Source organism: Herpailurus yagouaroundi, unplaced genomic scaffold (assembly GCF_014898765.1).
Source record: "Herpailurus yagouaroundi ecotype Mexico unplaced genomic scaffold, PumYag 162435, whole genome shotgun sequence".
In the NCBI taxonomy this organism is placed as follows: Eukaryota; Metazoa; Chordata; class Mammalia; order Carnivora; family Felidae; genus Herpailurus; species Herpailurus yagouaroundi.
In genome coordinates this window covers 77,186-221,364 of record NW_024423163.1, presented here as the reverse complement: position 1 = coordinate 221,364, position 144,179 = coordinate 77,186, and the positions used below count along the sequence as shown (strand labels likewise).

At 37.8% G+C, this 144,179-nt stretch overlaps 1 protein-coding gene across 1 annotated transcript; it reads right to left on the bottom strand.

Moving 5' to 3' along the window:
- Nucleotides 1-42,354: 42,354 nt before the first annotated feature.
- On the bottom strand, nucleotides 42,355-125,146 carry LOC121026761 (adseverin). Its single transcript, XM_040469535.1, has 16 exons — nucleotides 124,867-125,146; nucleotides 117,493-117,647; nucleotides 112,656-112,817; nucleotides 95,887-96,036; nucleotides 74,017-74,109; nucleotides 71,109-71,241; nucleotides 69,853-69,941; nucleotides 68,801-69,016; nucleotides 65,605-65,726; nucleotides 59,818-59,908; nucleotides 56,971-57,141; nucleotides 50,474-50,651; nucleotides 50,095-50,216; nucleotides 45,844-45,921; nucleotides 43,813-43,873; nucleotides 42,355-43,178 (listed from the first exon to the last, which is right to left on the bottom strand). Exons 1-16 carry the CDS (start codon nucleotides 125,063-125,065, stop codon nucleotides 43,051-43,053), a joined length of 2,148 nt encoding a protein of 715 aa, XP_040325469.1. The 5' UTR covers nucleotides 125,066-125,146; the 3' UTR covers nucleotides 42,355-43,050.
- Between the last annotated feature and the right edge of the window lie 19,033 nt (nucleotides 125,147-144,179).

The following is a 144,179-nucleotide window of genomic DNA, read 5'->3' as shown; positions in this document are numbered from 1 at the left end:
AGTGGGCTAGTGTCGGGCTCCACACTGAACATGGAGCCTGCTTAGGATTTTATGTCTCTTCCCCTTTGCCTCTCTCCCCTGCTTGTGTGCTCTGTCTATAAAATAAAATAAAATAAAATAAAATAAAATAAAATAAAATAAATAGTAAAATAATAAAAAAGATCTATACACTGATAAGTATAAAGCACTGATGAAAGAAATTAAAGAGGACACAAATAAATGAAAAGATATTCTGTGCTCGTGGATCTCAAGAATTTATATTGTTAAAATGTTCATATTAACCCAAGCAATCAATAGACTGACTTCAATCTCTCCCCAAATTCCAATGATCTTTTTCACAAAAATAGTAAAATAATCCTAAAATCCATATGAAGCCACAAAAGACCCCAAATAACCAAGGCAATCTTAAGAACAAAGCTTGAGGCATCACACTTTCTGTCTTCGAAGTATATTATAAAACTATAGTAATAAAACGAGTATGGCAATGCTATGAATACAGACATACAGAACACCTCTATAGAATAGAACTGAGATCCCAGAAATTGTCATGCGTATGTGCTCAACTAATCTATGACAAACGTGCCAAGAATACTCAATAGGAAAAGGACAGTCTCTTCAACAGAAGGGGATAGGAAAATTGGACATTCATTGGCTAAGAATGAAATTGGACTCTTATCCTTAAAGACTTAAATGTAAGACCTGAAACCATGAAACTTCTAGAAGAAAATAGAAGAGTCTCCTTGACATTGGTCTTGGCAATAATGTTTTAAATCTGACACCAAAAGCACAAGCAACAAAAGCAAATATCAATGAGTGGGACTACATCAAACTAAAAAGCCTCAGCACAGAAAAAATCAACAAAATGAGAAGAAAACCTATGGAATAAGAGAAAATATTTGAAAAGTATCTATCTGATAATAGATAGACATGTGGTTAATACCCAAAATATATAAAGAACTCATACAACTCAATAGCAAAAACAAAACAAAACAAAACAAAACAAACAAAACAAACAAAAAACCAAAAACAAACAAAAAAAAACCACCATAAAACAATATAAACATTCAATTAAAATTCAATTCAGTTAAAAGTGGGTAAAGGACCTGACTGGACATTTTTCCAGAGAAGACACACTAATAGCTAACTGATACACCACAAGGTGCTCAACATCACTAGTCACCAGGGAAATGTAAATCAAACTGCAATGAGATATCACCTCACACTTGTTAGGATGGCTATTATGAAGACAAGAGAAAACCTGTTGGTTTGGATGGATAGAAAAGGGAACACTTATGCACTGTTGTGGGAATGTGAATTGGTGCAGCCACTATGGAAAAGAGTATGGAGGTTCCTCAAAAAATTAAAAATAGAACTATTACATGATCCAGCAACACATTGAAATCACTGTCTTGAAGAGATATCCCCACCCCTATGTTTATTGCAGTATTATTCACAATATTAAGACATGGAAACAACCTAAGTATCGGATGATGAATGGATAAAGAAAATGTGGTATATGTATACAATTGAATATTATTCACCATAAAAAAAAAAGAAGCAAATTCTGCCATTTGCAACATGAACAAACTTGGTGGGCAATATGCTAAGTGAAATAAACCAGACAGAAAGAAGAATAGTGTATGATACCATTTATCTGTGAATCTTAAAAAGTTGAACCCTACAGGGACTCCTGGGTGGCTCAGTCAGTAGGGTGTCCGACTTCAGCTCAGTCATATCTCGCAGTTCGTGAGTTTGGGCTGTGCTGACAGCTCAGAGCCTGAAACCTGCTTCAGATTCTGTATCTCACTCTCTCTCTGCCCCTCCCCCGCTTGTGCTGTCTCTCTCTCAAAAATAAAAACATTAAAAAAAATTTTTTTTAATAAAAAATGTTGAACCATAGAAAAAGAGAGTACAATGGTGGTTGCTAAGCATTGGTAGGAAGAAAAAAAAGGGGAGATATTGGTCAAGGGTACAAACTTCTAGTTATAAGTTCTAAGGATCTAATGTACAGCATGGGGACTATAATTAACAATAATGTATTGTTGCTTGAAACATGCTAAGAAAGTAGATCAGAAATGTTATCACCACACACACACACACATGCACACACACACAGGAATGGGAACCTTGTGAGATGATGGATATTTTTACTAACTTTATTGTAGTAATCGTTTCACAATATATCAAAACCATCACATTGTACACATTAAACTTACATGATGTTACCTGTCAATTATATCTCAATAAAGCTGAGGGAAAACAGATGTGCCAGCAAAAGGATATTTTCCTGAACATCAACTGATAGAATAAAAATGGATACATTTTATGTTTCTAAAGTGTGTCAATATCATTCATATTCATGATAAACTATTCATGTTTCATAACCTTATATCAGAAAGTTTTTTTCAGCTAAACTCCATTTTGAATTGTCTCTTGAACTTCTCTACCAAAGACCCAGAATGTTCAAAACTTAATTATCACCTTATTATTACTGTTGCTGAAATATGACCCTTCTCTTTTCGTCCTTGTTTTGGCTTACAGGAGTTCATTTAAGAGCCGCAAGTAAAATCTCAGAGCCATTTAAAAAATTCTCCTTTGTCCCACGTACAATTAGCCACCTGTCTCTTTAATCCATTTCTTTCTTTACATTCCATTTCCAGTACTTACATCTGGTTCTTATAATGTCTCTCCTAAACTAGTTAATTTACCTCCTAACTGATTTTTCGGTTAACAGGCAGTGGCACTGGCATTTGTCCCCTATGTCTGGCACCAGTGTCTTTTCTTCTTCATTATGCTCTAGGGAGTCCTAATTTAGGCTAATTCACTTTGATCCACTACAGCACAAAGCCACGGTACAATTTTGACAAGACTTTAAAAAGAAAATGTCAGAAGTACAACCTCAGAGTTACATAGAATGACTCCTAGATAAGAATTCACCAGGCCCATGGGTCCAAAACTCTCCTCATGAACTTCTTTTATGGGCAGCTTCAAGGACTAGTTTCGCCGGGTTTTAAGTCATGAGACAGGTTGCCATGTCTTCTGAGAGGGCCATCACATGCCTCTGGACACCTAGTCAAGACCCAGCTGCCCAAAGGCACAGTGGTGGAAAGTTATCACGGCATAACACAAACAAGGTCTTCTCTCTGTGTCCCTCTGGCCTTGGACCTGTCCCTTTGGGTATGACTGACAGTGAGAATGTCCAGTGTAACAGCACCCCGGTAAGGCCATCACATCAGAACAGATGTGTCCTGATTCGGCTCTTTTTAACAAGCCCTGTGTGTTATATCTGATTTCAACAGTCCAGTCCTGTTCAGTCATTTTTACATTTCTACCCTCTGTCATGAGCATTGTGATCCTCTCCATCACATTCACATTCTCTTGTTGGAACGCTCCAAAGCTCAGTCTTTAGGTAATCTCATCTAGCACCAGGACTTTAAACACCCTTTATTCTGCCAGATTTGTTTCCAACCCGGACCTATTCCCTGATATCCACAACTGAGATGAATATAAACATCTCAAACAATTCCTAAACCTACTCCTCAGACTGAGCATATCCCATCCTATACATTAGCACCCAATTTACCTACTTCCTCAGAGCAAGGACTTAGGAGTCATCCTCATATACCATATCTAACCCATCCAGGGATATATACATCCAAACCAAAGTACCACTTACCACCCCACTGCTGCCTTACCACCCCACACTCCAATCCATGTCCGATGTGTTTCTGGTCCTCTCGTGTGGTCTCTCTGCTTCTGGGGGAAGGTTCTCCCCTCAGGCTCAAATGTCACCTCCTGAGAAAGGGCCAGGCTCAAATGTCACCTCCTGAGAAAGGCCATTCCGAATATCTTAAGTATCTGCCCAGAACCCCCTTCCATCTCTGCCACCATTTTCTATTCTTTACTCTGCTTTATTTCTTCTTCCTAGAATTTGTATTTGTTTACTGTGTGCCCTCACTATCTGTCCCCTTTTCCATTATAACTTCCCACAGGCAAGGAGAACGTCAATGTCATGTGCCACTCCACCCCTAGTGTCTACTGCAGTGTCTGGCACTTAGTAGGAGGTCAGAATTTATTGAATGAATGTTTCACATCCTAAGAATAATTGCTCAAACAGGAGCCAGCTGATCTCCATAAAAACAAGTGATAATCTTAAAGGCACCACTCTACACAGAGAAAAAAACAAAACGAATAACTTGCACATACTGATTCTTAAACAGGCAACAGACCCTAGAGAAAGAGCTTCGAATGCACCATTATGACAAAACGGAATGCTTAGCTTCCTCATTTAAAATATCTCCATTAAGTATAGTAGTTACTTCAGTACTCCCGAAACTAGTCACCAGGTACTTGCTGTAACCAATGCAACTCATGGAGCCCTTCCAGTGGTTTTCTCAATCCCAAGAGCAGGGGGACCCAAAGTAGTATTCAGATCCTTACAACTTTTGAGGCAGTAACTAATTATGATTTTGAGAATAATAATTTCCTCTACCTTCAAACCATCCACATTTCAAATATCTTAGCTCAATTTTCAGCCAGATTTTACCTGTTTTCAGCTTTTCCATTTCTTTCTTTTCACCCAGTATTTGCTTCTTTGTTTTGCTAGTGGTAGTTATCCTGTGGTGGGGGTAGGGGGACAGTATCAGAGTGCAGGTGGTCACACTGTGCAGGAAATGTCACACTATTCCTCTTAGATAAGGAGTAAAAAAAAAACATTATTACCACGAGTCAAGAATGGGCAGATATTCCCCTTTTCAATTCTTCAGAATGTATCCTTACACTTTTAATTTCAAGGACTCATATGTGCCTGGTACAAAATATATGACACCTTTTTTTTAATTTTTTTTTTTTACGTTTATTTTTGAGAGACAAAGACAGAGCATGGGCAGGTGGAGGGGCAGAGAGAGAAGGAGACACAGAAGCCGAAGCAGGCTCCAGGCTCTGAGCTGTCAGCACAGAGCCCAACGCAGGGCTCAAACCCACGAGCCAGGAGATCATGACCTGAGCCAAAGTCGGACGCTTAACTGACTGAGCCACCCAGGTGCCCCTGTGGCAATCACTCTTAAAATGACTCTTTATTTTATTTAAAATATTTTCTTTTTTAAAATTTATGTATTTTTGAGGGATGGGGAGGGGCAGAGAGACGGAGACAGAAGATCTAAATAAAGCAGGATCCGTGCTCTCAGCACAGAGCCCGACATGGGGCCAAACTCATGAGCTGTGAGTACATGATCTGATCCAAAGTCAGACACTTAGCTGACTGAGACACCCAGGCGCCCCTTGAAATGACTGTTTAGAACAACCATGTATAATTTTTTTTTTTAATTTTTTTTTCAACGTTTATTTATTTTTGGGACAGAGAGAGACAGAGCATGAACAGGGGAGGGGCAGAGAGAGAGAGGGAGACACAGAATCAGAAACAGGCTCCAGGCTCCGAGCAATCAGCCCAGAGCCCGACGTGGGGCTCGAACTCACGGACCGTGAGATCGTGACCTGGCTGAAGTCGGACGCCCAACCGACTGCGCCACCCAGGCGCCCCCAACCATGTATAATTAAAGTGCTTCTCCTTTTGCCAAACACAGAATAAGGGATTTAGATAACTAATTTCAAATTCTCTAATCTAAACTGGACCTCTGTGTAGTTAGGAAAATTAGTTATTACCCAGAATAGAATTGATATCATAGCACTTTGGGGTATTTTAATTAAGACAAAACAACACTTTAATATCTAATGAAAGGATACATAGCAGAAATATTGCCTCATATCCTCCCCCATTATTGAAGAATTCCTAACAGTTTAAGGTATCTTTAAATGAGTTTTATGAATATACATAAAACAAACAATAGATTAGTTCTCTTTGCAAGAAACCATCTAGTAAGTAATTTTATTAGAACAATTTAGAAAAACTATGGCCTAATATCCTAGAGAAAATGAGAAGAGAAAGTTCTGTTACATTACTCTTGAGCCCATTTTTATTTGTTTATTAATTCCCTTACTAAAACACCAATTTCATAAACAGTTTTTAAATTTTTTTTTCAACGTTTATTTATTTTTGGGACAGAGAGAGACAGAGCATGAACGGGGGAGGGGCAGAGAGAGAGGGAGACCCAGAATCGGAAACAGGCTCCAGGCTCTGAGCCATCAGCCCAGAGCCCGACGCGGGGCTCGAACTCACGGACCGTGAGATCGTGACCTGGCTGAAGTCGGACGCTTAACCGACTGCGCCACCCAGGCGTCCCTATAAACAGTTTTTAGAGCAGTAGTCTAGTACTAGAATAGATATTTAGAAAACCACAGTTGATCTTTGCCCTAATGTGTATGTGTGAGTGTGTGTGTGTGTGCGTGTGTGTGTGTGTGTGCATGTTAGTATATCCGTGTGAGTGTGTGTGAGTGGGTATATGTGAGTTTGTATAACAGCATTAGAGTAGTTGACCGGGTGAGGCAAGATATAATGTGGAAGGGAGGCAACGAAGAAGTCAAGTAATCAAATATGATTTATAATCCTGAGGAAGGAATGACTTATTTACGATGCAACTTTTTCATTGTCTTACATTTAGCATTTAAGGGAAGATTGAAGTGTGGTTTATTTTAAAATTATAAGTCAAGTAGAATCTTTGCTTCCCTTCTTTGCATTCTCATGTACTAATGAAAAACAAAATGCTTTACTGGGAACTTTGTTGTTGACGGATGAAAAGAAAATATTCTTTAATCAGGAAAAAGATAATGAATGGGGCACCTGGGTGGCTCAGTCAGTTGAGCGGCTGACTTCAGCTCAGGTCATGATCTCATGGGTCATGAGCTGAAGCCATGAGTTGGGCTCTGTGCTGACAACTTGGAGCCTGGAACCTGCTTCAGATTCTGTGTCTCCCTCTGTCTGTGCACCTCTCCCACCTCTGTCTGTCTCTTGAGAATAAAAATAAACATTAAAAACAGTTAAATTTCTACTCCCTATTTTATTTTACATTCCAAGTTTACATTGAGGAAATCTTTGATCACATCTGAGATCTATATTGAATGCTTCCGTGCTACCCTATGTACATCAGTTATTTTACTTTGATGTTCACGTTGCTGAGCATAGAAAACTTTTTTATGGTTTAAAATATAAGTGATGTGGGGCGCCTGGGTGGCGCAGTCGGTTAAGCGTCCGACTTCAGCCAGGTCACGATCTCGCGGTCCGTGAGTTCGAGCCCCGCGTCAGGCTCTGGGCTGATGGCTCGGAGCCTGGACCCTGTTTCAGATTCTGTGTCTCCCTCTCTCTCTGCCCCTCCCCCGTTCATGCTCTGTCTCTCTCTGTCCCAAAAATAAATAAATAAACGTTGAAAAAAAAATTAAAAAAAAAATACAAGTGATGAAAGGGTGCCTGGGTGGCTCAGTCGGTGAAGCGTCTGACTTCGGCTCAGGTCATGATCTCACAGTTCATGGGTTCGAGCCCCACGTTGGGCTCTGTGCCAATGGCTCAGAGCCTGGAGCCTGCTTCGTATGCTGTGTACCCCTCTCTCTCTGCCCCTCCACCACTCATGCTTTGTCTCTGGCTCTGTCTCTCTTTCAAAAATAAACAAACATTAACAAAAATGTAAACAATATAAGTGATGGCTGATAAAACGACATGTGTACAAAGTACCATGGTTAATCTTTTGAGATGGTATTTTAAGAATAAGTCAATGCAAAATGATAAAATGATACACAATGGATATAAAATGAAGATAATAATCCAATGTAGAAAAAGATAAGGGCTATAGCAGGATACACACAATGTTGTGAAAACGTCTGAAGATGCGGACTTACCTGCAGTCGGGAAGAGCTGTCACCCACCGCTGAAAAGGTGTTGTTGAAGTGGGGTCCCACAAGAAGGCTTTGAGCCTGCGTGTGCTGGGGGAGGGCAGGACAGAGAAACAGACCAGGAGAAGGAGCTGTGCTCCCGGAAGAAGGAACAGCACGAGCAAAGGCACCAGAGAGAACTAGGGTGTGTTCCAAGGAAACAGCAAGTAATTTATCAGCTAAAAACAACATAGGGCTCTGTGGCATGAGGCAAATTCAGAAAGTAAAAAAAAAAAAAAAAAAAGGACCCTGATGGTGGATAGTCTTTACATCTTGGTAAAGGAAGTTGGATTTCAGCCATTGAGGACTCCTTAATATTATCATGCCACACCCAGTCAGTTCCCAAATCTATATACAACACTTAGTAGAGTGAGTGCCTGGCCAGGGCAGTCACTCCTTAAAAGTAGACAATACTGTTCTATTTCTTCATAGTAGTTACATAGATGTGTTCACTTTCTTATAGGTTGCCAAGCTGCACATTTATGATTTTTGTTTTTTCTTGTATGCATTTTATGCTTTTTTAAAAAGTAAGAATGAAAAAGAAAAATGAATATAAGGTGTTACAAAAGAATGATATTGGATTGGGGCAGAACTAAATTGGGGCAGGTACAAAAGTGCCTTTGTACTTTTTATACAATGCCCACAATGTCCCATATCCATCCCCTGCCCAGCCGTGCACTACCCCTTGTCGCCTTGGAGATCTAGTTATTGTTCAATACAAGGTTCCAGAGCCTGCACTTTGGTGCGGCTTTCCTCAGTTTCCCAACCAGAGTAACTTGTTGTTCTCTTTGCACCACTTGCATTTCATGTATCTACCCCTACTTAAGCGCCAATCCCTTTGAAATTCTGTTTTCGTGTCTAATTCTCCTGCTAGACTCTTTGATCTCCAATGTCTTGAGCAATGCCGGTACAGAATTTATCACAGCCAGGTGAGCTATTAGACTGATTATTTTTTAAATCCAGACACATCTGCCATATAAAAGTTGCCAGCTGCCTCTCTGACTGGGAGTGAGTGTAAGTCTCATTGAGGCATATCTTTGGTTGTAAAGAAGCAGCTTAAATGTCCTTTTTAGTTAAATAAATGCAAGGCAATTAGGTAAAGATTGCCTGGGGAAGAAGACAGAATGGGCCCTTTTTTTTGTAAACAGTACTGCCACCCCAATGGAATTGCTAGCTAGGAAAAGGTACAAAACCTTGTCTAAAGCCAAGGAACATCTTGGTTGCAGAAGGAATAAAAGACATGTATCTGATTGAATCTTTTTTTTTTTTTTTCTTTAAGATTGACATGGTCTCAGCTAAGGTCTATAGCAGGAAGAGGCTTCCAGTGGGAACTTGTGTAAGAGAAGTTAGGGGAAGGTCCGCCCTGGAGACCTGGTCTCAACAACAGGGTTTGAACAGTCGTGGGAGAAAGGCCTGGTTCCGGTGTGTACCACGGATGAGTGCAACAGCCTGCCCTCATCCTGTCTTCCTAGCATGGTGGACTTCTGCCACAGGTAAGCTCACTCTTCCTTTATGTCAGAACTACTGCAGTCTTTGAAGAAATCTCAACCAATCATCGCATGATGATAGTAAGTCTTGTTCAGAACAACAACACTACAGGATAGACGGAGATAAAGTGGCTGAAAACCAGGCCACTAGGAGACTGGTCATATGGTCATATTATCCTCAACTCTATCGTCAAAAAGTATTTAAAAAGAAGGCTGCTTCTTTAAATTCAGTTCCTACGGTTATGAGATTCTTCACGGAAAGGTGAGAGGCCCCAAGAGGAAGACACTGGTCTTCCTGCTAACCTAATATTTGATTCTGAGGTGGTTTTATTTTGTGTATTTATTTTGAGAAAGAGAGAGAGAGAGACAAGGAGAGCGAAAGAATTCCAAGCAGGTTCCATGCTGCCAGCGCAGAGCCTGACATGGACCTCTAATCCATGAACCATGAGATCATGACCTGACACGAAGTTGGACGCTTAAGTGACTGAGCCACCCAGGTGACTCTGAGGTGGTTTTATTTTGAAAAATAGTTTTTGTGAGCTTACTTGTATCCTCAGCTCTTGAGGTGGGTCCTGCCAATTACAGAATAAATGGTCAAAGTTGTTTTTTTGTTTGTTTGTTTGTTTTCATTTGAAGATTGCCAATTTCAGATCTGTGGTTTAGAAAGATTACTCTGACAAAAACTGGTTAAGAACAGAGTGAGGAGGAGGGCTAGTCAGGCAGCTCGGTAAGACTCCTGCTTAGAGGCAATCGAAGTCCGAAGAAAGGTTAGTAACAGAGAGAATGGATTGATGGGAAAACGGAAGTTAAATAATTTGGAGAGAAGATTGACAGGTCCTAGAAACTGATCCCCGAGGTGGGAATAGTGTCATATGGCTCCTGTGTATTAAGCAGAGTAACCAGAAAAATGTTGGAACCATTGACAAAAAATAGGAAGCACAAAGGTGAAATCAGCATGGGAGAATTTAACCGGTCTGAAATAAGAAAGCATGTGTCACTTGGTGGTGATGTGGGTATACACATACAGAGCAGTCTAGCCCAGCGGTTTTCAAAACTGTTACCAGAATCAGATGGTGAGGGGTGTTTGCTTCTTTACTGCAGAAAGTTCTGTCACAGTTGGAATTTTTAGATTGCAGTTCAATATGTCATGATTGATTAAGCAGGTAACACATTTTGGTTTCCTCACACTGCTACAAACTGCCATTGATTATAATATGACCATGAGCAGAAAGTAGCAGATAAATAATGATTGGAAAACAGAAGCAGACACTAAAATAAAAGATGTGCTCGTGGGCAACAGCCACTTCGTGTGGCTTTGTGCCTCCCATGTCAGTAACTTAAGTGGTAAGTTGTATCTAAGAATTCCTGTGCTAATAACAGCTCTGGAAGGGCAGTAATAGGAAACTCTATATAAAATCCTATCCAGATTTGCTTGATTTTGTATCTATTATATAGCCATATTTATTATCATTTAAAAAAACATAGAAGAAAATGTTTTTCTATGTGCCTAAAAATTTTTAGATTCTAATTCTCTTTTTTATTATTCATTGAGGTATTTGCTTTAATACCACACTTTGTGATAATGCATGGTCTCTTAGGAATGTAACTCTAACGTATGGTCAAAAGATTTTACAATTTTCCCACCCAAATCCACCAAATCAGACTACCTAAGGCTAAGTTCTTAAACAACTTCTAGAATAAGAAGCAGCTGGCAATTACTGACTGAAGTTGAGGACAGAAGTCAGTATGGAATAAATTTCTAGAGTTACTGGCATAGAGGCATGGTAGGTGTGATTACTAGAGACAAGGGGAGGACAGAAACTTGGAGGAAAGCCTGTGTTTTCACGTTCGTAGAAATTTCTAAAAGTTGCACTACTTTGTGCAATTGTTCAAACTGTCAGGAGGAGGTCAGACGAGACGGTGCCAGAGGGATGGGAGTCAGAACGGGTGTATTTGCTCTGGCAGGGGAGCTTTTCCATCAAGCGTAGGATCCAGGCCAGAAGGTATGAATATTGTGATGTTTTGTGTGCGAACTGAAAGGGGGCGTGGGCAGAGGCCCAGGGGGGAGTTGCTACTGATCGGCTACATTTAATCAACAGTGTTAAGTACTGATGTTGGGTCTTCCTTTCAGAAGGGAATGTAGGTCATCCCCCACCCACAGGCCGTGCTGCCAAAGTAGAATCAAGTAACCGCAGAGCCCTGAGACAGGAGTGAAAGGGCGCCCTCTGTAGGTGATACCAGATCAGGGGAAGACTCCAACAACCTTCGTTCTTACGGATTCTACTAGTCCCATACCTGCCAACTGATAGGCATTTAGAAAATATTCAGAGTGAATAAATAAACAAATTAAGTGTGCCTCAGGATCGATGTGCCTCGTTTCCTCCTCAGCTTGTTTTTGGGCACTGAATAAAGTTACTCTGCATAACGCCAACAACTGTTAGATAAAATAGTACTTTATGTGATTTCATAGCATAAAAATAGTATTTTATTTATGATTACTTTTATTTTTTTAGCTTTCGGAAGAGCACAGAACTTATTAACTAAACAGCATTTTAGTTACAAGTAATTAAGATTTAAAGATTACTCTAGGGGCGCCTGAGTGGCTCAGTCAGTTAAGCGACCGACTTCGGCTCAGGTCATGATGTCACAGTTTTTGAGTTGGAGCCCTGTATTGGGCTCTGTGCTGACAGATCAGAGCATGGAGCCTGCTTCAGATTCTGTGTCTCCCTCTCTTTTTACCCCACCCCACTCCCTCCCCTGCTCATATTCCCTCTCTCTCAAAAAAAATATTTAAAAAAATTAAAGATTACTCTAAACTACTGACATTTTTGGCACAAAACAGGCAAACTCAGCAAAGATGCAGCATCGTGTCTGATGTATTGAAAAGAAAAATAAAATTGTTGGCTATTTGCAAGTAATTTAATGAAGAAACTGGGTCCTAGATTTGATATCTGATAAATCATTAACATTTTACAAAAATCAATTTGTTAATGAATACATGAAGAGCAATTATAATTTACAGACTTATTTTGTTTTCTTAAAGTGTATTTATTTATTTTGAGAAAGAAAGAGGCAGTGCCAGTAGGGGAGGGGCAGAGAGAGGGGAGAAGACAGAATCCCAAGCAGACTACTCTCTGTCACCTGCACAGAGCCTGATGTGGGGCTCGAACTCATGAACCCGTGAGATCATGACCTCAGCCAAGATCAAGAGTCAGACACTTAACTGACTAAGCCACCCAGGTACCCTTACAAGCTTATTTTTAAAATAAGGAGGTTTTTTTTTTTTTAATTTGAAAAGGAGTTTTCCACATTTATCAATTATCCTCCGAACTGCCTTACAAGCAAGAGCTATGTGATTTATCCCAATTTTATAAGTGAAGAAACTGAGGCTCTGTGAGGTTAAGTCATTTATTGGCCAAGGATCACTAAGCCAGTGTTTTAGAGTTGTAATTTGGCTTAGTCCAGGTAAGAGCTCTATGACCATGTGCTGACTTACTTTGGGACGTGGAGAGCAAGGGAGGGAAGAAAGTTATTTCACAAAGTTTCCAGTATAACAGACTAGAGCAGCAGAAAAACAAGGTAGGCCAATAGGTTCTTGTATTGAAAGTACACTTTCTGGTTTTAGCTCATTAATTCATCAGTATGCTGCGTTTATCATGAAGACATAGTATTTGAGGATTAGTAACTATCCGTCTGGAATCTATTGAGAGTTGGTAGCAAATTTGTGATATTCTCAATCCAAAAGGACTGGCTGGTCTTAAGGCATATCCAGATGTAGTTTCAAAACAGGGGAATGAAATCAAGGTTGAAGCTTACCATTCAGAAACCACGAGCGCTGAGGGACTATCCTGCTTTTTTCTATTTAAAGATAACACTGCCTTTTAGTAGAAAATTGGGGTTTTTCTTGATGCCCCATGTGATCATCAGTTGGTCTTCATGTGTTCTTTAGAATAATAACTCTCTGTGATATAAATTGAAAGTATGCTGAATGACTTATTAAACAGAGCATCAATATGCTTCTTCAGAATCTAAAAATCATCCTAATTGACTGAGAAATCACTTCTGTTATAACTTACAGCTTAAGACATTGCATAGACATATGGTACCAAGCCAGGTTCTCATTATAATTTCTATGATGCTGAAATTAAACTTATCTCTGTGATATCTTCATACTAAGTAAGTATAATAAAGCAATGTTATGTTTCACAAAAATCTGAAATATTAGGAAGCTGTGTGTGTGTGAATAATTACAAAGATAAAGAGTATTCAGTTTGAAATTCTGCTTGTAATATAGAACAAAATAGAATCCAATCCTACCTTTTTTGTCTCATACCGGAAAAAACAAAAACAAAAAAAAAAAGATTCCATTCTAAAATAGAGGTAAGGGGAAAGTATAAATGATTCACCAAAATCTGTTAATGTCGGACTATATTTGCTAAGCTATTAGCATCAAAAAATCAGTTTAAAATGTAATGTTTTATATCTAGGAGTAGAATTATACTTAGTTCTGTTTATTCATATATATATATAAATGGTAAATATATCTGGAAAATAACTTTGTATATTCTATTTTAAAAAGGAAGTTATGGGGCGCCTGGGTGGCGCAGTCGGTTAAGCGTCCGACTACAGCCAGGTCACGATCTCGCGGTCCGTGAGTTCGAGCCCCGCGTCGGGCTCTGGGCTGATGGCTCAGAGCCTGGAGCCTGTTTCCGATTCTGTGTCTCCCTCTCTCTCTGCCCCTCCCCCGTTCATGCTCTGTCTCTCTCTGTCCCAAAAATAAATAAAAACGTTGAGAAAAAAAAAATTAAAAAAAAAAAGGAAGTTATATGTGATGAGTGTGGTTAATATTTTCTACTTTTTGTCAGTAAATGGGATTTCCATTTATTTAGTCAGAGGTTAGTGTAGGGCATTCGATCAGCTTGTAATTCAGGAACGAAAAAGCAGAGTCTCATTTGATCTTCTAAGGTTCCTATACCACTTGTAAAGTTATAAAGTATAATTATATGTAAAACAGCCAAAAAAATTGTTACTTTCTTTGAAGAAATGTATATTAAAATGAGGCTTCTAAAATTCAATTACCGTTTAATATTTTATATTCAAAACTCTAATTTCCAAAGAATTAAAAAATTCCATTTGTTTAGACTTTCCTCAAACATTACAGATTATTACATTATTAGGTGCAGAGATTCAAACGTAATGAATTCCAAGAATATGTAAATATTTGGATATTCAAAATCATATGCAACTGCTGATGGGAATACACAATGGTGCAGCTGCTGTGGAAAGTCTGGCATCTCCTCCAAAGGTTGAACAGACGCAAGCAGTTCCACTCCGGGGCATATTCTCAAGAGAAATGAAAACACGTTCAAGCAAAAATTTGTGTATGGATGTTCAGAGCAGCATTATTCATAATAGCCAAAAAGTGGAAACAACCCAAATGCCCATCAAATGATGAAATGGATAAACAAAATGTGGTGTATCCACACAAAGGAATACTATTTGGCAATAAGAATAAATGAAATATTGTCGCATGCGATGCATCAATGAACCCTGCAGACATGCCAGGGGAAAGAAGTGAGTCACAAAAACCACATATTATATGATTCCACTGACATGAAATATCCATTATGGGCAAATCTATAGAGACAGAAAGTGTATTTATGGTTGCCTCAGGCTGGAAAGAGAGAGGGATAGGGAAAAAATGGTAAGTGGGTTTCTTTTTCATAGTGGTAAAAATGTCCTAAAATTGATCTTGATGATGATTGTACCACTGTGAATATGCCAAAAACCATTTAATTGTTTTTTTTTTTAAAGGAAGGCAATAGTAATCTCTCAAAAACGAACCAGTTTTTCCAAGTAAATCATGTTTCTTTTAAAAAGACTTCCATGGGGGTGCCTGGGTGGCTCAGTCTCTTAAGCGGCCGACTTCGGCTCAGGTCATGATTTCGCGGTCTGTGAGTTCGAGCGTCGCATCGGGCTCTGTGCTGACAGCTCAGAGCCTGGAGCCTGTTTCAGATTCTGTGTCTCCCTCTCTCTCTCTCTCTCTGCCCCTCCCCCGTTCATGTTCTGTCTCCCTCTGTCTCAAAAATAAATAAACGTTTAAAAAAAATAAAAAAAAAAGACTTCCATGCTTGTTCAGATACAACGATATTTAAATCTAGCACAAAGCAGTAAAAAAAAAAATTAAAAAATGCAATGCTCCAATTTTTCGGGATGGATGTATAGGCTATCCTTCGTGGTGTGTTCAGAACAGACATATGATTGAATTCATTGCAGTTCTTTTACTTCAAAGGGCAAATAGTATCAGGCTTTCATAGATCTTGAGTCTTTGTATCAAAATGTCTGGTCATCTGAGGAGTGATTGGCTGACAAGGAAATAATTAACATGTACCAGTTTCAGTTACATATGCAAGCCTCCAAGAAACAACAGGATGCCTTGGAGGGGTTGAGTTTAGGATTGTGTCTGCTATGTGTTTTCATCTCACAGATAATTCATTCCAAATAAGTATAAAAACCGCACTGCTACAAGATCAAAGAGGACTAAACAAAGATTAAGCAAAGGTATTTGGCAATCCATTGTGCCAGGAGACGGAGACACAAATCTCAGTTTTGGCAGCTGTGTTTGTATACATTCTAATCCAGGCAGAACACTCGGACCCTTTACCAAGCTGAACACGCATGTGACTGGTAAAACTCTGGCATAAACACAGACAGTGTTATGTATATGAATTCCTTTTGCAGCCTGATATTTATGTCTTGGAAATTAAACATGCATGTGTGCAAAGGCAGAGTATAACCATACATATGTACAATATTTATAGTCTCTTCTTGCCAGCACGGTGCTAGGCTCTAGGGAAATAAGATGCATATTGATACCTATTTATGAAAAACATGCACAAAATACAAGATGTTCTTTAGCCACTGTTATAATAGGTCTCACCACATATTATCTTCCTTCATGATGTTAGTGCTAAACATATTACAAATTATTTGATCAAATACATAGAACACTAAAATTTAAATTTGCTTTGTTTCTCCCGTGCCTCTTCTATGTACATAACTTGTGACTAAGTGACTAAAAGGGACCAGGACAACAGATTTCCCTGTTTCCATCCTGAGGAGCTCTGACAACAAATCATTTCACCCATGTAAGAAAGAAACTTTTGGTTCTTTCTTAGATTTTAGAGATATCTGCAATTATCTACCAAAGCAACTCTGGGGATTCTCCTGAGATGATGGAGTTTTCTGCATTATCCGCTGATGTTCTGGAATCACAGCCCTCACTGAGGTAAGAATTAAAGGTGACTGCGTCAGAAAAAAAAAAAATTTTTTTTTTCAGGAAACCCTTAACTCCAATACTTTGGTCTCTGTGTAGCAGTTGAGGTTCCAAGCTGCCAACAAATGAAATCAGTTCCAGTTAGTTAAGCAGAAAGGGAACATGTAAAAATGTCAGATAGTTCTTTGAATCTGTGGGAGAGCCAGAGACCCTGGCTTAGGGGCTACACAGCCAAAACCCATGCCAAACTTCTCTTAAGAATTTTTTGTACAAGCTCTTTCAAGGATGTCACCTCACGCTCCCTCCTCAGCCCTTGAGCTCCCATGGTAACTGTTCTCACAGAAGTCAGGAAAGGCGATTAGAGCTGCAGCTGACAGACAACGCTTGCATTGTATCCTCCTTGATCGCTCAGCCCCTTTGACACCGTAGACGCTTCTTTCCCCCAGATTTCTCGGCTATCACGGTCTTGTTTCCCTCTTCCTCTTTCTTTGGCCTCTTCTCTTGGTGTCCTTAGAAGTCTTCGTTTCCCTACTGTCTATTTTTAAATGGTATCATTTCCCAGCCTTTGACCTTGACCTCAACTTTTCCTTCTCCATGTGCCTCCTTGGGCTTCTGCATTTCCTCTCATGGTTCTGAATATCATCTAAATGATGACAACTCCCAAATCTATATCCTCTACCTAGAGATGTATCCCAAGTTCCTGATCTGTGTTTCCAACACTTTACCTCGCATGGTCTCATGGACATCACAGACTCTGAATGCTCCAATCCAAGCTCATCTTCCTCAAAGCTTGCCTGTTTCCACACTCGGTCTCTCTTTCATGAAATGATAACACCACCCTCCCAGCTGACTGAGTCAGAAAACTGCCATCACCTTTGCTCATCTATGTGTCTCACCCTTTATACCCAGCTGTAGCTGGAACTGCAAAGTTCTTCCTACTGATTTACTACTTCAGTATCTCTCAGAACTATTCACTTCTCTCCATCCCTGCAGCCACTACTCTAGTTCATACTATTACTATCTCAGGTCTGGATGGCTGCCCAGCTTCAGTGGTTTTCTGCCTCCTGTCTTGCCCCTTCCAGTACATTTGCCACACTGCAGCCAAGGGAACTTTCTATTGTGCAAGTTTTGTTACTGGCTTCTTTATCTAAAATCTTTTAGTGGTATCCCAAAGGCTCCAAAGATAAAGTCCAAACTCTTTAACATGTTTTAAGGTCTTTCATTGATCTTGTTCCTGCTCGCCTGTCAGCCTTAATCTTTTTCTTTTTTTCTTAAAGATTTTATTTTTCAGTAATCTCTACACCCAACGTGAGGCTTGAACTCACAACTCTGAGATCAAGAGTCGCATGCTCTTCTGATGAGCCAGCCAGGCACCCATTATCAGCCTTAATCTTCACACACAATGCAGCAGCTGTATGGACTACATGAGATCACATCCAGCTGTATGTAAATAGTGACCCAAGTCACCGAAATTGGGGGTGGGTTCATTATTACCATTTTTTAAATATCAAGAAGTTCAAGGGTGGACAGTTCAGGGCTAGGACACTGGCTCCATGATATCATCAACTGCCCAGTCTCCTTCTTACACCTTTCTACACCACAGCTCACAGCTCAGGCTTTTCTCCTTATGGTTCCTTCTTGGTTTCAAGATGGCTGTTCCACCTCCAGAGATACGTCCATACTCCAGACAGGATATGAGGGAGGAAAAATAAGGAGGAAGAGACAGCATGCAGATCAGGAGAGAAATACCTACTCACAAATCCACTAAACATCTGTTTATGTCTCATTGGCCGGAACTCTGCCAAATGGCCCTTAACTATGAGTCAGAAATATGTTGTTTTTTGGGTTTGTTTTTATATCTTTTTAACCTACACGTTTTTCTCCATTGAACAAAATCTGAGTTCTGTTCATAAGAAAGAAGTAAAAGTTACATATGGGCTAAATAATAGCATTTACCACAGGAGCTTACTCTGAATTCCTGAAATACGAAACATTCTCTGGAAGATCCTTTTGTCATTGTCCCCATCTCTTTCCCCTGGAATAGTTTTTCGGAAAACTTATTTGCCCGGCTAACGTCTATTCTTCAGGTCTAGCTTAAATGTCACTCCTGGTAGAGGGTCTTCTTTGAGGTCCTCCTATCCTACCTTCCCTCAAATTCCAGACTACCATGATTGGGGTTTTTATGTACTCTCAGCATGATTGGGATTTTAAAATGTGATATAATTTTCTCTTTAATGGTCCAACTTTTCCACTAGACTGTGCCTATTTTGATTCTTGCTGCATGCTTGTAGCACACAGTATATGTACCCAATATAAATTGTTGAGTAGATATGAAATATACGTGAATAGGATAATGATGGTAAGGATATATAGACCGTATACATTATAATATATATTTAACACAGTAGAAAGAGATCCACAAAATTAGAACATATTTGAAAATAAATATGGGGTGAATCGTATGAGGTGGATTAATTTTTTTTATAATTAGGAATATGCCCCTCTGCCCCCCATTATGGTACTGGAATTATCCTTCTCTGGGCTACTTGCTTATTTTTGTCAGAGTTTTCAGACTCCAGTGTTAGTATATTTAAAACAGCTCACTGAGATTTAAAGGAGGTAGTTACTTTGAAGAAATAAACAACTAGTATAAAGATCAAAATTAAAAAATATAGCAGGTAACGGATCAAAGGAGAGATTCTAAAACTTTTCTCACCTGGGCAGTGAAAGCTTTCTAACTAGATAACATAGTTTTATTTCCACTTTATGAATTCACTCTTTCTTTCTTTTCTTCCTTCCTTCCTTCCTTCCTTCCTTCCTTCCTTCCTTCCTTCCTTCCTTCCTTCCTTCCTTCCTTCCTCTGTCTTTCTATTTTTATTTGAGAGAGAGCACAAGTGGGGGCAAGGGGCAGAGGAGGAGAGAGAATCCCAAGCAGGCTCCATGCTCAGCGCAGAGCCTAATGTGGGGCTTGATTCCATGACCCTGGGATCACGACCTCAACTGAAATCAAGAGTCATTCAACCGACTGAGCCACCCAGGCACCCCTCCACTTTATGAATTCTTATGCATGTTTTAAACTATTAACATCAACTTTCAAATGTCATTATGCATCTTTTCACACTTCACAAAATCTTAGCAGATACTAAATAAATATTTCTTGGGTGAAATATGTACCAGGAACATGGCATTTTCCTCTTGTTAGGAGAAAAATAATGAAGATTTGGTAAGACTTAGGTTAGAAATTCTTGTCTAGGGATTTTCATGTTGTATTGTGCAGAAGGCTAAGACTCCATGCAGGTTCCTTAGGCCTAATTTTTTCCTAGGGCATAATTCTGTCCTTCTTTGCTCATCATTGTCTTATGACCTGTACTGATGATTTAATACAGGAATCCTCACGTTTGGCTAAACATGGGCTCAAAATCTAGATAAATTACTTATGAAATACTGCTTTCTGAAAATTAAAGAAAAATTAAAATATAAACTGAAAATTAAGACTCAGGATGTGTTTATATTAGCTAATGTCATTCTAAATGGAACAGCCACCAGAGAATATGTTTTGGGAAAACAAGCCTTAGCTCTGAATCCAATATAAAATTTAACTGTAAAGTTTTCACTAATATGAATAAGTGATGACATCTGAGGCAAAGCATTTGTATTTTCAGGGAGTTATCATAAGGTTGTGAACACAGGATGAAAACAATTAAATAACAGGGAACTTGAAGGCATAAGTGAAGTCAAAAGTCAACTTGTAAATAAACCATTGCTTATGCATTCTATTTATCTTTATCTAAATTTCTCACAGGCTGTAATATGAGGGGACTTGTGTATTTTTCTGAGCAAATGTTTGCTCCAAAACCTAGAACCAGTGTTTCTCCATTTCTTCTTATTTTCCCCGTAAATTTATTGAGGTATAATTGGCACATAATATCATGTAAGTTTAAGAGGTACATGTTAACATATCGCAAAATGATTACCACCTTTTTTGTGGTGAGAAAATTTAAGATCTGCTCTCCTAGCAATGTTCAAGTATATACTACAGTATTATTAGTTATAATAATGCTAAATAGTAGGTCCTCCGAATTTTCCTTGCTGTTGAGTCCTTTCAGTAGGTTACTGCCAAATCAGCTCAGAGCCCTTACTGGCTCCACTGGCTATTAGGAAGCATACCTCCATACCTGTCATTGCTTCCCCATAGAACTTGCCAGACTCTGCCAGGGGAATTATTTTTTTGTGCTTTTACTGTTTTTTAATCAACTCTTTGCTGTGGATTCTGCTCTTTGCTCTTAGCTTGTTTTCTATAGCTTCAATTTTAATTTATCCTCTAACGATGCTTATGACACTTCCAACTCAGCTTCCATGTTAGGCTGTGCTTCTCAGTTGCTACCAGTTTTCCACTAAGGCATGAAGAACTTCAACTTTAGTTTCCTGTCCTTACCCTATTATATTGCCTGGTATCTTAAAAAGGGTGCAAAGGCTAGCAGAACCTTGCTCTCTATTTGTTAATAGGAGACCAAACTATTGGTACTTTTTCTCACTATCCAAAATGTTTTACTTCTTCCAGTCCAGATAACCCCCTTCCCTTATAACTGAATCTCCCTCCAAAAAAAAAAAAAAAAAAAAAAAAAAAATCGTCCCACTGATAACTGCCCTTCTTCCCCCTTTAGATGTCCTTGCATGATAAATACATCACTCAGGCTTGTCTCTGGAGGAGTTGGCATGGTTTATGGTAGCCCTGCTTCCTCCAAGCTGATTGCTGGCCTCTCAGACTCGCTGAGGCCACATTTGGCGAGACACAGACACCAAAGCACTATATGATGCTGAGCCATACTCACTCCTCACCTTGTCCAGTATCTTTCCTAAGAAGGTTTCAAGCAACTTTTTTCATGTTCAGCTGTTACAAGGTCATAGTCTTCTTCACTTATGAGAGATAAAGATATAGATGGTCCATTGATGTCAGCAGGATTTCTCCATGTGTTTAAGCAAGTTCCCTCCTCTCCTGACAGACAGGGATAGGGTAGTGATTCAAACTTTGCCCTGGCAGATAAAAACTATCTTATTATAGAAAGACCCTCCCATCTTTCAGTTTCTGCTCTGAAATATATTATCTGTTTCAACTCTAGAGAAGCTGCTCCAGGGGCACCTGGGTGGCTCTGTCGCTTAAGGGTCCAACTCTTGATTTTGGCTCAGGTCACAATCTCACAATTTGTGTGATCGAGCCCCATGTTGGGCTTTATGATGACAGTGTGGAGCCTGCTTGGGATTCTCTCTTTCCCTCTCTCTCGGTCCCTCCCCTGCTCATGAGGCCTACTCTCTTGCTCTCTCTCAAAATAAATAAATAAACTTAAACAATTTTTCTTAAAAAAAAAAAAAGAAAGAAAGAAAAGCTACTCTACGTTCTAGGGTAGGTCTGGGTAGTGGGGAGTTTTCATTGCCAGGTAGACGCACTTAGACGTTGGCAAGTGTTGGCTAATAATGGGTCATAGAGGCCAAAAGTATATGCTCTGTGTTCAAATCACAGCTCGGCCAATTTTACCAGCTATACTCTGGACAATATCAGGGAAGACAACAGGGAAAGACAAATGTCCTTCTAGGCTTTTACTCTGTGCATAGTTAAACAAGGAAATGAGAGTTGTGTTCATTTGTACCTGTGACTGTGACCTCATTTCGAAAATGGGTTCTTGCTATAATTAAGGCTCTTGAAATTAGATCATCCTGTATTAACTGACTGGACCCTAAATCCAATGACAAGTGTCCTTATAGAAGGAGAAGACACAGTGAAGGAGGCCATCTGAAGGAGTCAGAGCTTGGAGCTGTGTGCGATGAGTCAAGAAACGTCTGGAACTTCCTGAATCTAAAAAAGAAGATTCTTGATGATGAAGAGTCTTCATAGTGAACATGACCCAGAGGAAACCTTGATTTTGGATTTCTGGCTTCCAGAACTGTGAGAGAATAAATTTCTGTAGTTTTAAGCCACCAAGTTTGTGGTAATTTGTGATGGCTGCCTTAGGAAACAAACAGTTTGTGACAATAATAAAATAAATACCATTAAATAAGATTTTTAATCCTCCTGACTTCCCCTCCCTTCTAAGGAAATAAGCATTCTTGTGTCGGCTCAGCCCTCTAGTGTTTGTTTTTGTTGTTTTTGTGCTTGATCATGGTGAAGGGTGCAAAGGAGAATCACATTAAGAGCAGGAATCGGGCTGGAAGCTGAGGACAGGGAGGGTGGCAAGAGAATGAGAAAAGTGGGAAACACGAGCAGCTTCTATGAACAGGTTCGGAGGGAGGCCTGCTCTATGTTCTAATATATTAATTCCCTTTTGTAGCCTTCTCAAGAGAACTTCGACAAACACTGGAACTATTTCAGAGGCTTCCTGGAGCTGGGTCTTTGTTTCTTTAGGATGCATTGCTATGCTGAGATTAGCGTGGTGGTGAGGGGCACTTAAATTAGGTTACACTTTTATAATCAGAAATTTCTCTTTGACAAAACAAAAGTGTGTGTGTGTGTGTGTGTGTGTGTGTGTGTGTGTGTGTACACACCAGGATACTCTTGATACCTTGTATTCAGAGATGGCTACAGGTGTTCAGGAGAAGAAAAGATTCCTCTACTTCTGCCCGGACCAGGGGTGCCCTGACCCATCCAGACGGACACTCCCAGGACCTCTGCCTCCAATTGGACAACAGATGTTTTCTGCTAGTCTTAGGAGCTTCCATCCCTGCATGATTTTCCTGGGAAACTGACCCCCAAAGTCCTATTCTCTTATCTAAAAATGGAAATTACTTGTCAAATCTGCCTTCTAGGCGCTGTAGCACTAATCTGATTATAATCCGCTGTAGCCTGGAGCAGTTGCACAGCCCCCAGACTCTCCCTCCTTAGGCCCCATAGCCTGCATATACTAGCACTGCAAACGTGCCATAATCTCCATGCGGGGCATCCCCCCAAAACAACAAGAGCAGCACCAGTAGCAATATTATGGAACCCCTTGAACCCCAGCAGTCAATTTATAGACAAGGCCCAAACATGAGAATACTCCTGCTCTGAAAACTTTGCTTTTGTTAATTCCCATTTGATACTGAAAGAGTGAAGCCACTGTGTGTATCGAATACATACAGCAGGCTATGTATATAAAAATTCCAAGGCTAAGTGTGATGTGATCTGTATAAAGTGGGGGACTGTATATTTGGCACAGGGCAGCCTATGAGCAGGATTTGCCACTGTGCCCTCTTAGCTGAGCACTGTATTAAACATTTTAAATATGTTTAGAATAGGGACAGCGTTTTGTATTATGTCTACTTGTGACATCTGTCTCCAGGTTAAGTACTAGTAAAATGGATTGTTTAAACCATTTTCTTCTCCTGGATGACCATAGAGACACTTATTCTGGATTTTATCTCCATTAATACAAAGCTATCATGGTGGTATTATGTACCCACACCAAAATGGCACATGGTCTCTAGTACACCTCTTATCTCCACTCCAAACATCACCAGTTCATCTCCTGACTCCATAGACAAGTCTACCTACTGGATGTATGGCTTCTAATTTTTAAAGATGGTGTTGAGCTATAGTCAAATCAGTATTTACCTCTCCATCGTTTACCATCCATAAAGAAGTGGATTCAACCCACAGACAAACAGGTCAATAAATGTGCTTTCCAAAAAGCATATGCAGTGGTAGTGTTGTTGACATTCACCCCACTGAATTAAAAAATCTAACAGCTCCACCAGAATGGGTTATTCTCTGTAGCAATTACATTTTCTATTTCTCATATTCCACGAATTCCCCAACTTCATTGTTACCCTGGAGGTAATCTGTATCTAAAAGAAATGATAAGATTGATATAAATACCTCCAGAGTTCCTTCCCTTACGCAAAGGGCAGGGAGAAGAGATTGTACCAGCTAGAGAGAGATCTTATGAATGAGCCTTGGTATTACCTTGCATCACAAACACCCTTTCCAAGCATCTGGTTCCTTATAAAATGAGGGAGACAGTCAGCCTCACTTCAATTGCCTGCCTGCCTTTTTTCATCTTATTCCATGAACTCTGTCTGACATGAGCTTCATTATGCATAGCAAACACCTAAAATGTTAGCGAGACTCTATTCCAAAAGACATTGTTACTGAAGACTCCATATTCAGCTGTTATTTCCAGTTCATTGGAAAAGGAAGAGGTCAGGAGGGTTTCCACCTGTATGGCATCTTTGGTGGGTCAGTGTTCCAGTGAAAACTTGTCCCCATTCGTCGCTTCGTTTGATCATTCTAAGGAGTTAAGGTCATCCCCTGTTGCTCCCTTCCAGCCAGAGATCATCAGTCCCCTGAGAGGAAAGACTTTATATACCCCAATACAGATCTAGCACAAGCTAATGCCAATGTCAGATAATTAGGAAAATTGAAATTATCTCATTTTTGTTTATTTGTTTACTTAGGAGTTGACATTAGCCAGAATCATTTGGATAACATCAACATTAATCTTAAGTCATGAATTATTAAAACCTTAGACTGTGTCATAGTAAATTTGCAGGAATAATATTTTAATTCAGTAGTGTTTGCAATCAGCATGGAAATGTATTTTATGATCAAGCATTTTTAATAAAGGTATCATTTTTCTCATAATAACATTAAATATAATCCCTGTAAAGAAAATGGACTTTGTCCTATTAGCTAACCCAAAAGGTTACAAAAAACATTATGACTACTGAATTCTAATTCTGGCATCAGGAGAAAAAATGTATTAGAGATCTCTCTGAAGAGATGGAGGCCTGATGAAATAAATGCAAATGTTGTACTCAATTAAATACTGAAAATGACAGGACTGATGTTGTCAAATAATAGTCAGCTGCTTTTCACATCGGCATGAAAGAGAAAAAAACAAAACAAGTTGCAAGCACAAGGGAAATAATACCTCTGATTTGCCTTCCACTGATTGCATTATACAAGGAAATTGCTATTCAGTATCTTCATTCCTTTGCCAATGCAAGAAATAAATAAACAAATAAATTTATCACTTATAAATTGGGCTATATCCTTTGGTGCACTTTCGTATGCATCTCGGCTGGGTATGTACCACGGAGTGAAATTTCTGGGTCATAGGGTATATGGATGTTCATTTTAATAGAAAGTGAAAGTTTTTCAAAACCAACGTGTCCATTCAAATTTGAACCAGCAGTGGATGAGAGTTCCAGATGCACCATATCCTCACTAGTGTTTTTACCGGTATTGTCAAGTAAAATACTTGATTTTGGCTATTCCCTAATGAGTAATCAAGTTGAACCACTTTTTATAGGTGTAATGGCTTTCTTTATATCGTTTTTCTTTTTCTTTCTTTCTTTTTTTTTTTTTTTTGATGAAGTGCATTTATAAGCCTTTCTCCCCGCCTCTCAGGCTGTTTTTCTTCCCCAGGGACAACAGCCAACTGGAATGAATGGTCATTCTACATATGTTGGGCATATGCAGACCTTTAAATTCAAACCCTGTTCAAATGCATCAGGCTTAAAATAAACGTTAGGGCTTTTTTTCTATTAATTCAAGGTAAGTTTCTAGTTACTATTTTTAGAAGACGGGCCAGTTTCTCTGTTGCTTTGGGAAATTACTGGCATGAGAATTGTTGTGTGCCTGATTGATGAGCCTGGTGGATAGATGCTTAATGTTCAAATCTATAGTGGGTTTCTAACCATTAGTGGAAGCCAAATGTTGCTAAAAATACAATGTGGAGGCAATGCTCTTTAGCAAGATTGTTAGAAGTGGGTGGTGTGAAGAATAATTTGATAAACTACTGAGATAGGAGATGGGAATAGTAAGCATTATGCTTGAGTAAATACAGATGATCTCTAAATGGCTCTCCAACACAGAGGGTAATGCAGGACTTCTGATTGGCTGTATTTCTTGTAGGAAAAGTTTGTTCTTTTATGCCTTCTGAGAGCATATGTTTTTGCTGTGATGCATTCAGAAATTATATAACTGTGTTTTCTTCTCTTCTCCTTCTTTTGGGTAGGTTATAACTCGGCAACAGAACTGAATGATCATTTTAGGCTTTCCAACCATATCATCTTGCTGCCTATCTCACTCACGACTGTCATTCAATACGTAGTAACTCAGACCCAACTATAGGCCTAGAAATCAGAGATAAGAAAGAGCCACTAGAGAAACTACAGAACCATAGTCAAATACAATGTACACTGAATCACTCACCTTTCTCTTTATTAATTTTGCAGAAAAGTACTATTTAAATATTTCCTTCTCACCAGTCTTAAATAAGTATAATATTAAACTTGCCTCATAAGATGCTCATAAATATGTTTTCATTGCTTCTCATTCCATTATTATTCCTAGGAATAGTTAAGTGCCTTCCTATCTCATTCTTGTTGAAAGCTCAAGTGCTATCTTTATTAGTATATGGGTCAATGTCTATTAGGTAAATGTCAGTACTGACTCATGTGGCCACAATGAGCTCCAAGGGAGGCTGAGAAATTTCAGTTCTACCTGGTCAGCCAAATATTTGCTAAAATTTTGGATGGTTATATGATAAGAAGGAATTAAGGGATATTGAATACTAGGGGACCTAGTACTATGGCCTATTTGCAAGGTAGCTCAATTATCTCCTGTCTCTTTCATCCCACACTCTTCTTTTCTGAGGGTAAACAGTGTAGAGTTCAATCCAGTTTAGCTCAAAATCTAATCTCTACATGATGCAAAATTATTTCCATGAACTCTGATGAGGCTTCGTCTAGTCCCGTGATCTACACCAGTGGATATTTTGACTGCCACACTCACAGCCCCCAAGTCCGCACACACAAGTACAAATACCCTGACATACAGGGATGAAATACAACCAGGAAAACTGCAAGAAAAATTCCTACTTGGACATACAAAGAATGGGAAACTTACAGAATCACTTATCTAGAGCAGTGCTGAGATCTTGCTGGGTGGAAATGGTGAAGAGCACCCTCACCAGTGGTGGAGAAAATTCCTCAGTTAAATTCTGCTCTGCTGTCTGGAAAACTCCTTTGCCCGTTGTCCTTTTGGTCTCCGGGCTTTGTCCTTTGGGAAACTCTCCTCTGTCCATAATCCCCAGCACAGCTACTGTGCATGTTGGAGACCATACCTTCTTGTCTACTTTAGGTGAGATGATAGACAAGGAGTTCTAGGTTTTGAGTAGAATGAGGCACAGGTTTCTGAACTCTTGGCTGAGGGGATCTCAGGAAGTGCTTTCTGATTAAATAATCACAAATATTTGTAGATTAGACTGTAAATTCTTCAGCGATACAATTTGCTCAAAACCAGAATTGACTCCCTGTCTACTTGGTTCCAGGAACTTGTATCTGAAAGAAACCACAATCTGAAGATTTATCTGGATATAACACTAACAACGATACCATCCCTCTCTCCCTTGAATTAAGAGCAGCTACACTGGGTAGCTTAATCTGATTTTGGATTGGCTCACATTCCTGGCTGAGAACACTTAAAGGAAGGCTCTTGAACAAACTCCTGAGTGACAACTTTATCTACTGTTATTTTGTTTATAGAAACAGTTGGCTTTTCCAAGTTACTAATCCCTTAGTCAATTTAGATTAAAGGCCACCTGCTGAGAATAGAGCAGATTTAGATCCCCTTTCATCCCTGCTTTAAACTGATTAATTCTTGCCTGACTTCATCTCTCTTACAGCACATTGCTAAAAGCTGCATGGAACAGCCAACACACATTAACATTCTGCATTTTCCCAACCTTAAGAGGCATCTGATCTGCCTTCTTAGTTACCACTGGTAACATTGTATTTAAGGTTTTACCATACGAAGGATTGACAGCATCTCCACCTACAATATGTATTTACTCACTCTTAGCAAGTCTATCATTAAGGCAGGACGCCATACATTAGAACATATTTTATGAAAAACTCCACTTCTGATATCAGTTTTTATATTAATTAGGGTACAGCCTGACCTGCTCTAAAGAGATTCCACAATACAGTGGCTCAAATATGATAGAATGTTCTTTTTATTTATCCATCTTAAAATAAGCAGATCCAAGTCAAAGTAGACATGATCTGTCATTTACTACTGTGGCATCAGTCTCTTGGCCCAGAGTAGGTATTCAAGCTCTCATCACTTTCCGGCTAGTGGTAAAGAGAATAGAAAAATGGAAGACAAAGAACTTCCTTTTTAAGGAATTGACTAGAAACCTGCCCTTAAAACTCAAGGAACTTCTGCTCATTGGCCAGAATTTAGTCAGATGACCACACCTTGCTACTGGGAATGAGAAGACTGTGAACTATGAAGGCAAGTAGGTGAATTTCTATTACTAAACGGAAAAAGGGAAGAATGGATAAGAGAAATCAAGTAGCAAATACAGATACCACATTAATATGTTTTGTTCCTCCCTTGTTTGTTTGTTTGTTTGTTTGTTTGTATGACATCACTTTGAGGGAAAAACACACACATATTGAGAAACAATATTTTTTAGCTCCCAAGTTACATACAAAATTATTTCAATGTAGATTTCATATCTTTTGAATATTCAGACTATTTATCAGCACCAAGTCACTATCAATAAAAATATTTTTTATTTTCAATGCATTCTGCTTTTTTTTTATTGTTCTTTGTCCTTCCGGATATTCTCATTTTTTTTCCAGAGCTAGAGAGAATGCCTCTCTAAACTTCTACCTTCTACCTTCTGAATGTTCAATATAATTGATGTGCTTGTCGGTAGAAGACTATACCTGGTAAACGCAAAAAGTGAGTGAATACGTCACATGTAGAACTTGAGAAACTTAACACATGATCATAAGGGAAGGGTAGGAAAATAAGATAAAAACAGAGAGGGAGGCAAACCATAAGAGACTCTTAAATTTTTTCTTTTAGTGTTTATGTATTTTTGAGACAGAGAGAGACAGAGCATGAGTGGGGGAGGGGCAGAGAGAGAGGGAGACACAAAATAGGAAACAGGCTCTGAGCTGTCAGCACAGAGCCCGACGTGGGGCTCGAACTCACACACCACGAGATCATGAGTTGAGCTTAAGTTGGACATTTAACTGACTGAGCCACCCAGGTGCCCCACAAGTGACTCTTCAATATGGAGAACAAACTGAGGGTTGCTGAAGTCAGTAGGGGAATGGGCTAAATGGGTGATGGGCATTAAGGAGGGCACCTGTTGAGATGAGCATTGGGTGGTATAAGTAGGTGATGAATCACTGGATTCTACTCCCAAAGCCAAGACTACACTGTATGTTAACTAATTTGAGAATAATAACAAAAAAAATTAAGTGAGTGAATACATAAAATGTTTAATAGCATCCCTATAAGAGGTGGATTTTTTCTTCCAAAAAAAGAAGGACTTTTCCCTGCCTTCTGCATAAGTTTTGTTTATTTTATTTTTTTACACCTCAACTCTGCATATATAACAAATCTTGTCAAGCACAAAGTACTAGTAAATTTTCTGGCATTGAGTTTTATTCACTGTCACCCCACCCGCACCACCATTATTATTTTATTTATTCTACTCAATCTTTGAGCTTCTTCCAACATCCCCTCCTTATCCCCAAGGTTTCCATGGATAGTGAACAATTAATCATGCTTATAAATCCCTTCCGTAGCATATCCACTTTTTGACACATTTGTTTATTTTGGTTTGTTCAGACAGGTTTTCTTATCTTTTCATATTCTGTACATCCAAAGACTGGCCATGCTCTTGTTCATGGTCTCCTTCTCTTGTCATTTGGCCTAGCCTGGTGTGGCAGCTCCATGACCTGATTTCTGGCAGTCATGTTGTATTTTTTCCAAAATCCATGCTCATCAGTGAAGACCATCTTATATATGTGGATTGTAAGGTGAGTAGGCAAGCAAATGCATGCTCAACTGTTGGGCAAACTGAGGTTAAAAAGCAGTTAACTGATTCTGGGGCAGCTGGGTGGCTCAGTCAGTTATGCATCCCACTTAAGCTCAGGTCACGATCTTGTGGTATGTGAGTTGGAGCCCTGTATTGCGTTCTGTCCTGACAGCTCAGAGCCTGGAGCCTGCTTCTGATTCTGTGTCTCCCTCTCTCTTCCCCTCCCCTGATCACACTCTGTGTCTCTCTTTCTCTCTCAAAAATAAATAAACATTAAAATTTTTTTTAAAAAAGCAATTAAGTGATTTAGCTAATATGTCGATCCCAACTAGTAATGATGGAGCCAGGATCCTTCCCAAGGTCGTTTAGCTAAAGGCCCTATCAAGACACCACGTAGTGTTCTTTAGTGTTGTGTTCATATCCTAACCAACTACACTGCTTTCTGACAAAGCAAAACAAGTCCAACACATCAGTAATCTCTCCATTATATTTATATTAGGTGTTATCACAGGGACGTCCAGGAGGGAATCTGGTTCTGCTAAGATTGATTAGTTTCCTTTCTGTGGCGAAAACCATGCCTGGAATGAAACCTTTTGGGTTTCACTTAATGATTATCCTAAAAATCAGCAAGTACTAAATACACTTAAAAAATAAAAACTCATAGAGCTAGACATTTTAGGAGCATAGAATATTTTAGCTGACTATAGGATACCTGTAATCCTTATGAGAAACTAGAACATAATAACTCTGTTTATTCATGTCTTTTCATTAAAAGCTGTGGAATCATTATTCTGCGGCTATTTTGGCCTATACAACATTCTGTCGAGCTTGTGACAGTTTGGTACTGGAATGAAGTGATTTGCACCTATGTGCCATTTGTACAATTCCCTGAGAAATATATTGTGTTGGGCAACAGCCTCTTTTCCTAAGGAATATCCTAAAGAAGAGGGTTGTGTGGATTCTATAGGGACAGGTAGACATTATATATATACATTTTCTACTTTGGGTAACTGATGACCTCTTGGTGCCTAAAACATGACAAAGGCAAGAATCAAATGCAGCCTTAAATGAGCAGCCGATTCAAGGATTGTAAAACCAGATGTTCTCTGCAGTGCCTTCATAAAGGTTCATGTAAAATAATACTTGACCTGATAAAAACATGACCTTTTTTGAAGTACTTTTATATTCAGAAGTCAAAGTTTCCAATAACGATTCTTCTCATTCAAGCCTGGGTTGAATATTATGCACCATTAGAAGCCTGTTGGCTAACCTCACTGACGACCTGCTGAGAATATTATCATTCTAGCAATGTCTCTACTCTATCTTCAAATACAGGAAGTTCACAGACGTCTGTGCCTGAGAATAGAAAAGTGCCACGCTCAAAAACCAAAGCTCAAAATTATCGTATTAAATTAGATCCTTGGCTGTTCAAAATATTTTGGTTCTGGCTAAACCCAAATAAAATATTGCCCCACTCCCTTGTCTCCGTAATTGTCCCATATTTACTTTTGTCTTTCAAGTAGTGTTACTATAATTGTGCACATAATAGCAACTGCCTTATCTAAGACCAGTATGAGTGATTTCTTTCTGCCTCCATTTATAAGATTCTCAGGTTGGAGCAAGAATAGCAACTTTGCAAGAATCAGGAAAGAGATGAAATGCCGAGTAGGTTTCCCCCCAGCTACAATTATATTTATTTTCTATTTCAGAAATGAGGGTCTAAGCTGAAGGCAGAGGTAGAAGAGAGTAGGAAAAATCTATCAGTTTCTCAGCTTTCACTCAATATGCCAACTGACTATTATACTGGTTTCTTTGTATACCTTTCTACACAGTATGATAGATGGAATAACAAACCCTCAAAGATGACCACATCTTGTCTGGATGTGGCAAAGGGATGCAGATGTGATTAAATTAAGGATTTTGAGATGGGGAGATTATCCAGTAGGATCCAATGTAATGGCAAAGTCCTTATAACTGAAGGAAGGAGAAGAGGTAGAAAAGTCAGAGTCAGAGTAGAAGACACTACTCGCGGTCCGGGAGTTCGAGCCCCGCGTCAGGCTCTGGGCTGATGGCTCAGAGCCTGGAGCCTGTTTCCGATTCTGTGTCTCCCTCTCTCTCTGCCCCTCCCCCGTTCATGCTCTGTCTCTCTTTGTCCCAAAAATAGATAAACGTTGAAAAAAAAAAAAAAAAGAAGACACTACTAATGGTCACATAGCAAAGGCCAGCTAAGGAGAGAGAGAGATTTTTGAAGATGCTGCACCATGAGTTTTGAAGATGGAAGAATGCAGGAGGGTACTAGGAGTTGGAAAAGACAAGGAGAGGGATTCTTCCCCCACAGCCTCCAGAAGAAATGTAACAGTGATGACCCATTTTATGATTCCAAGCTCCAGAACTAGAAGACAATGTATTTGTGTTGTTTTAAGCCACTAAATTTGGGATAACCTGTTACATCAGCAATAGGAAATGAATATACCATGATTCAACAACATCTATTTTAAATATGGAGTATCAAAATTGTAGTGTTGAAAATTTTAAAAACTATACACGTACTTGTATATATTTTAATATCTGCTAAACAATTAAGTCTTAGGGTCTCTATTACATGCTGAGAAGGATGTGGCAAATTTAGTTAATTAATTTGAGGATCTTTGTCCTTTATGTGAAACATCATGTTTTTGTTTGTTTGTTTTTTAAAGCAGCTGTCCTATTGTGTTATAATATCTCATTTTAGCTTATTTCCTTAAAATTTCCCTGTGGTAACACACTATTTTTTTTTTTTTTTCCAATTGAAATGTAGTTGCTCTAGGTTAGGGATTCTTGCCCTTTTGGTCTAGATAATCCTTTGTTGCGAGGGGCTCTCCTGTGCTGTAGGATGGATAGTGACACCCCTGGGTTCAACCCACTAGATGTCAGTAGCACTTGATGTTCCCCAGCTGTGACAACAAAAATGTCAGCAGACATTGCCATGTGTGCCCTGGGGAGCAAATGAGCTCTGTTTGAAAGTCACTGCTTTAGATAATGTATAATTTGGCGATAAGTACCCATTAAGCATCCACTACAACATTCACAAGAATATGGTGATATTATTGGAATATTATCAGAAAGGCACAGGTTGTTGTATGACTAAAGGAGGCTGACATCCTCACTAAAACACTGGCATCATGGACTGCCTTGGATTTCTTCTTGCTTCACTGAGATCTTTCTCTCATCCTCTTTGCTGCTCCTCCCCACCTCTCCCGTCTCTCCGTGATGGAACATCCCGAGACTCAGTTATCATCTCAGATGCCTTCTTTATCTACACTCACACCCTTTGTCATCATGCCCACTCTCAGGTCTTTAAATCTATCTATGCACTGACTCATAGCAAATACACGTCCCTGGCCATGAATTCTCTATTGAACTTGAAGAGCCTACCTGACAACTTTCACTGTCCAGTAGGCTAAGCATCTCAAAAATAAACATGTTCAACTCCCATTTCCCAAACTTCTCCCCCACAGAGTTTCCCAGCTCAGTAAATGGCAACTCCTGTGAGAGTCAATTTCTCTCATTTTTCTCACACTCACTATCAAATCCATTATCTTCCTATTGGCTTCATATTCTGAACATGTCTGAATCTAGTCCCTCCTCACCACCACCATAGATCATAACCAGATGCTCTTCACGGGTCTCTTAAGATCTGAGACAAATCGTGTCATCCCACCATATCGCATCCAGAGGGAAAATGAAAATACCACAAGTTCTGTATGATTTTGCTTCTACTCCCTTTCTGCCTCATCTCTCAGACTTCTCCACCCCCCTCAATCCTCTCTGGCCACACTAGCTTCCTCACAATGCCTTGAACAAGCCAGTTTCTTTTCCCTCTGCATGAAAAACTCTGCCGGATCCACCCAGAGATATGCCCAAGGTGTAAGTCATCAGTCATGGTTCTCCAGGGAAACAAAACCAACAGGAGATGTGTGTGTGTGTTTATGTGTGTGTGAGTCTGTCTGTGTGTGAAATGGGAATTACTTTTTTTTTAATACTTTTTTTTTAACGTTTATTCATTTTTGAGAGACAGAGACAGAGTGCAAGTCGGGGAGGGGCAGAGAGAGAGGGAGACACAGAATTTGAAGCAGGCTCCACGCTCTGAGCTGTCAGCACAGAGCCCGACGCAGGGCTCAAACCCACAGCTGAACCCGAGCTGAAGTCGGCCGCTCAACCGACTGAGCCACCCAGGCGCCTCAAATGAGAATTACTTTTAAGAAATTTGCTTACATGATTATGAAGACTGAGAAGTTCCACAATATGCTGTCTACAACCTGGGGACGCAGGAAAGCAGGTGGTATAAATTCTAATCTGAGTACAAAGTCCTGAGAATTGAGAGAGTTGATGGTATAAATCACAGTCCTGGGATGAAAAACTGCTATCTGAGTTCAAAAAGTTAAAAAGAGCCGATTCAACCTTCCACCACCAACTTGTTCTATTCAGGCCCTCCACAGATTGAATGATGCCCACCCATATTGGAGAAGGCCACTTGCTTTACTCAGTCTCCCAGTTCAAATGCTAATCTCTTTGAGAAACTCCACTACAGACACACCTAGAAACAATCTTTAACCAGATATCTGGGCAACCCATGGCCAGGTCAAGGTGACACATAAAATTAACCATCAGAGGATTATATCTTCACTTCCTTCTGTTCTCTGATGAAATGTCACCTTAGAGAGGGCTTTCCTATCCACTCTATCTAAAATAGAATTCCTCATCTCACAGATGCTTTCCCTCTTTCTAGTCTTCTTCTTCTTTATAACACTTGTTGCTATACAACAGAATACATATTGAGTTTTGCTTCTTTTCTCTTTCTGCCTACTAAAATGTAGCTCCATTGAGGGCAGGGCATCCTTAAATATCTGCTCTCTGCTGTATCACCAGTTTATATACACACACACACACACATACACACACACACACACACACACACACACACACACACCAGGATATACACACCAGTATAGGCTGGCATATAGCAAATATATCATAAAATCAATATATGATTGCACTCTGTTGAAGCTCAAATTTAGAAGATAGTATAAAATATTTTTAGACCAAGAACAGAGCCACATTTGACCTGCCTAGAAGCACTATTCTTTTTCAATCTAAAATAAAAGTAAATACGAATGTTTCTCAGTGTTTTCACAAACTAGCCAAGACTATTAACATGGAGAAAGAGTGCCCTCTACTGTGCTGTTTAGATGTACACAGTTCTGAAGGTTTTTTTAAAGATGACTTAATTTTGGTTTTAATCAGACAGAACATTGTTTTAATGAATTTGAAGAGATTTCCAAATAGAAAATTTCCATTCTTATAGCTTTAAAGTGAAAATCTCTTTCTGGAATAAACGTAGTAAGTAAATCTTACACGTTGGAATGTAGATTTATTATAATGGAATTTTCACTGCCTCAAATTCGATTTGAGGCTAGAGTAGGACATGGACAGAATTTTTAAGTCAAAAGGATGTTTGCCAGTAAAAAATACTGTGACTGAAAGATAAATAATTATAGTTTTTGAGAGCTGTATTCCATTCGCAGAAGGCGCTAGTAGGTCTCTAATTGTGCTGCATATTATAGTTACCTGGGAGCATTTAAAAATTATTAATGTCCAGATCACTTTCACCAGGAGCACTTCTTTTTCAACCTTTGAGCCTTCTAGTTCTTTCTCATATCTTACTGAAGTGGTTCTCCGAGGAGGAACAATTTTGCTTCTCGGTGTCCCCAGGGACATTTGGAACTATCTGGAGGCATTTTCAGTAGAGGTAGAGGAGAGCACTACTGGTATCTGGTAAGCAGAGATGCTACTAAACATCCTGTAAAGCACAGGACAGCGCCCCTCCCACCCCCCTGCCTCCCCGTCCCCAAGCAAAGAATTATCAAAATGTCAATAGTGCCAAGGTTTAGAAACCCTGCCTTATGAGGCTGCTTATAACCTCCAGTAAAATAAGGGATAGAAATGATGAGAACAAACAACTGTATCTTGTTCTAGATCTTAGTAGGAAATATTTGGTTTTCCTTTCTTAAATAGGATCTAAATTTTTTTGCAGATACCCTTTTCAAAATTGAGGAACTTCCATTCTATTCCTAGTTTGTATTATGAATGGTTATTGAATTTTATTAAATGCTTTTCTGCATCTATTCAGATTTTCTTATGGTTTTTCCTTTCAATTCTGATACTACGGAGAATTCTTAACTAATTTTTAAGCATTAAAATGGATTCCATGGGTAAACTCCTTTGAGTTTTACATATTGTTGGATTCAATTTGATCTATCTTAAAGGTTTTTATATCTGTGTTTTGAGAAATACTGGTATGTAGTTTTTCTTTCTTTATGATCTGTTTCTTTTTGATATCGGGGTAATACTGGCCTTATAAATGAATCAGGAAATGTCTTATTATTTTAATCATCATCTTCTATTATCTGGAAGAGTTCACATAGAACTGATTTTATTACTTTCTTAAATGATAGAAATCACCAGTGAGGTTCAGTTAGGCCTACGCTTTTCTCTGCTAGAAGGTGCAACTGAGAATTCAATTGCTCTAGTATACGTACACATTGCTATTTATGTGGCTCCACTCCTTGAGTTAGCTTTACTAGTTTCTGTCTCCTAAGGAATGTGCCTGGTCATCAATGTCAAATTTACAAGCATAAAATTATGTTTCTTATTTTCTTTTTAGTGTCCAAAGGTCCTGTGGCAATACCCCTCGTTTTCCCCTGATATTAGTGATTTATATATTTTTCCCTTTTTCTGTGTTAGTCTGTATTCATCATTCCCTTCTTCCTGCTTTCTTTGGATTTAGTCTGCTCTTCTTCTGGTTTCTTAAGGCAGAAGCTTACATCACTGACTCAAGGCCTTTCTATTTCTCTAATGTTAACATTTAATGCTATGTTTCTTTTTAAATACTGAGTCAGCCATATCCTACACCTTTTGATAGGTAGCATTTCAATTTTCACTGAGATAAAAATATTTCCTCATTTCTCTTGTGATTTCCTTTATCCAAGTATTTGGAGACTAGGCAGATACTTCCCTGTCGTTAATATCTAGTTTAATTCCACTGTGGTTAGAGAACATAGTTTATATGATTTTTCAATACCTTAAATTTGTGGAAATTTGTCTTCTGGCCCAGAAGGTATTATTTTCTCTCTTGGTGAATATTTTAAATGCCCTTAAAAAGCATAGAGTTATGTTGCTATTACTGGTGGAGTATTCAGTATATATCAGTGAGATTAAATTAGTTGAGAATGTTGTTTGAGACCCCTGTATCCTTACTGATTTTCTTCTCTTCTACCAGCTACTGAGAGATGATTTCCCTATTACGATGGAACTCTGTGTTTGCTTCACTATTTTCATAGTTTCATTTACACTTTAACTTCTGAACCACACGAAGTTGATCTAGGCACATACAGTAAAATGTGAATACAACCTTCCCTTTTTCTTCTCCCAGCACCAAAGTAGTTCATCATTAATATTTTTGGTAGTAGGGTAAGGATGGTATTTAAGAGAGAAAATTATTTTAGAGAATTTGTAAAATATATAGCATACTTTAAAAAATCTAATGTAGGGGCGCCTGGGTGGCGCAGTTGGTTAAGCGTCCGACTTCAGCCAGGTCACGATCTCGCGGTCCGTGAGTTCGAGCCCCGCGTCAGGCTCTGGGCTGATGGCTCAGAGCCTGGATCCTGTTTCCGATTCTGTGTCTCCCTCTCTCTCTGCCCCTCCCCCGTTCATGCTCTGTCTCTCTCTGTCCCAAAAATAAATAAACGTTGAAAAAAAAAATTAAAAAAAAAAATCTAATGTAAGCCTTTAAAACTAAAGAGAAGAAATCATAGTGGAAAAAAAAGTAAGATAGAGCAAGAAAAAGTTTCAAACATACACTTTTTGAAGTACGACATATGTATCCTCTCTCTCCCTCTCTCTCTCTCTCTCTATATATATACATATATAATAAATACTATTATTCTTTCCTTTATTTTGAACTAGAATTCCATCTCTGTGAATAACCTGTACAATACAGAAGTTATTTTGCTGAGGGTTGATGGGGGTGGGGAGAGGGGAAAGTGGGTGATGGGCATGGAGGAGGGCACTTGTTGGGATGAGCACTAGATGTTGTATGGAAACCAATTTGACAATAAATTATATTTAAAAAAAAGAAATGGACAAAAAAAAGTTTTTTTAAGCCGATTCTCTAATGGTCTTGCAAAATAAAACAAATACTAACAAAAAACAATAGTTGATTTTCTATAGGTTCCTTGTTTCCTTTGTCTTTTGCTCAGTTAATACCACAATCTGAATTCTTATTTAGAACTGCTGAGAGGGGCACTTGGGTGGCTCACTCGGTTGAGTGTCCAACTCTTGATTTTAGCTCAGGTCATGATCTCGTGGTTGGTGAGTTTGAGCCCTGCATTAGGTTCTACACTGACAGTGTGGAGCCTCCTTGGAATTCTTTCTGTCTCTCTCTCTCCCTGTCTCTGTCTCTCTCTCTCCCTGTCTCTCTGCCCCTCCCCCAGCTCACATGCACGTGTGTGTGCTCTCTCAAAATAAATAAACTTTAAACAAAAATAAAAAGTAAATAAATAAAATTCCCAAGATATGCTACTTCTGGCTAGAATACTTATTTCTGGTTAGCACTTTGTTTTACTGCATTCACTAAATTTTGTTTTCTAGTCACATATTTCATACAAAAATGTGTGTGCTATAATATTTGATGCAAAGAAAGGTCTATAAAAGCACTAGTGTCTGAGGGGTGCCTGGGTGGCTCAGTTAGTTAAGCATCTGACCTCAGCTCAGGTCATGATCTCAGGGTTTGTCAGTTCAAGCCCCACTTCAGGCTCTGTGCTGACAGCTTGGAGCCTGCAGCCTGTTTCTGATTCTGTGTTTCCCTCTCTCTCTGCCCCTCCCCCGCTTGGGTTCTGTCCCTCTGTCTCTCAAAAATGAATAAATGTAAAAAAAAGTTTTTTTTTAAAGCACTAGTAGCTGAGGAGTAACTTATATTTGTTTTGGTTTTTCATCCCAAAAATCTTTGAGGAAATTCAAAGAGAAGAAAGAAATCTAAGATTCATATTAAAAATTAATAATAAGTGGGGTGCCTGGGTGGCTCAATCAGTTAAGCGTCTGACTTCGGCTCAGGTCATGATCTCACAGTTCGTGGGTTGGAGCCCTGCATGGGGCTCTGTGCTGACAGCTCAGAGCCTGGAACCTGCTTCGGATTCTGTGTCTCCCTCTCTCTGTCCTTCCCCTGCTTGTACTGTGTCTCTCAAAAAATGAATGTTAAAAAAATTTTTTTAAACAAAAAAATAAAAATAAAAAAATTAATAATAAGTTCAGGAGATGCAGAAAATTATGAAACTTTTATAGCTATCAATTTAGGCTATATACAACTGTATTTTAAAGCCAGAAGACTAATTTCTATAGGGCTTTACACATAATTGGAGTTTTAAGACTACACAGCACCATAGATTGAGGACCCTTTTACAATCCACCAATCATCTTTTTTACAGGTGGACAGGTTCCCCTCCCCTCATAATGACTTTACATGATTTGCAGGTGTTTGTTCAAGCCATATCAGCTTTGGGTATGAAGCTTAAAAAAAAACAACTCCCTAGCTCAGTCTTTCCAGGTAATTTTTACAAATCCTCTTTTTCCTATCTCGCCACCAGGTGCCCTTCCCTTTACTAAATGTAGAGCTTATAAATCCTGATGTAGCAGCTGTAGTTGCTGGTAATTTCTGTGGCCGCCTCCAGTGTTTTAGCTGGGCACGCTGCTCAATGGATCTAACCTCCCCATAGGGCTTGTGCTGATGACGTGTGGCTGTCTCCTTAGGCGTCACCCTCTCTGCCTCGGGTACGTGGGTTTAGGATTTAGGAAAGCAATGTTTTCACAGCTCAGGCTTAAAACAGCAGTTCTGCTTAAGATATATTTGTTCGAGTCCAGTGTTGAAAGGAGAGAACCCTGAGGGCTCTCCCTGCTTCTTTAGAACCCAGGCATGAGACAATGCTCCCAGCTCTGCACCTGTGCACTTGGAATTCCTTGTCCCTGGGTGTGACCACAAGATTCATCCCTCCCCCTGTCTATTCCATGTTTGAATATCATCTACTTCACAGGGACTTCCGGAACCACCCTATTAAAATTGCACTCTTCCCCCCTCTCACCTAAGATCTCCTGTCCTCCTTCCCTATACATCTTCCCTCCACAGAATTTATATTCTAATATATTTTATAATATACAGTGGCCTCAACCTAGCCACAGGGAATATTCCAAGATCCCCGGTGGATGCCTGAAACTATGGTTAGTACAGAACCCTATATATACTGTTTTTTTCCTATATGTACATAGCTCTGATAAATTTTAATTTATAAATTAGTTCTTGCAAGAGCATACCAACAATAACAGTATAATAGAATAATTATAACAAGATACTGTAATAAAAGTTATGTGATTATGGGCTTTCTTTCCCTCTCTCAAAATACTTTAATGCACCGTACTCACCCTTCATCCTGTGGTGATGTGAGATGATGAAATGCCTACGTGATGCAGTGAAGTGAAGTAAAAGGTGTAGCCGCTGCGTAGTAGCGTTAGGCTACTATTGACCTCCCGCGTATGCACCAGAAGGAGAATCAGCTGCTTCCTGACCACAGCTGACCTCAGTTAACTGAAACCATGGAAAGCAAGACTGAGCCTAAGTGGGGACTCCGTATCTACTTGTTTTTGTTAGCTTCTTCCCTGGAATATAAACTCTGTGACAGTTTGGACTTTGTTTCATTCATGTGGATCCAAAGTGCCTAGAATAGTGCCTGACACCAAATAGATGCCTAATAAAATTACGTGCTGAATGAAGGAACAGTGCCTGGAAGCGTGGCTTCCCACTGCTTCCTTAGCACTCGCACAAGCTGCAGGTCCCCACAAGACTATTTACTTTTCAGCCATAATGGTACTGGGCTCACTTCTCCACGCCAACCCACACCAGGACTCAGTCTGAAATGCGCACGCCATTCATTCCGCACAGAGAGAGTGTGAGAATTTCTTAGATCACTCCTTGGCTCTGATTCCCCTTTCCATGGAAATGTAGCTTCTGCTCCTCAATGAGCCACCTTCTGGCCTACTTCCAAAGTTGGCTTCTACTTTATTGGATCTCCACCTTCTACCCCAACTCCTTTTTTGGGGGTCTGTTAAATGATTTAAACAAGGAGGCCATTAGACTGATGTGGCTCTAATGCTGTGGAGACCTATGTAAGCAAACCCAAATTCAAGCCTGTAAATGCCTCAAGGTTACAAAATCAAAACCTGAGGACAACCAATCACAAACAGCCAACTGGACTTTAAGCCTAACCAGTCAGTAATATCCTTACTTTGCTTTACTCTTTCTCTATAAAAGTCTCTCCCTGAGTTCCTTCTGGTAGAGTGCTCCTAACTGCTTCTAGTCTGGCACTGCCCAATCTGGATGGATTTTTTGCTCAAATAAACTCTTGAAATGTTTAATATGCCTCAATTTATCTTTTAACAGGGCCCAGGTTTCAGATGCACAATACATTTAAAATCTTTTTTAATTATGTAACTTTAGAAAGGTGGTTTAATTTTGACCACTTAATGAGGATGAATAAGAAATATTAAATTTGAGGAGTGCCTGGGTGGCTGAGTCAGTTAAGTGTCTGACTTCGGTTTAGGTCATGATCTCATGATTTGTGAATTTGAGCCCCGTGTTGGGCTCTGTGCAGACAGCTCAGAGCGTGGAGCCTGCTTTGGATTCTGTGTCCCGCTCTCTCTCTGCCCCTCCCTGCTTTGTCTCTCTCTCTCTCTCTCAAAAATAAATAAACATTAAAAAAATTTTTTAAGAGAAAGATTAATTTGTATTTATTTGTGAATAAAAGTATTTAACCTTAAAACTAATTGTGTAATTAATTTACATGTCATATTTGCATAAAATGTCACAACAAAAAACCCTTTCAAAAAGAGGTTATTTTAATGATGAAAGACAGCATGAATGAATTTTTTTGTACATAGCCTTTGTGGTATTAAACAAGCACTGTCAAATAAGTATATCTAGGTAGACTATTTAGTCATGCAAAAGCTGTGATTTCAAAGTTTTTTAAAAAGGCAAACATGGTAAAGTTACTCTTAGGAAATGACACTTGGGAGTTAATGGTGTCAGAGTCATATTGGCTGAAGAAGCAAAATAACAACAAACTTTTAATCCCCCCCTTAGCATCAACCTCACCACAAATATACTATCCTTTTGAACACAACACATAGGAGAACAGCCTCAAAGGCATTACGGCTTACTTCTCTGGCATATTAAAGAAAAAGTTTGGCTAATGGCTCCTGATTTATAAAATTCCCTGATAAACTCCCCTAGATTATGCACAGATTTCATATAAAAAGATATAAATCCCAGTTTCCAGCAGAGCTACTCTTGGTCCATAACAAAAATTTACTTTAGGTTATTTTAAAAGACTAACATAAGAAAATTCTAGTTAACAAGAATTTCAAACCAATATGAGGCACAAAAACAATAGCCATACGGCTGAAGTTAACTTTCTAAAGTCCAACAAACAACAAAAACCTTCCTTCCCCCAAAACAGCAATGGGACAGTTGCGCCATAATATTTGTTTGGTTTCTCCTACAAAAACCAGTTTACCACCGGTGGGAATCCCAGCCCAGGAACCAGCCCGTGAATGTGGGTGGTTCATGGCCCTGTTTTACGATGACAATTGGTGTCCTCTTGTCTCTTCCAGAAGGGTCTGTCTCAAGGTACATTTTGGCTATAAAGAAATGCAGAGACATACACGTTCGGTTAGTTTTGATTAACCTAAAATAACGACGGAATGAAAAGTCTTCCAATTAAAGTAATGGATCAAATGTTCATTGCCCCAAAGTAGCCAGATACTGTTCCACATGAACAATTCCTTATTGATTTCTCTCAACTGCTATGGATTGCACATGAGCGTCTCATGACTGTCTAAAAATAAACCAAACTTTAAAGAGTAATCCTTACGGCATAATTATTCTTATACTTTTCAATAATAAACAGCAGCTGTGCCTGAAAGAACAGCATTACTCAAAAGGAATTTTAAAAGATCTAGGTTATCACAGTTATAGAGGTTTCAATAGTAGTTCGGTGAATTTAAATAATAATAATAAAATATTATTTCAGTGAATTTAAATTTTTCAGCACAAATTGATGTAACCATATTCTACATTAGGTAACAAAACCTATTTTTCTCATTCTGAAATTCTTCAGTTTAAAAAATTTCCATTACTCTTTAGTTGTGAAAGTGAAAGCTTATTAGAGTCTCCTCCGTTTGAATGTGTAGTTTTGAAAACTGTGCTGAGAAGAGCAGTCAGGGACTTAGTCATAATCATTCGGGGTAACAGCCTCCATGGGATCTCACTTACCAGACTTCAGAGATTCTGTTCTCTCGACTTCATTGGCATCTTTGCCAACCCAAATAAAAATCTGAAAGACGGAACAATAATCATATGTAGTGTTTGGGGAGTACTCATTCGGCGCAAGCCCTCAGGAAAGTGCTTCTCACACACCATTCATTTATACTCTTCACCACAAGCCCTGGAGTTAAGGATGTGGACAAGGAGGTGAAGAGAAGTTACACCACTTTCCCAGTGTTTTCCGTATTAGGAGACACCTAAATGGAGAGCCAGCCAGTTTGACTCCAGATTTCACATCCTGATATTCCGTGTTTACATAGTATTTTCTAGTTTATATACCTTCTCAAAACAACATATTGGCCATCTCTGTACCCACTCCTGGAGAATGTAAGGCAGCCATTATCTCCATTTTAGTATTATCCGGGGAGGACCAGGCTTAGTTTGTTTGTGGGGACTTCAGACTCCCTTTAGGAATAGTTGACTTAAGCCTATAGTTTTCACCTATAAAACCGTATCCTGTAACACTTTGGTAAAAGTGCTATAATGTTTAGTATTTAAATACTGAGGGTTTTTTTTTTTAACTGATGTAATTATATATTCCGTACATATTCTTCTTGTCGAATGTGTAGGTTGGGAACTTCAGTGCTAAAGCATTCTCTTGAATTACCTTATACTTAAATCACTTTAGAATAACTTGTTGGCAGAGAAATGTTGGTCAAATTAGTTTTGGTTGTATTCTAATTCATACTGAAAGTACTGAAACATTTGCTTGCAGGGCACAGAACAAACCATGACATCATGGTAATATAAATGAAAAAGGTGATTAAAAAAATAAAATGTAGTAAGGGAAATATTCTAAAGTATCCATGACTATAGAATTGACTACAAATGGAGAGAATTAAATTCTTCTGAATAAGGAAATGTCATTCTCATTTTAATTCTTAATACACAAAGGTGTTTTGACATGCGGTTTTAAATGTCGTATCTAGAGCAACCCGGGTGGTTCAGTCGGTTAAACGTCCAAATTTGGCTCAGGTCACAATCTCGCAGTTTGTGAGTGCAAGCCCCGTGTCGGGCTCTGTGCTGACAGCTCAAAGCCTGGAGCCTACTTCAGATTCTGTGTCTCCCTCTCCCTCTCTGTCCCTCCCCCTCTCATGCTCTGTCTCTGTCTCTCAAAACTAAATACACATTAACAAAAAAATTAAAAAAAATAAATTTCATATCTATAAATAAGTGATCCATTCACCTGGGGAGAATCTGTAGTTAGGTGCCAAATTCAAATATGATTATTTCTAGACCAAGAAGCTAAGGTGTAAAATAAACAAATGGCTTTGGCAATTAAGAACAGATCTGAATGTAACAATTAGCAGGGGTTCATTCTAAGACTAGGCCTAATTCAGATGCGGGTTTCATAATTGCTGTATACACTTTAATTCCTAATATATTTATTTTTCCCTTTCACTATTTAATCAGTTTACATAAAGGTTTAAAAAAAAATCCCACAAAACCCAACTCTCAGATATGGCATGCCAAATCCCCATTCGTTGTCTCCCAAATAAAGATATATATAACAATAATGTATTTTACTGTGTAGATTCACAACTATCCTGCATCTGTTTCTTCCCCAGGGGAAAGGTCCCCTATGACTTCATGTCAGATTTCAAGAAAACTTCTGAATCTCTCAGTCTTCCTCTTGGCATTGCACCTCCAAGGCATTGTACCCACTAATGCATTTATTAGTTAAATGAAGAGATGAATGCATGAATAAGTTAGGAGTGAAATGAAAAATAGTAGTGGGTTTTTTTTTTCTTTTCCTAAAACTATACAGCCACAGATGGTAGCCATCGAATTATTTCCACATTAGGAAATAAATTTGCTACAAGTACCAGTTTTACCTTTTGCCAGACTGTGTTGGATCTTTTTCAAACACAGCCTAAATCCATAGGTCCATTTATTACTAGACTTGCCATTTTTCAAAGCTGGTTTTGTGAGTTCCCAGCTATAAGCACACTCTCTTCTTACCATCAAATATAGTTTTACCTGTTCCCAAGCATCCAGTAACATGACATCATCTTCTGCCAAATCATCCTGGGTAAACTCTCCTGGAACTTCTTCAATCTGAAATGTATGAAGAAGCTTTATGATCCAACAGTAGAGCAGTAATTTTTCTAATATATAGGATATGAATGTATTGTATTCTTTTAGAGCACCACAAAAATAAAGTTTGCTAGTTATTTTTTTTTTTGTTTTTTGGGGTAATAAAGATTATTTTTTTAATTTTTATTTTTTAATATGAAATTTATTGTCAAATTGGTTTCTATACAACACCCAGTGCTCATCCCAACAGGTGCCCTCCTCAATGCCCATCACCCACCTTCCCCTCCCTCCACCCCCCATCAACCTCAGTTTATTTTCAGTTTTTAAGAGTCTCTTACGGTTTGCCTCCCTCCCTCTTTAACTTTTTTCCCCCTTCTCCTCCCCCATGGTCTTCTGTTAAGTTTCTCAGGATCCACATAAGAGTGAAAACATATGGTATCTGTTTTTTCTGCATGACTTATTTCACTTACCATAACACTCTCCAGTTCCATCCACACTGCCACAAAAGGCCATATTTCATTCTTTCTCATGGCCACGTACTATTCCATTGTGTATATAAACCAAAATTCTTTATCCATTCATCAGTTGATGGACATTTAGGCTCTTTCCATAATTTGGCTATTGTTGAGAGTGCTGCTATAAACATTGGGGTGCAAGTGCCCCTATGCATCAGCACTCCTGTATCCCTTGGGTAAATTCCTAGCAGTGCTATTGGTGGGTCATAGGGTAGATCTATTTTTAATTTTTTGAGGAACCTCCACACTGTTTTCCAGAGTGGCTGCACTAGTTTGCATTCCCACCAACAGTGCAAGAGGGTTCCCCGTTTCTCCACATCCTCTCCAGCATCTATAGTCTCCTGATTTGTTCATTTTAGCCACTCTGACTGGCATGATGTGATGTGGGTAATAAAGATTTAAAAAATTGTTTATCTGTTTACTCATATATCACAAACTGATGGAATCTTGTCTGGGAAGCACAGTACTTAATGCACTGCACCTGAATGTCCTAGGTAGGCTACAAACAGTCTGACCACAGCTCTATGACAAGCTCTATGACAGTCCTTGTGACAAGCTGCTTCACAGATTTCTGTCACCTTTGTAGTCCCTAAAGGTATTTGAGTTTATGGTCTAAGTATTAAGCTGTCTTTTATATTGTAGGCCAAGATTATTTTAATAAGATCAGTAGGTCTGGTCATTTTTCAAGTTGACAATTTTTGACAAGATGATACAACATAATATTCTGTAAGCAAAGTTTTATTATTATTATTTTAAATGTGTTAAAAATCTGTTCTCTATAGTTAACATCAAAGGATACTCGGGAGGGTTAGTTTAACGCACCCACTACCAGTGGGCAGGTATTAATCTGAAGTTGACAAAGTTTAAAGGATTCTGGATAAAGAACTCTCCTGATATTTAGGAAGGTGTGGTAGATTGGACTCTAGTCCCTCTGCTGTGTGACTTTGTGGTACAGTCCAGTAAGTGGAGGTAACCTTGTCTTTGGCCAAGTCAATTAGTAAATTTGACTCATCAAGGGCCCTCTTGTACTCCTGGGCTGAGTCATGGGAAAAACAGGCATCAATGGAACCACAGCCCAAAGGAGAATCTCCCAGCTGGGTCCAGCCTAAGTAAAGCTGGCCCCAGGCAACCTGGAGCCCTCTGAGCAGAATACACATTTGTCGTAATCTGATGAGATTCTGAGACTGTCATATAAAAAACAAAGAAACAAAAGCTATTTACCAAAAGCAAAAAGTTAGTTTATATTGTTCTTACAGAATTTTTACCAATCACATAATGATTTATAAAAGCAAAAACCTAAAATATCATTTACTCCATGTCAGGCACTATTCTCATCCTTTATATGCAAGAACTGATTTAATATTCACAACAACACTATGTAGTAGATACTAGGATTATCCCCATTTTATAGATGAGAAAACTACAGCACAGAGAAGGTAAATAACCAGCCTAAGGTCACACAGCCAGTAAGTAAGTGATACTGTACCTGCAGACTGGTTCTAAAACTTGTGCTTTTAAGCAACATGCTCTGCTATTTTATGCAAATCTAGTCTAAAGCCAGCTTTCAGCTTGTGATGATAAGATCAAAAACTTGCTAGTGACACTACTTTTCCTTAAATTGTGAAGAGAACAGCCAGAGTTCCAAAAATCAAACAAGAAAATGAGTAGGTGTAGAGAAAAAGTATATTTCCTTTAAATATGTTCATGACAAAAAAAAAAAACCCACAAAAACTAACAGATTTTTTCAAGTCTGACTGAGAACAAAGCCTCCATATTATTTTTGTAAAATATATCTTCATTTAATTTTAGCAATGTGAGCAAACCATACTAAGAAATTATAGAAGCATTAGTTGAATAAGAAGTTAGTTGAATGCCACATAAAATTAACAGTCAAAAGAGTAAAATAGATTTTTTTCTAACAAGTTTCTAAAATACAGGGATTTCCTAGAAAGTAGGTGAGCAACTATGGTGCCCAACAGCCAAATATTTATCAAAACTCTAATTTTTAATTTAAACCTTTATTTTTTTTTTTAATTTTTTTTTCAACGTTTATTTATTTTTGGGACAGAGAGAGACAGAGCATGAACGGGGGAGGGGCAGAGAGAGAGGGAGACACAGAATCGGAAACAGGCTCCAGGCTCTGAGCCATCAGCGCAGAGCCCGGCGCGGGGCTCGAACTCACGGACCGCGAGATCGTGACCTGGCTGAAGTCGGACGCTTAACCGACTGCGCCACCCAGGTGCCCTAAACCTTTAATATTTAGGTCAAATCACTTCACTGTTTCAAGTGAACATGAGCAGTTTCTTCTTCAAAGCACTGTTTCAATAATTTTTTTAATGTCTATTTATTTTTGAGAAAGAGACAGACAGAGAGAGAGAGAGAGAGAGAGAGAGAGAGAGAGAACAAGAGGGGGAGGGGCAGAGAGTGGGAAACAGAATCCGAAGCAGGCTCTAGGTTCTGACTTGTCAGCACAGAGCCTGATGTGGGGCTCGAATTCGTGAACTGTGAGATATGACTGGAGGATAAGTCAGACACTTAACCAACTGAGCCACCCAGGCGCCCCAAAACATTTTATTTCTAGCAAGCAATGTACCTGGGAAAAGACTTAGGCAATTTTCATGTGTGTGTGTGTGTGTGTGTGTGTGTGTGTATTGAAAAACAAAGCTTGTATTCACCAGGACATGGTGACCAAACCTTGAGATCAAATTTTATATAGGAAAGAAGTTTGTCCTTTAAATAAAAAATTTACACAAAGCCCTCACATGTCAAACAGAGAAAACCAAATTTTTATGGTTAAAATGAGATGAGGGGCTGCACTCTAAGATATTTTGGAGCCCAGTATAAAATCAGTCTTGTACACAAATACTTTTACTTTGAAACATCTGGAACTTAAAGCCTGTGAATGAAATAAAACGTTTTTGCTGATTTCAGTTAATTTGCAGGTGCATGTATAGCTTTCTCTGATTCTGCTCAATGATCATAATATTTCCATAATATTTTTATTCAGTCAATGTGGTGAAACTTTTAATCCCTGGGAAATTGAAGTGCAAAACTGACATAGTCTGATCACAAACCACTATGGTTTCCCACAGAAAGTGTCAAATTATTAAATTAGTAAATCCAACCATATGCATATTCGTATCACAACAACCTCATGTTGACACAGGTGCAAAGCAGCTGATATTTTTATGAGCAGTTTGATTTATATAGTACTTTACAGTATTCCTATGCTTTCACATCCATTACATCATTGACTCTTTTTTTTAAGAATGTTTATTTAATAATTTTGAGAGAGAGTGTGTGTGCATGCATGCACATGGGGTAGGGACAGAGAGAGAGACAGACAGAGACAGAGAGGGAGAGTGAGAATTCCATGCAGGGTCTGCACTATCAGCGCAGAGCCCGACATGGGGCTCTTTCTCACAAACCATGAGATCGTGACCTGAGCCGAAATCAAGAGTCCGAGGCTTAGCCAACTAAGCCACCCCAATGCCCCACATCACTGACTCATTGACTCTTAAAGCGACCCCACATAGAGCTAAGATTATCACCTGTTTGCAGACAAGCAAGCTAAAACTGAGAATCAGAGCACTAACATGGCTAAAAAGTGTCAGAGCCACACCAGAATGCCTCTCCCAAGGTCGTTCAGTTCTACTCCCATGTTCTGCAAGACACTCACAATGAATCTTCCAGTTTTGTTAGAGCAGCCATAAAGCCGAGGCGGATGGTCTTCTGCCTGGGTTTCTAGCAGTGGAGAAGTCTGGTAGCCTTTTTTCCCTCCAAGGGAATTCCAAAACTCCTCTGTGAAAAATACAACGAGTTATTGAATGCTTTTCCAGGAGCATGGAGTTGGTATTGCTTTACATTAACCTTGACTTTAATGTTAAGAAATTACTTAAATATGACAGGTACCATCACCCACTTTTGCAACTAATGAAAGGATTTTTAATGCCCTGTAACTATTACAAAGGCCCTATTTATCAAAATAAATAAATACATAATTAGCAATGATACCAAATAGAAATGTTGGCTGCTGTCCTTCTCCCCACAGTACACACCTGGTTCCCTGCCTTCCCGAATCCTTGTGGTTCTGCATTTGAGGACACTCACTACATACTCTGCTCCTTTCTCCTCCTCCTGGCTAGCACCTCTTCCTATCCAGATGTAGCCATTGTTTTGCCGCAGTTTCAAGACAAAAACATCATTGGAATTCAAGGAATGTGCATCAACATCCACCTAGAGTATAAAGAAAAATAACACAGTGATTCAAATTCATTGCTGTTCCCTCAATAAACATGCCTGAGAAGCTGTGACAGGGACAAACCATCCTTTGCCTTTTGTCATGATCCCAGGGTGGCACTAGGACACCACTACGGTATTAGAAACATTGGGGGCAGCTGGGTGGCTTAGTCGCTTAAGTGTCCCATTTTTGGTTTCCACTCAGGTCATGATCTCACGGTTTGTGAGATCAAGCCCCATGTTGGGCTCTGTGCTGACAGTGAAGAGCCTGCCTGGGATTCTCTCTCTCTCTCTCTCTCTCTCTCTCTCTCTCTCTGTCTCTCTGTCTCTCTCCCTTTCTCTTTCCCCCTCTCCCGCTAGAGCTCTCTGTCTGCTTCAAAATAAATAAACACTTTCTTAAAAAAAGAAACATTAGTAGCACTTTTCTCTGTGTCACTTTAGAATGCTTATCTGCCCCCAGACAAGCACAGGGCTCTACAAATAAAATTACCCAAATGTAAGTGATAAGTAACAAAAATGATATTCAAAGAAATCATAAGAACAAGTATAGGCTATAAATGATGGTTGGAAAGTGGGTGTAATGTACACAAATGACACACATAAAGCAAAAGATGTTCAGTTTTTCTTTCCCCAACTTAAAGGGGTTTTTCAAATAATCAAAAGGAAACCTTTCCAAAGCAGTCTACAGACTTAATGCAATCCCTATGAAAATACCAACAGCATTTTTCACAGAACTAAAACAGACAATCCTAAAGTTTGTATGGAACCACAAAAGACCCTGAAGAGCCAAAGCAATCTTGGAAAAGAAAAACAAAACTAGAGATATCACAATTCCAGACTTCAAGTTATATTACAAAGCTGTAGCAATCAAAACAGTATGGTACTGGCACATAAATAGACACCTAGATCAACTAACATGGAAAACCCAGAAATGAACCCACAATTATATGGTCACTTAATCTTTGAGAAAGGAGGCAAGAATATGCAACGGGAAAAAAGACAGTCTCTTCAACAAATCGTGTTGGGGAAACTGGACAGCAACATGCAAATGATACAAAATAGAAGATGCAGAAATGCATCTAGAATGCAAAAGAATGCAAAATAATGAAACTGGACCACCTTCTTACACCATACACAAAAATTAACTCAAAATGGTTTAAGGATCCAAATGTAAGACCTGAAACTATACAAATCCCAGAAGAGAGCATAGGCAGTCATTTCTCTGACATTGGCAATAGCAACATCTTTCTACATATGTCTCTGAGGCAAGGGAAACAAAAGCAAAACTTTTGGCACTACATCAAAATAACAACTTCCGCACAGCAGAGGACACGACCAACAAAATTAAGACAGCCGAGTGAATGGGAGAAGATATTTGCAAGTGACATATCCAATAAAGAGTTAGTATCAAAAATACATAAAGAACTTATATAACCCAACACCAAAAAATACAAATAATCCAATTAAAAATGAGCAGAAGACATGAACAGACATTTTTCCAAAGAAGACATTTAGGTGGCCAACAGACACATGAAGGAATGCTCCACATCACTCATTATCAGGGAAATGCAAATCAAAACCACGATGAGGTATCACCTCACACCTATCAGAATGGCTAATATCAACAGCACAAGAAAGAACAAATAGTGGCAAGGATGTGGAGAAAGGGGAACCCTCCTGCACTGTTGGTGGGAATGCAAACTGGTGCAGCCACTGTGTAGACAGTATGGAGGTTCTTCAAAAACCTAAAAATAGAACTACACTATGATCCAGTAATTGTACTATTGGGTATTCACCCAAAGAACATGAGAAACACAAATTCAAAAGGATATATACATGCCTATATTTACTGAGGCAGCATTTACAATGGCCAAATTATGGAAGCAGCCCAAGTGTCCATCAATAGATGAATGGATAATAAAGAAGTGACTGTGTGTGTGTGTGTATAAAACTTCCAGCTATATATATTACTGAGTCTAAAAAGCAACGAAATCTTGTCATTTGCAACAACATAGATGGAGCTACAGAGTATAATACTAAGTGAAATAAGCCAGTGAGAGAAAGACACAAACACCATATAATTCCATTCATAAGTGGATTAAAACAAATGAACAAAGGGAAAAAAGAGACAAACCAAAAAAAACAGACCTTTAACTACAGAGGACAAACTGATTATCACCAGAGGGAAGAGGGGAAGGATGGATAAAATATATAAAGGATATGAAGAGTACACTTATCTTGATGAGCCCTGAGTAATGTATGGAACTGGTGAATCACTATATTGTATACCTGGAATTAATATAACACTGTATGTTAATCATACTGAAATTAAAAAAAAAAACACAAAACACCAAAAACTTACAAAGGACACCTAGGAATCATAAAATCGGAACTGGAGTCCAATGTTGGCAAAGAGATAACAATGCAAATTCACTAAAAGGTTCTCCAGGCTCAGATAAATCATAAGTCAAATTATAAAAGACTATAGCAGATTAAAAACACAGCACTGACATGCCCCTTCCTTTCAACCACAAAGCCATGGCCACTCTCAGGGACTAGCCAGGTGAGCACAGTTGTGCTCCCTATGGCCACAGAGGAGTGAGAAGGACCCAGACAGGCCCAGACTCTCACCTGAGGGTGAGGCTGGACGTGGAACCTCGGGGCAGGGCAAGCATGTGTAGTGTCGGGCCTGCTAGTGAGCCCAAGGGTCCCAGGATGGGTGTTTTCCTGCCTATGACCTTGTGATTCTGTGACTCTGTGTCAGACTCTGTGAGAACCTGTCTGACCATGTGACTGTGTCACTGACAGTATGACTTTCTGCACAACTGTGGGGCTCAATGTGATGAAGAAGAACCAGTGAGAAAGACTGAGATGGAACAACCATGAGAGAGGAAGAAAACCCAAGTGTGGTGTTCTCAAGGCCAAGTGCAGACAGCGTTTCAAGAAGGAGGTGATGCTCAGCTGCCAAATGCTGGCACTTGGCCAACTGGGTTGAAGTGCCATCAACTAACATGGAGAGCTGGATTTCACCAGGTTTGCCAGGGCCCTATCCCCAGAGAGCGCCCCAGAGGAGGAAGGAATCATTGGAAGTTCTGTTTTTTATTTGTTTTTTAATTAAAATATAGTTGACACACAATCTGTTGGAAATGTTAAAGATGTGTTCCAGGGGTTGGTAACATTCAGGGAAGTGGTTATCATCCTTTTTCAGTAGGAACAAGGTCTCTTGGACCAACAGTCAAAGGAATCTATCAGATGTGATGATGGAGATTGATAGGAACCAGGACTTCCAATTTCTCATCCAAATGTCTCTTTATTGGTACAGAAGAAAGAGGTTGGATGATAGACAGGGGGCAAGAGGCCCACACAGGGGCTAGTGTGACATCAGGAAGGTAGTTCCAAAATAGAACATTATAAAGCATTAGCGTCCCAGGAGATGAAAACAGAAAGCCTCACAAACATGGTTTTGACTAGCACATTTCAGAGAGGCTAGGAATGTGAAGGCCAGTTTCAGAGGCTGAAAGGACACAAAGGAACCACATCACAGGGAGCTTGCATGTCTCATAAAGATGTGCAAGGAAGAGACCAGGAACGCAAGGATTCTTGTCAACTCTTCTGACATCAGCTGAGTGTACCTATAGATGAGAGCTTAATGGTTAATTTGATAGATTAAAAAAAATAATAATTAGTCATCATTGAACACATCAAAACCCGTGTACAGAATGTTCTGGATGAGGTCAGTGTACATGATAGCATTTAAATGATATGACTGAATGCGATCATCATGGAGAGGGCCAAGACTGAGCCTTAGGGGGCTTGGAGGACACACAGCAGAGGAGAAGCAGAAACTGGTTTAGTATGAGAAGTGGAACAAAAACACTCTTTAGAAGTTTGGAAGAAATCTTGTAAGTGGCTTCAGAGGCCTGGTGAAAAAAATAAAATAAAAATAATAGTGTTTCAAGAAGCCAGGGAAGGGCAACTGTCGCAAAGGCTAATGGAAGGTTAAGTAAAGGGGTCCGAAAAGATGGTGAATGGGGGGCACTGGCAACTAGATAACAGCATAGGCGTGGTGGGAATGGATGCCTGAGGAGAACGGCTTTACAGAGAAGAGGCTTACACGTGTACGGATAGGGAGTGAGCGAGGGCAATGCTTTTGAGGATCTGTGCTCTTAAGGAGGACAGAGAAAGGATACGGTAGCTGGCAGGATCAGGGTCAAAAGATAGTTTTTAAAGGAAGATGGGAGTGTTTTGAAGGTATGCTTGTATTGTGAAGTAAATAATCCAGAAGAGAAGAATACACTGAGGACAGAGAAAGGAGATTACTGCCAGCCATAATGATGAATGGGAAGTGAGATAAGAACATGGGACAGAGTGGAATCCAAGAAAGCCCGTAGGAAGGCAAGAGGGTGGGAGGTTCTGGACAGGAGTTGGTGGTGACAGGTGGTAAGAATTCAGCCTTAGGACAGAAGTCACATTTTGTTTGTTTATGTAATAAACATGTATTAATTTATTTACCAAGATATTACTTTTTTTTTTTAATTTTTTTTTTCAATGTTTATTTATTTTTGGGACAGAGAGAGACAGAGCATGAACGGGGCAGGGGCAGAGAGAGAGGGAGACACAGAATCGGAAACAGGCTCCAGGCTCTGAGCTGTCAGCCCAGAACCTGACGCGGGGCTCGAACTCACGGACCGCGAGATCGTGACCAGGCTGAAGTCGGATGCTCAACCGACTGCACCACCCAGGCGCCCCCCAAGATATTACTTTTTACAAACATTAATTTGCATTGTTAATTTGTGGATATGGGTATATCAATATCAATTTATAAAATAATTTGGTATTTATATATAAGTAACTGTTATAAAATACCTATGAATTGTTAAATATAAATAAATGTATTCCACAAAACAGACAAGAAGGAGAATATATAAGAACAGATGCAGGCACAATGGTGAACTTGGGGAGTAGATAAGTGACTCTTGTGTGATTACGTTTATGTTCTCTGAAACTCTGACTCAGTTCTCAAAGGAGAGATCTGGAGAGTGGAGGATATGAAGGGTGTGATGGATGGAGGGGGTGCATGGATTCAGGTTTGAGATTGCTGGGATATGCATCCTAGAGTAAAGGGGCCAAATGACAGCAGATGGTTGTCAGAGATTAGATGTCTGAAACAGATTTCTGAGGTGCTAAAGTGATTGTCAATGGCACGGTTTAGTACAGGACCACATGAGTGTGAGATAAAAGGGGTCAACAATAAGAGTGTTGGATGAGAGAAGCCAGAGTGATGGACATAGTCCAACAATGGCTGAAACCACCAAAGAATAAGAGGGGAAGGACTGGCAGCTCCATGGACAACAGCACAAGGAAGCTGAGGGAGGGAGAGTCTGATAAGAAGGACAAAAGTCAAACAGCCAAGGGTGAGCAGAGGATACTCCAGCCGCCCCCATGTCTGGTAAGAGGGCACTGGGGAAAAACACCTGCCACTTGAGAGAGCTGTATGGGCAATGTCCTCAGAGGACAGCCATAGTGCAAAAAGGGGGAGGGTGATATAGGGAACAGATTGTAGTAGGGGGGGTGCTATGACCCACCTAGCTTCAACGGCTCAGCTGAATGGTTTGTGTGAAGGGGAAGGGTTCGCAGGTGGGTCCAGGTGTGGGGAGTACAGAATGTGCAGGGCAGTTTAGGGCTGACTGGGGAGACTTGGATTTCAATGGTGACTGAAGGGTCTGGATGATGAAAAGTGATGAAAACACCAGCCTAGAGGTGAAAACACCAGCCATGTAAACACCCATGCCTGCCAGCCTTGTCCATACCTGGAGGTCTTCTTGTCTTATGACCTGTGATACGGGGTTTGATTTCTTTCACAGTTGCTGTCAGAGATAGCTTATGTGGCTCGTTGAGTTATGGCTCTGGCCCCCTGTGCGATGAAGCTTACCTTCCACAGCTGTTACACCTATACAAACACGGGCTTTCCCTCTTGGATTTCCCCACTATGACCACCTGGCCATTACATGCCATCCATCTTCCTCCAGGCCTTTCAAGACAAAGTTTCAGCTTCCTCGGGCCTTTGACCGTTTGATTTGTTACATTACTCTTAAAATGTATTTGTTTTGGTACAATGCAGGCGAAAAGTGTGACAGGCCTGATATCTGGAGCTAACTTGGTTCTCCTGCTTTTAGCAATTTGTTATTGTGAACAATGGATTAATTATCGAAATAAAAGGAATTTGCCAATTTTTGGAAGACTACTATTTGTTGATAGCTCAGGTCCACCGGGAAGTCTGTAAACAGGGCATGTTTCATTGAATGCGTGACATTACCTCCATGATTCTGGTGATAGATGCCAGGTTTCTCCGGACTTGAAAGAGGCGTATAGGGGGAGCAGGTGCCTGACCTCCTTTCTTTGATGTTCCGTTCTTGTAAATAATGAGCGGTTTGTCTTTGAACAAACTCAGCAGGTGAGCAGGCTCTTTGCCTTGAGAGACTCGGATCTGGGGGGCAGGGGGGATAAAAGAAACGTAATAAAGGGTGCAGTGAAAGAAGGCTGTATTTCCACATGTGTTATTTTCCTTTTTGAAAACAAAACAAAAAACAAATTAAAAATGAAGCGCAGAAGGCATGATGATTAACAGAAAATATAGGTTAATGCAAATCAAGCACAGTTTTCCTGCTGACTTAAGAATCTTTTACTCCAGACACAGCACCCTGAGCAGTTTCTTCTCAGGGGAAACATCACCATACTGTACCACTCTCTGCTTCCAGAAAGTATAAACAGATAAGGCTGTTCATCTACATCTCCAAAAGAGAAAAACACAACACAGTCCTTGTGTATGCCATCATTTATAAAAATTACTTTTTTCAAGAGCACCAACACTACAGATGTTTAGTGATATACTTGTTTCTGAAACGTTTTGGATCTTGTTCAGAAGGTGAAGAGATGTACATTTAAATGCTTCCCAAAATAAGGCAACGCCAAAGCATATTTATTATTTCTACATCTCTACAACTATGAGATGAAAACATTGTGATAATCTGGAGATGAATAGATTTCAATCCAAACATCAAAAGCTGGCAAAAACAAAAATTGAATATATTTTCTACTTCTTATCTATAGAAATGGTAATAGATTTGCTAAATATAACCACTTACAATACGTAATATAAGGACTCTTCAGGATAAGGAAATTGAAGAAAGTAAATAGTAAATCATTTAACTTCACCTAGTAGCTGAACACCAGATATGGGATTAGAAACAAATCTCCTGTTTCTTATATAAATTACTGATGCAATTCCTTACACAAACAGCTCAAATTTTGTGTCAGTTCTCTATTTTCTTCAATTATTTTGCTCTATGCTAAAACTGAACTGTCTCAGTCACCCTGGTGTGTCTTTTGTTAGAAGCCAAGTAAATGGGAATGCTGATGTACAAACCATAGCCCGGAGGCCTAGGGAGCACTAAAATAACTAACTTCACAGATATTTTTCTTTTTTCTTTTCTTTTTTATTTACTTATTTATTTTTTAAAGTTAGTTCTACACCCACCATGGAGCTTGAACTCACAACCCTGAGATCAAGAGTTGCATGCTCTACTGACCGAGCCGGCCAGGCACACCCCACAGATATCTTTCAATTAGCAAACATGCAGATAAGCAAGTAGCAACTTATGCAAATGTCTTTTAAGTCACAACTCCAAACTTGGGGTGACATTGAGAAAACCTCAACTGCCAACACACAAAAAAGTGGGCCACTGAATAAGACTCATTTTCTACTGCTAAATTAAGATAAAAGAGATAAAAGGTAAATTGAAAAATCTTCACTACAGTTAATACACTCTGCAAAGGAATGTTTCAAACAGCAGTGCAGGACTGGAGTTGTTTATATATTATTATAAACTACTGCCATCTAGTGGTTAAACTACACATTACCATTTCATAGTGAATTTAGGATTCACATTGGCTAACAATGAATGCAAATTCGTTCATTGGGTATATCAAGTATTTTATTATGAAATATAGAATTTATAAAGCACAATGCATATCTTCAAAGTTTTTGCATAACTTGGTAAGGAACACTTTAAAGATCAATTAAATGACTGCTGTCAGTTCTTAGCTGGAAATATTTCTTTCTTTTTTAAAAATGTTTATTTATTTTTGAGAGAGAGAGAGAGACAGGGCAGGGGAGGGGCAGAGAGAGAGAGAATCTCAAGCAGGCTCCTTGCTGTCAGTGCAGAGCCCGACTTGGTGCTTCACCTCATGAACCATGATCTCATGACCTGAGCTGAAATCAAGAGTCGGATGCTTAACCGACTGGGCCATCCAGGTGCCCCTAGAAGTATTTCATTCAAGAAGTGAATACAATAGTTCATGGGAAAGTAGAGTTAAGTGAATTTAAAGAATTCAGTCATCTTGCTAATTTGTAAAAAATTTAAAAATTGGGTCACCTGGGTGGATCAGTCAGTTAAGTGTCTAACTCTTGATTTCAGCTCAGGTCATGATCTCACAGTTTGTGGGATGGAGCTCCGCATCGGGCTCTGTGCCGACAGCGGCGTCTTCTTGGGATTCTCTTTCTCCGTCTCTCTCTCTCACTCTTGCTCACTATCAAAAATGAATAAATAAACTTAAAAAACTAAAAATAAAAACAAGTAAAAAGTTAACATGCACCTTTACATTTAGATTTAACTTGCTTTAAATTTAGGTCTAACTTCCAGGCAAAGATGGAAAAAAAAAACCAGCTGGAAAAACAAATTTGGCCTACACAGCTTAGATTGTCTGTACTAAAGTATCTGACTTACCTCTCTATTTAATTATTATTTTTTAAGAAGTAATGACACATTTACAAAGACTTGAAAGCTGGAAAGTGAGCTGCTATAAGTAATAACTTGGGTAGAACAGTTTCATGTAAAGTACCTGTCAGTTCATTTGGTTCCTTAGGTCTGTTAATACGTTTTTTTGGTTGTTGTTTTTTTTCATTTTGTTTGCTCCTTATTTTCCAGAATCTGAGAGAACTACCATGGCATGAGAATAGGAACATTTAAATTCCAAAATGAAAAAAATGTAGTATTTAGAAAATGTTCAAATTCCCATCCCAACTTGAGACGAAAGCTTTAACTAGTTACTGAGCTAGCCAAACTTCAACTTGTATGAGTTCCGGGAGTAAAAATAGCCCAACCTGCACAGCCTGTCCTCCGAGCGACCTATCCAACTGAACAGTCAGGAATGCAGATGTAGTCAGCTCGTCTCTTGTGGCATTTGCTCCTTGCCTGGAGGAACCAAAGTAAAGTCATTTAGTTTGTATTTGAGTTCTAAGACTTTCTAATGTAGGCATTTCAGAGACTTAAGTCATCATGAAAGATCAAGATGAGACCAACTGTTTTGACATGATATGGCCATAGAAGCTATCGTTTTTTGAAAGTACGAACATTAGGCAATGAATTGCCCAGTGTATTGCCTAGAACTATACATGATAATTATTTTTTATCCCCATTTTATAGGAAAATAAATCAAGGCCTGGCTCCTTACATATAACTTAGCTAAGTAAAATATAACTTAGCTAAGTAATCAGGTCTGTCTGACTTCAGGTTGAAGCTACCTATTTTGGGAATCCATCTCTGCAGTAAAAATAACCCATTTGAGTAGAACATCAGCCTAACCTATTAGGCTGTCTATTAAAAGTATCCTATCTTTACATGAACACTTGGTGACCATAGTAACAAATGTCTGGACCCAGGAAAATTAAGGAAATAATCATAAGAAGTAGGCAATGGAGAGGCCCCATTTTGTCTAGGACGACAAGGAATTACTAATAAAACCATAAGCGAGGCTGAACTACCAGCGGCCCAGAAAGGGGTCAATAAATCAGTTAATCCAGTTCATTTGCAGTTTCTCTTCCTAAGGAGCTTGTGCCTAGAACTCCAATCACTAGCTTAACCTGTAAGGCAACCTTTGGGAGATCTGCTTATTTGAGGAGTTTGTGAGGGGGAAAAACCAAAGCACTGAGCAATGGTTGTTTCTAGCCAATTCTCCCATCTCTGTCTGACTAGGGGTTAACAGGAGGTATACTAATTAGAAATACTAATTCTGGAACTGGATTTCAGAAGTTAACCATACACTTCTGAAACTTTAAGAGTAACCTACCTGTCTCATACCCAGAACAGATTACCAATAACTTCCTATACCGGGCAACACACACATATGTACACATATATACACAGATATCCCAAAACACTGGGTACAGGAAACAAGTTTTGTTTATTTTAGAATGTTTCATGGCACCAGCAGAATCAAATGATATAAAAATATTCTACAAAGGGCAGCAAGAAAGAAAAACAAGGACATGCTCATGTGAGGCACACATTTAAAAGAAAATAAAAAGGTATCCTTAATAAAGACATCATAAAAATGTAGTCCATAGTCTTTTAATGCTAATAGCCTAAATTTTCCAGGAGCCAATAATGTTAACAAAAGCTTCTGTGAGCTACTGACAGCAGAGCAGGGAGTAGCACAGAGCTGAGGATAATAGCTGGCTCTCCTAACATCCGTCATTTCTCTGTCACATCTGCAGTTTCCTAATTATTTCTCCATTTCCTTTTTTTTCCCCCTGCAGGAAAAAACTTCAACTGACTATAGACAATATCACCAAACTTTTGTCTCGATTTCCTTTTTTTTCCCTGCAGTATTTCAACCAGCAAACCTGGAAAGCCTCGCCAAACTTTCACCTTCTGACACTCCTAATAAGTTTTTCACTACTTATCTCCAGCCCTTCTTCCACTTGCTGTCAAAGTGACCCATGCTCCCATCCACAGAGATTAACACTAATTTGTTTTATGGATCTATGACCTAAGGGGTCAAATACTCCACTTGTACAACGAAGACATAATAAAGTTGCTCTTTTCCCTAGTTTTGAAATCCTTTTCTTGGGGGGTGGAAGGGGAGAGCAATCTCCCTGACATGATTTCTTCTTTATAAACCTTTGGCACTTGTTAGTTGTTGAAAATGAATGCTGCATGGAAATAGAATTTATTGCATCGAGAGATTCATCACTGCCATTGTTCAGTGTTTGTTCAATTTCAATTACCTGACATTCCAGAGAAAAGACCATTGGCAAAGTTATTTTTCTCCTATCATGTTAGAATATAAGTAGTTTTAGAAATTAAAAAGAAACAACAACTTTGTGTATTCAGTAGGTGACAATTCTAGTCCTTCACCTTTTACTGTGCCTCCTGGACTTAAACTACTTATACTCCTGTTTCAAAATGATCCCATAAACTGGGAAGTTGTTAGTTTGAAACCTAATCTTCAGGAGATCTGCTTGTTTTCTAAATGTCTCTTCACTACCACTATAGAAGCGCTTGAAGTCGTGCAAACCATACATTAACACACTTATATGTAACATCTGTGGTATTAAATGGCAAAGACTCTCAAAATAAGGACTCTCAATACCTAATTTATAGTCTTGATATCTCAAAAATCATAATTATCATCACAGATACCTTGAACACATCAAATTGGAAAGAAGAAAATTAAATGACCACCCCTTCCATCCCAGTCCCATCCCAAAGAGAGGAACTATGAAGAGTGTGGCATCTTCTCACATTTTTCCCTTAGAATTTTTGGGAGAGCGCCAAACCTGTCTTCTTCTCAAGTTTCTTATCTCAGTGAATGAAACACTATGCCTTTGTGCATGGACCAGAAATCTGGGTGGGGGGCACCTTTATTTGCTCATCTTCCCTACTTCCCAAAACTAGTCTTTCAGATGTCAACTCCTTAACACTGTACAAACTTACCTTATGCATTCCCTGTTGCCCGTACGCTGAGTTCTGGCCACATTATCATTCAACTGGGATTATTGCAACACATTCCCAGTGGCCTCCCTGCCACCAATCTCCTCCCATCAGTCCATTCTTTTAGATGTCAACCCAGAATATTTTCTTTAATATGAAAGCCAATCATGCTACTCCCCTAAGAAAACTCCTTGACTGACATCTCCAAGGACCTGACACTAAAGTGTATCCTCCCCAGGACGGTTACAAGGCCATTCACAATTTGACTCCTTATAATTTCTCTGATTTTATCTTTTGCTTCCTAACTTTGCTGCAGCCATATGTCATTACTAGTAGGTTAGAGCACCCTTACCTGCATTGCTTAGAGCAACTTCTCTATTTGCTTGTCTGCCTAGCTGCTACTTCTGCTCCCACTAAGATGTCACTTCTTCTAGGAGCTCTTCCCCAATAGCCTAGAAGGGGGTTTGGGTGTCGGTCTAGAACTCTCCAAAGATCACTTAGCTCGCTTTTCTCTTAAAATCCTCCATACTTCATTGAAATGCTTGTTAATAATCTGCTTTTTTTTTAAAGTTTATTTATTTTGAAAAAGAGAGAGGGCGCGTGCATGTGCGCATTTTCAGGGGAAGGGCAGAATGCCAGGGGTAGAGAATTCTGGCAGCGCAGAGCCCAATGTGGGGCTCGATCCCACGAATCACGGGCTCAAACCTGAGCCGAAACCAAGAGCCAGATGCTTCACCAACTGAGGCACCCAGGTGCCCCTGATCTGCTTCTTTTTATTTTTTTATTTTTTTAATTTTTTTTTTTAATTTTTTTTTTCAACGTTTATTTATTTTTGGGACAGAGAGAGACAGAGCATGAACGGGCGAGGGGCAGAGAGAGAGGGAGACACAGAATCGGAAACAGGCTCCAGCCTCTGAGCCATCAGCCCAGAGCCCGACGCGGGGCTCGAACTCACGGACCGCGAGATCGTGACCTGGCTGAAGTCGGACGCTTAACCGACTGCGCCACCCAGGCACCCCGATCTGCTTCTTTTTAAAATAAAAATTCTTGGGACACGTTATATAATTTTCTCACCACTGTGTCTTTAGTATCCACCTAGCACAGTGCTTGGCATATAGAAAGTGCTCCGTGAATACTTGGAAATGATTTGAGAAATAATAACCGCAATGAATGTTTATAATCTGATTTAGTCTGTTTTAGTTATATTCACATTGTTATTTATGTAGATTACAAATTTTTAACTTTTCAAAATATTCTCTTGAATTGCTTGTTTATTAGTCTTTCTTGATCTAAGCACCACAATCACATTTTTACATACAAAAGAGCATTAAGAGGCAGACCAAAAAACAATATAGAAGAAAAGCTGACTGGGAATGACTGGTTTATCCCTATAAATGCCATGCTTTACACAAACACCGTTCTGAATTGCAATTGTAGAAGAGGAAACTGCAAAAGAAGAACATAGCTTATGCCAGGGGGTAGCCACACTCAGCTGGAGAATTAAAGAGAGCGGTAGATCAAGGTGTGAAATGTTGCTTCACTAGTTACAACAGTTGTGAATTTGGGTTAAGTTACTTAATCTGTTTGATTCCCTCCTCCCTTTTTGTCTTTTGAAAATAACCTGGTTGTGAGGAAGAAACATAATATACAGAAACATCCAGCACTTTGCTGACACAAACATGCTGCTCAAAAAAAAACAAAAACAAAAAAAAAGTTGCTATGAAGATGACATCATAAACACTCAGTTAAACAGCTAATGTTAATCTTTAATGGGATATGATGTGACCCATTGCCTAAGGCAGTGACTGTTAATCGCAAAAGGGCATATGAATCATCTGGGGTTCTCATTAAAATGCAGGTTCTGCTTTAGTGGGCCAAAAGCAGGTGGTGGAATTCTCCATTTCCAACTAGCTCCCAGGTGATGCTGATGCTTCTGGTCCCTGGACCACCCTTTGGTACCAAAAGCCTATAGGATAAAGATAGTCATCCCAGTCTCCTGAACTTAGTTGGGCTCAATGCACTGGTCAGTGTACGTGATAAGTGGTCACACTGTAGGGATGGAGGTGACTCTCTCATCTGGTGGGACCCTCACCATAGAGAAATGTCACCATATCAGCAGAAACTTGTGTCCACGTATATTCAATACACCCACTGAAGTTTGCCATCACCATGTAGGAACATGCTTCACCCTTGCACCATCCAGTTTTAAGATCTTTTTTTTGAGAATTTTTTTCCCAGTCTTCTCAGAAATATTTTACCAGATTTCACTATATTAATAAAAAGTTTGAGAATCCCACATGATTATGATTTGTTATAGAATCCCCATCCCTTTGAAACAACTCAGCCATGGTATGTGCATCTAACTTATCTGATTGGACACTCTCCATTGAACAGGGCCTTGGCATGGACTCTAAGTAAACTTAATCTTCAAATAACTCAAATCATTATGCAAAACTGTATAAAGTATGGACACAATGGCATTTTTTTCTCCTTTACTGCCATGAATTTCATGGGGACCAAGAGTAAAACTGTATCAGTTTTTACTGGAGTATGAATCAGAATCATAAATTTTATATATATATTATATAAAATTATTATAAAATTTATAATATTATAAAATAATATTATTTATTTTATATAAATTATTTTAAATAAATATTTATTTTAATATTAAAATAATAATATAAAAATTATAATATTATAAAATTATATTATATATTATAATAATACAAATATATTACTATATTATATAATATTATATATATAATATATATAAACCCTTCCTTAGAGGGTTTGCCTCACTGCAACTCTGCAGTCTCAATCAGGATGGGCCTCTGTGAATTTTAACAATAAGAACACCTGGTAGCCAGTGCTGGCCAGCTAGAGTGTTAGCCTGCACAGAAGATGAGACATTCAACTATATATCTACTAAAAGAACACTACCTCTGGATACCAAAACCTTTTTTCCTAGACTCGAAAGGATGATTTTTATCTAACCCCTACAAAATACAGTTAAAACCATATTGAAAGAGAATATCACATGCATGCTATACAAATCTCACTGGGGTAACTATAGGATAATTCTACCCCTCTTCCAAGAAATTTAATGAAATGCAACTTTGGAGCAAAATCTGTCCTCCTTGGAACTTGAGATCTTATGAAAGAGGGACACCTACCACGTGTAGATAATTTGTCCTCTGGGATAAGTGTAGAGTATAATGTAGCAGTCTCCACCATAGAATTCACCATACGAGTTCCGGTCGATTTCAATCCTACCATTATTTTCTACACGCCAAATCTGAAAGGAATCGAATGTGCATACCAAAATTAACATTTTCTTGATATAATAGTAGTTATAAGTTAAAAAATTTTTTTTGGTTTAGATCTATTATTAAATAAGTTTATATATATATATATATACATATATATATATATATATATATAAATGTTTATTCATTTTTGAGAGAGAATGTGAACAGGGAAGGGCAGAGAGAGGGGGGGACAGAAGATCCAAACTGGGCACTGTGCTTACAGCAGTGAGCCAGATGTAGGGCTCAAACTCAGGAACTGTGAGATCATGACCTGAGCCAAAATTGGACTCTCAACTGACTTAGCCACCCAGATGCCCCAATAACTTTTTAAAATTTTATTTCTTATTTGAGAGAGACAGAAAGAGAGAGAAAACGTGTGCATTCAAGTGGGGGAAAATGGCAGAGGGAGACAAACAGAGAATCCTAAGCAGGCCTAAGGAGCCCTATGTAGGGTTTGATCTCATGACCACAATGCGAGCCAAAATCAAAAAGAGTCAGACTCTTAACTGAGCCACCCAGGCGCCCCTTTTTATTTTTTTTTTCTTTAGAGCCTAATAAAAAATTCATAAATTACTTCTCTAATTAGCTTACAAATTAAGCAATGAGACCAAATTTTATCTATTTGACAATTTGTTTATTGCATTTCTAAGCAATTATATAAATTTTTTGCATCCTCCATAGTACTTAGCTCAGTTCTGAGCCTATTGATTAATACATAACTATTGCTTGATTGACTAGTGAAAATAGCACTAGACTCCAGTGGAATAATGAACTAAAATATTCAGCTCAGAAATATATCTCTTAGTTTGCATCACATTTCTCATCCATTGGGAGATACCTTGTTTGTTTATTTAAAAATATTTTTTCCCTGAATTTTAATCCATGAAACTATTATCTTCTCAGGCAAGAGTGGCAGATGGAGACCACATAATCAAGACACCGATTGCATGATTGTTTTTAAAAGGTGCCATGTAGGCAGAAGACCGAATGCACAAAAGTAGGAGAACCATTTTTTTTTTTTTTCTAGTTTCTCATCCTCATCACAGATTAAAGACACTCCAAGTTGGAGAAAGCAGAGCTGTAGATGAACCAGGAAAGTAACAGGAGAGAGCACGCCAGGCACTGTGCGCATGCCCGCCCTCCTGGGCAGGGGCAGGGTACACCCCTCGCTTCAAAATTTAGAGAGATGAGTAGGTGGCAGAGCTCGCAGACAGAAGCCTTCCAGTGCCATCCTGGTGAGCAGAGGAGAAACCCCAGAGCTGCCAGGCTAAGCCCAAAAGCCTAGAGAGAGCCCCAGATTTCAGCAGTCCTGGGGTGACTCAGGAGGACATCTCTGAGACGCAGTGACCTGTGACAAACGGAGAATGCAGTGGGAACATAGTTGGTGCTGGGGAGCCAAGTCTGCCATGAGACCTGCTGGGCAGGAGAAAGACCCAGACCAGAAGCTGAGACCCCTCTGCCATTTCTCCCTTCACCGTTCCCACAACCCTGGACACCTTAGATTCTCACTTCATGCCTTTCAAAAAGAGGAAAAACTGTGTCTTAAATCTCTTTACCCTACTTTGCTCCAAATATTGGTGGTAAGCCTTGAGAATACGAAGATAAAATATTCAATTCCTGCCCTCAAGGAACTAACAAGAGGTCTAGGAGGAGAACTTTCTAAGTAACTGAACAATTCTGCTTTGTAAGTTTGTAAGTTAATGAACAGTACGATGGGTTCTGTGAAAAATACTGCTTGGTTTGAGCACAGAGAAAGGCTGTTCCAGTATGGGAGGAAAGGCTTCTCCAAGAGATGCAGCTTGTGACTTAACTGAATTACAAAGGCAGGAGTGGGGATGTTAGCCCGAGGGAGGAGGGGAAATGCCCTCAGGCAGTGGAAGGGTGAGGCAGAGAGGACAGCCAGGATCTAGGCACTGAAGGCCTTGTAGGCCCAGCTTAAGATGAATATTCTCAGGAATACGATGCAGAGCCATTAAAGTATTTTTTTTTATTAAGAAAAAATTTTTTAATGTTTATTTTGGAGACAGAGACAGAGCATGAGTGGGGGAGGGGTAGAGAGAAACAGAGAGAGAGAGACAAAGAATCCGAATGAGCCTCCAGGCTCTGAGCTGTCAGCACAGAGCCCGATGCAGGGCTTGAACTCACAGACCGTGAGATGATGACCTGAGCTGAAGTCGGATGCTTAACCGACTGAGCCAGCAAGGTGCCCCCTTTTTTTTAATTATTTTTAAATTTTTTTAAACATTTATTTATTTTTGAGAGATAGAACACAAGTTGGGGGATGGGGGTGGGGCGAGAGAGAGAGAGAGAGAGAGAGAGAGAGAGAGAGAGAGAGAGAATCTGAAGCAGGTCCCAGGCTCCAAGCTGTCAGCACAGAGCCTGATGCGGGGCTCCATCTCACAAACCGTGAGATCATGATCTGAGCCAAAGTCGGACTCATAACAGACTGAGCCACCCAGGCGCCCCACCATTAAAATATTTTATAATAAGATGTGACATTACCCAGTTCTCATTAAGTGAAGTGACTCAAGAGTAGAGTGTGGTGAGAGTTGAGTTAGGGAGAATTATTAGAGGGTTATTAGCATTTTTGTCAAAAAAAAAAAGGAGTAACATCAAACAATTTGAATGCTCTAAAAATATCTGTGATTTTAGCACATGTCCAATTTGCTTTGGGAATGCCTGTAAGCTACAAGAAAGGACTAACTAATGATATTTGGTACAGTATCACCGGACAATCCCAGTTCCAAGAGCTGGAGCGATTCTGGACCAGGGAAAGAGACGGCTGGGTTCCACGTCTCTAAGATGATAATTAGGTGATCTTGCACAGATCACCTAACTTCTTGGAATCTCAACATACACATTGTAAAATAGGATTGAAAGTCAGAGATCATCTCTTCCAGCTTTAAATTCCCTGACTTAATATATAGTCATGGGTCACCTTTATTCATAAATAAAATTCACATTTTACAAAGTTTGTAGTTTCCTGAAGTTACATCTCCAAGTGCACTGGCATAAATGGGCTTGGTGAAAACAAAAAACACAAGCAGAAATAGCCAAATACCTCCACTTTGCCAGAACCATCATCCACCATATTGTGCTGGGCTGCCATCTGCGGAGAACTATGTAGTTTTGAGGCATCGAAAGGAATTTGTTTTATTCGAGCCACTTTCTCGGTGACGTACACTTTCCCGAAGCCATCACTCTGATCTTTATCTCTCCAGTCCTTAAAGAACTGTTTGAAGATTGGTGTTTCCCCTCCTTCTGGAAGAACTTGAATCTAAAGTTAAAAAAAAAAAAAAGTAATTATGCAGCGGAAAATAAGAGACTGAGGAAAAACATTCAACCAGGAATGGAGAAAAAAACTAAGGAAACGAAAAAGATTGTCTTGGCACCTGTGATGACAGATGTAAACTTAGAAGCTGGGATTCTTACCGGAATGTAAGATGGAAGGTGACCAAATATGAAGGTAAAACAATCCAATGCTTTTTGTCACAACTACAGTGACTGCCACTGAATTTGGATGTGTGAAATAAGAACAAAGTTCTTTCCTATGTTACCATTATAGTCAAACACACTGGACTGTTTTTCTGCATTAGGTTTATAAGAGGTCTGTGACCTGGAAGAAACAATCTCATTGTGTTACTTGTGCTAGGATGCAAAAATGAAGAGAAAGGGTGAGTCTGAAAGATTCAGAAAAGGAGGAGTAACTAGCAGGTATCTAAGCTCATTTCAGTGAGGCCAAATATTGTCTGGCTATCAGCCCACGTCTGTACAACTTGCTCTAAGGACTAACTGAAAAGTGCTCTCAGTTAACTCAACTGTGGCTGATTATCTTGACTGAAATGCTGTGGAGGAAGCAGATAGGGTCTTATTTTCATCATACAGCCCCACAGAAGGGATGATCTTTAGTTTCTGCAAAATTCCATCTTCTACAAAGTTATGGGCCTAGCTTTGTAGGCCCAACAGGATACCATGTTGCACACATGTAAGTGAAGAGTGACTCCCATGCATATATTACTTTGAACCAAATTCTCTCATGAGTTTTGTGGCAATATGAGGAGCTCCCATGTTCTTTTTTTTTTTTTTTTCTAGCCAGTTCATGTCCACACATACTTGGGTATTGGTGGAATAATTCATTTGCTTTAGAAATTCTTCAGCTGTCTTCATTGCAGCCTTTCTCTCCTGGGGATTAGCATCTTTACCTAAAATGGAAGATAAATTAAAAAGACAGAATCTCGGGGCACCAGGGTGGCTCAGTTGGTTAAGCATCCAACTTTTGATTTTGGCTCAGGTCATGATCTTGCAGTTCATGGGTTTGAGCCCTGAATTGGCTCTGCTCTGACAGTGCAGAGTCTGCTTGGGATTCTCTCTCTCTCCCTCTCTCTCTGCCCCTTCCCTACTCTCATTCCCTCACTCTCTCAAAATAAAAAAAAAAAAAAATTAATTAAAAAAATAAAATATAGCATTAAAAAAGGAATCTCAGAGAGGGAAGATATTATATGATTAATAAATACTTGCATACCAAGCAGTGAACATAATTATAATTTAAATAGAACACTGAGAATGGTGGGGCGCCTGGGTGGCGCAGTCGGTTAAGCGTCCGACTTCAGCCAGGTCACAATCTCGCGGTCCGTGAGTTCGAGCCCCGTGTCAGGCTCTGGGCTGATGGCTCAGAGCCTGGAGCCTGTTTCCGATTCTGTGTCTCTCTCCCTCTCTCTCTGCCCCTCCCCCGTTCATGCTCTGTCTCTCTCTGTCCCAAAAATAAAAAATAAACGTTGAAAAAAAAAAATTAAAAAAAAAAAAAAGAACACTGAGAATGGTAAAAATTTCCTAGTATGTTAAACATATTTAGAAATATCATAATGATCACTATTTTATATATACATACGTATATATATAAAGATATATATATATATATCTTTTCATGTTTCTCTAATGCTTTCTTTAACCCCATCATTTCTGGCAAATGATACCAGTAGGAAGAAAACATGGTGTCAATGTCTGCATTTTATATGAGCTGTTTACAGGTCAAGTCTCAAAAAGATAGACTTTTTTTAAAATCAGAAAAAGGGGCACCTGGGTGGCTCAGTCAGTTGAGTGTCTGACTTCAGCTCAGGTCATGATCTCGCACTTAGAGGGTTTGAGTTCCATGTCAGGCTCCGTGCTGACAGCTCAGAGCCTGGAACCTGCTTCAGATTTTGTGTCTCCCCCTTTCTCTGCTCCTTCCCTGCTTGTGCTCTGTCTCTCTCTCTCTCTCAAAAATAAATAAATGTTAAAAAAAATAAAATCAGAAAAGATGTTTTCTTTACGCTTCTACAGAAATAGCTGTATATCTGAAGCACAGCCACAATGTCAATGGCATTTTTTACCTTTCCATACGAAAATTTGTTTTGCAGCACCGTGGTCCAAAATAAAACATTCTTCAGAAAGTAGCATTGCCATGGAGAAGGGGTTTTCTTCTGCCACCACAGTCACTCTCATGGATCCACTGGCATCTGAAACCTAATATAAAAACCATGAGCTTGTTTGTAGATAATAAAAAATGTTCTAAAATTACATTATGGTGATGGTTGTACAACTCTATAAATGTAATTAAAAACCATTGAACTGAATACCTTAAATGGGCAGGGAATGTAAATTATATCTCAACAAAGCTGTTTAAAAAAACAAACAAAAAAAAAATCCATGAGCTCAATTATACCCTAAAAGTTTTTTTAAAAGACTTTAACAAGACTAAAAGATAACCTACTGAATGGGAGAAGATATTTTTGAATGACATATCTGATAAAGGGTTAGTATTCAAAATATATAAAGAACTTCTATAACTCAACACCAAAAAACTCCAAATAATTCAATTAAAAATGGGCAGAAGACATGAACAGACATTTCTCCAATGAAGACATCCAGATGGCCAACAGACACATGAAAAGATGCTCAACATCCCTCATCATCAGGGAAATTAGTAACGGGTCACCTGGGAGGCTCAGTCGATTGGCCATCTGACTCTTGATTTCAGCTCAGTTCTTGATCTCACAATCATGTGAGATCATGAGATCAAGCCCTGCATTGGGCTCTGCACTGACAGTGTAGAGCCTGCCTGGGATTCTCTCTCTCCCTCATTCTCTGCCCCTCTCCCAATTGCTCTGTCTCTGTCTGTCGCTCTCTCAAAAATAAACTTAAAAAAATAAATGAATAATACTTTAAAATTTTTTTAAAAGTCTTTTGGGGTAAAAAAAAAACACTAATAAAAAGCTAAGTTTTGACAGTGGACCTAAAGCATCAGAAAATGATAGTGATAATAATAATAGCTAAGGTTTGTTGAGATTTCTATATATTATAAGCACCAGGCCACGAAGTTTACATGATTAGTTCCTAAACTGCATAGCGATCATTTCAACTAGGTAATAATCTTACACATTGCACACATGCAAAAGCTAAAGCTTAAACATTCATTCATTTAACATTTACTGAGCACCTGCCATATGCCAAGCATTGTGCTATGGAGGTGCTGGTATATTACAGCTAAGCTCATAGATTTTTTTTCAAATTAGGTCCTGCAATTTAAGCATACTTTGTGTAAACTGTCAAAGTAAATTTCCTCTATCACAAATACTTATTTACTTAGACTCTTGAAGCTTGGGAATAACCACAAAACATTGTGGGGCTTTTTGTTTTTTTTTAAGGTGGAGGTGGTCTTGCAAAACTGAAAGTGATATTAATGCCCAGGTTGGAAGTCCCTGTTTTTCAAAGGCCAGCTAGTAGACTGTAAGGTAATCCTGGGCACTGGACAAATATGCACATTCCAGGGACTTCTCTAGATCAGTGGTGGGGTTTTGCAGCATTGTGGGGCTTGAATTCTGGGTGTTTTTTTTTTTGTTTTTTTTTTTTTTTTTTTTTTTTTTTTGGAAGCTATCCAGGTGATTCTGCTTCCCAGCTTTGTTCTGCAATTCCAAATTAAAGTATTTTCAAAGAGACTTTGCGTTTTATATAAATGCAATACATTACAAATCCACTAGAGGGAGAAATGACACATTTTCACATTTTAAAATATTTCTTTAGTTTATTATAATGCTGTCCAAGAGGGAGAACAGTTTTATTTGATGATGTAGCATAAAAAGTATTTGTTAAGTTGTTGAAAATGGGTTTTAGAAACAGTAATGAAAAAAAGCTGCCACGAAGTCCAGAATAACAATCTTTGTATGGCTTATATTAAAATCATCAGTATTTAGCAGAAGTGGTAACCACATTTTCCTTTGCCTTCTAGGAAGAAAAGACTCCACTTCCCCTTTACAAAATGCAAGTTATAATACACAAGTTAGTAACTTGATCTTCATTCAAAATGAGATTCTGAGCTAGAAGTTCCCTTAAAGAAGAGCAAATGTAACTCCTTCCTGTGATGCCAGATGACTACTTAGCTCTGCAGGAAGATTAACCATCTGCTCCCAATCATGTGCTTGGAAAGTTCTAAGGGGAGGGAACTCTTAAAGGATCCCATCTGAGCAATCTCCTCATCTGGTGCATTTGTGGCTTCTGTTGCCTTCACCAGCAATAAAATCATAAAATGATGGAGTTGGAAAGAACCTGAATAATCTTCTAATGTAATCTGTCTTTTTTTTTTCCAGCTAAGAAAACTGAGGCCCACAATGGTCATCTCTTGCCCAGGGCCACCCAGTGGGTTATCACCACAGAGGTGTCATGGAACTAGGTCTCAAATCCCCAGGACAGGGCTATGTTTACTCTGCTTTGATTTGATACCTTTTCCCTCCTGCAACAAAGAAAGTTTTTATTATGGCTAAACAGGATATTTAAAGTAACATGAAGATTTTATAATTTATCAAGACTTTATAATAAAAAGCTTATGACACTTGGTTCTACTCCTGAAACCAATACTACACTGTATGTTAACTAACTTGAATTTAAATAAATAAATTTTAAAAAAAGAAAAAGCTTACCAAGTATTTTTATCCCATGAAGGAAACATTCTATTAAATGTCATATATCAAAACATATTGTTGCAAACTAGCACAGCAACAATATATAATTTTAAGTTGTAGCAATTATTTCACTTATTATTTTGCATTTTTTAATAAAAAAACAAAAAGCCATAAAAAGAAAAATTTTAATAAGCATACTAGAGCAAAGAATGGATTCTACCTACACATTTCTCTTTCAGGGCAATGATAATTATCAGCTATCCCAGAGAGTCCCTCCCAGAACAGGCCTCCTGGCTGCATCCAGTCCAGGAAAAATAATAGAACTCGCTAACAGTAAACTCACCATGTAGAGTTTAGCCATTTTCCTGTTGGTTATGTCTGCTATGGTGTCGTCATCATCGTCTCCATCCCTAAGCTCTGGCTTTGTCCCTAAAACCTGGAAAACAGTGAACAGATAAAAGATAAAGACCTCTCATTAAAAGATGCAGAGTTAAAAAAAGAAAAAAAAAAGTAAAACTTCTTAGATTTCTAAAAACAGAGATTATAAAATATTTGCCATTAAAACGACCAGGCTCAAACATTTCTCACCAATCATATTGCATTGGCCTGTTCCCATGGATCAAATAAATCAATCGCATCAAGTAAACCAACACTGAGTTTGCTCATGATGGGAACTTCCAAGGAAATAAAATCCTACACTCGAAAGCAAAGATGTTCATATTATTGAAGACGAGCAGGAATCAATTAAAATATGAAGTCTAAATTCACTTCCATAACAATTTCTTCTTGTGACCTCTGCTTCTAGAATCAATCTATAGGATTAATTACAAAGACTTGGATCAAATTACTGTTTGAGGGTGGAGTACCATTATCATTACTGACATATTATAGGGTAGATAAAGGACCAGTTCTTGACCACATGATACTATATTTCCTACTGTGTATTTGGCACTTAGAACAGTGTCTGGGGCATAAGAGATGTTCGATAAGTAGTTGTCAAATGAATAAATGAACGTATTTATTCTTTGCATATATAAAATAATCTAAAAATTCAAGGGCATAAAACATTCAGCAAAAGGTACATTTGAATCTGCTTTGAGTTTCTACACACTTAAAATCACAAAAAATAGGTGTATAAAGCAACTTAATTAAACCAATCAACACAAATGTCATAGAATGTTAAGGACAGGATAAAAATATAAACTTACTCTAAGTAATGTGACTTTTATAAAAACATACACATAAATTCAAGTTTAGAACATGCAAAGGAGGTATTCACTTAGATTCAGTAATATTTCATATGCAACGAAATTCCTCGCATACTGTGTTTTATATTCATTAAAAATACATTGCGTGAAAATACCTACTGCCAAATACCAGGCAACAATAAAATGTACATAAATTCTAATCCTTGTTGGAGTATGGGCACTGCCTGGCGTTTGGAAATTCACTAGAGAACTTATTTTCTCTGGGAACGTGCTCATCTTTTTGTTTACACAACGATCAATAAAACACTTCAATCATTGTACATACTAAATGATTACAATATAGTTTTTAGTTTTTGTTAATAGTAGGATCAAAACAAAAATTACAACACTTGCAATCAAAGGCACTTTTTAAAAATGTGCTAGATGTTTGTACAGTTTATAAGAAAAAGAAAGGGCTCTTCAAATACCCTTTTGTGATTCTACTCCAACCAAGAAAGTGGTTTTGAACCAACAGTTTAAGTTGAGGACTTACTAATACTTGGAAGTTTCCCAGTGGGTCACGTGAGTCTGAGATTTAGAGCACACTCTAACTTTTAATTTTTAGACAACAATCCCCATATGAGCCAAGGATCTTAATTAGCTTCTCAAAGGACTGTAGCACATTTGGGAATTGAACTACAGGATTTACCAGAAACAGGCTTAACTCCAGGGGTAGGCAGATGCTGTACATTGTCAGGTATCCTCAGGAATCATTTTAAAATTCAGTTCAATAACTAAGCATTTACCAAATACCTCACTGGGATATACAAATGAGTTTCTAACCACCTTCCTAAATCTTAAGGGCTTTACATCTTGTCTAGAAAGAGGAAAATAATTAAACATGTTCATCTTCTCAACTATGGTTTGAAACTAAAGGTTTTCATCTTTAAAGTAAACTATAAATACAGCTTTACTTTTTCTCTATAGATAGGATAATACATAAATTTGAAACACTCAAAGGGATTAGCATTTAACTCATGAAATCCTTTGTGTGTGGAATAACATATATTTTGACAATTTAAAGAGGAAGGGAAACAGAGAAGACTTATCTGAAGATGTTCCTTAAAAATTTCATCTATTGTTCTAGCCAAGACCTGTCACTCAAGCTTGGAGTCTCCCCATCCCTCCCCTTCCTTCAATCATTTTCCATAAATTTCCACTTAAGAGTATCTTCATCCTTTTACATGCCCCAAACTGAACTTAGCTTTCCACGAAACTGACCATTCTCAATTCTCAATTTGTGTCAATGAATCTCTATTCTATTTACCTGGACTTAAAATCATTTTGAATACTTGTGGTCCTCCATTTTGAATCTCCTACCAACTTAGTCATTAAAGTCTACTTCTTTATAATAATGTTTGGAGTCACTGATTCCTGTCTCTTCCTTAATTTCCACCTTAGTGCAATCCCTCATCACCTCAGGGATAGATTCCACCTACACCTGCCAGTTCCCTCCTGCCTTCAGGCTCACCTCATCTTTTCATTCAGACATTATCCTGTACGTACACTGGCTGGAAGGTCCCTTACTTTACTTTATTCCTAAGTTTCAAGAATGACTCCAGATAAAGGTTTATATCTTATATTTGCATCAGTGATTCTTAAAGTTCCAATATGCTAAAGCAACACTGGTAACTGGGTAACCTGATAAAATACACATTCTCAACTGCCAGCCATTAAGTCATTATGTCTGGGGTGAGGCCCAGGAATCTGCACTCCAGATGCTGCTTAATTGGCTGCTTACTGACGGCCAAAACTTCTGACTGGATTCCAAAGCCTCTTCAGACACTGGATGCTACCTACACTGTGTTATTTCTCAGTATTCTCTACCAACCCCCCTCCCCATGCTGATGTTTTCAGTGTCCCCTGTGGGAGCCACACAATTTCCTTCCCCAGGGCTTTACCAAATACTGCACATAACTTCTACCTAGGCTGACTGCATGTGGTAGAATCAAAGTGAGCAATTATTCTTTGGTTGGTTCAGCTCATCATAATTAGCACAGTAATAGCTACTGCTTATTGAATATCTACTATGAGTCGCACGCTGTATTAGGATCTTTGGACACATATTGTTTCGTTTTATAAGAGATTCCAGGAACGAGACACACTTATCCTCCTTTTACAGAAAAGGTCACTGATGCTCAAAGTCGTGAAGTGATTGTTTCACAGAACTGTTCAGTGCTTGAGGCTTCAATTCTGTCAAAGTCCCTTTAATGCCCTAATTTCAATAATTTTTAGAATAATTAGTTGTCTACTTCCCTAAATCAAGGGAAAATAGGAAAGTCTTTGAAATGGACCAAAAGATTTTTTCCAAGGATGGTGTCGAGGGGCTCCTGCTGGTGCCCCTTTGAGTGACCCTTTTCTTTGAGTGACCTTCCAATCCAGTAAAGACTGATAGCAGCAAATGATTTTGTCCACAGAGATGCACAGGAATTTTGTCTGGTGGAGACGAAAGTAATGTCTGCCCTGTGTAAGAGGCCAGCTTTGCATTTGTCAGCAAATTCATCTCAACGGGGATCACCCATTCATTCACTTGTCTGTTCTTTGGATCCTTCTTTGAACTAATTATAATATCTTATTGTTCTCTTAAATGAATTAAAAAGCCCTTTGATATGGGTTATTTTATATTTGTATGAGATTCATGATTTTAGTTGTCTGAAAACTATCCCTTAACACCCAGTACCCCTCTTGTCTAAACCACATGTACTGAAACCTGTTTTCTATGTATTGCCTTTTATTGCATATTACATGTATTCAGCTAACACTTCTCAAGTGCTGCTATGGGCCATGCCAGGTTCTCTATAAATTTTGTTTACAAGACACTTACATATCACTACTTACCAGACACCAGTCTAAGACTTGTAGGTCTATCAAGTCATTTCTCCTTTATGTCAACCTGTCACTGCTATTTTCCCATTTTATGCCTCAAGAAACAGATTAAGTAACTTGTCCACCGTCATGCAGCTTATGGTAAATGCCAAAGTCAGGGTTTGAATTCTGGCCCCAGAGTATGTGCTCGTAACTAGTGTGCTGTGCTGCCTCTACAGGCATTTCAAAAAGGTTGACACTTAATTGTTTAGATCTTTTCTCTGAAGATAAGTAAGAAGCTATTTCATGGCAGAAACTGCACGGGGACCACTCTCCGTTCTCTTGTTCCAGTTGGAGCCATAATAGCACATGTACCATGCAAAGTACACACTAGTTATGAGGGGGATGGTTTCTGTCCTCCTCTCCCCATAGCTGTTCTCATTTCTCTCCAAAACCTCTGTCCACTACCCTTTCTTTCGATTCTGCCTATGAAGTGGGCCTTAAAGGGAAGTTCTTCCTTCACATCAGAGTGTGATGTGAGCAAACAGCCCTTAAAACAAGATAGGACAGTGTTCAACAAACAAGAAAGAGCTACCAAAGAATGTAAAATAAAACAATAGTACTCCGTTACCCATAAAATTGTCAAAGGTTAGGAAGCAGCTGACAACATCAGATGCTGGGAAAGATTCTGTATTCTACCAAGCACTCTCTGGTGAGCAGGAAAATTCTTAGGAATTTTCTAGGAAGTGCCTAGAAGTAGGTAACAAAAACCCAAGAAACAGACCAATCATTTAACCGAATAATTCTATTCTAGTGGTTTATTATAAAGAAATAATTGAAATACATACAAACAATTCAACCTAATATATATTCATAGCAGCATTTCACATATTAAAAAAACACAAACCTCCTAGATGCCCAACACGAAAGTGATTAAACAAATTAGGCTGTATCTGTGGAATGGAAAACTATACAGACATTAACATATTATACAAACTGATGGTCAGGGAAATGTTCATAATGTTTCAAGTAAAAAATTTATATTGCAAAGCATTGTCTGAAGTCTCAAGAAAGAGTTTCTTGAGAAACTCTTGTTTCTTGTTTCTTGTCTCAAGAAAGAGTTCTTGAGAAAGCACAGGGATACACAGATGAAAAGAAAGATTACAAAGAATTTGGTTATTTTTTCCTCAGAGATGGGACTTGGGGATATATTTCTTCTCTATTATGACTATCTACATTTGCTAAAATTTCAGTAATAAACAGGTATTTTTCTTTAATAAAACTGTAAAAGCTTTTATTAAGCAAAAAATAATGACTTCTTTGTTCTGTATTTATTTTCTCTCCCTGTGGAATAAATAGTTGGCACTTCATTACTTCAAATGGAGTAATTATAACTTCCTTTTAACTTACAATCTACCTTAAGCTTCTACTTCAGTCTTTCTCAATCAATTCATCAAAGGATAGTAACTATTCTTGATGAATTCCTAAATGCTCTAGGTGTTTTGATCATAGAAACTTTTGTTAATGTAAAGACCTAGAAGGGGCCACCAGTGGCACAGGGGCCTTAATTTTTCAACTAGGAATTAAGTGGTTCCAAAGGTCACAGGTACCATTTTTGTTATAGATGTGATACGAATAGAAAAATGGGAATACCTCTATCTTCTCCTCTCTGTTTGTCGGTATCATAATGGAAATGTTTAACAATTTAAGACATGACTTTAAGCAGAGAGGTTGGAAATTTGTGGAAATACAATTTTGTTCTATGCCTAAGCAGACCTTCTGTTCTGCTGTTCACTCCTTACCTTCAACAGGAGTTGAATCCAAAATAAATCAGAAGATATTTACATTAAATCATGGCAGCAAATACACCATCTCGCTTTAAATTCACAATCTCCTAGCTTCAGATTTCCTGGGTTCTCATGACATGGGCCAAGACCTCCTCAGTATCTTGTGTTTTTTCTCTATGACCCATTGTGACTTGTTCTTTTAAACATAAACAGGCCTATGGGTAAATTTGTTTTAGAAAAGAAGGACCAGGAAGTTAAGAAAAATGTTTCTATATCTTCATAATCTTTACTTAATTTTCACATTTACATCTGCCTTTGTTTATTTTGAATCTTTTAGCCAGCCCCACCTATTTGGGATATGAAATTCCAACATTTATGATCTTGCTCCCTTAGGATGTGCTTTCTCTGTCTTCTACAGAAAAGTCAGGATGTTTGGACAATGTGCAATAAGTATTTGGAGTGAATAGTAGGAAAAGAAGGGATAATGTGTGGTCTGGAGGAAGGACAATACCTAACTCAAGACTCTAAATCACTTTGGATGAAAATGTTCCAAGTTAGTGTCAAGACCTAAAAGCATTTAACATAGAGGGTCTTCTATGTTTCTTAACTCTGATTTCAGTTTGGCAGATTAGGGAAATGAGGATGAGAGAAGTTAGGAGTTTTGCCTTTGGTCCAAGTCTTATAAATAGTAAAGCAAAGGATCCAAACCAGACTTCGGGACTCCTTCCATAGTGCTCACCACAGCAAAGGAGGCATCATGGTCTTCATAATCACTTTAGTACAAATGGCTGTTTCTACTCTCACCAGAAATGAAGGAGGCTCTCAGGTCCTAAGGGCTAACCTTTTAATTACCCAGAAATTCTCCTGTCTTATTTTCTTTCCCCAACTGGAAAAAAAAAAAATCAATCGATTCCTAACCTATGGTAAATACAAACAAATTATAAAGATGAAATATAGCCTAGTTGTTATGGTATATTTACTTGCTTTGTGGCATTTTATGGCTTAAGTCAGATAAACATTTGATAACAGGGAAGACAGAGATATAAAATTACAGGCAATTCTGAGAAATGATGTGACCCCATTTAGCTGGCTCCACCTAATCTGATATGAGGTTCCAACATTTGCTGTTCCCAGTGATGTGTTTCTCTGCCCCTGAAATACCTTTATCCCTTTATGGAGAAATCAAATAAAAACGGTAATTTAATATATCAAATAGTGGTTAAAGTTATTTTAAACTGAGATAAAGCATGTGAAGTACATGTTTGGATAAAAGGATAAAGTAAATTGCAAGTCTGCAAGAGATGTCTGGTTATTTAATAACCTGGGCCAGGACCGCCCAGTGGAATTTTCTGTAATTGAAATATTCCATATCTGTGCTGTCCAATACAGTAGTCATTAGCTACATGCAGCTACCGAGCAGCTGAAATGTGGTTAGTATGACCACGTAACTGGGTTTTTAATTTCATTTAATCTTAATTAATTTAAATCAGAACTGTAATAGCCATATGTGTCAATGCTGTATTTGACAGTGTAGTTCTAGAGAAGTCAGGGAATCCTGTGGCCTTGGGGAACTCACCCTGATACAGGTCTGATTCTCAGTGTTACAGTAACATCACCAGATTAGATATTAGATTTAGAAGGTCCAACTCACAAGAAAGTTAACTCGTAAGTTATAATGTAGAGAGCAAATTCACAAGTTACCATACTATGGAAACCTACTTACAAGACGCTATCATGGAAAGCTAACTCACAAATTATTAAAATACATAAGCCAGAATGCCAACTGATTAAATTAGAGCAGTTGTTTTAACTGGCTACATTCTAGAACCATCTGGGTAGTTATGATAAACAGTACGAAAGTATGAATCTGAGCCCAAGATTCTGATTGAAGCCTGGTACTGTTGCGGGTTTTCAAAGCCCTCTGGGCCTGTTTCTATGGTATACTCAAGGGTTTAGTGACATCAGCTCTGTTAACTTGGTTCATCCATCTCAACCATCAGGACAGGTCTGCCAAGCATTCCTGATATTAAAATAGCTTCCCAGGGAACTCTTCCCCTGGACAAATTACCATGGCCTGGCAATCAGGAAGCTGTCCTGGAGCAAATCTCAGGTAAAGATGTTTAGTCCTTCTGCCCTTTCTGGGAATCATTAAACTTTTTTTTTGTGGGGGGGGGGGGGGTAAGACCTCAAACTCATTTGGGCATTTCTACCTGATCAGTGCTTGAATAGAAACTTCCATTGTTTGCCTCTGGCATTCCTGATGTGTATGTTTCACAATGAGCATTTCCCCTTGTCTTCTTGACAATCCCTTCACCTGGCAGGCTCTGGCACTCTGAGCTGGGAGGACCCACTACTGAGTGACTCTGCGATTCTGTTCCCACACTTCAAATGGTCTCATAATTAATACCACTCATAATCATCACGATGAAATAATGTATGTGAAGTGACTGTCGCCATACTTGGCACATAGTGAGAATGCCACAAAAGTCAGATCTTGCCTCCTTTATCCACCCTTATATACACTGAATCAAATTTGCCTTGGTCAAAGGGTCATTCTCTCTCTTTGATTATGACCTTGCATACCACCACTGATTCTTTGCGCGATGATTTTCACCACTGAACTTCTTGCTACACATCTCCCTGCGACTTACATTTATTCACTTATTACTTGTTCATGTCTTAATCTAATGATGTCACTAAGTAGTCTAGGTCTTGATAGCATACCTTTGGCAAAGTCTTACATTTTAGATTTAAAATTATAACCAGATCTAAATATCCCTCTTCAAGCAAAACCTAAAGAACAGTCTCCTGTGCATCAGCAAATGAATAGTTAATAATGCTGAGAAAGAAATAAGACCTAGTAATCCTTGGTTATAAAACTGATTCTCTGATCTTCCCATGTGGTTCAATCGTACCTCCCCATTTCATTTAGTCCTGTACATATGACCTTATTTTGGTGAGTCAGAATACATCAGTTACAGTTTATTTGTCAGTAAGGCTTATTTGTGGAGTGTCTATGATATATCAGCCCCAAAGGAAAGGGCTGTGGCTATAACGGCTAACACGTTAGCTGTGGTCCCTTGTCAGTGAGCTGACTTTCAGCGCAGGGATGCTACATAGGTTTCACCTGGCTAACCCTCACTACAGACAGCGGCTGCAGGAGCAGTCTGCAGAGAAAGATTCTAAGGTTGCTTCCAAATTTAGTGAGAAGATTTAACATGATCCACCAGTCATTTCCCTCCTGGAAAGGCAGGAGAAGTGGCAGCACACATTCCACTTGTTTTTAACCCTAAATATATGAAAATAGCCTGTAAGGATTCTCAAATTCAGAAATGTTTAGGAAGTAACTCTAGTCCAGACAGGATCACTTTCCTCCTCTCAAGGTTGGCTCTCTACCATAATGCCCCTGAGCTTCTCCCTTCGTAACTTATTGCTTATTTTCACCAAATTTGGAGATTATCAGAGGAAAAACTTTCGGTTGGATGAAGGGTGGAATGGAGAAAAAGAAAGTGCATTTCTTCTCCACTTTGTTCTTTTGGGGCAGACAAGGAGACAAAGAGCTACACAGGGCATCCCAGTATGATAGCATGAGCTCAGTAAACCTCTAGGAGCACTGTTTTCACTGTTCCTTTTCACCACATACACATATGCACATATTGACATAAATTTATTTTGTTTTACCTCCTTCTATCCCCTTAGGAAGAGGTCAATAAATATGATTTACATATTATATTTGATCAGACTAAGTCATGTTTTATGGCAAGAGTGTTGTGAATGCTTCCTCTCTAGCTCCGTAATTCAGAAAATTTCCAAGCACTGAAATTTAACTGAGCAAACTCAAAATGGCTTTCATATACTCTGAGGTACCTGAAAAAATGTTTCCATGCTTTTTATATTACATTAAAAAAATGTATTTTCTTTCCAAGAAAATGTCTACCCCAATTATCCTGTATGACCCTCCATAGTAAAGATGAAAGGTTTTATGCTGACAGTAAGAGATACGAAACAAATGTACTGAGTACAAACATTATGTTACCAAAGGTATTACTTATGATATGGAATACATAAAATAGGTATGACTGTCAAAAGTGTGTGGCAGGGGCCCCTGGGTGTCTCACTGGGTTGAGAGACCGCCTCTTGATTTCAGCTCAGGTCATGATCTCACGATTTGTGTGTTTGAGCCCCGTGTTGAGTTCTGTGATGAAAGTTTGGAGCCTGCTTGGGATTTTCTGTCTCCTTCTTTCTCTGATCCTCTCCCTCTCTCTCTCTCTCTCCAACATAATAAACATTTTTTTAAAATGTGTGTGGCATAATTTTTGGAAGTTATGAAAGAACTTGGCAGCAGATGGGATTCCCATCTGTCCGTATGTTTAAGACCATTGCTCTGGGAGTGCCTGGGTGGCTCAGTCTGTTAAGCAACCAACTTTGGCTCAGATCATGATCTCGCGGTTTGTGAGTTAGAGCCCCGCATAGGGCTCTGTGCTGACATCTCAGGGCCTGGAGCCTGCTTCGGGTTCTGTGTCTCCCCGTCTCCAACTTGTGCCCTCTCTCTCTCTCCCTCTCTCTCTAAAATAAACATTAATAATTTTTTTTTAATAAAAAGGAAAAAAAACATTGTTCTGCAATGAAGACTGTCTGCATGTGAGTTGCAGCTCTCCCATTCCCATTCTCACTTGGACAAGTTAGGCAGCCTCTCTATGACTTACTTCCTTCACCTGTCAAGTAAGGGTATAGAGAGATGCCCTTGGTGCTCTGCCCATCTCACTTTGGTCTACTTTGGAGGTCATTTGTAGGTGATTTCTTAAAGGTCAAAGCTTTCTGCTCTTTGTCTCATGGGATTATCTGGCCATGGAGCTGTACTGTATCCATACGCAAGGCAGGATGGAGTTCTGGGGAGTTAACACCCAGAATGACCCTCAACTAATGAAGGATGGGAATTACTACCTAAATCTTACAGCCTCCTCAGCCTCCTGTGGGCTGATTCCAAAGTGTGTTCCATACAATTTCTCATAGGGTCCCTCTGGGACTAAGCCCTAGTTCCCCGTAGCAGTAAACCACATACTCACAAAGTATTGCCTCGCTTTACTCCTCCTTGGTGTTTCCAGGATCATCTTCAGATAACTACCTGCCCCCAAGTCCTTGTATAGAGTTATTTTTTTTGGAGGAACACAAACCAAGACAGTGGATAACAAATATATCCACTTTCTAGGGCCATTGTGAGAATTAAATGAGTTCATCCTTGTAACACCCATAGAAGGATTGTAGGCTCTGGATGTTTGCCATGATGGTGGCTGTTGTTACCTCCTCTGCAGCAAAAATAAATCCATCACAAATTTGTTTCTTAGATTATGGAATTTCTGTGTTAATATTAAGTAGTACTTGTATGATATAAAGAAAAGCGCAACTTGAAAGATTAAGGAACACATAACAAAATTGAGTTTGTCCATGAGCCACTTGCCCTTACCCCCACAGGACAACAAGATGAGAGAAATTATGCCATCACATAGCAATAAAGCTCCATGATGGTGAATATCACAAAAACGGATATTTAATTGTAGTACATTTGCTGCTTAGTTTGAAATGGTGTTTAATTAATGTATTTGTCTTGTCCACATGCACTTTGTCAGACTTCATTAAAATCTATTTTCAGTTTTGGTTTGTTTTTTAGTTGCTGGAATTCACTGAAATCGGGCATTGATATTTCATTTCTCCATTATGCATGGCATAGGACTTCATTTCCCAGTATATTTTGCATAGCTCTTGTTTGTTTGCATTAAGGTACTCATATATTTCAATATTTTTTAACAGTGTGTTGGTAACTCTTGCCTGATTAGTAAAATGTTATGAAATACCCAGAACTGAGGATTGGCTCTTGGTTTCCACTAAAAATATACCATATTTACGTGAACAAACCATGCTTTCCTGAAAAAGACACTTTAAAATCCTTTTTAATATACAAATATATATATAATATAAATAATATATAAAAATTAAAAATAAACAATAAGTATATTTTTAAAATATATATAATACATAATAAAATATATAAATAAATAAATATATAATATATAAATAAATATAAATTATATATATGTATATATATAATGATTGGATATATATGTATATGTATATATCCACAATAATATAACTGTAGAATTGTACCGGATACCCTTGCAAACACAATAGCATTTCTAATAGCAATTACTGGTTTTTCATTTGCCCAAGGACTGCCAATATAACACAGTTCCACCACAGTGTGATCCTTGGCTTTCAATAACAGGATTTATTTAGAAACACAATTTAAGTGGGTCTCCATTTTAGAGAGTTCTTTCAAATATGTGAATACATTTCCTCACGATATTAAACAAATATTCACTACAAAATAAATACTGGGGAATTATGAATTGCTGAATCTTGGAGAGTCAACTTTTAATGTCTGGACTTAGCCCATTCTTAGCACAAGATATAAGAGGAAACTGATATAAAATTAATAATACTGTGGCACCTGGTTGGCTCAGTTGGTTAAGCAGCTGACTTGATTTCAGCTCAGGTCATGATCTCACAGTTCATGAGTTTGAGCCCCATATCGAGCTCTGTGCTGGCAGTACATAGCCTGCTTAAGACTCTCTCTCTCTCTCTCTCTCTGCCCCTCCCTGCTTGCTCTCTCTCTCTTTCTCTCTCTTTCTCAAAATAAATAAAATAAACATTGGGGCGCCTGGTGCTCACTCAGTTAAGCACAGGACTCTTGATTTCAACTCAAGTCATGATCTCATGGTTCGTGAGTTCGAGCCCCACGTGAGGCTTTGTGCTGGCACTGCAGAGGTTGCTTGAGATTCTCTCTCCCTCTCTTTTATGCCCCTCCCTACCTTTGCTCTCAAAATAAATAAACTTCAAAAAAATTTAAAAAAGTAAAATAAACATTTAAAAAATTAGTATTACTGTTAATAAATATTAATAAATAATTGAAAAACAAATTTATAAAATGAATGCCAAGGAATTATGAATCGCTGAATCTTAGAGATCTGGTTCTTTGATATCTGAGTTTGGTTCATTCTTAGCACAAGGAATAAGATGAAATTGACCTAAAACTGCTGAAAGGAAAAGTCTTACTGTTAGTTTTATAAAATTATATACTATCACTAATATTATAACAAACACGAGGAATGATATAAATAAAGAAAATGAAACCTGCCATTATAGTTCAATATTTATATTGGCTTATTGATGCAGATATAGACTTTGTAGGGGAAAGGATCTATCCTTCTATATAGCCCATCTGTCCTAGAATCACACTATCTTATTTACAGGTCCTATCACACACTAGATCCCACTTCAGCTGCAAACTAAATGAAACGTTACCTCCTTCAAAAATGATTGCCAAATAGTATTAATTTGGCTTCATTATACAAAAGTGACACCTGATCAATAAGGTCATAAGCCTTCATTTGACCTTTAGTGTGACAAAGTGGAAGATTATTTGAACTATTATATTGCAGCATATGGTTAACTACATTATTGCTGTATTTCTTAATGACTCAGCTGCCCAGGTGTCCAGTGCGCTGTATTTCTTATATTTGATCAGAATATTTCAACTTCCCACACTGGATAACTGAGTACCTAAATTAAATGAGTACCTGAATTCAATATTAGAAATCCAAATAAAAGACTCATTAAAATAAATAGCAACAATGAATGGTGCCTTGAACAGTGCCTGGCACATAGTGAACTATCAATAAATGGTAGATAAAAATAGCTATAGCAAAAAAAAAAAATCTATAGCAACCGCAGTGTTCCTGAAAGCATTACAACTCTGCAGCATGTGCTACTTGTCACTATAATTCATATACATATGATTATATATGAATATATATGAATACATATGATTATATATGAATATATATAAATATATATTCATATTCATGTGAATCCCCAGAAAATAGTTTCTCCCACTCTCTATAGCAAAATTTATTGTCAAGTTGGCTAACATACAATGTATACACTGTGTTCTTGGTTTTGGGGGTAGATTCCCATGATTCATTGCTTACATATAACACCCAATGGTCATCCCAACAAGTACCCTCCTCAACGCCCATCACCCATTTTGGGATTTGAGTATGTACTGAGTATCATGGCTATAATAAAAATGGAAAAAATGATTTAATTATAATGCAACAGAGAGAAGAAAAGGAAAGATTCTCATTTCAGGGTACCTCTGATACTTTCTCTCTACTCAGGAATAAACTAGAGAGGTTGGCAAATACTTTGGATCCTGGCAAGTTAAAAATCTTTGAATGGTTAAGGCCATAAACGAGCCTCCTCTTTCCACACGGCTCTCTTAAAAATATTATTTCAGGCAATGAATACTGATGAACACCTATGTGCCAGACAACGTGCTACAAGAATGGGAAATTACAAAACATTTAAGACAATGTTCAATTTCCCAAGAATTTACAAGAAGACCCTGGAAAATAATGGAGGGATAAATAAGGAAGCTAAAGCTACTTGCACAGTACTCATGAAGTGTTCATCTGACGAAACTTTTGTCTCCTACTGTCTAAGTGTTTACTGTGTCCACTGACCAAATTATTATCTCAGGCAGCTCAAATTTCCACCCTTACAAAGTACACAGTTGTGACTAACAATGAAATCAGTAAGAAGGCAACAGAAAGTAGTTTACTGAGTGATGGGTGGGGGGTGCTATTACAAACCCAAAAAACAACCTTAAGTCTTACATTTAAGGAGCTCAAAATACCCATGTTTGTTCCCAGATGCTGAAAAGCAAAGTGATTTTTATTTTTATATTACTTTTCTATAAATCTTTAGAACCTTTAAAAAATACTATATACTCATTGTTCCAAAATGGTCATGAGGGGATTTTCAAACAGCTCCCTATTTCTTTCTTTTTTTTAATGTTTATTTATTTATTTTGAGAAAGAGAGAGAAAGGGGTGGGGGGGGGGGGGGAGAGGGAGACAAAGAATTCCAAGCAGGCTCCACACTGTCAGCACAAAGCCTGACGTGGGGCTCGATCTCATGAACCAGGAGATCCTGACACGAGCCAAAATCAAGAGTCAGATGCTCAACCGACTGAGCCACCCAGGCACCCCTAGCTCCCTATTTCTATTTTTGGTATCATTTGATACTATTCTACAAAGATAAATGGGGACTGATCTATCTAACCAAAGGTCATCCCCAGAAAATAGTCTGTCCCACTCTCTATATAGCAACATTTTCTTTTTTTTTTTTTTTAAGAATATTTATTTTTTTTTTAATTTTTTTTTTTCAACGTTTATTTATTTTTGGGACGGAGAGAGACAGAGCATGAACGGGTGAGGGGCAGAGAGAGAGGGTCAAAATGATCATACTTAATTTAAACATACAATATTTTAGTTAAAATATTGAATTGTGAGCCCATGGAAATTCAATAAGCCCAACATTATGTTATGAAACAAACATTTCCACAGAGAAACTTTGACAGAATTATAAATTTCCAAATTTCCAAATATTTCCAACTTTTTCTTTCTTAGTCTTCTACTTTGCATGCTAAATAAAATATATGAATATTCCAATATCCAGGTTACTAGCTGTTCAAAATCACTCCAAGTTTTACTTCTCTGTAAATTTAGATTATATAAGAACTTAGGAAGCATTAATAATATGCAATGCCTTTTGATGTTAACTTTGGGGGAAGAATAACACAAATATATCGGGTGATTTTAAAAATAAAGCTCTACACTTGTATAGTTCCTTGGAGTTCATGGGGTATATTCATTTTTAATCTAGCGATAACAAGAGGCAGCACCAGCACTGTGGGCCACAGCCAAGCAAAGTAGTCAAGGTCAGTGGACAGCAGTGTTGTGTGCTAGAGAGAGAGAGAAGTGGGTTTTTGTGGTAGCTGGACACTAAGTGGGGAGGTAGGCTGACCTGGAAGGAAGCACTCTACAGATAAGAGTATCCAACTACAGCTCCTGGAAACATGGATTTTTATCATAGGATGAAAAGTTTTAGATACCAGCTACTTGTTTCTCTTTTTTTTTTTTTAATTTTTTTAATGTTTATTTATTTTTGAGAGAGAGAGGACAGAATGAGAGCGAGAGTGGGGAAGGGGCAGGCAGAGATGGAGAATCTGAAGCAGACTCCAGGCTCTGAGCTGAGAGCACAGGGTCCAAGGTGGGGATTGAACCCATGAGCCATGAGACCACGACCTGAGCTGAAGTCAGAGTTTAACCAACTGAGCCATCCAGGTGTCCCGATATACCAGTTACATTTAAAAAAATTTTTTTAATGTTTTATTTATTTTTGAGACAGAGAAAGACAGAGAATGAGCAGGGGAGGGGCAGAGAGAGAGAGGGAGACACAGAATCTGAAGCAGGCTCTAGGCTCTGAGCTGTCAGCACAGAAGCCAATGCGGGGCTCAAACTCACAAACCGCAAGATCATGACCTGAGCAGAAGTCAGATGCCAAACCGACTGAGCCACCCAGGCGCCCCTTCCAGTTACTTATTTTTAATGTGCTACATGCTTTCACCTGAAGTACATGCTGCCTAACACATGGGAAGGTATTGTAGTCAATATAATCAAGCCCAAGACTCAGCTATTACTTTCCAAAAGGTTAGTTGTTAACTATCCACCTGCAGATAGAAGACTAGTAGAATATATGAATTGTATTTATCTAAATTTCAACTGCTCTTTTGTAAATGCAGTTGATTTTAAAACAATCAACAGTACGTCTTTTTCATATCTTCACCAACACTATTATCTAAAACATAGAAGAGTTTTTTTAAGAGATACTACTATCCTTTAGAAAATAGAAAAACAAATGTAATGGGTGTCTGGTACCATGTAGTTCACAGTTAATTGTATTAATTATCCAAATACGAATGATCAAGGAGTTAGAGCTATGAAGGCAACACAGATCTAAAGGCAGTTTAGTGTCTTCCCTCAAGGAACTTAGCCTGGCAAATGATAACACATAAATTTTATTTGGCAAAATACTTGGGAAAAATAGAACTAAATTTTTATTCTTAGCTTAAACAGACATCTCTAAAGAGTAATTTAAGAAATACTTACACTATTTAACTCTAGATTTTACTCACAAGATACCCAGATGAGCACATCATACATATCCAACCAACTTGCCAAGAGAATGACTGAAAACGCTATTTTATTTTCAAGTTGTCAACTATGACTTAGAATAAGATGAACACAAGTCCTATATTGGGAGATCCTTCGGAGGTTAATTTAGCCTATATGCTATTATCATATAGCCTAAAATACACGAATTTCATCATGAGAAGGCTTCCAATCATGGTGGTACGCTTTCTGGTATTTGTGGACCTTAACAATCTGCTCCCATTTTCTGACTCTGTCTTAGATCTAGTGTGTGGTTTTCTTCTCAGACAATAAAATAAGTAATTTCTGACCTTCATTGGGAATGAACACAGGGCTCAATAAATACTTATTAACTGACACATAACATGATATGCCAATTTTCTTTCTTGTCCAGAACCTGAAAAATGATTGCACTGACTTCCCAGGGAGCCTTAGTATTTTTATAAAAGCAAGAAATCTAACGGTTCAGCAATATAGCACTTGCTTACAATTTCCTTATAGCATGGTTACTGCCAGTATTCTTCAGCTAGCATTTACAATGATGATAGACTTAATAAGCTCATTAAATTATATTGAAAAGAAGTCTTTTGAGGTTAAGGCAAATTAGTTGATTTCTGTTGTTATTTCAAAAAAATTTTGCTCCTTCTACATTCTATTTTTGATATCTACCAGATGGTGCTTTTTAAAAAATGAGTCTATAAAACTGATAAATTATCAACCTTGCAATTTTTCCTCAGGGCACTCTTTTAGCTTCCCTCCTAATGTTTAGAGGATGAATAGGACCAATGAAGAAAGTTTTGAACCTTAGGGTTAGTGGCATATTTAATTTTCCTTCACATTCATTGATTGTTTCTTATAAATAGGAAAAGAAGAAAGAGCAAGAAAAAAGCTTTCCATAATTTATGGGCAGTTTTGCCTGGTAAATACATTTACAGTGATGAAAAAATATGGGTGAGATGTGACTTTACCTACAGGCTTTACTTTAGTTCCATGGACAGAATAATTTTCATATTTAGGCAGATGAGTTTTTAAAAGTGCTAAAGATACAAGAAAGAAGCTGAACATATACCCTATTTCCCCAGACAGCCTTGTTAATACATGTTGTCTCTTAGTGCTGTCTAATATGGGCCCCCCTTAATTACTCCCCCAAGTATTTTGGTTTGAAGGGTAAATTTATGATCATCATAGAATTAAATCATATCAAAATTATATGAATGGTATGGTATGAACAGATAGCAGAAATCTCTAAAAATAAAGATGAATTCTTTAAAAAACTCTCAAAGTTTTTTTCACTATTTATTGTGTTTAGCACTTTGATATGTTAGACATATTCCAAATACTCAGCATCCAATATAGAGTAATGATAACAGAATCATTTAAATAGCTTAGAAGTCTTTGATTTTAAGTCATTACTAATCATATACTTTCAAAGTTTCTGAAGACAAATAACTTTAAAAGAATATCATTAAAAACGAATCATTTAAAAGGACCATTTTAAAAGACATTTTGAAAGATTTTTAGATTTTTAGAATCCTTTTCTAGCAATATCAGTAGTTGCATTAGAGTCTCAGAAAAAGAAATGACATTCCATTGTCTTCAACAAGGAAACCTTTTGTGTGTGTGTGTGTGTGTGTGTGTGTGTGTGTGTGTGTGTGTTTGTGCGCGCGTGTGCACACGTGTGCTATAAACCACTTTAGATAACTTCTGAATCCTATAACCCTCTTCTAAGAAAAAAACTTTTTAATCACATAAAATAGAATACAAAGTACTACAATGAAACCTATTATATTGGGATACAACTATCAAAATGTATTTTCTAAATGTGATAAAGTAATATATAAGAGTTTCCATTTACTCATTAAATAACAATATTGAACAGCAGGTCTAATAACTATCATAATTACCAAGAAGTGACCAACAGCAATGATATTTTAAAGTTATCTGCAATAACATGACCTGAAAAGTCACAGATGCTGCTTATGCTACTGTTTCGTCAACTATATTCACACTTGGAGAAGGTTTTCATGAAAAGGTTAGTAGAAATAAGGTAATTTTCTCCTAACCTAATTAATGAGCTCTTTGAATTTTATCATTGTGGGTACAATATTAAGAAAGCCTAGAAAGTCAAACTAGTTTATTATAGGTGCATGATTTATTCATCAAACAACTATTTACCCTTGTAATCAGGCTACAAAACAACATTTGTGAAAACAAAAAGCCCAACAAATTCTTTAAAATGAGAATTCATTGTGTAACTGAGACCTACGAAATATAATGCAGTATATACTGAATGAACTGAATAGAAAGCAAAGTAGATGTTTTCTAGAATATTTTAAAAACCAAAAAATGAAAATCTCCTTTAAAAAAGACATCACATTTTATATTAAGCATTATGTCCTTTATCTCTATCATTAATATTTTAAAATCAAAGTTATATTTTTACAATTTTTTTCTTCAGGTTTGCACTTCCTTTACAAATTTAACAGTGTAATGTTTACGCTTTTTTTCTCTCAAAACTCTGAAAGAAATCCAATAAGCAAGTGTATCAAATGTATATATGCATAATTCAGGCCCTCAACCTCAGTGGTTTCACTTCCTGGAAGAGAGTAGAAATGATTTGGTAATGAAACACAGAAACTGCCTAAGAGACAAGGTGGAATGACAGACGCTGGACCTTAAAGGGACCAGAAGCCACCCTGTCCAACCCTTTACTTCACAAATGAGGAACCAGAGACAACAGAAGCTAAGGGACTTGGCTTGGGACCCAAGATGACAGTAGAAAAGCTCATCAGATAGTTAACACAGCCCCTCCTCCACTACTCCACTGGGGCAAATCTTGGACCTGGGTCCACACCTACCAAAGCACAGTTACTGAAACAAAAGGTTACAATCAAGTAGAAGTACATCCTACTTATAAATTTTTGCTTCCAAATACGAAACTTGGAAGCCTTAAGTGGTGATTACATTTTACAACAGAGGCCTTTAAAGAATATTAAAATTTCAAGAAGTTGTTTTGAATAGCTTCCAAAGTCTAATTTATTAGCCATGTTATTATGACTATTGAAAAGCCAGTTAACCTCTAATTTTACTTTGTTTTGTTGGATATCCTTTTTTCCCTGATTATAAAATGAAAACACACATCTATTACACTATTACAATAAACTTTGAAAATACAAAGACAAAAACAGAAAAAAAGTAACAAGCAGCCAAGAGCCAAAGGCAAAATTAGTAATATTGCCAATATTTCAGCATATTTCTTTCCAGATATATATGTATATATGAATATATAGCTATATACCTACATATAAACTTACATATAATTATTATATGTAAAATTTTATATCCTGCCTTTTCTCTTAGCATTTAACCATGAACATTTTCCCAGTGAATAAAAGTCACTTCTCAAAAATCACTAACATGAATATCTGTGTTTGGTGGTTATTAAAATAGTAAAGTTTAAAGATATTACAATAAAAGGGGTGCTTGGGTGGCTCAGTCGGTTGAGCATCCAACTTCGGCTCAGGTCACAATCTAGTGGTTGGTGAGTTCGAACCCCACATCAGCCTTTGTGCCGACAGCTCGGAGCCTGGAGCCTGCTTCAGATTCTTTCACTCCCTCTCTCTCTGCCCCTTCCCTGCTCACATTCTGTCTGTCTGTCTGTCTGTCTCTCTCTCAAAGATAAACATTAAAAAAAAAAAGACATTACAATAATAAAATTATCTCACAGTTAATTTTTGATCAGCGGATTATGGAGGCTATTGCTACATCAAGTGACTCTCATGTATAAAAACGCTGTAAATCAAAATTGTTAAAAATGTGTACAAGATAGTCATTAGAAAAATTTAAGTGAAAATAGCTAAAATCATTGAGGAAAATGTGTAATATCCCAGGAAATGAGAAAAATCAGAACTCAAAGAGATATCACCTTTATATGCAGGAGGATTCAAGACAATATTATTATAACAGTAAATTTTGATGGGGTTCTGTAAAGTCAAGAGGGAACAAACATTGGTACAAACATTTTAGTGCTTGACATACCACAGGGGTTCAATAAATATTGTTCATTGAACAAATGGGAATCAATGTAGCAATATATATCAAGGAACATGAATATGATTATACCCTTGACCCATAATTGTAAGGGAAAATATAAAATATATACACTTTGGCACTCACTGCAGTTTTCTTTAAGGAGTAACAATGTTCACAACTAAACGTGTAAGACTGCTAAAATCGTTAAGTAAATAACGTAGGTATAAAGAGCCATGGAGATAATTTTCAAATTAATTTAACCACTATACTATAATCATAAGTGTCTTGCCTATAATTCGTGGTTTAAAATGATTGAAGTATTGGGGCGCCTGGGTGGCTCAGTCGGCTAAGCGTCCGACTTCAGCTCAGGTCATGATCTCGCGGTCTGTGAGTTGGAGCCCCACGTCGGGCTCTGTGCTGACCGCTCAGAGCCTGGAGCCTGTTTCAGATTCTGTGTCTCCCTCTCTCTCTGACCCTCCCCCGTTCATGCTCTGTCTCTCTCTGTCTCAAAAATAAACGTTAAAAAAATTAAAAAAATAATAAAATTAAAAAAATAAAATAAAATGATTGAAGTATTTAAAATATTGGTATATTTAATCTTTTGGAATAAGATTTTATTTCATTCTTTTAGTATAATAATTAACTTTAAAATTGAAAAATATCCCTGCATTAAAAATATATATTTTTTGGGGCACCTGGGTGGCGCAGTCGGTTAAGCGTCCGACTTCAGCCAGGTCATGATCTCGCGGTCCGTGAGTTCGAGCCCCGCGTCGGGCTCTGGGCTGATGGCTAGGAGCCTGGAGCCTGTTTCCGATTCTGTGTCTCCCTCTCTCTCTGCCCCTCCCCCGTTCATGCTCTGTCTCTCTCTGTCCCAAAAATAAATAAACGTTGAAAAAAATTAAAAAAAATATATATATATATATTTTTTTTACTTCCAAAATATATTACTATAGCCAATCTCAGAACTGTTCCCTGTTTGTCCTGTGTGACAGACGATGAAGTCAGAGCCTCCTCTGGTGGTCATACCAAGGGTGAAAGAAAACAGTTCATGACTTTCTATTTTCTCTATACCATCACTTAGACAACCTTGATGTTTCCTCTTACCTAATCTTGGCCTAGACTTAGTTTTAGAGAATTAGCTTAAATTAACACACACACACACACACACACACACACACACACACACACACACAACTTAGAGTGGTAAACCTTTAAAAAACAAGTCACAACACCTTTGTGAGTACTGATGGTTCACTTCCGTCTTCCACCACAATTAGTTGTGATCTTCCTTTCCTTTCATTGTCCCGAATGCCAATGGCAACTTGGCTTGCCTTCAGACGCTCGTATTTGTTACATGAGGAACCACACCACTGGTAAATTTCCTAAAAGAAAGAGACAGATCCTTTGACCACAGAAATACGTGGAAGACATTCAGCCCTGTTGTAATACTCACTGTGATTAATTAGGAAAAAAATAAAAAGATATAAAAAATGAAATTAAAGTTATCTACTGTTGAGGTATATACATGATTTTATACTTCATTCTGTATCCTGTTCCTTTGAGTTAGCATCATACATAACCACTTTTTAAACATGGGAAACATAAATATTTACTCACCATTCTTTTTATATATCCACTAATTACAATTTATGAAAGAAGAGTTGTATATACTACTCAAATTTAAAATAAAAATTTACCATATTTCAGAAAGGTAGTCAAGAGTCTGTTGTAGTAATGTGTTCTTGATTTATAAAAATTGATCTAACACTTTTCTAAAGCAACCTAATGAATCTTACCAAGAGCCATAAAAATAATTAAAACCTTTGACCCAGTCATAACACTACCTGGAATTCATTTTAATAAATTATTCATAAAGATTAGGAAAAACCATGTGTACAAGGGTTTTCATTGCCATATAACTAGTAAGGCATTGGGAAGACATTAAATGCTCAGTAATAAGATAACAGTTATATATAATTATGATCCGTAGAAAAAAACAGATACTTAATATCAAAGTTATATTTTAACACAGAAATTTATAAAAATAAAAATAGAATGACAGTTTTGATGTATTATACAGTAAGTAGATTATATTAGCTGCCATTTAGATTAAAACATTGTATGATTTTGACTCAGGTACAGTGTTTAGAAGGTATAGATACAAATGTAAAATAGCCAAATAAAATTTTCTCCATTAAATGTGGTTTAATGAAAGAAAGAAAAATATAATGGTACCTAGGTTTGGTGGGGGTGTTGGAATGGGCATTATCACTCTCTATTTGGGTTGTATAAACTGACACAATCATTTTATGAGGGAAGTTTGACATTGTATCAAAAAATTATGCGTGTTTTTAGAATCAGGAAATTCCATTTCTAGTTATATTACAGAAATATTCGGACATGGTTTACAGCAAAACAAAACAAAAAAGCCACAAATGCCCATCAATAGGGAGATGGCTGTATAAATGTTGTTCTATGGATATTGCAGACTATTCCTCAATGGCTTAAAACTGAGGAAAATGTTTAAATACTGACATAGACAATTATTCAAGTTATACCATCCAAAATAAAATAAAGACACAGAATAATATAATTATATTTAAGTGGAAACAAAATCATAAGCTCTGTTTCTGGGTTTGCAGAAAAATACTTCTATTTATTTTTTTTTTTTTAATTTTTTTAATGTTTATTTATTTTTGAGACAGAGAGAGACAGGGTGCGAGTAGGGAAGGGGCAGAGAGAGAGGGAGACACAGAATTGGAAGCAGGCTCCAGGATCTGAGCTGTCAGCACAGAGCCTGACACGGGGCTCGAACTCACGAACCGCGAGATCATGACCTGAGCCAAAGTCGACACCCAAACGACTGAGCCACCCAGGCGCCCCAGAAAAATACTTTTAAAGATACACAGTTTTACCAGATGGATAGAGGCGTGTATACACAGAAAGAAAGCCTTCAACTTTCACTGTATCTAAGTTAAAAGGTTTTTGTTTTGTTTTGTTTTCTTTTTTAAAGTCACTCACATTTATTAGGTGCCTATTATGAGCTAGAGGCTGGGGATAGAGAGAAGAATGAGAAAGCAAGGAGGGATTGATATGTAAACAACGAATGCTAATATATTTGCACTACACTCGGTTTTCAAAAGGGTTCCACACAGGGTTCTTCTAGTTAGTCTTAGAGAGCTGGTTACCACAGTGGTTAGTGTGAAGGAGACAGATCCCGGTGGCAACTTACCATCTATATGACCTTGGGTTTACAATTTTCAAAAGAGCACATCAATTAACAACAACATCAAAGAATGCCCAAGCATTCAGAGAGATTGGCTCTTTTCTCTGATGATAAGACATTTCCAGCTCAGAGTCTTTTATTTAAAATTAGTTTACTGATTGGCTAAAATAGGCAAGCTGTCTTCTGGGCCCCAGGGGCCCAACTTTGAATCGCAAAGGCCTGGGACAGTCTCTCTGATCCCTCATCCAACCATGTTCCTGATGCACCTATTCCATATTCCTCTTCAAGAATAAAATACACGTTTTAGGAATTCAAGCCTTTATAAGAAGTAAAATAAAAAAGACTATGTCTTGCAATTCCTTTCACTCTAGAATCTGAACTAGTCTACGTGGTCAAGGGGCATTTCTTTTCTGTTTTTAAAAGAATGGTACACTGCTATTGTTTCCTGTCTATTTTCTTTTCTACATCTAGGTACCTGAATATAGAGAATCAATCACATTTGGAGTCAATTTGAATACTATGCCCAGGTCAGCAGTTAACAGAGTATAAACAAATGGTCGTCAACAGGTAGTCAGTGCCTATCACTGAGCATTAAAATCAGGTGATGGGGTAGGAAAGGTGATTTTGAAAAATACAGATACTTGAGCGATACCTTAGGGACTCTCAGGTGTGTTCTGGGCAGCCCTGTTTTTTGAACGCACCTTAGATGGTTCTAGCATTCAACAAGTGCTGAGAACCCCTCAGCCCTGCTGGTGCCCTAGCACATTGCACCTGGCAGGCTTTTACAAAGAATCTGTAACATCTAATTACTCAATGCAGCCAAGCAGGCTTCTCTGCGAAGTACATCTAGCCTCTTGGCTCAGATTTCTTTCCTATGCTATTCCATGAGACTTTGTAAATGATTCTTTTCTCAGTATGTTTGAGAAAACAAAGTTCTAATATTTACATTACAGGGAAATATAGGGCATAGATCAGAAGATCAGATCTCTAGATTTCTCAGACTTATTAGCAACTTTCACTACTGACTTGTATTTATATAATTGTCCAACAGGTGTTTATTTTCTCCCTACCTTACTTCAAAGAGATGATATAAATCATGCTAAATTTCATTAGCTTCTGTAAAGCATTATGGAAGCTTGGCAAAATGTGTTTAGAAAAGAATTGTAGATAATAATTTAATATAATTATTATTTAATGTAGAATTTTACCACGTTCCATGAAACCCGATATATTTTCTATGATATTACCTTGGGCTGAGAGTTTCTATGTGTAGTATCAGTTCACAGATAAATTTAGTTATAGAAAATATTCCTCACCATTACTGATAGGCCTCAGTTTCCACTTTGAAAATAGCAAAAAGAAAAAAGCTGGAGATATCACAATCCATGATTTCAAGATATACTACAGAGCTACAGTGATCAAAACAATATGGTACAAGTGCAAAAGCAGACACTTAGAATAGAGAACCCAGAAATACACCCATTCCTATCTAATCACTTAATCTGTGACAAAGGATGCAAGCATTTGTAATGAGGAAAAAAGTCTTTTCAATATATGGTGTTGGGAAAACTGGACGGCTACATGAAAATGAGTGACACTAGAACACTTTCTTTCACCACACACAAAAATAAACCCAAAATAGATTAAATACCTAAATGTAAGACCTGAAACCATAAATTCCTAAAGGAAATTATAGGCAGTAATCTCCTGGACATTAGCCCTAGCAACATTTTTCTGGATGTGTCTCCTCAGGCAAGAGAAATAAAAATGAAAATGAACAATTGAGACTACGTCAAAGTAAAAAGCTTCTGTGCAGTGAAGGAAACTATCAACATAATGAAAAGGCAAACTACTGAATAGGAGAAAATATTTGCAAATGATATATCCAATAAGGAGTTAATATCCAAAATATATAAAGAACTCATACAACTCAACACCAAAAAAAAAAAAAAATCTGATTTAAAAAAATGGGCAGAGCACCCGAATAGACATGTTTTCAAAGAAGACATACAGACAGATGGCCAACAGACACAGGAAAACATGTTCAACATCACTCATCATCAGAGAAGTCCAGACCAAAACCACAATGAGATATCATCTTACCCCTGTCAGAATCGCTAGAATCAAAAGGACAAGAGATCACAAGTGTTGGTGAGGATGTGGCAAAAAGGGAACCCTTATGCACTGTGGATGGGGACATAAATTGGTGCAAACACCATGGAAAACAGTATGGATGTTCTCAAAAATTAAAAATAGAACTACCCTATGATCCACTAATTCCGCTCTTGGAATAAAGAAAATGAAAACACTAACTTGAAAAAGTATACGCATTCCATGTTCACTGCAGCATTATTTATAATAGCCAAGCTGTGTAAGCAACCTATACAACCACCTGATAAATGAATGGATAAAGAAGACACAGACATACACACACCTGATATTACTCAGGCATAAGAAAGAATAGGATTATATCATTTATGACAACATGGATAGACCTAAAGGGTAATATGGTAAGTAAAATAAGTCATACAGAGAAAGACAAATATCAAGATTTCACTTAAATGTGGAATCTAAAAAATAAAACAGACAAAAACCAGAAACAGAATCATAAATACAGAGAAAAAAAAAGTGGTTGCCAGAGGGGAGAAGGGTGGATGAAATAGGTTACTGGGATTAAGAGATACAAACTTCTAGTTATAAGATAAATGAGTCACAGGGATGAAAAGTACAACATAAGAAATATAATCAACAACATTGTAATAACATTATATGGTGACAGATGGTGACCACACTTATCATGGTGAATGTTGTGTAATGTATGGAACTGTCAAATCCCTATGTTTGTACACCTGAAACTAATACAACATTGTATGGCAACTATACTTCAATAAAAAAATTTTTAAATAGTGAAATCTTATGTAGGAAATGCTCATAAAAATAACAAAACTTTTTTTTTTTCAACGTTTATTTATTTTTGGGACAGAAAGAGACAGAGCATGAACGGGGAGGGGCAGAGAGAGAGGGAGACACAGAATCAGAAACAGGCTCCAGGCTCTGAGCCATCAGCCCAGAGCCTGACGCGGGGCTTGAACTCCTGGACCGCGAGATCGTGACCTGGCTGAAGTCGGACGCTTAACCGACTGTGCCACCCAGGCGCCCCACAAAACTTTTAAAAGTAGAATTTTCCTTTTAACTCAAGATGACCAAATCACTAAAGAAAGCGTGACAGAAAATTTCTAATTGGACATGAAAATGAATGCTTTGTGTTATGCTTACTCTTTTGTCATTCATTTTGTGCTATTTCTATAAAAGCAACAGATTATCTTATTTACTAGACTTAATTTTCCATGGTTAATTCAGACATGAAATACAATGAAATATACACTGCACTTATAAACTGCCAAAAGCCAGAATTGTTTAAAGAGTTATATTAATTAAAAAACCCTTTTCTTTCAAAGTTGCTTAAGTTTTTCTGCAAAATATATTTCATTTGATCATGGCAGCAATGCATTAAAACATGCTTTACATTTTAAACAGAAAAATCTATTTAAATTTTAAACGGAATCTTAGCAATCCATTAAATTTGAGCAATTTAAATTCTATCACGGGTGGATGATGTGTTTAGGACATCACATTTTAACAAAGCTCTACTGTACTGAAATAAATGTGTGCAGTACTATTAATAAGTTGTACTGACAACACTTACTTTATTCAGAGGTAGCTGGTTAAGACCACTTCACCACTCTGTGCACAAGGAAACTCTGTACTCAATTGGCCTTGTGCTTGTAATTTAACTCACCCTATTTTTTGGAAAGAGTGAGCTAAAAAAAAAAAAAAAAAAAACCCAAAAATGCAACACAGAGCTAAAAAATCCCTGAACTGATGTAATAGGTTGATATGTATTACTACAACAAAAAGTTTTCATTGTAATTTAAATTGTTTTATTTATAATACTTTAATGGGATTTATTTAAAAAGCCTGTTGTAAATCTGATTTAAGTAGACTCAACGTTGAAAATTACAAAGCAAACATGGTTTCAGGGGTGACTATTTAACCTCTAGGATCCTAAGGAATTTGACAACTCAACATTAAATGTTCTACTTCTTTGGGGGAAGGGACATAAAACCCTTTGTCAATATGGAAGCATCCATTTGCTTCAGAATGAAATGCACTTAAATTCTGGCAAATATTTGCTGATGTACATATTGCTTCTGAACACCCTACAGTTGAAGTTTGTGAAATTACAATTAACTCTTAATATACAAACAATTAAAGGAAAACAAAATTACTCTGGATAACTGGAAAAGTACATAAGACAGTAAATATAAATCTGCTACAGGCAATTCATTTGGACCACCAATAATAAGAAATAAAAGCAACTGAGTGAAATTTATGGAAACAACCACACCAAGGACAAAGTAGACGTTTCCAAAATTTCCTTTAAACTACGTGGTCAGAGTTAACAAAACATAAAAGTGCAGTCAAACCTCATTTGAGGACAGGAAATAAGAGCAGAAATAAAACAATGCTCAGTGATGTCCTTGAAGGGAAACAAGATTTCAGAAGCTGAGTTTAAGGAGCACCCACAACTGCCCATGTGATGTTGACTCATAACATGCAAGGAATTCATCACAGACTCATTATTCTTTTGTCTTTTACTGAGTTTTTTATTCTAAATACATCTATAATTCTATAAAAGGAAAAGAGGGGCCAGACCTCTTCCCTTCCCTTGCCTCTACTGGCTTTATTTTTACTGTGTGTAGTTTTCCCTTAGATCTAGTTAACTAAATATAAAAGTTTATTCAGATATCCCTTTCTGCTGGAGGCTCTCTAAGCATAATTTAAACATGGTAATGACTTGTGAGATACCTCCTGTTTCTATTTCAAAACTTTAAACCATGACTTTATTTTTTTTTTTTTAGCTTTTAGACGAACAAGTATTTATTTACATCCTGTTTTGTTGTTCAAACCCAAACAAGGCCAATATCATTCACTGACCCATATGTGTATTTTTAAAAACACCTCTGATTGAAGAATGGAAGATGAATGGATTGTGTGTGTATGGCCACTAAAGGCTTGGTGACAAGAAAGGAAGGGATTGCAATATGAACTAGGGCACAGCAATGGTGATGGAGAAGAGAAGAATCGAGCAATAGCTAAAAGGTTAAAGCCTACAGGATTGGTCTACAATGCCCTTTGGATGTATCCTGTAAGACCGGGAGACCGGGGACATGACTTGCGCCCTTCTAGACTAGCTGCTGGTAGTGATGTCACGAGGTGACAGCTTTGGGATCATTCCTTTCACAACGATAGTGGGAGGTGGTGAAATTATGTTCTTTATACTCTTCAGACTACTTGGAAAATCAAACAAGTTTTATCATTACTTTTCATCAAAATAATTTCTGCCAGCCATGTAAGTTGGTGACTTAACCATTTTTAATTCTGTTTACTGGTTTTTCAGACACATAACCCTGAATTTTCCAGCACCTTTAGATATTTGCCATATTGAAATGGTTTTCAATGTTAACTGTACAATAAAATGACCCAGGTTGAGGCCCAAAAACTACTTACACCGAAGCCCCATCTCAAACCATTAAAATCAGAATCTTTAGGGGTCAAATCATATAGGCATCAGTATTCTAAAAAACTTTTCCTAGTGATGGGGCAACTGGGTGGCTCAGTCAGTTAAGGGTCCGACTTTGGCTCAGGTCATGACGTCATGGCTAGTGAGTTCAAGTCTGGCCATCCAGCTCTGTGCTCACAGCTCAGAGCCTGGAGCCTGCTAAGGATTCTGTGTCTCCCCCTCTCTCTGCCCCTCACCTGCTCACAGTCTCTCTCTCTTTCAAAAATAAATAAACATTAGAAAAATTATTCAGATCTCTTCCTAGTGATTCTAATGTGAAACTGAGAATTAAAACATGAATCATATTACCTTGGGAGTTGTCTTTCCTAGGGCCCTTGTAATGTGTCTGTGTCTGCATTCTAGCACTTCTCACCTTCTACCTTGTCATACCCCAAGGCTTGTATGTGTCTGTGCCTCTCACCATTTGAGAGCACCTGGAGGCCAAAGGTTAGCTGGTTTCCATCGTTATACTCAGGTACCCAGTGCACACTAAGTGCACAATAACTATCATTCATCCCTACTTTTGTTGCAGGGTAAATTTTAGAAATTTAACAATAGGTTTATCTTTCCCATTATCTTCTCGTGCTGCCTCAAGGCTTTCCCCTCATCAGTCTAATGGAATGCATTATTTTTGAGTAATGACAAATTTATTCGGAACAAAGATTTTGTCCATTTTTTTGTTCTAAGGTAAACATTTTTAAGTGATAGCAGACACAAAGTCTGAAAGCCAACACAGGTTTCATTTAAAAGAGCTTTGATTTTGTTAAAGTTCTCTGAGGGAAGGAGTGAGGAAGCAACCAATAGAAATTTGGTTTTGCACAGCAAGAACCAGAGTCTTGGCCTTAGGGGCCAGAATGTACTGCAGGAACCAGGGAGCAGGCAGTGCTGTGAAATGGTGTAAGGCTGACTTGTCAGGTCCAGGGAGAGAAAAGTAGATTACAGGGGAACTATAATCAGATGCAATGAATCTTTGAGAAGAGCTCAGTACATTCCCTTCCAACATATTTGTCATATATTCATCCATGACCTTGAGTATTAGAGGAGAAACACCTGTGGGCAGTGTCCAGGCAATCAGACCAATGTCTACTGGTACAATGTGGGTACAGTGTCCCCACAACTGCATGTGGCAAAAATAAGGGAAAAATATGTATGGGAAAAATAAGGCAGAATTCCTGAGGGGCTACTGGAATGACTGACAAAACCAGAAAGGGTCTTGCGGTGGATATGTGGACATATCAGATCAAATAAGGCCATAGATATTTTTCCAGCAAAAATCTTGGGACAGAGACCAAAGCCCAAAGGTTAAAACCCAAAGCTCAAGAATGAATGAAAGGGCCAAGACTCAATGAATGATAGAGGAGAGTGAGGGCTAAAGCCTGCAAACCAGATTCACTTCCGATGCCAATCTCGTCCCCCATCCCAGTCCATAATATTACACAAACATCCCCTGTACCTGATGGATGGAAAAGAGAATTGGTGAGATAAGTATGATTTGCTTTAATGATAAACAAAGCTCACCTTAACAGGGCAAGATTATTTTATTTTTAACCCTTCTGCAGCAATAGAAGCTTAACTATAAAGTAACGCTGAACTATAGATGAAAAAAGAGAATTACATCTCTATATACATGACTGCATGAGACCATACGCTTTATGTTGGACAGATGTACATTTGTTGAAACATTTCTTGAGTGACTGTACTTTCTGGGCCTTATATCATAGACAAAGTGAGTGAGTGAGGCTAATAAGTGAGTGGAGAGGCAATATGGAAAAAGCTCAAAGTAAGTGTGCATGGTAACAGGAAATATGAGATAAAGGATTGCCTAATTTTACAGGAGCGTGATGTGGGACAGGGGAAGAAGGGAGGAAGAGGTCAAGGAGTACATTATAAAGAAGCAATATCACAGTTGAATATTAAGGATGAGATGATAATGGGATGCTTACCAAAGAAAAGTGTTGCAGAGGAAAAGTGGATTCTAGGCAAAGGAAATAATGTGTGTAAAAGCAAAAACATGGTGACTTGAGGGGAAGTCTCATGCCCAGCACAATGAGATAGTACCATGGTGATGAAGAACACGGGAAGGATTCAGGAGACACTCAGGAAGTAGAAGAGAGTAGACCTAGTGACTGAATGTGCAGCCCCTGGGAGAAGTCATCTGGATGACTTCTGGATTTGGGGTTGGAGGTCTAAATTACTGGTAGCTTCATTCAACTCATAAGAACAAGAAGATACAAAATCATTTTGGAATCAGAGGGTGTGGTTGTAGGTTCCATTTTTAGACTTGTCCAGTGAGGTTCTTGTGATATACACAAGAAATATCTGGGAGGTAGTGTGAAATACTGACACAGAGCTCAGGCAGATTTACCAGTGGGTGAGTAGTTGAAGCTTTGGGTGAGGATATGTTTGCTCAGTAAGAATGAGTAAAGAGACAATGATAAAAGTGGAATCCTTTAAGGTCAGGAACAAGACAGGGATGTCCACTCACGCCACTGTTATTCAACATAGTATTGGAAGTCTTAGCCTCTACAATCAGACAACACAAGGAAATAAAAGGCATCCAAATCGGCCAGGAGGAGGTCAAACTTTCACTCTTCGCAGATGACATGATACTCTATATGGAAAACCCAAAAGATTCCACCAAAAAACTGCTACAATTGATTCGTGAATTCAGTAAAGTTGCAGGATATAAAATCAATGCACAGAAATTGGTTGCATTCCTATACACCAACAATGAAGTGACAGAGAAATCAAGGAATTGATCCCATATACAGTTGCACAAAAAACCATAAAATACCTAGGAATAAATCTAACCAAAGAAGTGAAAAATCTATACACAGAAAATTATAGAAAGCTTATGAAAGAAATTGAAGAAGATGAACAAAAAAAAAAAAAAAAAGAAAAAGATTCCATGCTCCTGGATAGGAAGAACAAATATTGTTAAAATGCCAATACTACCCAAAGCAATCTACATATTCAATGCAATCCCCATCAAAGTAACACCAGCATTCTTCACAGAGCTAGAATAAATAATCCTAAAATTTGTATGGAACCAGAAAAGACCCCAAATAGCCAAAGCAATCTTGAAAAAGAAATCCAAAGCAGGAGGCACCACAATCCCAGACTTTAAGCTATACTACAAAGCTGTAATCATCAAGACAGTATGGTACTGGCATAAGAACAGACACTCAGATCAATGGTACAGAATAGAGAACCCAGAAATGGACCCACAAATGTATGGCCAACTAATCTCTGACAAAGCAGGAAAGAATATCCAATAGAATAAACACAGTCTCTTCAACAAGTGGTGCTGGGAAAACTGGACAGCGACATGCAGAAGAATGAACCTGGACCACTTTCTTACACCATACACAAAAATAAACTCAAAATGGATGAAAGAACTCAATGTAAGACAGGAAGCCATCAAAATCCTCGAAGAGAAAGCAGACAAAAACCTCTCTGATCTTGCCCGCAGCAACTTCTTACTCAACACATCTCTGGAGGCAAGGGAAACAAAAGCAAAAATGAACTACTGGGACCTCATCAAAACAAAAAGCTTCTGCACATTGAAGGAAACAATCAGCAAAACTAAAAGGCAACTGACAGAATGGGAGAAGATATTTGCAAACGACCTATCAGATAAAGGGTTAGTATCCAAAAATCTATACAGAACTTATCCAACCCAACACCCAAAAACAAATAATCCAGTGAAGAAATGGGCAAAAGACATGAATAGACACTTCTCCACAGAAGACTTCCAGATGGCCAACTGACACATGAAAAAATGCTCCTCATCACTCATCATCAGGGAAATACAAATCAAAACCACAATGAGATACCACCTTACACCTGTCAGAATGGCTAACATGAACAACTCAGGCAACAACAGATGTTGGCGAGCATGAGGAGAAAGAGGATCTCTTTTGCGTTGTTGGTAGCAATGCAAGCTGGTGCAGCCACTCTGGAAAACAGTATGGAGATTCCTCAAAAAACTAAAAATAGAACTACCCAACGACCCAGCAATTGCACTACTAGGCATTTATCCACAGGATACAGGTGTGCTGTTTCAAAGGGATACGTGCACCACCATGTTTATAGCAGCACTATCAACAATAGCCAAAGTATGGAAAGAGCCCAAATGTCCATTGATGGATGAATGGATAATGAAGATGTGGTGTGTATATATACTTATATAAGTATACATATATACTTATGCTAAGTGCAATTACTCAGAGAAAGACAAAAATCATACGATTTCACTCATATGAGGACTTTAAGAGACAAAACAGATGAACATAAGGGAAGATAAACAAAAATAATATAAAAACAGGGTGGGGACAAAACAGAAGAGACTCATAAATATGGAGAACAAACTGAGGGTTGCTGGAGGGATTGCCGGAGGGGGGGATGGGCTAAATGGGTAAGGGGAATTAAGGAATCTACTCCTGAAATCATTATTTCACTATATGCTAATTTGGATATAAATTAAAAAAAATTAAAAATTAAATTAAAAAAAAAAACAAAGACTCGTGGGGGTGGGCAGACCAGGCAAAGAAGAATGAGAAAGAATGGCTTGAAAGGGAACAGCAGCAGGGAGCCAGGGGAGGGGTGATGCTGAAGAAAATGAGGTGATCAACAGTGTCAACTGCAGCCCAGGAACGGAGTGGGTACTGTGCAAAATGTCCACTGGATTTAGCAGAAGGCATTGCTGATCATAAGATGAACAGATTCAAAGAAATGGTGGGAATGAAAGTCAGGAAGCGTGGGTTGCAGACTGACTGGTAAATGAGGAAGTGAAGACTGACATTTCAAAGTAGCAGGAGGGAACAATGAGAGAGGGGGTGATAGGTTATAAATAGCAAGGCGAGTGGGACAAAACTGACCAAACAAGTTAACAAGGAAACAGAACATGCCCAACAGCACAATTAGTAACTCACCACAGAAATTCCTCCTCCTATGAAATCCAACTCTCCCCTAGTGGCTGATCCTAGGGGAGACACATATTTCTGAAAGAATTAGATCCAGATCCCAAACTTTGGGAATATGGACTTTTTTCATTATCACTCACCTTCTGTAGTTGCTGATGGCTTTGTTGCAATATATTTAGGTGCGATTTTGTTAGTCATCTACAAGTACCTCAACTACCTCATAGCTTTAAAAACAGTGGGGAAATGATGATTAATAAATTCACCAACATTAAAATACAGCTCAAAAGCCCTTCTCCAAAGATTCAGTACATTCCAGGTTCCTAAGATCTAGCCATGTTCCATATTATTTTCTGAAAATACATTAAATATAAGATAGCTATTCTAAATCATCTTCTAAAATGCTGATGATTTTCTTAACTTTCAAAGTGATTAAACTGAGGTGGTTACACTGTCATATCTAGGAAATATTTACTGTAGTCTCATATCCTATAACAGCAAATATATGGCATATCATATTAATGATAGTGATTGTTTATCAAAAAGGTTGGTTTCCCTCAAACACAATCAAAATATAGGATTTAGATAATATCCATAACCTTAGTCTTGGCCAGCTGGCTCTAGTTAGATGAGAGCTTTAGATGTCTAACCTACTTTTTTCATACCTGTATAATAAAACAAACTTGAAGAAATTGCACTGGCTTCTTTTTGTACTCTCTAATGCAGAAAGTGGCTATGAAATTGTGAACTCAGTTACTCCTATTAAAATATTATAATAGAGAAAATTTTGTTCTGATGTCCTTCTTTGTTGACTGTGACACACCTCAAAACTAAAGTCCCCAAGGTAATTGCAAGATCTTATCACCGTTTAGAAATTATTGGCAACATACCAACTGGTTAAAGGTTAGTAACATAAAAAGAGATCACGTGAGTAAAAGAGAATGTATGTAGTACTCCAATGCTTGATTCTTACGAGGGTATCCCTTTGGGATATAGAATATTTCTACAAATAAGAGATAATCCAACCCAATGACCTCCACAACAAAATTACTCCAAACGTCTCTAACCAGGCATGAAAGCAGGAGACAACTTGGAAGTCATTACAGGTAATTAACTATACAAATGAAATGTAATTTACTATTAAACTAATAACACGAATGTCCTTGAATCTCATAATACAGGCTCTGCCCCTATTTTATGAGCCTATATTTATGGGTCATACTCTTCCATGGCAGATATTACCCATGGGAAGAGAAAATATGTCATTGGAACTACAATCTGCTCAATACTTGCTCAAGAAAATAATAGATGATTTCATTAACAAGACTACTTTCAGTAGATTTTAAGGTAGATTAGACATAATTCTGAATTCAGTAGATTCTGTTATAGAGCCACACCATCTTATATCCTACCAAGTTAGCTTAATATAGTGAAAAGAATATAAATTAAGACTAGAAAACCCCAGGTCACACCCAGGTCACCACCCAACCTGTATCAATGCAAGTGACTTGCTCACACCCTGTAGGACTTTTTTTCTCTAGTGAAACCACAAGGACAACTGTCATTTCCAGATGTGATTCTGTGTCAGAGGAGACTGAATCATAGTCAGCAAAGGTTAGACGTACCATCAGAAACCAGAGTCGAGACGGAAACAATAAATGAAGAAGTTAGGGCTTGAAGAGGTTAACGACTTGCTCTAGATGAAAGAGTAGGTAGTTGGAAAGCTGAACTGGAAGCCATTCATGGTAATTAAACAGATTACTGCATGTATGGAGCAATTACATTACACATACAAAGTTATGTTAAGAAAAATATTTTCAAGTAATGGCAGTAATGAATTACATTATCAACGGGAAATGCTCTTCCGTTTAGGGGCCCCAAAGATTATCTAATCAAATACCCAGCTTTTATCGATGAATCTGAGGTTAAAGTCAATTTGGACGAAGACTGAAGTCTTTTTTTTCTATGAAAAATAGTATCTTTTTTTTAAACATTTATTTATTTTGAGAAAGAGAGAACACACGCAAGCAGGGGAGGGGCAGAGAGAAAGGGAGAGCGCGAATACCATGCAGGCTCCTTGCTGTCACTGTGGAGTCCGATGCGGGGCTCGATCCAATGAACGGTGAAATCATGACATGAGCCGAAATCAAGAGTCGGACGCTTAACTGACTGAATTACCCAGATGCCCCGAAAAATACTATCTTATATGTTAAAACACTTCATGAATTATCAGAAGATAAAGGGCTAGAAAATGTAAGTGGTGAGATGAATGTTGAGGTAGACAATTTATTATGTATAGGCTTGAGAGACTCTGAATGTTTTAACTGGCTTTGTAACTGTGTGGCTTGATGATACATGTGGGCATACATTTGTGTAAGTTATGGTGTTGGCCTCAGAGAAACAGAGGGATGCAACAGTGTCTGTTTTCTGTCTCGCCCCAAGGGTCAGGACTTGAGGTGGTTAGAATGGGTTAGCATTTAAAGTTGAAAAGGACTTTTCCAAGAAATTCACGGTGCGATTCAGAGAAGCAGTACTGCCATTTTGGGTGCATATGTCTAAGTGTGACACTGAGAATTGTACTTTGGGCATTAATATTATGATCTCAACTGTGTACACAAGCTGGTGTGATCGAAGGCAGTTGAATTACACACTAGCAGTAAAACAAAACAAAACAAAAAAACAACTATAGTAGTCTCCTAACTTAGAGAAACCCATGAAGTTTATAGCTTGGGGCCATTTTCCAAACAATTTATAACCTTAGCACACTTAATCTCTGTGCTGTCACCAAATTAATACTGCTTAAACAGAACCTTGACTTTGTAGCTCTATTTTCAAAATCCTTAGTGTCCCTTCTCTGTGCATGTGGAATAAACACTTTGGGCTTTTGTCTGATGCTTTCAACACCCACCCCCCCAAAATACTGCCCAAGGAGAGGTAGTAAAATAAAACATGCAGGTGGGAATCTGACATCCTGAGGGTCCAATCTTGGCTTCACCATTCCCTGGCTGTACAATCTTGAGCAAATTCCACAGCCAGTGCAAGCCTCAGGCTAACCGAAGCAGTACAGGTCAGAGCCAGTGTCTGTACAATGCTCAGCCCAGAAATGTTAGGAACAGTGAGTAGGATGCTGATGTCCATGGTGTAGTGAGAATTATGATCATGAGGAGGACACGAAGGGCATCATAAACGTGCTCGTGTCTTCCCGCCTTCTCAACTTTGCCCATGGGTTTTCAATGGTAGGGAATGCCTTTTATTTCTACTTTATTGTATTTCCACCTTACAAAGTTTAAAAGCCCCAACTTCAATCCCGCCTTCTAGAGGCCACACAAGACCCTGCAATACTACTTCTTTTCAAGGTAACAATGATTAATAAGTATACCTGAACTTAGAGGGGCCTCTCTTCCTGGAAGAAAAAATAAGTCAGATGTTGCCCATCCCATTAAGATGATACTTGATATTTTACTTGTGCCTTTTAATTTAAAATAATAAAAAAGTATGAAATAATATAGTGTAGGGTACGAGTGATATATATACTAAAATACCTCCTAAAACCCCTCAGGCAGGCTTTTTAGACTCATCCTGTATCCATTTGAAATTCTAGGGGCGCCTGGATGGCGCAGTCGGTTAAGCGTCCGACTTCAGCCAGGTCACGATCTCGCGGTCCGTGAGTTCGAGCCCCGCGTCAGGCTTTGGGCTGATGGCTCGGAGCCTGGAGCCTGTTTCCGATTCTGTGTCTCCCTCTCTCTCTGCCCCTCCCCCGTTCATGCTCTGTCTCTCTCTGTCCCAAAAATAAATAAAAAACGTTGAAAAAAAAATTTTTTTTAATTTAAAAAAAAAAAAGAAATTCTAGAACCTTTGCTTTCTGGGGAGATCAATTTTCCCCTCACATAATGTTTTCCCACACCCAGTTAAGGACAAAAATAATTAGCGGAAGCTCTGTTCAGACAGAAGGGTAAATATATTAAAAATTATTCAATGTGTGTTCTATGGTAGGAAGAACTAAATCACTACTCCATTCTAAACCTATCAGAGAAAATAAAAACTTTGAAGTCCCATTTTGTGTTATTTAAATACTTGCCAATTTGTCATATGATATGATTGCCTCTCACATAAACATGACCTCTTTCTAGTGTGTAGAAAAGGGGATTATCCTCCATGGCAGGTACATTGGATTTGATCTGATGACAATTCACTTTCCTTTAGATGTCTGCATGTATATATAAGACTTACCGTGCCAAGGTCAATGATGAAGCAGTCACCCTTGTTGAAACTGTCCCAGCTAAGAGGAACTTCTGTGGCCCTGACCACTCTTCGACCCTTCACATGCAGGAGCCTCTTAGCAGTCAAGTCATTCGTGAGAACATGATTTAGCCCAGATGCCACACCTCCAGCCTGATCAGTGGGAGGAAGAGGGAAAACAAAACAAAAGCAGATGAGGCTTCTAACTAAATACAAAAACATATAAAACCAAGGTGTACAAGCCAAAACTGCCTTTCAGACCACAATAAAACTGCACCTAAGAACATGTGAAAAATTAAGTATGCAGAGGAGAATGACTTGGCAAATCAACACTTTTTTTTTTTTTTACTTTTTTTTTTGTTTAAGGCCTTTTGTCTTTCCTGTTTTAACCATCCAATTTAACATTGCAAGTTTTTACTTCAGTGCATAAAACCTGGTATATAAATGAGAGGAAGCAGTAGCTCTTATCCTTTGGGAACTAATGATTCTCAAGTCACTGAGTGAGAAGGCAAATAAATTTCAGGGAAGAAGGAGACAGGCAGATGGGGAAGACTCACAGGTAACAAGAGAGGAGAGAACTAGACACCCCCAAATTCCCATGACACACACAGTGATAGGACAGAGTAGGGGGGATGAATACTGGCTAGGTATATAAGTGGATCCTATTTATGGTCTCTGTTATAACATTATTAAAAAATCTTTCTTCCTTTTGTTTCTTAATATGCAGGCCTGAGTATTTATACCCTAAATTTGGTTGCACATCCCAAAACAAAACAAAATGAAACTATGTTCAATCAAAAAAAATGTTAAAAGACAGGGTCACCTGGGTGGCTCAGTCAGTTAAGCATCCAACCTCAGCTCAGGTCATGATCTCACAGTTTGTGAGTTCGAGCCCCACATCAGGCTGTGTGCTGACAGCTCAGAGCCTGGAGCCAGCTTCAGATTCTGTGTCTCCCTCTCTCTCTGCCCCTCCCCTCCTTGCATTCGGTCTTGCTCTCTCAAAAATAAATAAACATTAAAAAAATTTGTTTAAATAAAAATTGTTAAAGAAAATAATCAGATCAAGTACATCTTCTTACCTATTTGAAATCAGGCTTTACCTTTTCATTGTTTTCTACAATTAAATGTTAGAAACAATAATATTTATTTATTTCCATAATTAATTATGAGGCAATATGCATAATAAATATGTAGTGTAAGCAAATCACTTTTATTGCTCAAGCCTCCTACAATAATATGGTAAGAAAATCAGCAGTATAGGAAACCTGTAAAATAATCTAATTTTCAACTTTATTACATAAACATACACAGTAAATCCAAAGAAAGAAGTTGCCTATGTAACCGTCAGCACATTCTTGAAATTTCCACTGACTTTAAATTTCCACCATTCTCCAAGAAAAGACCCTCATAAATAGAAAGGTTTTATTAGTATAGGCTAAATGTTGACTTTGAGACAATTGTAACCACAAATCTTAAGAAATACCTAATAATTCCTCAGCCCATAATTTTACAAAGAATGCCATAAATGAACAAACTAGGTATTATACAATAAAAATAAATATGTTTTCATCTATATACTACTGTTCTTGGCCATTTCACTTTTTAAAAAATAAGTGCATTATCACCTGATAAACAGTGTAAGAACACTGTTATTTGAAAAAAGTTATAAAATACAAAACAGACTTAGACCAAGGATACTTATATAACATTTAACCTAATGTCATATAGTGAACCATCAGAGTGATAACCAGTCTGAACATAAAGTATTTTAAAAATTAATTTTGTCTTTAATATTTGATGTGAGAAAGGTACAAAAGAAAAACTGTAAGCTTCTATATGTTTGTATTTGATAGTAAGTAGTTCTGTAATAATGTTTGAATTAACCCTAGAAACTCCCAGTCTCTTTCTGCTTTCACAAGGCAGAATGAAAGCAAGGTACATGATCCTCTAAGTCAGTGGCACCATAAAGTTTTGCTGACTGATGGATGTTTCAAGGTCGCTATTACAATCACGGCTGAGAGCTGGGTCTTGAGCTTGGGAAAGGTGTGATTAACCAGAGATTTAATATAAGGGAGTAGTGGCAAATAATAGTCATCTATAACCCCCTAATCCCCTTAAAAACCTCATTAAAAAAAGAAAACCCTCACATCATTTAAATGACATGAGGAGATGGTCTTAATGTTGCCTAGCTGAATCTTTACATTATACATGGTAACTAAACATGACTGTTGTTGGCTTGGTAATGGTAGGCTTTGCCAAATTGTGTCCGTTCCAAACAGACACAATCCCGTTTCATAGGGTAATCTTAAGTAAGAAATTCATGCCGATATTTGAACCATTTATTTATGTTTAGAGCATCATAGTATAATGATTACCAGCTTAGGCACTGAAGTCAGATGGGGCCCTAGTCACTTAACAGCTATTAGATCTTGGCAAGTTACATAGTTCCTTAACGAGTTTGCTTAGTTACCTTAATAGGGTGGCAATTCTGGAAACTGCAGCATGGGGCACTACTTGGATTACATGAGATAACACCCACGAAGGGCTTAGCACATTCTTCGAAGCATAAAATTAAGTATAACATAATAGTCTTTGCTATTCTGGGTAGCAAGTTATCTTTGCTTCCACGTTTCCTATCAAGTACTTTGCAACTGTACGCGTTGTCATCTGCTCAATGTCACTGATGATAAGACAGTGAATTGATTTTTTTCCTGATAAATTTGACCTCCATTGGCAAATATCTTATTTCTAAAATATGCTGATTTGTGGCGGTTTTGACATTGATAATTAGAAGATAATTATCTTATAACTGTAAAACTGCTTTTTCATGTCCACTTTTTTTTTTTTTTTATAAATTTTTTTAATGTTTATTTATTTTTGAGACAGAGAGAGACAGAGCATGAACGGGGGAGGGGCAGAGAGAGAGGGAGACACAGAATCGGAAACAGGCTCCAGGCTCTGAGCCATCAGCCCAGAGCCCAACGCGGGGCTCGAACTCACGGACCGCGAGATCGTGACCTGGCTGACGTCGGACGCTTAACCGACTGCGCCACCCAGGCGCCCCTCATGTCCACTTTTAAATATGTATCCAGAAGTTTGATTTCAGTAGTCCCGCTAATAGCCAGAAGGATTAATAATACCACAAGTTCTTACTGATTGCATATGCACTATATATGTATTTTATTATTTAATTTAATTTTTAATCCTTACAACACCTATTTGAGGAAGCTTGTTTTATACCCATTATATATTTGGGGAAACTGAGCACAGTTGCCCTGAGGCAAACAAGTTATATGCAGCAGAAATGGGTTTATCACCAAGATGATGTCACAGTAAATGCTTTTAGTAACTACAAGACCCAGCTTATTCAAAATGTTGAGCTCACTGACAAAGGAAGTTTCAGGATCATTTGACAAAAACTGTCGGAACTCATGTGAATTAAATAAAATTGGAGGCAATGGTTTCATATTTAGGGTTGTTCACATTCTAGAGTGAAAAGAATGATTTTAAGAGAGAAGAGAACTTATTAAGTATTTATTCTCATCTCCATGGCATAACAAAATATTCATTAAGGCTCTGACCATGTAAAAGTAGATACAAACCCCGTCACTGTAATAGACAAATTTAATATATATTCAGAATTCTGGTTTAGCTCTGAGGTTTTAGGTCTTCAATAGGCTAATCTGCTCAAAGGGTGAGGGTCAGCAGAACACCTGTTAGAGCAGGTTTGATTTTGAATACGATTGCTTCCAAACTGTTTGTTTAGGGAGGTATTTCTCACACTTTCACTGAACACTCTTGGGGGAAGGGGGGATTGTGAAGGGTGGCCGGTCTGCAAGAGTCATGGAGAGAATTCCAGAAAAAAGGCGGTCCTTCGTTAAAGGTTGCCTTAAAAGGAGAAAACCATTTAACTTGTTTTTGTTTTTGTTTTCCCCCAAAACAAAGCCAGTTGATGCTTAGTGTTTCAGGCCAAAACACATAAATGGGGCACATATGTGTGTGTGGTAGTATATGTATACTTGACTTTGTGAGGCTGAACCACACATATACTCAACTCAGTGTTGTTTCATTTGTATCATTTCCGAGATCAAACCACACTATTTGGGAAATGTGTGTATAGCTCTTGCTATTAACTGAAATAATAACTGTTATAAATATTATATTAACCTGTTCCAGAAACACTGAGATTCCCAGGGGCGCCTGGGTGGCGCAGTCGGTTAAGCGTCCGACTTCAGCCAGGTCACGATCTTGCGGTCCGTGAGTTCGAGCCCCGCGTCAGGCTCTGGGCTGATGGCTCAGAGCCTGGAGCCTGTTTCCTATTCTGTGTCTCCCACTCTCTCTGCCCCTCCCCCGTTCATGCTCTGTCTCTCTCTGTCCCAAAAATAAATAAACGTTGAAAAAAAAAAATTAAAAAAAAAAACTGAGATTCCCAAGTCCTGGGTTATTTGCAGTAGAATAGCATTTAAAAAAAAAAAAAAAGTTAATACCTAAGTTGCCAACACTTAATTTTTGAAGTAACTCCACAAAATTTTTAAGGGCTTTCCTGTGACAACATGCCTGAGAGCTCTAAACTTCATTAAAAATTGACCTGTTAAATGAAATTAAGTCAGAATTTTTCCCATATTATGCCCACATTCCACAAGCGTTTAATGAGCACCTACTGTGTGTCCAGCAGGCACTGGTATAAGTCAGTAAACAAAACAGACTGAAGCAAAAGCAAAGCAAAAACCCTGTCCTTCATGAACATTCATCCTGTGAAGACATGAGGTGTGAATGCATGGGAAGAGAAAGGGGGTCATAATGGAAACAATTCGAGAGAACTGCTTACCTTGTATTTCAGACCTCCTTTGAAGTAGCCAACAAAGTCAGTAGATTCATGGCCTTGAAGTTCTCTACTCTGTACCGGCTTGCCACCCAAATAGTCATCCATCTGAACAGTGAAGATGGCAGCAGCTGTGCCTTCATCCTGAGTACACTCCTTTCCTGAAATTGCACAGGACAGCACGTCACTACTCGAGCAAGGAAAAGGACTAAGGCAGAACTTCTGATAAGAAAAAGCTCAGATATTTTCTTTGAGTTACACAGCAATATAATAAATGGTCTTGGGCGGAACAGTCTTTTAGCAGAAATGGTGTAATATAAAAATACTACTTTGCTAATATCTAAAAGAATGGTTTTGCTCTTGCTTTCCAATTCTCTTTAAAAATTTTTCTAAAAGAAATACTGACGTCTGTATACGCTTAAGAAGATATAACACTATATTCTAGTAGGATTCAGATTCATTTGGTAACCAGATCAGACTATGAGAATGTTTTCCAATTGTTTCAGCCTTTATTACCGTCGATCTTCAGGCTTCCAATAAGTCACTATGTTAATATTTGTAAGGAATATGAACATCATAGGCGATAGATAAATAGCTTTAAAAAAGCAAGTGGTTTGTAGAATGGGAAAATGAGTGTAACTTGACCTTACCCCTCTTTTCAAGTACCACAGTCCGCACTTCATTATCTTATTGGTGTAAGATCCTATTCTCTGAGGGGAAAGGGAGAGTAAAGGAAATAGACACTGACATCTGTTGAATGTGAATGTATGTACTATTATCCCAGGAATTTAACACACAACACACACTTAATTTTCACAATTCTAGTACAGATCCCATCTAGCCAACCTCACTGAGGTCAAAACACTAATTCACATCCTTCAGTGTACACAAGGACCAGAGCTGGGACAGTCCTGAGAGGAACTCAAATTTTATAAAAGACATTCCAGAACCCTTGCTATATTTGAGCTGTGTGCAAGTCATAAATGATTTTAGAAATAACAATAGCTAACATGTATATATTTGTAGTATCCTTGCACTGGGCCAGATACTGTGCTAGTGCTTGACATGGATGATCTCATTTAATCTTCAAGCAACTGCATGCAGCAGAAATATTTCCCACCATGTCACAACAAAAGAAATGGAGGCTTAGAAAGGCCAAGTAGCTTCCCTGAGGTCATAAAGTTGACCTTTGGTAGAACACAACCCAGAAGCGGGTTTCTGTGATTCTGAAGCACACGCTTTTAGAAACCACAACACCAATAGAGAGTTTTTATACTCAGATTCTCATAGCAGAAACATTCTGTGATATCTGGGGTAGTTATTTTCCTCCAGGTGTAACTGATGTAGAAAAGTGTAGAAGTTATAACAATACTATAGTTCACCTGAAACCCCCATATGGTGAGTATTCACTAAAACTGAAGACAGGAAAACAGTCAGCTATATTAATTTAAGAAGTGTATTTATTTACATTCCTCCCTTACTCTCAAAGGGGACCTGTATAGCTAGTTATCTTCTCAGGAAAAAAAAAAAATCCACTAGCTAGAAGAATATTTGCCATGATATCAATTTTGTGAACTTCTTGTGGTCAAAGGAAAAAAACACATCAAAGTTTACAGTCCAAAAGAATACTAGTATCATTCTTCTGCCCACTTTCACATCCATAAATGAGAATACTAATAAAGGCAAAGATGTAGATTTGCACTGAGATGTTTTAAGAGGGAAGCTTAAATCAAGGTTAATATCAGAAGTGTTAAGGATAATGTGTTTGACATAAAACATTAATGAGTACAAGTTGAAACACAAATTTCTTTGGACAGATGTAAATAGACAGGCATGCAATTAATGAATGAACTGGAAGTAAGTTAATTAAATTATGCTATCACTTGTCGATGCTTGTGTACTGTGCTAGGTCAAGGGATATCAGTATTAATAAACTAGAGGGTTTGCTATAAAGAAGCTGAAAGGTCCTAAAGAAACCAATACCAGCCTTTGAATGTGAAAACTAGAATCCAATTCAATGATACCATGATGCAATTCTAGCAAGTGTTCAGAAATGTATGTACTTGCTCTATGAATTTTGCTTATAAATTCATTTATTTTCCCTTTTCTGATTTAACCAGTGTCTTTCAAGTTATGTTACGTTCTTTTGTGTTATGTCCTTTTATATTATGTTACATTGTACTTGTACATAGGCTGCACACTTGCTAAAACTCTTTTGGGGATGTGATGATTTTATATGTAAAACAGATTAAAAGGAAGGTTTAATAACTAGGTTAATCAAATAGCCATTCGTGATAAAAACTCTTGCAAAGTTAGGAATACAAGGGAATATCCTCAGCTTAATAAACAGAATCTACAAAAAACACACAGCTAATACAATTCTTAATAGTGAAAGACTGAATGTTTTCTCCCTAAGTTAGAACATGGGAGGTCCACTCTTACTACTCTTACTTAACATAACATGGGAAGTTCTAACCACTGCAATCAGGTAAGAAAAGGAAATAAAAACATACATTGGAAAAGAGGAAATAAAATGTCCCTATTTAGAGATGACAGGATTGTCCATATAGAAAGTATGAAGGAATCCACAAAAACAACCCCCAAAACTCCCAGAATAAATGCATTCAGCAAGATAGGAGGATAAAGATTAATCAATAATGAAAACCAGTCACATTTTTTTTGTACAGAAACAATGAACATGCAGAAATTGAAATTAAAAACACTACCATTTACAATCACTCCAAAGAAACAGGTATATATTTAATAAAACAGGTACATGATCTATATGCTAAAAATGATAAAATGTTGATAAAAATATCAAAGACTGGGGTGCCTGGGTGGCTCAGTTGGTTAAGCATCTGACTTTGGGTCAGGCCGTGATCTCAAAGCTCATGAGTTCGAGCCCCTCATTGGGCTCTGTGCTGACAGCTCAGAGCCTGGAGCCTGTTTCAGATCCTGTATTTCCCTCTCTCTCTGCCCCTCCCGTGCTCACTCTCTGTCTCTCAAAAGTGAATAAACATTAAATTAAAAAAAAATCAAAGACCTTAACAAATATAGAGGCATAATAAGATTATATGACCCAATATAATTAAGATTTTAATTTTCCCCAAGTTGATCTACAAGTTTAATGCTATTCCTATCAAAAGTACAGAAAGGTTTATCATAGATTACACAATTTTATTGTGAAATTTATATGAAAAGGCCCAGGCCATGGAAGAGCTAAAACACTTTTGACAACGAAAAAGAAGATTGGAAGAATAACTCCATCTGATATTAGGATTTACTATACAGCTACAGTAATTAAGACAGTGTGGTACTGGTGGAAGGAGAGACCCATAGATCAACAGACGAAATTTGCCCCAGTGGTAACATTTTTCAAACTATAGTATAGGTTGGTATAGTACAGTATATTAAAGCACAAATACAGGGTTGCCTGGGTGGCTCCGCTGGTTAAGCGTCCAACTTCAGCTCAGGTCATGATCTCACAGCCTGTGAGTTTGAGCCCCGCGTCAGGCTCTGTGCTGGCAGCTCAGAGCCTGGGGCCTGCTTCGGATTCTGTGTGTGTCTCTCTCTCTCTCTCTGCCCCTCCCCCACTCATGCTGGCTCTTTCTGTCTTTCAATAATAAATGTTAAAAATTAAAAAAAAAAAAAGCATAAATACATAAGTACAGCACAGCACAGAATGCAGACACCAGGATACAGACATTGATACAACCCACTTATCTTTGTCATATTTCCCCAAATTCACTTGTGCTGATGTGTGCCTTTGTACATTTAGTTCTCTAAAATTTGATCACATGTGCAAATTCATGTATTCGTCATCCCAGTAAAACAAACTGTGCAGTTAGATCACCAAAAACTCCCTTAAATGTTGCCCTTTCATAACTACCACCACCTCCCACCTGCACCACCCCCTTCCCACCCCATTCCTAACCCCTGATAACAACGAATGTAAAATTCTATAATTTCAAGAATGTTTTATGTACACGGAATCATACACCAGGGAACATTTTGGCATTGCTTTTTCTTTCACTCAGCAAAATTTCCCAAGGATTCATCTGAGTTGTTGTGCGTATTGATAGTTCTGTTCCTTTTTATTGCTCCGTAGTGTTCTCTGGTATAGACATACCACAGTTTGTTTAACCAGTCACCTGTGGAAGGATATCTGGGCTAATTCAAGTTTTTGTCTATCCAAATAAAGCTGCTATGGACATCTGTGTGTAGGTTTTTACATGAATCTAAATTTTCATTCCTCTGGAAGAAATACCCATGAATGCAATTGCTGGGTCATATGGCAGCTGCAAGTTTAGTTTTATAAGAAAGTGTCAAACTCTGCTTCATAATGGTTGTACCATTTTATACTCCCCCCTAAGCAATGTATAAAAATCCAGTTTCTCAGCATCCTCACCAGCCCTTGTATAGTCTAAGTTCCTTGTATTGTACACTGCATACTGCAATCCAATTCTTTGGATTTTCAGTGCCTCGCAGACAGCCAAGCACAGACTAGATATACCACACATGTTTGCTACTCTCAAATACATTTATGTAAAGTTTAAAACTGGAAAGAGAAAGGATCGAGGTGAGCGGATGTTTGTAGTGTAGGCCCAGGATGTGAGAGAGTAGCTTTATTACCCAGTCATGCCCATAGTCATGATGCTCTAAGGAACTAGAAGCAGAAGGTGGATGCATTTAAACTGCTAGGTGCAAAGCTAAAAATATTTTTTAGGAAGGACCAATGCAACAACTTTTAAGTTATAGGCAACAAATTATTATTTTGTAAAGTAAATAAAGAAACAATAATAAAAGGGAATAATCTAAGATAAGCAAGGGCATCGCAGAAAGCCAATGAGGGAGAGAGCAGGGAAGAGGGCTCTTCCTCTATTCTTCCATTCTGGGTCCTGCTTCTCCTTGTTTCCCCTTTCCTCCTCTCACTTGGCCTGTTTCTTTTCTCCCTCCAATGCACCTTTTCCATCCCAACCTGGTTCTAATTTCAATGTCTTTCATCCTCCTTCCAAATGATTTATAGTCAAACCTCCTTTCCCCCCGAACTTTCAGCTCTCCCTCTTGGAACTTTTTCTCAGTCTGTCTCTCTGATTAACCCTCATGAACTCATACAGATTCAGGTCCTGGGTAGAATATTTTGGATGAAATACAGCTAGCTTCAGGGAACTAAAGTAGGAAGAACTGCTAAACAATTCCATCTAAAGGCCCTGGTTACTATTTCACTCTAAACTTTTTCATGCTCCTCATGATTTTCTCTTGGAGTCGATCCCTCCCAATTATCCTCATTTGCCTTTTTTCCGTCAAAGCTGCTCTACTTCCCTGTGTCCCAGAAATACAGACACTCTCTTTTTCATGGTGTTTAGCACATTTTATCTGTGTTGTATCACTGTTCATCATATTGTATCTTTGAGATTATAAACTTTAAGGGAAGGCTCATAAATTATTCACATGCAAAAATGCCTTCCACAATGTTGGGCATACTGAGTAATTACTGAATTCACTTATTACTTAACATACTAATAACTTCAGCTTTAGCAAGTCTTTAAAATCATGAAGTGTTTCTGCCCAAGGCATTTTCTATTACAATTTTTGAAATTGGTGACACCTAAATGAATAATGTGAATAATGAGTTAATGTGAATCTGTAAACCCTAAAAAACAATTTGCTTAATAAGCTTCTTTGGATAAGAAAGAATCTATAAAATAAGAAAAACAAAAACCAAAAAAGATTTTAAAAAAGCGAAACACCTGTATTCACAGCCCTCTTACAGTCTCACAACAAAGTCAAACTTAACTGTTGTCTACAGCGGGATACAAAGTCCTTTCACACCTTAATTGACCAAAATTTCAAATGTGGCATTTCAGACACTCTTATTCATTCCAGATCCAAGTTCTGAATACATAAACCAAGATGAGAACATTACTATTCTCTCTGGCATCATTCATTCGTGAACATGGTTTTATATTAAGGTTTCAGTGATTTCTGGTGTAAAATTTAAATCAATCAATGTCTAATATGATAGGAATAGTGACACTACACTAGGAAACCACAATGTGCTTGGAACTCAGCCTGCACTCCACCAAGTAAGCACAAAATTGTAATATTGAATGCTGTAATAAAAACAACCCTTTTCCCTCATTAGAATTCTCATTTGGAGCGTCTGCTGAGGTGTTCACTACCACTGAGAGCATCCTTTCTCAATGTTTTCTGCTATTCTATTTCTTAAAAGCTTCAAACGTTAGAAATAAAAATGATGGTTTTTCAAGGACCTCAAAGTGTGTGTGTGTGTGGTTTCGTGTTCTCCCACAGGCTCAGGAATAAAGCTAAAAATATAGAAACAGAAGTCCTAGGGGAGGCAATCTAGTCTAAAAAGAAGGCAGTAAGTCTCAGATAATCGGCACGTTGTTAGAAGGGGTGTGCCCACTGGCACAGGATCTTACGGGGAGAGGTTGGACATTCAGGATGTTTACGAGTAAAAGTAGAAGGTGGAAAAAGTAGAACACACAAGGCCCAGTATTCTGACATCCTGGCACGAGTGCAGCCCAAAATAATTACTACTGCTGAAGAAGCTGTTTTGTTTCGCACGGTGCCCTTGTTCAAGTAGATAAATAATAATATTTTTTAAAATAATTATCATAATAGAGCAACTCATCTATATGCCATATAAAGCTATTTATTTATATTGACGACATCTGTATTTTTTTTTTCCTCTCTTCCATCCAGGGTCGCCAATACCTGATCAACAAGAATTTCTGTTAGCAGAACGCGTGAGCAAGTTGGTCTTGATTTAAAGCCACCCAGAGCATTAACCGCCGAAATTTGTGGACAAACAGAAGCTGGGGCCTAAAGGCAAAAACTAAAAATAAATTAGAGAAAAGGGAGGGGGGAGCGGTTAGTTCTCGCCAGCTGCGGCGGATGCCTGCAAACTTGTTTGACTGCATCTCCTCCCGGACAGGGAAACCAGGACTGAACTTGTCTCAAGGAGAGCGGGACTTGGCCACAGCCGGGGTGCGCTAAGCAGCGGCCCCGGGCGGGCGCGGGTTTGCAGAATGTAAGGTGAAAGGGGGAGAATCTGGGGGAACCAGTCTCCAAGCCCGGGTGATTGCTCCCGACCTCGCCGCGCCCCGCGTTTCCTGCCGCGTTCGCACGAGCGGGCTCTGGCGGGGAGAAGGCGGCCAGTCCAAAGGGGGCGGTCGGAAGGGGGCGCGACAGGCGCGACGGGTCTCCGGGCCCGCCCGGTTTGCGACTCCCCTCTCCCCCAACTTCACCTGCACCTCACCCGCCCCCCCCCAACCTCCAGCCTGCAAATCTCAGCTTAGCCGCCTCGCCCCACCCCGACCTGGGCGCGTCGTGGTCTCGCAGCCTGCACCCCCTTACCTAGCCAGAAGTGCAGGCGGTAGGAGAAGCCCCGGCTCGCCCTGGCCGTGTGCAGCACCAGGTACGCATCCCCGACGTAGAAGTCGCCGTAAGCGCTCTCGGGCACCGGCACGAGTTCCAGCTTCTCGACCCTCCAGACCTGCAGCCCCGCCTGCTGGCCCGCTCGGGCGAACTCCTCGTGGTACAGCCCGTGGGCCATTGCTCCTGCAGGCAGCGCTCTGGGCAAGGGGCGGGGCACCTCGTCGGTCTTGCAGTCGGACTAATCCGAGATGGGCAGAAGAGACTGTGCTCCGCGACTTTATAGAGCTCGCCCTGCGGGGAGGCGGGGCTCGGAAGCCGGAGGGGCTAAATACCCTAGGCGGGGTTGCTCGGGTAGCAGGGGATCCCGTCTCAATCGGAGCGATGCGCCTAGCACCCACCGCCTCCGCCCTACTCTGAGTTAGCAGCAGATTCACAGTCTCAGAAATCGTGAGATCCGAGAGGAATTTACAGACACTCCTGGAAATGCCTCCTAGTCTAAGGAAGGACATTTTTTTCGATATCAGATGGAGGAGATTAACAATTGAAACTCTGACGGGCGCAACGTTCTTTTAAAAAGAAAAATGACTATCCAAGTAACAATCATAATCACCAACTCCATCATTTCACTTGCCAGTCGCTCCATCTCTGATAGCCGAAATTTCCGTCTTGATCTTTCCAGTTCGAAAGTGCCGTGAAAAACAAAAATGTCAGGTTTCTTGGAAAGGACGAAAACCTAGTAGGCTGGTGGTCCTACGCAGAAGACAGAGCTCTCTGTAAATCCCCTGGGGTTCAGAAGCAGTGGTTAAGCTCTTTGCTTTTTTTGTCCAGGAAAGTTGTTGAAAATAGAGCAGCCCTCCTCCTGGGGTGTTCTCAAGACTGGGTTGTTTGTGGTGTTATGCGCAGCTTGCCTTGTGAGTTACCTGTTATCTGGCTTCAAGAGATTGATTTCTCATTGTTTACGCTATAGTTTTTGCTTTTGCAGCACTGTAACACGAAGTTTACGTTTTATTGTGCATTCTTTTAACAGAAGCGGGTATGGCAAAGGCTTTTGTTCTGAAAAAGCCAGTCACTAGGGATCTAAAGATTTAGAAAACAGATGTTTATGCGGGTGCATTTTCTTTCACTGTTTCCCAAATTACAAGAGTTCCCAGAAGATCACTAATAATATGCAATTCGATTTTTCCTTAATTAATTTATGTTTTTATTTATTTTTTTTTAATTTTTTTTCCAACGTTTATTTATTTTTGAGACAGAGAGAGACAGAGCATGAACGGGCGAGGGGCAGAGAGAGAGGGAGACACAGAATCGGAAACAGGCTCCAGGCTCTGAGCCATCAGCCCAGAGCCCGACGCGGGGCTCGAACTCACGGACCGCGAGATCGTGACCTGGCTGAAGTCGGACGCTTAACCGACTGCGCCACCCAGGCGCCCCTAATTTATGTTTTTAAACAGGTATTACATGACTATGGGAAAAATTCAAAAGTACAAATGAGATGACACAAGTAAATCATTTGTGTCTGTTACATAGAAAATATTCACTAATTAGCTATTATTTTGTGACAGACTTGATTTTGCTCCTCTAATTACCTTCTCCATCCTTCTGCATCCTGTGGTCTTCCCTTAGGGCTGACTTGCTTGGACTAAAGCAACTGGTCTTTGATGATCTCTAGCTTAGGGTTGGTTGGAAATCAGAGAGAGAGAGGAGAGAGAGGTCAGAATATTTATTTACTTGGTCCCTTCTACCAAAAGTCACTGTACCTTTAAAGGCAAATAACTCTATGTTGCTTTTTCTGTTTGGGGGGGGGGCATGCATATGTGTGTTTGGTTTTTTTCTTTTTTCTTTTTTCAGTTTCTAGCAACTACCCCCTTGGATGCATTTTCCTTCTTGGCTTTTCTGTCCTTCAACTTCTGTATATAGCCTATTAAAAAAAAAAAAAAAACTCTAGGAATTTTCCTATTTTGTGAATGTCATGTATTCATAGGTTGAGATACTGATTGATAAATATTATTATCTATATTCTCTTTCTTTCCTCCTCCTAACCAAAACAATAAAAAGTGGATATAATGAGGTTCATTTTACAGATGAGAAAACTGAGGCTTTGCAACTGTGCATGGCCAAGGAGAAATTCAAGCCCACTGAGTCTCATTCAGAAACACATGATGTTTACCAAAACTCGTTCTTTCAGTCCAATTATTTGGCTAATACTTGCTCACATAAATATACTTTATATTTTTATTTCTTCTAACTTATCCCCAGAGAAGCTTCCACTCTAGCATGTCCCATGCAACACCAGGAAGTTTAGTTTTAACATTGTCACCGAGGCATTATATGTCTTAGTTTCCTTAATCTGTAAAGTAGAAATCATTTGTTCTCTTCCATCTTCTAGTGAAAAATTTTAAGAACCAGTGATCTGGACACAAGATCACTTAAAAATCAGAGTGATCACTTAAGCTTAGTTTCAGTTTTAGCAATAATTTCTTTCCTGTTAGTGAAGAAATATTAGTGAAGAAATAAAAATAAAAGGAAATAATTTCCTTCTAGTTGAAGAAGTAAGAAAAAACTTTGATATGGACAAGTGGAATTTCCTCTTGCTTAGGCCAGGACATTTATCTGCTTTCTTTTGTCTATAATAATGAAATAATGCATTTAAAAATACATTTGTTTAGGGGCACTGGAGTGGTTTAGTCAGTTGAACATCCGACTTCAGCTCAGGTCATGATCTCAGGGTTCATGGGTTTGAGCCCTACATTGGGCTCTGTGCTGACAGCTCAGAGCCTAGAGCCTGCTTCAGATTCTGTGTCTCCCTCTCTCTATGCCCTTCTTCTGTTCACACTCTGACTCTCTCTCTCAAAAATAAATAAACATTAAAAACAATTTTTTAAATACATTTGTTTTACTGGTAGTCCTGCTAAATAGTAATAACTCTTGTTTGATTTCGCCAATGATTTGAGGGTGTACACATAGAGCCTGGATTCAGGAGACCTGAGTGTCATGAGGATCAAAAGAGATAATTGTTCCAGAGCTGTGAGAACCAATCAATAAACCCAGTTAATAATTAGCAAGGGCCCTTAGCCCTAGTACCTAAAAAAGCTGTGTGATTAGTGAAAGTGAAAATGCACTTTCTAGGGAAGTGTATTTAAATTCTTCTTGACCATACTAGACAAACTAGAACTTAAAAAAAAAAAATCCCCCCCTTTTTTTTTTTTAATTTCAGTCAGGATCTATGACTTTCCCTTTCATTAATTTAAAATTACACATAATACTATAAAGACATGGTCATGGCCCAATACTATGGTGAAGGTTTTATTGGTCTTGAATGTGTGCTATTTTGATAAATAATTCATTTCTTGTAAACCTACTTGATACAGTGGGTTGATTCAGCAACTTTCTTCGTAATATTTTCATTATGTATAAAACTCATTTATTATTCTTATTACATAGTAAAAAGCAAACCCCTGCAAGATTATTGAGAGAAAACACCATCATTATTTTAGGCCTTTACATATTAAAGAATGCTTATGACAGAAGGAAAGGTTGAGGATCCAAAGTCTCATGGAGATTTCTGATTTGAAATGATAAATTTTGCTTTAAGCTTGTGCTGATGCAAATAGAGATCTGAAGATGATTCTGGTTTTAAAATATGATAAAATTGAGGCTAAAGCCCTGAGACTGTAGGAACTTTTTCTCTTTGCCTGGTTTTTCTAAATGTATCTATTTACTAATTATCCCAGTTAACATTCCATTCAGTTTTGTGTGTTTGTAGCCCTGACTTTACCAGCCTGTGAGAAATAACTTCAGATTTTTCAAGGACTATGTCAACAACTACTTACAATATTTGAATGTCAGAACTGTATGACCATAGAGAATGATGGAAATCAGACATGATCAGATCATCATTTTGTGTGCAGGTACTTAACAAAAATAAGGTTAATTAATTGACCTAAACCCAATGGGAACTTGTTTAAAACAGCCTAAGGACTTGAAGATACGCTTCTCACTGATCAAAAATCACTTCCTTTAGCAAATTCTCTTCTTGACTCAACATCTTTTTTTTATGAGTCTAAATTAAGCAATTTGGTATTCCTTTTACTCTTAGCTTCCTCTTGTCTTGATATTTTGAGGTTTCCCTAAAATCACAGGCTTCTATAGACTATTTAAATTGACTGGAAGGATTTTTGAAATATTTTTTTTTTAAACGTATTTCAGAGGACACTGCTGTGAATCTGGCATGATCACTCCCATGTCTACTCAGTCCCTCTCCTGAAATGACAAGGATTAAAAATAAGCTGTTCAATGACTATCATCTGGACCCTTGGTATTCGTGCTTCCAGCTGAGGCCCACTGAAGAAAAATGGAAGGCAGTTTATTTCACCAAAGAAAGTGTGGAGCCCTGGTGTGCTTGGGAGACTTTTCAAAAGCAAGAACCCTTTTGACTTTTTCCCACGATTTTTTATGTTAATATTTATCATGAATATTTCTGATTACAATAGTTACAATCACTAACGACAATTTTGGAAGTCTTTATGAATAAGACTATGGATAAGATTCAATTTATGACACAACCTATAGATAAGTTCTGATAACATTTTATTTTATTTTATTTTTTTAATTTTTTTAACGTTCATTTATTTTTGAGACAGAGAGAGACAGAGCATGAACGGGGGAGGGTCCGAGAGAGGGAGACACAGAATCCGAAACAGACTCCAGGCTCCGAGCTGTCAGCACAGAGCCCGATGCGGGGCTCGAACTCACGGACTGCGAGATCGTGACCTGAGCCGAAGTCGGCCGCTCAACCGACTGAGCCACCCAGGCGCCCCAACATTTTAAACAAAACTAAGATCATGATATGAAACTCTATCTTCTGATTTGTAATTTGTTTTGTCACCTATAGTACACAGGTCTTTTCACTAAGTAGGTAGGGCTGTAAACAATGTAGAATTTACAAAAGTTCCACCCTACCCACCAAATCCTGAAATCCTGATTTGCTGGGCGTGAACAAATCCCAAGTCCCATACTTTGAAAGTATGTCATAATTTTAACTTCTATTTTTATTTGAAAAATTATAAAGGAATCATACCCACACATAACCACATCTTTCTTGCTCTTCATTTTGACAAAAATGTTATTATTTGAGAAGTGAATACCTGTCTTTGGTCCATTGAAGTCTATCTTTTAGAGGGTGCAACATTTTACCAAAGGTGCATATCCTTTCCAAATGTTTGAGTTGATACAGACATATTCGTGCATCTTCTTTCTGTCTTTCCCTCTGTCTATCTCTGTGTATCCATCCATCCACCTCTATCCACAGTGGTGGTAAAGAACACAGGCATTGGAGCCAACTGTCCTGGGATCACTTTCCTGCTCTGCCAGTTCTAGCTGTGCAGCCTGCGGTGGGTTACTCAGAAGCTCAGTTTTCTTGTCTCTGAAGTGGAGACATTTGGGGTGCCTGGATGGCTAAGTCGTTAAACATCCGACTTCCACTCAGGTCATGATCTCACGGTTCGTGAGTTCAAGCCTGGATTGGGTGAACACAAGCCCCTCTTCTCTCTCTCTCTCTCTCTCTCTCTCTCTGTCCCCGCTGGGATTCTCTCTGTCTCTCTCTCTGCCCCTTGTTCACTTGTGCCCTCTCTCTCTCTAAAAAAAAAACAAGAAAGTGGAGACATTTGATATGATTGTTGTTGATTAAATGAGTTAACACAGATAAAGTGCTTGAAAGAATCTTGCCAAAGATTAAGATTCTCAATAAATGAACATTATTATTCACACACAAATACATACATAAGCACACACATTTCAACCTAAATGGAGTGCACATTCATAGGTGGCTTGCTTTTAAAAAATTAATAGGTTATGAATACTTTTCATGTAAGTATATGTAGATTTACCTCATTAAAAATAATAACCTCATTGTATTAATATACAATTTTTCTAAGTAATTAATTTTGGTAGTTTTAAATTGCACCAATTCAAATAATGTATCAATAAACAAACTTCCATGCATATTGTACTTTTTATGTATATGTCACTATTTCTGTAGGAAGAATTTCTAAAATTAGAATTTCTGGGTCCAATGATTTCTACATTTTAAAAAATGTTAAGATGTTAAGTTATTATCAAATTATATTCTCTAAAATAGTGTATAAAAATATCCATTTTCCCATACCTTTGCATTAAATGTTAATCTTTCATTAAAAAACAAATTGCTTCCAATCTGATGCGTGAAAATTTTATCTCATTTTTTGAAAATTTGTATTCCTGTGATATTAATGCGGTTAAGCCCATTTGCAGTATTTATAACATACTTGTATATCTTATGAGAATTGCATATTTATATTATTTGCATATGTATCTTCTGAATTACACATTTTCAATAGTTTGTAAATAAAGAACATTTTTCCTCTCACATGCGTTACAAATATATCATTTATTTCCCTCCTTTATTTTCTCCTTAAGAAGTCCTTTCTAACCTGATGTTAAATACCGCATAATATGCTATACTGTAATGATTTGGAAGCTTTGTATTTCCTCTTTACCTCTTCTTAGTTCATGTGAAATATACTTTGTGTTATCATATAATGTAGAAATGTAAATTTTTTCTTCATAAGTGATATCCACATTTCTGAAAATGATTTGTTTCATATTGATTCAAAATATATTTATCATACATAAAATTATTATTTCTTAGGTTTCTACTTAATCTACTTATTTATTCATTTATCTGTAGCATACTTCTTTTATCATGATAATTAGTTTTTCCTTTTAATTTCTGCTATGGCAGATCTTCACTAAATTTTTTTTTTCAAAATTTTCTTACCAATTCTTACATGCTTTTCCATGTGAAATTAAAAATAAGTTGAACATTAGAAAATTATTTTAATGTTTATTTTTGAGACAGAGAGAGACAGAGCGCAAGCAGGGGAGGGACAGAAAGAGAGGAAGACAGAATCCAAAGGAGGTTTCCAGGCTCCAGCTGTCAACACAGAGCCCCATGTGGGGCTCAAACTCATGAGCCATGAGATCATGACCTGAGCCGAAGTAGGACGCTCAACCGACTGAGCCACCCAGGAGCCCCAAAACATTAGTTGAGCATTAAATTTTAACATAAGGTTAGTCTACTATTCTGGGACTTGATATAATCTTGGCATTTGGTCATGTCTTGGTTTATGTAAGTCAATAATATTTCAGAATTAAAAAAAATTATTATTCATTGACTTTTTATAATTGACTATATGATACATTTGTGTCTCCCCATGTGTGCTTGTGTGTATATAACTATAACTGTATATATATAAATGTATTCTTGTATATTGCTATTCCAATAATAAGCTCTTCAAAATTAAAGGAGTAAAAACTACACAATTACATCAATGGATGGTACAAAAAGGTTTGATAATGTTTGGAAGTTACTAAACGTTATATTTTAGAAAAATATGGAGTTATTGGAAAATTTTTCATAATAACATTGAATGAAAGAAAAAATGGAAGATAGAAACTCGTATATTCATGTTTGGTTAAATTATAAATAAACATAGATTACTTTTGAATATCTTGTGTGTGCTATATACTGTGTTTTCATACGTATTACCAGTTTAATCACACAAAAATCATACAATGTGGACAGTGCTATTATCATCTCCATTTTCAAGAAAGGAAAACTGAAGTACAGATCAGATAAGAAACTTCACAAAGTTATGCTTGTACTCAGTGCTGAGCTGGTATCTGAATCCAGGTAATCTGAGTCGTGAGCTCACCATCTAAACCGTAGGGAACATCCAAACATCTACATGCCTCAGTAGGAACGTAGCTAGGCCCTAAGCAGGTGAGGTAGCCTAATTTATGAGGAATAGTAAATTGATTTGATATGAATTTAGATTTATCTCAGCTAGACTGTTGTTCTTTAAATTTGAAATCAAAGACAGAAGTTGAGAGATAATGGGACCCTAGGGAATATATAGTTCTTGATTCCAGCAATTACGTAAACATTTTAAAAATCAAAAATAATATTCTAAATAAATAAATGCCAGTAAATTTGATCTTGAAAGCAAAATGGATATATTTCTGGAAAATGCAAAATGCCAAAATTAACATAAGAAGTAATAGAAAATATTAATTGAACAATGTATTTTAAATAAACAACATTGCTCTAAAACATTTTCCTTCTAGGAAGTTTTACATGTGAGTTTTGCCATGTACGTTTCTTATTTTATAGTAGTTTGTCTAGACAACAGAAAAAACAGCTGCTAAAATTATTTTAATGATGCTATGATAGCATTCTAATTCCAATATAGGTAGTTCAAGAAAATACAAATATGGTTCAGTTTCATTTATGAACATCAATACTAATATTATAAATAAAATTTTATCCAACCAAAAACTGTTTTGTTTAAAATAATAATAATAATAATAATCTCAATATATTAGTAAGAAATAAAATCTCCTCCTGTTTACCATTCTTAGAAAACTAGGCAAAAGGGGACTTTCTTACTTTAATGACAAAATAATAAACTATAGCAATAACATATCAAATGAAAAAAATTTAGAAGGATTTCATTTAACATTGGAAAAAAAATAGAAAACCAGCTATTTCACTACTATTCAACAGGACACAGAGTCTTAGTACAAGAAGACTGGGAAAGGAAATAAAATGTATTAGGAGCTGCTAGGAAGAATCGAAACTAATTACTTGCAGTTAATAATATGAAAATCCCTAAAAATCTAAAAGAATCTACTGGGGCGCCTGGGTGGCTCAGTTGGTTGAGCATCCGACACTTGATTTCGGCTCAGGTCATGATCTTAGGGTCGAGGGATTGAGCCCCCGTCAGGTTCCATGCTGGAGCCTGGTATCCAGCATGGAGCCTGCTTGGAATTCTCTCTCTCTGCCCCCACCCCAGTTCGTGTGCACAGGCATGTACATTCTATCTCTCTCTCAAAATAAATAAATATTTTTTTATAAAAAGAATCTAATGACAGACTAGAAGTAGTAAGAAAATTCAACAAGATTATAAAATGATTAGAAGAATGTGAATGATATAAATGATATAAAATGACATAATGACATAAAACTAAATACAAATTCAAAAGAATTAAAATAATATAATTATTATAAATAATTTTAATAAATATTTCTATAAATTTTATAAGTGTAAAATTGGATGTGTCTATGATTTCAGAATAGAAAGAGACTTTTTAAACAATACTAAAAATAACATGAAATATAAAGGGAAAAATTGATAGCTTTACTACATTGAACTAAAGATGTGCCCTCAAAATAGGACAGCAAATAGAAGATTAAATCATCAACAGTAGATTGTGTGAAAATCCTTTCAATTTCTATAAAAAATTAAGGATGTTGAGAGTATATGCAAAGAAAAGGGACACAGAAAGAATACTGTCAAACAACCTTATAGAAAAGTAATATAAAGCTGTGGAGTAATTTGAATGGCTACTAAATATATGAAGAATGCTCATTGACTTGAGCCTTATGTTCATTGGAGGAACCACATAAACTGACAATATTTGAGTGCTTACTATGGTCAGGCACTATTCTAAGGGCTTTTAAAATATAAGTGTCCTGATTCACACACCTAATCTCTACAACCACTATGATTCTACTACTGCTGTCATACAATGTTAGAGTCGTCAGGTTGCTAAAAATTTGAGAGAGAATGGCAAAGTCTGGTGAAGATGTGGGGAAATGTGAAATCTCACATAATAGTGAGAGACACAGCTCTAACACAATGTAGCCATTTAGAAAACACTCTGGCAATATTTAGTGAAAATTGTAGGCGCATACTTTGTGCCCCCAAATCTCACTCTTGGTCCTACACTCCAGAGATGCTCTTTGCAGATGCACCAGAAGACACGTACAATGATGTACCCTTTAGCATATGGTGGTAGAAAGCAGTTGAAGGCAACCTAGGAATTCAAAAATAGGCATCTGCAGACACACATAAAATGTGGCATATGGATAAGCATGTGAGGAATACTGTACAGTGTCAGAGCTAATGAGTCACATGGAAAAAACAGCTGTGTGACTACATTGTAAAACTAAACAACTGAATAAAACAGTAAGAAATAGGATGTGACACCTTTTATGCCATGAAAGGCATACCTATGTTAGAAATAAAATTCATGGACGTGTGTATTTGCAAATGACCATGAACTATGAGGAATGTCAATTGAAAGGGTGCAAGCCTGTGAGTGGGTGCTAGGTGGGTGTGGGAAGGGGCTAGATGATGGCAGAATGAATGGGAAGGATCATGAAATAAAACACTGGTTGGCAATAAAAATGTGCCATGACCCAAGGAGCACAATCAATTCAATTCTGAAATCCCAACGCAAATAAAATAAATAGATAAATTGAAACACCAATAAAAATTAAAAAATCTATCTGATTTATATATTTTTAATGTTGGCATGTCAATATATAAAAGTTATATAGAACTTAGACCTATTATAATAAAAATTATGTAGTGATCTAAAGAAATTAGGGGGACCTGTAGAATTATTGGAGATGAATATAGTGGTTCTAATTCTCATTTTCCCTATATATTCTTTTAACTGTGTGACAAAAAGAAAAATCTTTAAGTCAGGAAGTGTTTCACATGAATTGTAAAACCTGGGTTACTAACTTACTATTTTATTACTGTCTGGCTTAACAGTGTGTAGAAAAATACTTGTTTCTATGACCTGAAATCTTGCAGCCTTATGAACTATCACTACAAAAACATTCAATGATTGTTAAGGAAAATATGCTTTATGTTACATATATTAGCTTTTCTTTTGGTCTAGTTTCAAAACTTATCATTATAAGTTTTGAAAAACCCCCAAAATGTATCTACTAATTGAATCAAGAGAACAGCAAAGAGGAAAAAGCTCAGTGAGTACTTAAGGTAAGAGAAGGCAAAAAAAAAAGAGGAAAGTATTTCTTCCCTTTCAGCTATATTCTGATGGTCCTAATCACTATCCTCTTGCATAAATAGCCTTTATTATGTGACTGCAGTATTTAATTATTTAGGCAATGGCAAAAATGCAATATATACATTATATATTATACATATATTATATATACCTTATATATTATATATAATAAATAATATAAATACTCATATACTCTCATATATTCATATAATAAGTAATATAAATACTTTACATATGTAAATATATAATAAATAATAACATAATATAATATAATAATATATTACACATATTATATTATATAATAATATCATAAATAAGTAATGATAATAAATAATATATAATATGTAATAATTTAATATACATTAATATATGTTATAATAATATATTATATTATTATATGGTAAATATAATGTATGATTACAATTATATAGGAATATATATTATATATTATATATTATATATTCCTTATATATTATACATCATGTATATTATATTATATGTATATATTCCTTAAAGATAAAGGTATAAACATCTTATTTTCCTTTGGATACATAGTAAAATATTTATGAATAAAATGACACAATGTCTGGAATTTACTTTGAAATACTCCAGGAAGGAAGCTGGGGAGTGAGAGATAAAATGAAATTGGTAAAGTGATACTAGTTGTTGATGTCGAGTGACTGCATATAGGGGTTCACTATTAGGTAAACTTTTGTGTAAGATTACAATTCTCCATTTTAAAATGTTTTTCTTAAAAAATAATAATCTTGGGCTTTGTGTGGTTTTAGAAATGATTTTGATGGGGCGCCTGGGTGGCGCAGTCGGTTAAGCGTCCGGCTTCAGCCAGGTCACAATCTCGCGGTCCGTGAGTTCGAGCCCGGAGTCAGGCTCTGGGCTGATGGCTCGGAGCCTGAGCCTGTTATCGATTCTGTGTCTTCCTCTCTCTCTGCCCCTCCCCCGTTCATGCTCTGTCTCTCTCTGTCCCAAAAATAAATAAAAAACGTTGAAAAAAAATTAAAAAAAAAAAAAAGAAATGATTTTGCTATAAATGCCTTCTGAAATACTTATGAGATGAATGAAGCTCCTAGAGCTGTGTGGCTGGATGCATTTGGAAGAGTTTATGATGCCATCCAAAAGGCCAGCCACATTCAGGAAGAGGTATGGCCTGACACTTGCCTCTCATTTCCGAAACAACTGGCAGGTGTGGGCTGCTTTTCCTTATGTGTGGTAATAACCATTGGCGAGTTTTCTTCCTCTCTGAGTTTGTGTCTACAGATCTTGCTTTCCATCTCACTGAGCAACTCCCAAATTAAACTGGGAAGTAATGAATATTTATTATAATCAAGTAACCTTGTAAAGTAAGAGAAAGGTTTCTTGGGCTTGGTTTGGAATTTTTTTTTTTTTTTTTTGCAATTTCCAAAACACACTACAGAAAACAATTACCCAAAAGGAGATTAGTGAATGAAATTGTTAATGTTATTCACACAGTTTAAACCAAGTCATTGTATTTATTTATTTTTTAAGTTTATTCTTTTTTTATTTTTGAGAGAGTGACAGAAAGAGCGAGTGGGGAAGGGGCAGGGAGAGAGGGAGACACTGACACTGTCAGTGCAGAGCCTGGTGCGGGGCTCAAACCCACGAACCACAGATCATGACCTGAGCCGAAACCAAGAATCAGACACCTAACCGACTGAGCCGCCCCGGCCCCCCCCCCCCCCCGCCACGTCATTTGCTTTAAGGAGGATTTTCTATATTAAAATACAAGTTGAAAATCAGTAACACGTATTTTGAAGTTTATGACAATTCAAACATTTTAAATTATGAGTACTAAAATCTGAAGGAAAATGTCGAAAGCCTGACAACAGCTCTGGAGGTCTGTGCCACACAGGCTTCCCAATATGACCAGGTACCTAGCTGGCTTCTTTCACTTGTCATATCAGGTGAACCAAGATCATTCTTTAGAAAAGGATCACATCTTTCAGTAGGTCATCAGGAAGTCAAGTTTTTTGTGTCATTTGGATGACCAAGTTGCATGGCCTTCACTTTTCCCTCTTGGGATTATGAGACTATAAAAGTGAATGTTTTCTGCAGAAAGTGCTCTGTCCATCTGTTAAGAAAAATTTTAAAGTTTTTTGATGAAATGGTAATTTTAAAGTTTAAAGTTCTAGCTCCATAAAAGGAAACTACTCTGACATTTGAGTATTTTTACTTTGTATTGCCACTAGTGAAAAGATTGAATGTTCCTCTACAGTCATTAAAAAAATGACAGTTATCTTTGCTTTAAGTTTTATGTCCTATCCTAGAAAACACAGAAAAGAGATTTTTCAACTTAAAGAGAAGAATAAAAAGCCATTTTTGTGCATGTGTGTCAAATTTTATAGACAATCAAATATGTGAAATACTTTATAGTAGTCTAGGAGGTAGTTTAGTAAAGTTGATATTCCAGATAAAATTAGAGATGAAAAGACACTTGAAGGCCATTTCCTCCCCTGGTTATAACTCTTAGAGGCACTGAGTATAGTGGTTTGGAATATGGACTTTGCATTAAAAAAGGAAAAAAAAAAAAAAACACTTGGGTTTGATTTCCAGAGGCTCCATTTACAAACAGCGTGGCCAAACTCTGTGACCTCCTCAACATCTCCATCTGTAAAATGGTGATAATGAATATATGCTGAACACATGTATATGAAGTCCATATGCACACTGTTATGAAGGTTAAATGAGATTGTGCTTGCAAGGTACGTGACAAGTAACTAGAACATATATAGAATGTGCCTGGTAAACATTAATTCTTATTGGCTCTGGGATAGCATTCACATTTCATGTAAAATACACAGCAATGGATATGTACGACTGGCAAAATAATTGCTTTGAGAAGAAGTTTAAAAAAACACATTTATTGTACAGAATGAGGCAAAACTGCAGCATATATCTGCACAGTTGAATGATTCTGCATTGCCCTGAAATTCCCTGAAAGAGACAGTTTGCTCAATGGAAAATACTTAAACTTTCAAATTGCATCTGGTTTGAATTAGCCTTGGAAATCACTGCTCCTTTTTTCTAAAATAAGTGCTTGATAATCTCCACATAACCCTGACAATGACATCATTTAATGCTTTGTTTTGTTTGGATAGTCACTCGATTGCTCAAAACCTTCACGAAGAGAAATATAAGCAGCAGGTTATACTTGAGCCTTTATCGATTGTTAATGCAATTGTCTGACTTTAAGAATGTGAACAGGCTCATCCCTTGCTCACCGCTGTTGTGCAAATGTACTCAAATATAGAACATTTTTCCTCAGTGCTTTCAATTCTTAATTATTAATATTCCCACCTACCTCAGAATTAAATCAATAGTACTCTGTCTCCAATAAAATGCTTCTCATGAGACAAGTGCCAGTATTTTCCCCCAAAGCTATTCTTTATCTAATAGGAACTTAATGTATTATACTCATTGACTTTCCATTTTATTCCCTAGAAGTATAAATTGAGACTTCCAAGGTAGAACCCAACTACCTATTGTTGGAGAAGAAAAGGAGCCCAGGTCTTTACAAAAATCACAAGAGTTCTCCACACGCTCCTGGATGGCTCAGAGGAAAATCTAGGATCCCTGGAATTCTGAGAGCTTGACAACACTAACCAGGCTGGATGGTTTCCTGTTCTTTTTCAGGCTGGACCTGTTTAGAGAATTTCAATGAAAAGTTTAAGAGATGCAGATTCTGGAGACAAACTGTTGAAATCACTTTTAGTTCTGTCACCTACTATGTGTCTTAGATAAGTTGTTTGTGGTTTTTCAAAATGGGGAGATACTAATCCCTAGCTGGTAGGGTAGTTCTGAGGATTAGTTGAGTCAATCCATGTAACGTGTTTAGGACAGGACTTAGCGCAAAGTAAGTGCCTACTACATGTTAGCTATATCATCATCAATATCATCATCATCATTGTTATAAGCATACATATAAATACATATATACACACATGCACACACATACATATAAATATGCATATGTGAACCAAACGCCTTTTGGTTTTACCCTGCAATTTTTGCTTAACATACACTAAATTTTTTAAGGAAGTAAAAAAGATTTATCTCATTTAAAAATTGCTGTCATGGGGCGCCTGGGTGGCTCAGTCCGTAGGCATCCAACTTCGGTTCAGGTCATGATCTCACAGTTCATGGGTTCGAGCCCCACTCCAGTCTCTGCACTCTCTCTGCCTCTCTCTCCCTCTCTCTTTGCTCCTGAAGGGATTGTCTCTCCCTCTCTTTGCCCCTTGTTCACTCACGTGCTGGCTCTCTCTCTATCTCTCAAAAATACTTAATTAATTAATTACTTAAATTAAAAAATAAAAATTGCTGTCTTATAGCACATTATATTGATGTACTAAACTTACATTGGTGTACCTTTAGTTTTTCTTTCTAGGCTTTTTGCTTTACAAATAATACTTAAAGCTACAGGTTTTTATATGCAACTTCACATATGAATACCACTATTTCTGAAGCATACATTCATAGAAGTGACATTGATGGATCAAATTATATTTCTATTTTAAAAATCTGATAGATGGGGCGCCTGGGTGGCGCAGTCGGTTAAGCGTCCGGCTTCAGCCAGGTCACGATCTCGCAGTCCGTGAGTTTGAGCCCCGCGTCAGGCTCTGGGCTGATGGCTCAGAGCCTGGAGCCTGTTTCCAATTCTGTGTCTCCCTCCCTCTCTCTCTGCCCCTCCCCCGTTCATGCTCTGTCTCTCTCTGTCCCAAAAATAAATAAAAACGTTGAAAAAAAAATTTAAAAATAAATAAATAAATAAATAAAAATAAAAATCTGATAGATACTTTACAGTATTCTCCAAGTATATCATGCCTATTTTATTTTTCTAAAAGCCATTCATGAAAATGAAATGAAAATGAAAATTCATGAAAATGAAAGACTATTCATTTTCACAGGCCCTACTCAGCATTTAATGCTATTAATTTAAGTATTGCAAATCCAATGGGTATGAAATTGTATTGCATTTGGTTTTAATTTGCATTTCCTGGTTAGCAGTGAAGTTGAGCACATTTTTAAAAATAATTTTTGACTGCCTATAGGTATTCCATAACTTTTATTTTTATCTTATTTATATATTTTATTTTGTGTGGGTTCTTTTTCTCATCTTTCTTTAATCATTGTGTATGTTCATAGTATTAACTCATTTTCTCATGTAGGTGTTACAAATATTTTATCCCAGCATGTTGGTGGTTGTGTCTAGATTTTTTTTTAAGTGGGTCTTTCCAAATTGAAAATATTCTTTCATGTTGTCTTCTATCCAATTTATAGCTTCATTTTTGCTCTTTAGGTATTTAGTCTGCATATAAAATACTTTGATATAGGGTGGTGTGAGTATAGAGCTTTATATATATTGGGAGCCAATTTCCTCATAGTGAAATACATGTGAAATCCAAGCTAGAAATTGAGAGATGGATAAGAGTTTAAATATTACTCCATCCATAGTCGCATCTTGCCATTCAGATGGCTAAGTCCCCCAAAAAGAAAACCAAAAAGCTTGCCTCAGCCTACAGTAATTTGATGTGAATGTTAGACTTGATGGTTGGTCTGATACTGCTTTAGTTGGCCAGACTGCCTCTTGCCATGACATTTCCTGCCACATGGGTCTGTCTTAAGCAATTTGGCTGGTACTATTTTCATGTTTATCTTCCTCTTCTAGATATTTTTTCCCTTCCCTGAAATCACAGGGTTTACAGAATTATTTCAGATAGATAGGAATGATTTTTGCACCCTTTTTAACAAATATAGATTTTCAAAGCACTGAGAGAGTTTCTTCAACTTTTGGTCTGGTTCCACCCTTCTTCTGAAAATAAAAAGTTTAATATTCCGTGTGTAAGTATCTACCAGACACAAAGATGCTCAGTTTTGCAGGCCAGGCTCAAGCAAGAAAATATGCAATTTGATTCCTAAAATATACATATATTGGCACACTTGACAATAATCTCAAAAGGATAATCTGTGGTACAAGTTTGTTTTCAGAGGAAAGATTTTAACATGGTTTTAATTAGCATTTAATTATTTTATTAGCATTTATTGTTTCTTTTCTACTTGCTAAAGTAACACATAAAAATTGAAGGAAACTTAGATAATACATAAAAATATAAAGAAAAGTTCCATTCTGATATAATCACTTTATTTATATATATTTTTTTAATTTTTTTAAACGTTTATTTTTGAGACAGAGAGAGACAGAGCATGAATGGGGGAGGGTCAGAGAGAGGGAGACACAGAATCTGAAACAGGCTCCAGGCTCTGAGCTGTCAGCACAGAGCCCGACACGGGGCTCGAACTCACGGACCGTGAGATCATGACCTGAGCCGAAGTCGGCCGCTTAACCAACTGACCCACCCAGGCACCCCTTTATTTTTAATCTTTATATGTACACATAAGTGATTTTTAAACAGAATTAGTATATTGAACATGATTTTTCATTTTAAAATTCACTTTTATTATTTAAAATAGTAGTTGAAAATTATGAGATTTAACATTAAATCTGGGAAGACTAGTGGTAGTTCAATCTATAATCTGCATGGCCCTTAGAAAGAATGTATCCCTTTCATGTGATTTTAATTTTTAAAATTTTTTCTCAATTTTAAACCTTTATATTTTGTTCCTCACTCTTTGAGAAAGCTAAGTAACTTAACAGCCAAATTACCAAGGAAAGTCACAACTCTAGAAAAGAAGCATAGTATTTTGCCTCCGTAGGAATCTTGAATGAAATGAATAACTATATATCAAATTTAAGTTATTGAGCAAATTTTCCCTGTGAAGAGACAAGTATTTGGAAAAACAAAACAAAAAACAAAACAAAAACAGACCAATACAGCAAATGGATCTAAGAAAACATAAGGAACTGTTACAGAATGTGTACCTCTCATCCTAGGAGATAATTCAGAGCTAACACAGCGATGAACAAAGGTAAATGAATGGTTTTGAAAACACTTTAGAAAGTAAAAAAAAAAAAAAAAATTAAAACTTCAAAGAGTATACATATATGATATAAGCCTTCAAATAAAGAAGATAGAAAAAGATTAACAGAATAAACAAACACCAACAAAATATGAAACAAGAAGATCGTGAAGATAATAAAGATAATGTCATTAAATGACATGGGAGACAAAGATATGATTTGCAAAACTGAAAGCTGTTTTTGTCCCCCCTAAATACCAGTAAGCTAGACATACATTTTAAAAAGTGATCTGGGAAATGGAAGCAAACAAAACACAGAATGAAGTAAGTGAAATAACTAAAGGTATAAAAAAAACATGTTGAAACTTATCAAATTGTGCTGTAAGTAACGATTTAACAGCCCATTAGAAAAAACAAGTTAAAGGGACAAACAACATAAAAATGTAATGTGACAAAATTAATAAAAGGTGGAAAAGCAACTTGAATACATTAATAGCCACTAAATATATTGTATTAATAGTTGGGAGCTTTCTGTCTAAGAAAGCACCAGACAAGTAGAAATTTATAGGTCATTCCTACCACATATTCAAGGAACAGTACTAATTTCTAGTTTATACAAGTTGAACCAAAAAATAGAAAAAGAGAAAAAAATGCCGAACTTTTGTTACGAGGCCACATTTTATTTCTGTTGGCCACATTTTCTCAAGAACTTTGCCTTTAAAAATTGTTAAGCAAGGCCCTTTTTCCCTAGTTCCAGTTCTATCTCAATTTTCTATTTCCATTTCAATTTAAAAGGTCTTCCAAATTGTATTCTGTGATAATGAGAACAGAATCACCCCCTTATGCTTTCTTCCTATGAAATAAGAGCAGTTTACAAACCAAACCTATAAAGTAGGAATGAGAGAGAACAAAGGCATTGGATTTTATTCCACTACAGAAAATTTAATATGAACAACTTCTTTCCCTTATTAATTTTTAATTTATTTTTATTGACATAGAGTTAACGCAGTGTTACATTAATTTCAGGTAAACAACATAATTGATTTTTTAAAGAGTAAAGAAATAGTATGTTCCTATAATTGCAGAAACTTTGTGTGTTTTTTGTATTGGTTCTTCCTACTCATTTTGGAAAAACAGGAAAAAACTTTTTGCTTGTGTAAAGAAAAAATGACGTATCCTTAATTTTAATTTGCTTAGCAAGTGTTTAGTATCTAATATATATGGGTTGAAATAATTAATTTTGAAGTCATCCCTGTGTATAGCATAGTGGTTAATAGTTCAGGCTTTGCAGTTAGGAAGCCAGGGTTTTATTTCCAGTTCCTCCTTAAAAACTGCGTGGCCTTTAACAAGTTACATAAACTCTCTTCTAGCTTCCACATCTCTAAAATGGTAATAATAGGTTAAAGAATTTTTGTGAGACT

Bases quoted from the DNA above. Each gene is read 5' to 3' on its own strand.
- LOC121026761 (XM_040469535.1), bottom strand. From the start codon at position 125,065: ATGGCCCACGGGCTGTACCACGAGGAGTTCGCCCGAGCGGGCCAGCAG. The intron at 96,037-112,655 runs GTAAGTCTTATA...TCTTTCTTTTAG, and splicing joins TCATCATTGACCTTGGCACG to GAAATTTACCAGTGGTGTGG. The intron at 43,179-43,812 runs GTAAGTGAGATC...ATTTCTTTATAG, and splicing joins AACAGAATCTCTGAAGTCTG to CCAAAATGTACCTTGAGACA.